The sequence below is a fragment of the Ranitomeya imitator genome, chromosome 4 (assembly GCF_032444005.1).
Source record: "Ranitomeya imitator isolate aRanImi1 chromosome 4, aRanImi1.pri, whole genome shotgun sequence".
Taxonomy (NCBI): domain Eukaryota; kingdom Metazoa; phylum Chordata; class Amphibia; order Anura; family Dendrobatidae; genus Ranitomeya; species Ranitomeya imitator.
Window position 1 is genome coordinate 600,567,024 of NC_091285.1, and position 144,179 is coordinate 600,711,202.

The window sequence follows — 144,179 nt, forward strand, 5'->3', positions numbered from 1 at the left end:
ACTGAGATTCTCCGGGGGAGTGGTACTCAGATTCTCCGGGGGAGTGGTACGCAGATTCTCTGGGGGTGTCTATGGGCTGCTCATCATTATTATCCAGCGAGTAACTCCCCCTTAATAAAGATCATAAAAATTAGCCCCAAACAAAAGGGACAATATCTCTGAAACCATATACTATAGAAAAATGAAAAAAAGTTTCAGGGGGAATAAAATAAGAGTAATAACAGGCCACTTTTTATCTGCTGACAGGTCCTCTCAAAATCACCTTTTTTTGGTAGTTTTCCGAGTGTCTGCTTTGTTGTTTTTAACCGCTGTTGGGTCTTGGTGCTATTTCCATTGGTTTTTCTACTGCATTGAACAATGAAGAAACTATTCTGAAGGGAAACCACTCAGATGTCCAGGCGTCCGGAGTCTTCCCATTGACTTGTAGAGTATAGAGCATCTTCTGAGCGCAAGATGCTTGAAGATTGGTCACTTCTTTTAACCACTTGATGTCTTTGGAATCCTGAAGCAGTTAAAAGATGATCAAAAAGCATGAACAGGAGATTTCTATGGAAAAAACAACTCGCTGATCTTATGATCATTCTTTACAGCCTTTTATGAGATTTTTTTTTTCAGGCAGATTTCAGAGGGAATCCAACTGAGAGAAAGACTTCAAGGCAAAAAACCCCAGCTCCAGCAACACCTCAGTAAGGGAATGCCAATGGGTTTTCCTTTTAGAAGGAAGGTCCAGAAGACGTGTTACTTTCCTCAGTGCAGATGTGATAAGATGAATCAGAAGTCACTTGGAAGACATTGCCACACAAATGCCTAATCAATAGTTACACCTAACATATCAAACGCAGGTAAAAACTAATCCCCATCAAGGCACAATAGTATTGGACAGGACGTTCATTGTGGATTAGGATTACATCAGTTTATGACCTGTGCTGCATTGTTAGAATTGATCAAATACAGTTTCAGAATAAGCAAATCCCCAAAATAAAACCTTCAATAACTAAACGGACTTGGGTGCACTCCCCGACCTCTGTTATTGAAGACACACAGTTGGGCAGACATCTGCTTTCTCTCGTAACTCTCCTAAATACGCCATCTCTGGCTGAGGGTGCATGTGTTATCTATAGGGAGAGTGGCGCAACCACTGCCAGGAAGCTTATACCTCGAGCAATGAAATTTAACAAGTCTGATTACACTGGTCAACACACAAAAAAATCATCAGCAAAGGTAATAGGTCTGTTTTATGGAGTTTGATGTGCCGATTCCAAAAATATGCTTAGTTTTGCTCTATCTCAAAGTTTCTGAGATAGAAGTATTTTTGTTATTACATTTTTTTCAGCATTTTCAATGTATATGGTTTTTCCCATTTATTTGCTTGTCTTAATTAATTGTGAATTTTCTTACAGGGACAACAGTAAAAGTTTTCATGAGTTTTATGGGAAGGAGTATTGACAGTGCAGTCAGCCAATGACTACTTCTCGGAAAGTCGCATGTTATGGGGAGGAGATAACTTATGAGGCGGTAAGATTAGAGTCAGTCAGAAAAGTATGGTGATGGAAGCAAGGACTGGTATGTGAGACTCTGACAGGAGAGGGATCTGAGCCCTGCCACAGGGAGTTAGAAGGGAAGGCAGCGGACAGCCACCATTGTGAGAGGATTTTCACTGGATTTCTGGGAGGGCAAGTTGCCTCAGAGGGAATAAAACAGCTCAGCCACTAAGGTGTAACTGAGTGAGAGTCTCCACAGAGAGAGAACATGACAGCAGCCAATATCATACTGAGAAACTGCCTGTCTGCAAATGTTCCTCTGTAAGGAATAGGCTGACCATTTACCTCACAACTGTATATAGTTATCTACCAGATTGCCTCCAGTAAAATCAGTTCTAAATACAAGCTGCCTCTGTCATCTCTGGGAAAGTATCTACATATAGTCGGTTGGCTCATGACATTTTTTTTTAGTTTGTCACCACCACTGAACTAAACTTACTCTACTGTTTGATTTGATTTAAAGGAGAAAAATGCCCGACAGTGTATCAATCATCCGAACAGATTCTGCTATGTGTGTGGTTCTTTTACACCAAAAGGCCAAGTACATACAATCACTCATGATAATAAAAAGACGTACCAGATGTGTCCACATGGTGATCAGGACAAAAGCTGGGCCCCTCATGTGATTTGCTCAAGTTGTTCAAATGGTCTTCGTGACTGGCTGAATATGAGGAAAGTGGCTTTGCCATTTGCTGTTCCCATGATTTGGACAGAACCCAAAAAACATAGTGATGACTACTACTTTTGTTTTGTCAAACTGAAGAACTTTTCTACAAAGGACAAACATAAGATTAATTACCCTGAACTTGAATCTGCGATTAGGCCAGTTCCACATGATGGTACCTAGCGAGTTCCAGTACCACCATTGTCTGGATTGGATGAAAATTAAGTAGAATATGAAGACTATGGAGCTGAAGCTACTGGCAAAGACATGGAGACCTCAAGTCAAGATGAGTATGTACCTGATGGAACAGCCAAGCAGCCAGAACGCTTTACTCAACATGAATTAAATGATCTCATTAGAGACTTTTCATTGTCAAAAGAAAGCTAAACTTCTTGCATCTAGGTTGAAACAAAAGTGTGTTATTACCGAAATAGAAGAAACTTTAACACATTTTTTTCACAGTTGATGGACCAATGGTGTACTGTAACAATGTGAATGACCTCTTTGAAGAACTGAATCAAGAGTATTTTGTTGCAGATTGGCGATTGTTTATTGCCTCATCCCAGAGAAGTTTGAAAGCAGTGCTGCTTCACAATGGAAATATTACACCATCAATCCCTATTGCTCACTCATATCATCTAAAGGAACGTTGTTTTGGATGCTATACTATATAAGCATCACCAATGGAATATCTGTGGAGATTTTTAAAGTGATTGGTCTGCTAATGGGAAAGCAAGGAGGTTTCACAAAATGTTGTTGCTTCTCGTGTTTATGGGACAGTAGAAATACATTAGAGCAATATGTTGATCGTGATTGGGGACAGAGAAACATCTATGCTCCCGGTAGAGACAATGTTCAGCATAATCCTTTAGTTGCTCCAACAAAAATCTTTCTTACTCCACTATATATAAAGTTGGGATTGATTAAAAACTTTGTGAAAGCCATGGCAAAGACTAATTCACAAGGGTTCCAGTACATTTCACAGAAACTCTCCAGCATTTCACCAGCAAAAGTGAAGAAAGGGGTATTTGTTGGTCCTCAGATCAGAGAGCTTATGAGAGATGAGGTGTTTGAAGGAACTCTAAATGATAAGGAATTGAGATCTTGGAAAAAGCATCAAGTGGATCTGTGAAAACTTCTTAGGAGAAAAAAAAAATCTCCAGAATATGTTGAAGGTGTTGTGGAACCGCTAAATGCATAGCAGTGTCTTGGATGTCGCATGTTTCTGAAAATGCACTTTTTACATTCAGATTTAGATTTCTTCCCTCAAAATCTTGGGGATGTAAGCGATGAACAAGGCGAGCGGTTTCACCAGGACATTAAACTAATGGAACACTGCTACCAGGGTTTTTGGAAAGACTCAATGATGGCAGATTACTGCAGGATGTTATATGGGGATAACCCTGAAAAATCAAATCAACGACAGTCTAATGTCAAGCACTTTTCATTTGTGCTCATATTTTGGTTTCTATTTTGCATGTGAAATTATTTTGGTTCAATTAAAACTGTTTTGTAAGGTGAATCATTTTTTTTTTATATGTAGATTACGGTTTTCTTAATGTTGCCAGTATATTTCCTATACCTTATAATAATGATGCTGCTCCATGGAAACTATACGTGCTACAGAAAAACTATGCATATTTTTTAAATCGACAAAGATCATTCAGAAAAAGTACAAAGTCACCTGCGATGATTACAAAAAATATTTTTTGCAGACCCGTGTAATGAGAAAACTTTAAAATGAGCCTTAGACTGACCACGGCTAATCGATCTATAGACCGACCACGGATAATCGATCCATAGACAGTGCATATGTCCACACACTGATGTATAGACTGAGCCCGCAGTCAGTGTGCGCTTAACCAGGAGTTACAGGGAAGCCATCAATAGAAGATTAACTACTGTTTAAATCAGGCTTTTGTTTTAAATGTTTGTTTGTTTTTTTCAAAAAATATTTGCAATTTTTTTTATATCAAAATCTCAATTAAAAAATAGTAATCTTGCAATTTTCACAGTGGCCACGGGAGCTTTTTTTTTTTTTTTAGGCTCATATTTCCAGTCCGTTTCAGGAGGAATCTTCAGCAGGTTCATTATCCGCAGAGGCAGGATTACAATGAAAGGTAAACCTTATAGATGGCTGGTAGCACAGGATCCACCGATCACAACAGGTGAGTGATGCTGCCACTCCCTTCACAATCACCTTTGCACACGCTCATTAGATGCTTCAATACAAGAGCAGGTACGAGTCTATTGCATTGTGGCTAATGTTCGTGAAACAGGAGTCTAAAAAAAATCCATAGTGCAGTTATAAATGGAAATCCTGAATTTTGATAAAAAAAAAATTGTGACAAGTATATAAAAAAAAAAAAAAAAAAAAAACACATTTAATACAAAAACCTCCCATAAGTTATTTTCTGATTATATATGCCCCAAACAGCTCTGTATATAATAAAAAGAAAAAAAAACAAACAAATGAAATGAAAGTTACACTTTAAGATATGTCACTACCTAAATATTCATTTATGTGAAGGGTTAACACAATTTGCATTTATGGGATAAAAGCGGAGCTGTATTGTTAGATGTGACGCTCCTCCTGAAAACGTTACTACCTCACGGGCTACGAAAGATGCAAATTCATACCGGGTGCCGCACTCCTTGCATTGATCGGACTTTTATTTTTCATTTCATAAAACAGAAGACAAGCTAACTTCATTTCAGAAAACCAACGCTGTCATTTTAAAAAAATAGATTTCATTGTAGGAAGTTAAAACTTGTTCCAAAATTAGGAATATTAGACGTGTATTCAATACAACGTCCGCTCATCACATCTAAATCTTATAAAAATGCAAGTCAGATAAAAAACAACTCAAGTGGCAGAAGAAAAAAAAAAGTAAACCCCACGTCCCCATCCCCCCTTCTATATAATCCTTGGGACTTTACTGCCCAAGTCTGAATCTATTGTGGGATCCACTCAAAAGCAGTAACCTATTCATGACTAAAAGACAAAAAAAATATATTTAAAAAAAAAAAAAAAAGTTTGTTGTACATGAAAAGCCTCCGACAGAGTATAAATTGTACATAGAGCGACAGGAGAATAGTAACGCGGAAAGTATACAGTGGTACAGAAAGGCCACGTCTGTTGGATGACTTGCAGCAACAGACCATAAAATAAAAAAAAACATGGTGGGGATTAAGATCTCCTCACACCCTAACAGAAAACCAGCAGATGTGAAGTAGACGGCAGCGTCTCCGCACATCTAGTGGAGTGTTCCTTTAAAGAATCTTTATAAAAGTTCATATAAAAATAACGCAAGGCAATCTCTATGTAAAAGACGACTTCCAGTGGCGATGGCGGCCTCCTCTGGGAATTCAGTGGTAATCGGTTTCCTTCAGGTAGCTAATGGTTATATGAAAGGCTTACAGCTGCTATGTACTGTGAGCAGAGGAGACCAAGTCTCACAGGAAGACCACCCTTCTTCTGAGATTTATCTGTCTTTGGACCCCAGTTTTTCAATCAGTTCCTGGAGGGGAGCCAGCTCTCGGCGGTCAATCAGGTTGAATTCCTGCATGAAAAAAATGACAAGAAACAAATGAGCAACAAGCATCCACCAACCGGACACCTGGTAATCTGGCATGGGGACATTATATAGCATTTCTGGTCCTCTGAGGCGGGTAAAACAGGGGGTGGGGTGGTAATGTCATACCTTCACCTAATATATTTCCAGCACCCTGTACAGATACATCTATAAGGTATATGCCCATCTTGGGGCCAATATTACATTAAGGCTTCCTTCCATTTCTATGCCTTTCATCTGACACAGATTTTGGCACAAATCAGAACATAGTCCACATCCCCACACAGGTGGCCTCGCTCGCTCCCATTTAGTCCACATCCCCACACAGGTGGCCTCGCCCGTACCCATTTAGTCCACATCCCCAAGCGGGTGGCCTCGCTCGCTCCCATTTAGTCCACATCCCCAAGCGGGTGGCCTCGCTCGCTCCCATTTAGTCCTCATCCCCACACAGGTGGCCTCGCCCGTACCCATTTAGTCCACAACCCCACACAGGTGGCCTCGCCCGTACCCATTTAGTCCACATCCCCACACAGGTGGCCTCGCCCGTACCCATTTAGTCCACATCCCCAAGCGGGTGGCCTCGCTCGCTCCCATTTAGTCCACATCCCCACACAGGTGGCCTCGCTCGCTCCCATTTAGTCCACATCCCCACACAGGTGGCCTCGCTCGCTCCCATTTAGTCCACAACCCCACACAGGTGGCCTCGCCCGTACCCATTTAGTCCACATCCCCACACAGGTGGCCTCGCCCGTACCCATTTAGTCCACATCCACACACAGGTGGCCTCGCCCGTACCCATTTAGTCCACATCCCCATGCGGGTGGCCTCGCTCGCTCCCATTTAGTCCACATTCCCAAGCGGGTGGCCTCGCTCGCTCCCATTTAGTCCACATCCCCACACAGGTGGCCTCGCTCGCTCCCATTTAGTCCACATCCCCACACAGGTGGCCTCGCTCGCTCCCATTTAGTCCACATCCCCAAGCGGGTGGCCTCGCTCGCTCCCATTTAGTCCACATCCCCATGCGGGTGGCCTCGCTCGCTCCCATTTAGTTCACATCCCCAAGTGGGTGGTCTCTCTCACTCCCATTTAGTCCACATCCCCAAGCGGGTGGCCTCGCTCGCTCCCATTTAGTTCACATCCCCAAGTGGGTGGTCTCTCTCACTCCCATTTAGTCCACATCCCCATGCGGGTGGCCTCGCTCGCTCCCATTTAGTCCACATCCCCAAGTGGGTGGTCTCTCTCACTCCCATTTAGTCCACATCCCCATGCGGGTGGCCTCGCTCGCCTCATGACTCCTTACTACCAAGACATCATAAATCTCTCCTGATGAACCCGGTTGGGGAAAAAACGTTAAGAGTTTGGTTCCTTCATCTAAAGAGTTTTATTACCATGAATTCCAGCGGCCTGCATGCAGTGCCACGTTGCAGCAGATAAGTACAGCTTATTTTTGGGGACTTACTCTTTTTGTGCCCCTAGTATATTATCTAATACTCTGCAGGACTGCGGTGTGCAATCACATGTGTAGCAACATTTATTTATTTATCAGTGCCATGCAGTGTGGTATTATATATATATCTGCTGAATATCTATGAGTCATTTTGTGTCAGCACCCATTTAATCCTTGTTTAATACAGTAGGGGTGGATTTCTAGTGTTAAGTGCTGCCATGGTACCTAGATACCTTTAAACCCTGAATGTATTTATGATTGGCTAAGGTTGATTGCACTGTCTCTTGTTTACATACATATATCCTACCTTTGGTTAATTATAATATATTTTGTATACTTGTAACAAATCAGCAATATATCATATAGTCAACACCGGCCATCTGTTTCTGACTTTCAGTCTTATACAGGGGTTTCATAGGAGCCAAGAGGCAGCCATCGCACGAGCCACGAGCGGGGGCGCCAACCTCTTCACCCAGGTAGGCGCTCAGATAGAGGTGGTATCTAGGGATAGGTCACTCATTTCTACACATCGACTGAGTGAGTTTGTTGTGACATGGTGGCACTTTCTATATCATCACTATTTAGCCATTAACAATTTTGGTGCTGTTAATTTTGCTTTATGAGGTATGATACTGGGCATACGTGTGTGTGTGTGTGCGTGCATGCGTGTTATATATACGGTATATATATATAAAATCTATCTATAGAGGTAGTTATCTAGTATTGTAATATTATTTACTAGCTAACTAGAGAGTATAGTTAGATTTATCGGGTTATTTTCTCCCTATTATCTCTCAGCCTGGTTTCATTGAGGCATTCCCAGCGAGGAGGACTAATGTTTGGGATTTTTTACCTATGTGTACAATATTAATGGTTAAATTTTAATAGGTGTTTACAACATGTGAACATTCCCAAATTAGAGGTGAAGGTGTTTGGAAAGTCTATTGCATGATTTTTACAAAGGCATTGGCAATCATATGGGAAAAACAATGAAGTCATCAGCTGCTCTCTCTTGGTGCCTAAATTACCTGGGCAAATACTGAGATGTCAGCATGGGGTGTAGACTTTATACAGTAACGGATGACATTATGATTCACCCCAACCACTGATAACACTGCCAGAGGGGATATGCTGGTGAGAATATACTTCTGTGAGAGTGTGCATGCAAGGAATATATATTTTTTTAACCAGGAATAGTCACCATGGTCGTCCTCATAGTGAAGGATTGGAGGTGCTCTTCAGAAAACCCTCACATAACACAATACACCTATATTCACATTTCCACAGAAATCTATGAGCGACCATAAAGGAGGTTCTTACAGGTACACCTGAGCTCTCACCTGTACGAAGAAGATGAAATGTTTAAATGAAGTGTTGAGATGTGCTTCCTCCTGTAGCTGCATAACAGAGTCAAAGTGCTGGTGGTAGATGTGGGCGTACACCCGGAACAGACGCTTCAGTATGGTCTTGGCCACAGACATGAAGTTCTTGGGAAAAGGGACACCTGAGGAATCAAAGATTTAGCATAACTGCATGACATGGTGGTAAAACAGATGAAAGGATAGATGTTATCTGGCACCGCACACTCCCTGTGAACATGCAGACAGTAATATGGCAGAAGCGGAGCGTTCTACAGATATTATTTCTGTATTTCCAATCACATCTGAACTCGGCGATATCGGAGAGTTCCGCCAATTTTAGCCTACTGTGTATGGGGGACGCACCGTACTTGATCTTTCATTATAAGGGATATACAAGTATTGTTTTGTCCACATAGATGATGTGATCAGCCGGCAAACGTACCTTTACTCATCCACTTAATCGCAGCCCTGATTACACGGGCCAACGACTGCTTGACTGATTAATGGCCCGTGTAAAACAGGCCATTTACTAATACATGGAGCCCCATCAGCTAATTGGAGTAGGAAGGGATTTTGGCGGACAGGTCTAGCCTGCGACTCTACAAGAACTGTACATTTCTTACCAAACACTGTATCCAGCAGGAAAGTGGAGAAGAACTGCTGTTACCTAAAAGGGGCTGTCCAGAATTGTCTAATCAAATGATCCGAAAGCAGAAAATGTGACAAAATAATTAGGCCAGGTTCAGATGGGTATTAAAAAATGTGTATAGCACTCTGTATTTCCATTTTTTCAGACCGTATATCAGAGTGATCTGTTTTTGACTTTTTTTTATATTCAAAGCTATTAAAAAAAAAAATGTAAAAAAGCCCAATTCAATTTATGGTAATTTTTACAATAGATCCAATAGAAACACAAGGAATATGTACAGTCTTACATTCAGTCCATGTGCAAACAATAGTGCTGACCTGAAAGAGGTTGATCACTACTAGGACATATCCCACACTTGGCCCCTACAAAATAAAAAAAACAGCTTCTTCTCGCTTCCCGCGCCGGCATTGTTCCCGTGGTGTTGGCACTTCTCCTCCCCGGGGCTCTTGTGCGGTTGTATAACGTGACTCCGGCACCCCAATCAGCGCTGGAGTCAGTGTCTCCGCCTTCGGACAAATTGAACATGAAGAGGAAGTGAGATTAGCTGCAGCCCGGACTTCCTCTTCATGGTCAATTTGTCTGAAGGCGGAGACACTGACTCCAGCGCTGATTGGGAACTGCAGTCACACGTCACAACCTCCCGGGAGAAGAGTATAAGCTTTTTTATTTTATCGGGGCCAAGCTAGGAGTATGACTAGGCGATGTCCAAGTAGTGACAACTTCTTGAACCAACAGTGGTCACTGTTGTCTGTTTTGAACACACAGAATCCCCTAAAAAATGTTCATCTGACTGCGGCCATATTCGCTTGGTAAATCCCCGAATACTCAAGTAGTCCCCTGATTTGTCAATGGTCCTGATGACATGTGGACCACCCAGTGATCGGCTGCTTTCTTCTCCTGCACCTTAGTGACAATGCCAGGCTTTGTGAACTGTTCCGCAGTGTTTTTACATGCCAACTGAGTGGAAGTGCTATTGAGGTTGGTGGGTAGTCGTTCTGGTCATTTTATCGCATCCCCGCTTTATCATTGTATTTTTTTTGTACTAATACTGACCATAAAATATAGTAATTGAGGTTCCCAATGTCCATGGTAATCTATTACACACGAGTACAGCACGCCGTCTACAACTAATATATATATATTTGTCTAAGGGTCACTTCCGTCTGCCTGTCTTTCTGTCACGGTTATTCGTTCGCTGATTGGTCTCGGCAGCTGCCTGTCATGGCCTCCGCGACCAATCAGCGACGGGCACAGTCCGATTAGTCCCTCCCCTACTCCCCTGCACTCACTGCCCGGCACCCGCTCCGTAATCCCCTCCACTCACACAGGGTTAATGGCAGCGGTAACGGCCAGCGGTGTAACGCACTCCGTTACCACTGCTATTAACCCTGTGTGTCCCCAACTATTTACTATTGATGATGCATAGGCAGCAGTAAAAATAGGTCATGTTAAAAAAAACAAAAAAAACCTGCTATACTCACCCTTCCACCGCCTTTGCCGCTCCTCGCCACGCTCCCGGGACCGCTCCATTGCAAGCGGCAGCTTCCGGTGGTACCAGGGCTGGTGTGCGACAAGGACCTGCCGTGACGTCACGGTCATGTGACCGCGACATCATCATAGGTCCTGCTCACACCAGCCCTGGGAGCGGAAGCTGCCGCTTGCAATGGAGCGGTCCCGGGAGCGTGGCGAGGAGCGGCAAAGGCGGCGGATGGTAAGTATAGCAGGACTTCCAACGGGTCTTCGGAAGGTGAGTATATGTTTATATTTTTTTTTAAGTCTCTATACTACGTGGCTCTGTGCTGGCCAATATACTACGTGGCTCTGCTATATACTATGTGGCTGGCCAATATACTACGTGACTGGGTAATATACCGTACTACGTGGCTGGGCAATATACTACGTGGCTGGGCAATATACTACGTGGCTGGGCAATATACTACGTGGCTGGGCAATATACTACGTGGCTGGGCAATATACTACGTGGCTGGGCAATATACTACGTGGCTGGGCAATATACTACGTGACTGGGCAATATACTACGTGACTGGGCAATATACTACGTGACTGGGCAATATACTACGTGACTGGGCAATATACTACGTGACTGGGCAATATACTACGTGACTGGGCAATAACAGGATTTTTGGTTGCTTACCGTAAAATCTGTTTCTCGGAGCCTTCATTGGGGGACACAGGAACCATGGGTGTATGCTGCTGCCACTAGGAGGCTGACACTATGCAAATAAAAAAGTTAGCTCCTCCTCTGCAGTGTACACCCTACCGACAGGAAGTAGGATATTCAGTTAGTGAGAAAGCAGTAGGAGAAGCAACGTGTAAAAGAGAAAGAATAATAATATAATAATAATAAACTTTATATAGCGCCAACAAAATCCACGGCGCTTCACAGATTAACAGCTTCAAACACTCAGTGTTCAAAGAACCCAAACGTAGACAGTAAACAGAGCTGTTCAACTTGGGAGGGTGCTGTGTCCCCGAATGAAGGCTCCGAGAAACAGATTTTACGGTAAGCAACCAAAAATCCTGTTTTCTCTATCGCCTTTCATTGGGGGACACAGGAACCATGGGACGTCCCAAAGCAGTCCCTGGGGTGGGAAAAACAGACTTCCATCAGGTCCGAGGACTCACCACTGCCGCCTGCAGGATCCTTCTGCCCAGGCTGGAGTCCGCCGTAGTTCGGCGAAACGTGTGGATGGAAGACCAGGTTGCCGCTTTGCAAAGCTGTCGGCGAAAGCCCTGTGACGTACCGCACTGGAAGCACCGACTGCCCGGGTAGAGTGAGCCTTCATCTCAGGAGGGGGCCCTCTGTGCTTGACCCGGTAAGCTTCCAAAATTGCCGTTCTGATCGAGCGAGCAATCGTCGCCTTGGAAGCCGGCAGGCCTCTACGCACGCCATCAGGGATGGCGAAAAGAGAATCCATCTTTCGGAAAGCGGCCGTGCTAGCCAGGGAGATCCTCACTGCCCTGACGAGGTCCAGCCTGTTCAACGATCGCTCCAGAGGATGAGTCGGAGCTGGACAAAAGGAAGGTAGAACGAAGTCCTCGTTGAGGTGGAAAGATGAAAACCACCTCGAGAAAGGAAGGAAGGCGGAGGCCTGGGACCACCTTATCCTGGTGGAAAATCAAGAAAGGAGGTCGGCAGGAAATGGCAGTCAACTAAAAAACGCGGCGGATCGAAGAGATGGACCTGAGAAATGCCACCTTCCGAGATAGAACTGACAGGGAAAACTCCCTGAGAGGCTCAAAGGGGGGAACCCCTAAGAACAACCAACACAACCTTTAAATCCCATGAATCCACAGAGGCCCTGAATGGAGGGACAGCGTGGACTACTCCTTGAAGGAAGGTCTTAACCTGTGGCTGAGGAGATAAAGTCTTCTTAAAGGGAAGAAGAGCGCAGGAACCTGGCCCTTTTGGGAACTGAGAGCGAAGCCCGAATCCAGTCCTGCCTGAAGGAAAACCAAATGGAAGGCAGGGAAAAAGGACATAGGTTAAAAGCGGTTGGACTCGCATCAGCGAAAGTAAGCCTTCCAGGTACAATAGTAGATCCTGGAAGAAGACGAAGGCTTCCTAGCCTGGATTATAGTGTGACTCATCCGGGCCGAAAGGCCGGACGCTCTTAAAACAGTGGAGTCCACAGCCACACCGTTAAACTGAGCGACCGATAATTCGGGTGGCAGATCGGACCCTGAGACAGCAGATCGGGTCTGTTTGGAAGGCACCAGGGGTGTCCGCGAGAAGATTGACGATGTCTGCAAACCAAGACCTCCTGGGCCAATCCGGGACGATCAGAATGACCGGCACCCATCCCGCCTTGATCTTTTTCGACAGCTTGGAAAGCAAGGGAAGGGGTGGGAACCGATAGGGGAGCAGGAACTGCGACCAAGGAATGGCCAAAATGTCAACACCACTGAGAGGATCACGGGACCCTGGGCCAACCCGAGGGACCTCCTGTTCAATCGGGACGCCATGAGGACCACCTCTGGAGTCCCCCATCGAAGAGCAATCCGACAGGAAACCTCCTGAAGTACCATTCCTCTGCCGCGAGACCCTCGAAGCCGAGGAAGTCGGCGGCCTAAATGTCCACGCCGGGGACATGCACCGCGGAGCTCACCAGGACCGTTGCCTCTGTCCAAAGGAGGATCCTGGAATCTCGGCCGAGGCCAGAGAACGCCGAGTCCACCCCTGGTGGTAGACGTATGCCACTGCTGTGTCATTGTCTGTCTGGGTTCGAATTGGCAGGCTGCTGAGAATCCTTGCCCAGTGAAGGCAAGACCGAAAGATGATCCGGAACTCGAGAACATTGATCGGCAAAGAGGACTCCTGCGCCGACCAACAACCCTGAAAGAACAGGAGACAAAGCCCCGCGCCTCCGCCGAGCGGGCTGGCGTCCGTCGTCACCACCTGCCAGGGATCTGGAAGGAAGGATATGCTGAGAAGGATCTACTCTGGGATAAGAGAAGTGACCTCGGCCACCAGTCGAGGAACCATTTGACCCGGGAGAAAACCGCATCGGACGATGCAGGGAGAAGACAGACCTGTCCCCTGTGATAGAATAGCCTGCTGAAGAAGTCTTGAATGAAACGGGCGAAGGGAAAATTGCTTCCGATGTTGCAGCCAACCTCCTTAGGGCCTTTAAGGCCCATCGGAAAGGAGGGGAGCCGAGAACCAAGCGAACTTCCTGACAAAGGAGGGATATCTTGTCTTCGGGAAGGAAGACTCTGGTCCGACAAGTGTCGAAGAACATGCCCGGAGATACGAGGCGCTGAACAAGACGGAACTTCTTCCTGTTGACGAGCCACCCGCAACGGTTAGAATGTCGGGAAAGATGGATAGACTTTCGGGAGCCTGAAACCGAAATTCCTGAGCCTCCATGGAAGCGATTACTGAACGAGGGGATATCGTCCTGAAGTGTCTACGACGAAACTTCTTGTTCAGCAAATTGAGATCCGGACTGGGACGAACCTTGTCGTTCTCTGTCAGTACAAAAAGATTCGAAGAGAAGCCTGTGAACCGTTCCTGTTCTGGGACGGGAACGATTACTCCGGGTTTAAGGAGGGAAACAATGGCAGTAAAGAAAACCCGGGACTAGAGCGGGGTCTCTCGTAGGTTGGGATTTGAAGAAAACTATCCCAGGACCGTGAAATGAAGATTTTGTGTCTAGAGGTAACAGGTGCCCTGGCCCATGCGACCTCTGCTGAGGAGACCCAGACGTCCCTGAGGAACAGGAGACGGTTGCCCAGTCTGAGAAACGGACTGGGGTCTAGTCGTGGGTCATGCCTAGGTGGAACTTCCAGTCCTGGACCTGGAGAATCCACCTTAGGAGTAGCAGGCACGTCAGGAAAGAATGAGCCGAAGAATACCTTTTTCTCTTAACGTGCCTGTGGCCTCTGCAGTTGCGAAGAAGAATCTGATGCCGCAAAACTACGAGAAAGGTCGAAAAGACCAAAGTAGCCGCCTAAGGTGGAGAAGGGGACTGGTGCCACCAGTGGCGTCCTTAATAATTTGGTCCAGCTTGGAACCGAAAGGACGTGAACCTTGAAAAGGCAGGCTAGTGAGGGACTTCTTCGATGACTTGAGCCAAACAGTGCGACAGCTGGCAACGACATTACTGGGCGCCTGTGCGGCAGAAGACGCGACGTCCCGGGAACAAATTATTCCCTGGCATGAGTAATCTGGGTGGCAAGTTCCGCCAGCCGGTCTGACGGAGCTCCAGCTTGAATGCCCCAACGGAGTTGTTTAGCCCCTCAGATACAGACTTCGAAACCCATGAGGAAGCCAAAGCCGGGCATTGGGATGATGCGGCAGTTTCGAAAGCCGACTTCACGAAGGATTCCATGATACCATCGATGGAATCTTTCAGAGCCGCCCACCGGACAGCGTAAGGACTGTGTTGGCGGCAAGTCTAGCAGCCGACGGATCCACAGGGGGAGAGGTCGTTCTCTAACGCCTCTCATTCCGGTTGGCAATGAGATCCGGAGGAAAGAGACTCCAAGACGCTTGTCTCTTTGAGAACGTCTGGTCGAATTCGCTCTCTCTGGCCAGAAGTTCCTCGAATTCAGGATGAGGAGCAAATACCTTGGGAGGTAGTTTAGACCGTCTAAACGAAACCGCCTGATCTGCGGGTTTCGTAGAGGAATCTTCGATGCCACAGGTCTGACTGGTCGCTCCAATGAGGCTTTGAACCATATCCCTCATGTTAGCGATTTGGTTCGAATCCGGCCCCAAATTATCCTCCGAAGGCGCATCAGAGAAAGCCTCGCCTGACTCAGCGGAGGAGGATCGGGAGGACGCCGACCGCAGAGGAGGACCGAGTGGCGAGATGGAGCGAGAAGAGGACTCAGACCGGCGTTCCTGTCTGGACCTTTTGCAGCTAGCCTTGGAGGGCTTGGACGGAGCTTCCTGCGACCCGGTGGCTACTGCGGGGGTCTGCAGGGGTAACCGATCCAGCACGGAAACCAGGGTTTGAGACACCCCTGTTAAATTGGCCACCGATTGAGACAGAGAGGAGGCCCAGCCTGGGATGGGTATCACTCTGGGGCGGATCGGCTGGGGGATCCTGGGAGGTGGGAACAATCGGGTTGCTGCAGGACAGACATAGCGGGGGGGGGTCAGTCTGCGGTGCAGAGCTACTTACGGCAGACGAAATCCGGAGGAAGCTGTCCGGCTAGATGGTATGGACCTCCGGCGAGAAATAGACCCTTAAGCAGGAGGGTGGTAAGGCCTGCTGCCGTAATCTTGATCGATCTGCGTTGCTTAAAATTAACTTTCATTGCTGGGGTTCGAACTCACAGCTCTCTGTTTGCAAGCCTGCACACCTTACCACTGTACTACATCACTCTCTTGTTCCGGAGGAGGGGACTCGTGGTTCAGGAGTCCCAAGATGGCGCCGGTGGGAGGAGAAAAGGCGGTTCTCAGTGAAATTGTCGGGCGGGAGAAAAGCCCGCCCAACGAACAAAGAAAGGGGGCGGAGTCCGGCACCGGAAGTAGGCCCAGGCAGAAGCCGGGGCCTAAATTAGCAATCGGTGACCGGCATGGAAGGGCCGCAGCGGAGAACAGTGCGCCGCAGAAGGCGATGGGTGAGCGGCCGCCTACAGCGGCGGGAGTAGCGCAGCCACAGGTCCAAAGCGGTGTGGCGGTCTGGCAAGCCGCCGCGCTGAGGGAGGATGAGCGGCACTGTAAGCGGCCAGAGGGACGCAGCTGCAGGGGGCCCGAAGCGATGCGGCGGCCGGCAAAGCCGCCGCGCTGAAAAGAAATGAACGGCCGCATACAGCGGCCGGATCAGGGAAGCCAGAGAGGGCCGAAGCGATGTGGCGGCTGGGAAGCCGCCGCGCTGAAAAGAGCCACTGAGGGCCGAAGCCGCCGCGCTGAAGCTGGGGCTGGGAAGCCTGCAGGACCCGAGGCGGAAATGTCCCCCCCCCCCCTGAGCAAGGCCACGCAGATAGCGTGCCTGGACAAGAAGCGGCGCGGTGGTCCATAAAGGCAGCCGCGCCGGAACAGGGGACAGGGAGGCCGCATCCACGGAAGTGGCGCGGCTGAAAAGAGATGCGATTCGCATCAGAAAACCCCCTAAATAGGAACCCCTTTTTTTTTTTTCTGGGATCCAGGGAAGCCACAGGGTGGGGCGGGAAAATACTCACCTAAACATCCCCCGCCGGTACTAACCTGGAAGGAATGAGACGTCCACGGAGCTGATGGACGTCCTCGTCTCCTCCGACCGACAGGCTCTGGTGGGCGAGTGGGTGGGGGACAGAGCCAGGACCGGACTTCTGAGCACGCTTGTGTGCTAGGATCTTGGTCCTGGAGAGGGATCTATGAGGATACGGGATGGCAGTACACGCCGTACTCATAGTCCGCATAGTGGGACTACAGGTGTGACTGTTCACCCTGTATCCCTCCGGAAAAACCTGAAAGGAAACGACGCACATTGAGGTAGATAAGGGTCTAATGAAAGACCCGTGTCCACCTCCTACTGACACTAAGCTAAACTGAATATCCTACTTCCTGTCGGTAGGGTGTACACTGCAGAGGAGGAGCTAACTTTTATTTGCATAGTGTCAGCCTCCTAGTGGCAGCAGCATACACCCATGGTTCCTGTGTCCCCCAATGAAAGGCGATAGAGAAATACTACGTGACTGGGAGATATACTACGTGACTGGGAAATATACTACGTGACTGGGAAATATACTACGTGACTGGGAAATATACTACGTGACTGGGAAATATACTACGTGACTGGGAAATATACTACGTGACTGGGCAATATGCTACGTGGCTGGGCAATATACTACGGGGACATGCATATTCTAGAATACCCGATGCGTTAGAATCGGGCCACCATCTAGTTCAATATAGTTTCATAGGTTCAAAAAAAAAAAAAAGCCTACGGTAGGTCCATCAAGTTCAACCTTTGTCCAATTATATATATTTTTTGTCACTAAATTATCTATAGCGATTACATCAAATCTCTCCATTCTTTTGAATAAAATTGATCTGTCATCACTCCTGTGGATGATGGGGCTGATATTTTACGTAATGTGCACAGTTGATCACCTTTCAGCTATGTACTAATCCATCAGTACAATCCTGGAGTTCACTTCTGATGGACAGTAATCCGGGATCTTGTATGAAGGCTTGAGTGTAGAGTTTAGCCATTATATACAGAAAAATTACCCAGAAGGGTAGACAATTCCTGTACTCATCTCATCCCTCGTTACTTATGATCTCTTATATAATTTCTTCTTGGTTCAAAGTTCAAACTTTTGTCCTCTCAAAGTTTTGCATGGTTCAGCTATTGGTGAAAGTCAAAGAGGAACAAGCAGTCCGCTGAGCAGTGGGCCCCTTCATCTGTGTTTTTGGCCCTGCTCATCTTCCAGAGAGGCTGGGTTAGAGGCCTATGGATCTACAGAACCTATACAAGCCGGTAGACCACACTGCTCAGGCCTCGGAGGAGAGTGGAGCAAAGCTGATCACAGCTGAAAGGACACAGCGCTTAGTTGCGTTTAAAACTTTTGTTCTAGTGACTGCGAATGTCTAAAGACCAGGGACCCCCAATTAAAATTTTGGACATCACTACAGATTTTCTGGTTTTACGAGTATACAGCTTAACCCCTTAGTGACCAAGCACAATTTTTCTAATCTGACGTTTCACTGTATGTGGTAATAAGTGGAATGTTTCAACACACTCCAGTGATTCTGATTGCTTTACCGTGACACATTGTACTTTATGTTAATGGTACATTTACTTAGTTTTTGTGTGAAAATATCTGAAATTGGACATACAATTCAATGTTGAATGTTTTCACCCTTTAAGGTCACAGCCAATTTTTGATTGTGCATTTTTATTTTTTCCTCTCCTTTTTCAAATAGCCATAACCTTTCGATGAGGCCTTGTTTTGTATGGGACGGGTTGTAGTTTTGAATGACACCATTTATTTTATCATATAGAGTAAAGGAAAATGGCATTAAAATGTCAAGTGTCGTGATACGGTGAATGTACAGTAATTTCACCATTGTTTTTTTGGGGGGGAGGGGGGGACATTTTGGATGTGTGCACACGTTGCGTTTTTTTCGCTATAAAAACGCATACATATGCATCCTATCATTTAGAATGCATTCTGCAATTTTTGTGCACACGATGCGTTTTTTTTCCCGCGAAAAAAAAAAATCGCATTGCGGTAAAAAACGCATCATGTTAATTAATTTTGCGTTTTTCCCGCTATATAATGCATTGGGAAAGCTCCGGAAAAAGGCAAAAAAAATGTGGTAAAAACGCGAAAAAAACGCATGCAGTTTTCTTGCAGAAAATGTCCGGTTTTCTTCAGGAATTTTCTGCAAGAAATTCTTACGTGTGCACATACCCTTTCTCTGTCAGTTTGATTATGAAAATACCAAACATGGATAGGTTTTTACATAGGTTGTAGCCTACTTTGGACACATCATACTAAGAGAGCAATCACTGGAGAAGGACATCATGGTCAGAAGAATAGAAGGAACAAGGCAAAGACAGAAGATCAGCAACTGGATGGCTTGATATTATCAAGATAACAGCGAAGAAGACCCTGGTGGACCTATCTAGGCCGCACAAGATCGATCTTCCTACAGAGCACTCAAGCACCAAGTCGGCATGGATTAAGAAAGCAAAGCGGTAAATAATTATAGTAATGTACTCTATTTTTCACGGGACCATAAGACGTACCCCAAATTTTGGGAAGGAAAAAAGGGGGGGGGGGGGGGGCGAAAGTTTTGTTTTTTTATAAAAATGGTGGTGGGTCTTATAATCCATTTTTACGGTAGCTTACCACGGGTGGGGTGTGACTGCAAAGTTATGAATCCCCCCAGTGCACGCGCTGTGGGGATTAGCCAGTTTCAGACCTGTGACCAGAGGGTATGAATGAGTTATAAAAAAAGAAAAAAAAATTTTCAGCTCACCCAACAGGGATCCACAAGCGATACCAACATCCGAGCAGGGAAAATGTCCAGCCCAGGACGTGGTAGAAGCACAAAGAGTTCGGTAATCCAGCTCCAGGAAAAAGGGAAAATTCTGATATATTAAAATCGCACAAGACTAAGAACACGTTTGTGTTCGAAACGCTTACAGTGAGGGCTGATATGTGATCCCTATGCCTAGCCACCTATTGGGATCGACTATTTTATGGATTTGTTTCAATAAAGTTTATTGGATTTTAATACATCAGAATTTTCCCTTTTTCCTGGAGCTGGATTACCGAACTCTTTATGCATGAGTTATACATACCATCTGGCCAGTGGGCGCAGCCTCGCTCTCCATACATTTGTATGGAGCGAAGCCATGCCCTCTAGCCGGCCACAACCACAGCCGGCCATCTGAGCCACTGGTGAGGCGCAGTCTTGGCTCAATACAAGTGTATGAAGTGGGGGGTATGCATAACTCATACATACCCTCCGTTCCATGGTCTGAAACTGGTTAATCCGTGCAGCACACAGTGCGTGCGCTGGGTGATTCATAAGTCTGCAAGGGGTTAAAAATAAACTTAAAAAAAAAAAACACATGTCAGCAAGCGGAGCATATACTTACTTTGGAGAAAAGTATCTACACCAAAAGGAATAAGCTGGACATCTTCCACAAGCTGTGGCAACCGTGGATGGACTTGAATTAGGATGATAAATGAGAATATAGGGAACCTAGTATTCAATGGAAATATAACGGATGTTTATTCAAATGTTTGTATGATGATGGGAAGTGGGGTGGCTCTGGCTGAGGTCTCTGGGGTTGGGCGGGGTGGGGGGGCTCTGGGTCAGGGGGAAAAAGTTATCTGTAAATGTTTAATGAAACATTGCCATGAGAAATATTCTGATTGTTTATTCTTTGCGGATAATAAAAATCTATCTGATAAAAAAAAACAAAACATGTCTTTCTTTGCAGAATTTTTCTTTCAAACCGGCCTAAAACGTTTGCACAGTGCTGTAAGCAACTATATAAATGCAGCAATAATACATCAATGACATAGGATAGCAGTAATCTCACACTGAAGGGTTCTAGTCTATTGTGTTACACAGCTTTAGCTAATCTATCCTGCCTCTTAATTGCGACAACTAACAGGGAGAAACTTATTACAAGCAGGAGGCAGAAGAGAAACTAAAGCAGCATCTCACGGAATACACTGGAGGATCTTCATCACATGTTAGGGCATGTTAGGTTAGGCTATGGGTTTTACTAGATGGACTTAAAGTCTTCCTTCAACCTTAGCTATGTTACTATCTGCACACTTACAAAACTATAGAAATGCAGAATGACCCAGGGGACCTGTGACTAATCATTGTAAGCATTAAGCACATCACTGCGCCATTATAAGAAGCAGAAATTACATCTTCAGCACAACTATGTTTAGAGAACACATGGAGGAAAAACATCACAGCAAGTTAAGAGACTGACCTCCTGTCTACACAAAACTGGGCTAGTCATTCTGGACATCACAGCTGCCCATAATAAAGCGAGCCGGGATGAAACAAATTACTCACCTACAATTTTGCAGGTAGATTGGAATTACTCAAGATTACCTATAGCACTTTATTAATGACCCCATGTCCCCATAAAAGTGGCAGCAGTGTACTGGGCCCGTGTAAAGCACCAACATACCAGAAAACACAGTGACTAGTATAAAAGTAATCTGACTTTATCTAGAGACTAGGCTACATCTTTAGTTTCATGTACACACTGGTGTGACTCAACTTCCTATTGGGAACCACAAGCAAATTACGAAATTAGACATTTTTATAAGAAAACACGGGTTTAGCTTCTGCCGCTGTCAGCAGGCGCTGGAAAACTCATTTAATGTGAAGTTCCAGTTTAGAGTAACTTTAAATAACACTAGGAAATTGGTTGTAGCGTAATCCCCCAAGTGTCAGAACCACTCCCCTACAAGCAGCATAGTAAATCATAGCCCATATATACAAGTCTGAATGATCACACATGGAGGCAGAGACCTCAGGAGAAATAACCGATGTATATTTACCTGGAATACATAATTAGAAAACATTATCTAAATTGGATTTAATGGGTATTTAATTTTTTGTATGTGACCAACTACCCCTTTAAAAATAAGTTCTCACTAGCCACCAGAGAATGCAGAATAGCAGCTCAATTGTTAACTTTGCTGTATAGACTTTGGCAGGATCTCTGGAGGATATATGCAAAAGATTAATGTTGAAAGATAACGATTGATAACCTTTTTTTGTATTGCTGTGTCCCAGGTCTTCCCCGCCAGCAGATGTTATGGGAAGGGTCAGCCATGTTTAATCAGTAATTAAAGGCTACCTATAAATGATGAGCTCTAGTGAGCTGCTGGAGGCGGAAATAAAGCAATATAAGGTCCCAATACACCCAGATTAGGCTCTGTAGGCAGCACCCTTGTAACAAACTGGAAGGGCTGAAGACTGGTGAAAGTCTATACACTTCCATTAGCTACAGTTGCCATAAACGACATATTTACTGCTGTTATATGGGCACAAACGGACGATTGCGGGTTTCCAATATGGCCGTCCTCATGAAAGATTTTAAAGAAGAAATTAAAGCAACATTAATGAGCTGTAATTGTTACAAGAATCATTGTCTTTAAGCCATGGATGGAGATTACCCTCACCCAGCTTGTTGCTACTTGCACAAGAATGAAGACTTTTACATCATCTGCAGCCTACACCTAGGAAACTTTCAGGTCGGGCAAACCTGAGTCATCCATGTACGAGAAGAATGAGGTACTGAAGCGGCTGGGGAAGGGCTGAGGCTACGTCACACCCTTACACCCATGTAAGAACACATGGCAAACATTAGCCTAGAAGGTCCATCAGTCAGAACCAATGGTGTCCTACAGAAGATAAAGGTCACGGAATAGCGCACTAGACTGTGCCAAGTCCATAAGTGGGAAACCGACATCTGTCGATTAGACACCACATCAGCCTTGTAGATTGTGAGCCCTCGCGGGCAGGGTCCTCTCTCCTCCTGTACCAGTTGTGACTTGTATTGTTCAAGATCATTGTACCTGTTTTTATGTATACCCCTCCTCACATGTAAAGCGCCATGGAATAAATGGCGCTATAATAATAAATAATAATAATAATCAGCCCATGGGTGGTGGGTCACAGTCCAGCACCCGGTCAGTCACAGCAGTTGTAAAAAGAACACGGCATCAAAGTAGGGTCCCACCTTGAAGTACGATACAAAAAGAGATTTGGTACTCAAAGGACTTATAAATGACTAGATGGTGGCCCGATTCTAACGCATCGGGTATTCTAGAATATGTATGTATGTATATAGCAGCCACTTTGTATATAGCACAGGCCACGTAGTATATAGGAGTACTACGTGGCCTGTGGTATATACCATGTGGCTGCTATATACATACATACATATTGTAGAATACCCGATGCATTAATATAGGCCACACACTAAATAACACAGCCCACGTAGTATATAACACAGCCCACACATATACTGCGTGGCTGCTATATACTAACACAGCCCACGTAGTATGTAACACTGGCCACGTAGTATATACACAGCCCAGGTAATATATAGCACAGCCCACATAGTATCTAACAGTGGCCACGTTATATATAGCACGCAGTATAGAACACAGCCACGTAGTATATAACACTGCCCAAGTAGTATATAGCAGCCATGTAGTATAGAACACAGCTCACATAGTATCTAAACACTGGCCAGGTAGTATATAGCAGCCACATAGTATATTACACAGCCCACGTAGTATACAGCAGTGTGGGCACATATCCCTGTTAAAAAAAATAATTAAAATAAAAAATAGTTATATACTCACCCGCCGGGATCCAGCGAACCTCTGGCGATGCGCGCGCGGCTGCCGCCATCTTTCGTTCCCAGGATGCATTGCGAAATTACCCAGATCACTTAGCGGTCTCGCGAGATCGCTAAGTCTTCTGGGTAATTTCACAATGCGCATCGTCGGGACTATGGAAGGTGAGAATAGCAAGTTTTTTGTTTTTATTATTTTTAACATTAGATCTTTTTACTATTGAAGCTGCATATGCAGCATCAATAGTAAAAACTTGGTCACACAGTGTTAATAGCGGCGGTAACGGAGTGAGTTACCCACGGCATAACGTGGTCCGTTACCGCTGGCATTAACCCTGTGTGAGCGGTGACTGGAGGGGAGTATGGAGCGGGCGCCAGGCACTGACTGCAGGGGAGTAGGGAGGGACTAATTGGACTGTGGCCGTCGCTGATTGGTCGTGGCAGCCAGTACAGGCAGCTGGCGAGACCAATCAGCGACTTGGATTTTCATGAGAGAAAGAGGCCGCGACCAATGAATATCCGTGACAGACAGACAGACGGAAGTGACCCTTAGACAATTATATAGTAGATTATTTTTCAATGCAACCCGCATGTTTCCTATTATGTTTTGGTCAAAGCTGATTTTTGCCAGTTAAATGGATTGCTGATGGAGAGAATAGGACGAGGAAAAGACAAAGGTGCCGGTGGATCAGCGGATCCCTGATACGGAGACAAGGTACTTACAAATGTGCTTTCTGCAGAACAGCTTTCCACTGATCCAGTAGCAAAACTGATCCAAAAGATAAAGGGAATCTGACAACAGATTTTTACTACTCCACCTGAGAGCAGCATGATATATTTATTTTACTCACGTATGTAGCGCCATTAATTCCCCAGTGTTTTAAGGTACCTTCACACTAAACGACGCTGCAGCGATCCAGACAACGATCCGGATCACTGCAGCGTCGCTGTTTGGTCGCTGGAGAGCTGTCACACAGACCGCTCTCCAGCGACCAACGATGCCGGTAACCAGGGTAAACATCGGGTTACTAAGCGCAGGGCCGCGCTTAGTAACCCGATGTTTACCCTGGGTACCATCCTAAAAGTAAAAAAAACAAACACTTCATACTTACCTTCCGCTGTCTGTCCCCGGCGCTGTGCTTCTCTGTACTGGCTGTGAGCACAGCGGCCGGAAAGCAGAGCGGTGACGTCACCGCTGTGCTTTCCGGCCGCTGTGCTCACAGTGAGTGCAGGAAAGCAGGAAAGCACAGCGCCGGGGACAGACAGCGGAAGGTAAGTATGTAGTGTTTGTTTTTTTTACTTTTAGGATGGTACCCAGGGTAAACATCGGGTTACTAAGCGCGGCCCTGCGCTTAGTAACCCGATGTTTACCCTGGTTACCAGCGAAGACATCGCTGAATCGGTGTCACACACGCCGATTCAGCGATGTCTGCAGGAGATCCAGCGACCAAAAAGTTCTGGCCCTCTAGCCCCGACCAACGACATCACAGCAGGATTCTGATCGCTGCTGCGTGTCAAACTAAACGATATCGCTAGCCAGCACGCTGCAACGTCACGGATCGCTACCGATATCGTTTAGTGTGAAGGTACCTTTACACACATTATCATCGCTCTCCCCGATGGGGCTCACAATCTAAATTCCCTAACAGTATGTCTTTGTTATGTCACGTGGGAGGTAATCGGAGTGTCTGGAGGAAACCAACGCAAACATGGAGAGAACATACAAACTCCTCGCAGATGTTGTCCTTTGTGGGATTTGAACCCAGGACCCCAGCGCTGCAAGGCTGCAGTGCTAACCACTGAGCCAGGGGCAGAGACCCCGATTCCAGCATGGTATCACTTTCTGGGCTGATTGCTGCAGTTTTGATACAATAACTTTTCTCTGCTGCAAAGAAAAATTCTCTCAATGCTGAACTCTGTATAACCCCATCCACAGCACTGATTAGCAGCTGTGTACACTGTGCATAGGCAGAAAGCTAATTATCAGTAGTGGGCAGCAGTTGGGCTACCTGGCAGCAAGTCATGTAGCCCTAATGAGAATTTCCTGCTGATGAAACGGATTACATAAAGCCTACAACAAGCAGCTCAGTAAGGGACATTGCTGCAATCCGGGTATGTACACTTACTGTGTGCCGCTCTCAGATTATGTGTCAACAACCTGGTGACAGATTCCCTTTAATAGGGAACGTGTATATGAAATGTATGGATTGCAGTGAAAAATGAACCACCACATGTATCATTTACTTGCCAAGTTTCCTCTCATATAGCCTTGGTGGTAAGGACCTTTACTTGGTACATACATTACAGAGGTTAGTAAAGCAATGTGAACAAAGCCTAACATGTTAAATAAAATGCATCTGATCCAGACTTAGGCTACGTTCACATTAGCGTTTCGCTAATGTGCGTCGCTGTTGCGTCGGCGACGCGCCCCTATGTTTAACCCCTTCCCGACCCATGACGCCACGTAGGCGTCATGAAAGTCGGTGCCATTCCGACCCATGACGCCTATGCGGCGTCATGGAAAGATCGCGTCCCTGCAGATCGGGTGAAAGGGTTAACTCCCATTTCACCCGATCTGCAGGGACAGGGGGAGTGGTAGTTTAGCCCAGGGGGGGTGGCTTCACCCCCTCGTGGCTACGATCGCTCTGATTGGCTGTTGAAAGTGAAACTGCCAATCAGAGCGATTTGTAATATTTCACCCATTATAACGGGTGAAATATTACAATCCAGCCATGGCCGATGCTGAAATATCATCGGCCATGGCTGGAAATACTAGTGTGCCCCCACCCCACCCCTCCGATCGCCCCCCCACCCCCCCGATCTGGCCGGTACACTGCTCCGGCTCCCCTCCGTCCAGTGCTCCGCTCCCCCCCGTGCTCGTGCCCGCTCCCCCCGTGCTCCAATCACCCCCCCGTGCTCCAATCACCCCCCCTGCACTCCGATCCACCCCCCCCCGTGCTCCGTTCCACCCCCCCGTGCTCCATTCCAGTCCCCCCGTGCTCCGTTCCACGCCCCCCGCGCTCCGTTCCACCCCTCCCGCGCTCCGATTCCTCCCCCCGTGCTCCGATCCCCCCCCCCGTGGTCCCCCCCCACCCTATCATACTTACCGATCCAGCCGTGGTCCCGTCCGTCTTCTCCCGGGCGCCGCCATCTTCCAAAATGGCGGGCGCATGCGCAGTGCGCCCGCCGAATCTGCCGGCCGGCAGATTCGTTCCAAAGTGCATTTTGATCACTGAGATATAATCTATCTCAGTGATCAAAATAAAAAAAATAATAAATTACCCCCACCCCTTTGTCACCCCCATAGGTAGGGACAATAAAAAAATAAAGAATTTTTTTTTTTTCCACTGTTAGAATAGGGTTAGGGTTAGGGTTAGGGTTAGGGGTAGGGTTAGGGGTAGGGCTAGGGGTAGGGTTAGGGGTAGGGTTAGGGGTAGGGTTAGGGGTAGGGTTAGGGTTAGGGGTAGGGTTAGGGCTAGGGGTAGGGCTAGGGGTAGGGTTAGGGGTAGGGTTAGGGGTAGGGTTAGGGCTAGGGTTAGGGTTAGGAATGTGCACACGTATTCTGGTCCTCTGCGGATTTTTCCGCTGCGGATTTGATAAATCCGCAGTGCTAAACCGCTGCGGATTTATGGCGGATTTACCGCGTTTTTTTCTGCGCATTTCACTGCGGTTTTACAATTGCGATTTTCTATTGGAGCAGTTGTAAAACCGCTGCGGAATCCGCACAAAGAAGTGACATGCTGCGGAATGTAAACCGCTGCGTTTCCGTGCAGTTTTTCCGCAGCATGGGCACAGCGATTTTTGTTTCCCATAGGTTTACATTGAACTGTACACTCATGGGAAACTGCTGCGGATCCGCAGCGTTTTCCGCAGCGTGTGCACATACCTTTAGAATTAGGCTATGTGCACACGGTGCTGATTTGGCTGCGGATTGGCCGCTGCGGATTCGCAGCAGTGTTCCATCAGGTTTACAGTACCATGTAAACATATGAAAAACCAAATCCGCTGTGCCCATGGTGCGGAAAATACCACGCGGGAACGCTGCGTTGTATTTTCCGCAGCATGTCAATTCTTTGTGCGGATTCCGCAGCGTTTTACACCTGTTCCTCAATAGGAATCCGCAGGTGAAATCCGCACAAAAAACACTGGAAATCCGCGGAAAATCCGCAGGTAAAACACAGTGCCTTTTACCCGCAGATTTTTCAAAAATGGTGCGGAAATATCTCACACGAATCCGCAACGTGGGCACATAGCCTTAGGGTTAGGGTTGGAATTAGGGTTGTGGTTAGGGTTAGGGGTGTGTTGGGGTTAGTGTTGTGGTTAGGGGTGTGTTGTGGTTAGGGTTGTGATTAGGATTATGGCTACAGTTGGGATTAGGGTTAGGGGTGTGTTGGGGTTAGTGTTGGAGGTAGAATTGAGGGGTTACCACTGTTTAGGCACATCAGGGGTCTCCAAACGCAACATGGCGCCACCATTGATTCCAGCCAATCTCGTATTCAAAAAGTCAAATGGTGCTCCCTCACTTCCGAGCCCTGACGTGTGCCCAAACAGTGGTTTACCCCCACATATGGGGTACCAGCATACTCAGGACAAACTGCGCAACAATTACTGGGGTCCAATTTCTCCTGTTACCCTTGTGAATCTAAAAAAATGCTTGCTAAAACATAATTTTTGAGGAAAGAAAAATGATTTTTTATTTTCACGGCTCTGCGTTGTAAACGTCTGTGAAGCACTTGGGGGTTCAAAGTGCTCACCACATATCTAGATAAGTTCCTTGGGGGGTCTAGTTTCTAAAATGGGGTCACTTGTGGGGGGTTTCTACTGTTTAGGCACACCAGGGGCTCTGCAAACGCAACGTGACACCCGCAGACCATTCCATCAAAGTCTGCATTTCAAAAGTCACTACTTCCCTTCTGAGCCCCGACGTGTGCCCAAACAGTGGTTTACCCCCACATATGGGGTATCAGCGTACTCAGGAGAAACTGGACAACAACTTTTGGGGTCCAATTTCTCCTGTAACCCTTGGGAAAATAAAAAATTCTGGGCTAAATAATTATTTTTGAGGAAAGAAAACGTATTTATTATTTTCACGGCTCTGCATTATAAACTTCTATGAAGCACTTGGGGGTCAAAGTGCTCACCACACATCTAGATAAGTTCCTTTCAGGGTCTAGTTTCCAAAATGGGGTCACTTGTGGGGGGTTTCTACTGTTTAGGCACATCAGGGGCTCTGCAAACGCAACGTGACGCCCGCAGAGCATTCCATCAAAGTCTGCATTTCAAAACGTCACTACTTCAATTCCAAGCCCCGGCATGTGCCCAAACAGTAGTTTACCCCCACATATGGGGTATCACCGTACTCAGGAGAAACTGGACAACAAATATTGGGGTCAAATTTCTCCTGTTACCCTTGGGAAAATTAAAAAATTCTGGGCTAAATAATTATTTTTGAGGAAAGAAAACGTATTTATTATTTTCACGGCTCTGCATTATAAACTTCTATGAAGCACTTGGGGGTTCAAAGTGCTCACCACACATCTAGATAAGTTCCTTTGGGGGTCTAGTTTCCAAAATGGGGTCACTTGTGGGGGGTTTCTACTGTTAAGCCACATCAGGGGCTCTGCAAACGCAACGTGACGCCCACAGAGCATTCCATCAAAGTCTGCATTTCAAAACGTCACTACTTCACTTCCGAGCCCCGGCATGTGCCCAAACAGTGATTTACCCCCACATATGGGGTATCAGCGTACTCAGGAGAAACTGGACAACAACTTTTGGGGTCAATTTCTCCTGTTACCCTTGGGAAAATAAAAAATTGCAGGCTAAAAGATCATTTTTGAGAAAATAATTTTTTTTTTTATTTTCATGGCTCTGCGTTATAAACTTCTGTGAAGCACTTGGGGGTTCAAAGTCCTCACCACACATCTAGATTAGTTCCTTTGGGGGTCTAGTTTCTAAAATGGTGTCATTTCTGGGGGATCTCCAATGTTTAGGCACACAGGGGCTCTCCAAACGTGACATGGTGTCCGCTAATGATTGGAGCTAATTTTCCATTTAAAAAGCCAAATGGCGTGCCATCCCTTCCGAGCCCTGCCGTGCGCCCAAACAGTGGTTTACCCCCACATATGGGGTATCAGCGTACTCAGGACAAACTGGACAACAATATTTGGGGTCCAATTTCTCCTATTATCCTTGGCAAAATAGGAAATTCCAGGCTAAAAAATCATTTTTGAGGAAAGAAAAATTATTTTTTATTTTCATGGCTCTGCGTTATAAACTTCTGTGAAGCACCTGGGGGTTTAAAGTGCTCAATATGCATCTAGATAAGTTCCTTGGGGGGTCTAGTTTCCAAAATGGGGTCACTTGTGGGGGAGCTCCAATGTTTAGGCACACAGGGGCTCTCCAAACGCGACATGGTGTCCGCTAACAATTGGAGCTAATTTTCCATTCAAAAAGTCAAATGGCACGCCTTCTCTTCCGAGCCCTGCCGAGTGCCCAAACAGTGGTTTACCCCCACATATGAGGTATCGGCGTACTCGGGAGAAATTGCCCAACAAATTTTATGATCCATTTTATCCTACTGCCCATGTGAAAATGAGAAAATTGAGGCGAAAAGAATTTTTTTGTGAAAAAAAATTACTTTTTCATTTTTACAGATCAATTTGTGAAGCACCTGAGGGTTTAAAGTGCTCACTAGGCATCTAAATTAGTTCCTTGGGGGGTCTAGTTTCCAAAATGGGGTCACTTGTGGGGGAGCGCCAATGTTTAGGCACACAGGAGCTATCCAAACGCGACATGGTGTCCGCTAACGATGGAAATAATTTTTCATTCAAAAAGTCAAATGGCGCTCCTTCCCTTCCGAGCCTTACCATGTGCCCAAACAGTGGTTTACCCCCACATATGAGGTATTGGTGTACTCAGGAGAAATTGCCCAACACATTTTAGGATCCATTTTATCCTGTTGCCCATGTGAAAATGAAAAAATTGAGGCTAAAAGAATTTTTTTGTGAAAAAAAAGTACTTTTTCATTTTTACGGATCAATTTGTGAAGCACCTGGGGGTTCAAAGTGCTCACTATGCATCTAGATAAGTTCCTTGGGGCGTCTAGTTTCCAAAATGGGGTCACTTGTGGGGGAGCTCCAATTTTTAGGCACACGGGGGCTCTCCAAACGTGACATGGTGTCCGCTAAAGAGTGGAGCCAATTTTTGATTCAAAAAGTCAAATGGCGCTCCTTCCCTTCCAAGCCCTGCCGTGCGCCAAAACAGTGGTTTACCCCCACATATGAGGTATCAGCGTACTCAGGACAAATTGGACAACAACGTTCGTGGTTCAGTTTCTCCTTTTACCATTGGGAAAATAAAAAAATTGTTGCTAAAAGATAATTTTTGTGACTAAAAAGTTAAATGTTCATTTTTTCCTTCCATGTTGCTTCTGCTGCTGTGAAGCACCTGAAGGGTTAATAAACTTCTTGAATGTGGTTTTGAGTACCTTGAGGGGTGCAGTTTTTAGAATGGTGTCACTTTTGGGTATTTTCAGCCATATAGACCCCTCAAACTGACTTCAAATGTGAGGTGGTCCCTAAAAAAAATGGTTTTGTAAATTTCGTTGTAAAAATGACAAATCGCTGGTCGAATTTTAACCCTTATAACTTCCTAACAAAAAAAAATTTTGTTTCCAAAATTGTGCTGATGTAAAGTAAACATGTGGGAAATGTTATTTATTAACTATTTTGTGTCACATATCTCTCTGGTTTAACAGAATAAAAATTCAAAATGTGAAAATTGCGAAATTTTCAAAATTTTCGCCAAATTTCCGTGTTTATCACAAATAAATGCAGAATTTATTGACCTAAATTTACCACTAACATGAAGCCCAATATGTCACGAAAAAACAATCTCAGAACCGCTAGGATCCGTTGAAGCGTTCCTGAGTTATTACCTCATAAAGGGACACTGGTCAGAATTGCAAAAAACGGCAAGGTCTTTAAGGTCAAAATAGGCTGGGTCTTGAAGGGGTTAACATGGGGGACGCGTGCGTTTTTTTGGTAGCGTTTTCCAACATGTGCGCCGGACGCAAGAAAATGCAACAAGTTGCATTTTTCGTGCGTCCAATTTTCGTCAAAAAACGACGCACGCGTCGCAAAACGCAGCGTTTTTGTGCGCGTTTTTGGTGAGTCGTGCGTTGCGTCGCCGTTGCGTCGCCGACGCATCGGCGCGCAACGCTAATGTGAACGTAGTCTTAGAGATTGTCCACTACTAGGACAACCCTTTCTTAAACTAAATATTCTGCCCCAATAAAATAATAAAGCCTGTACTCACCTCCCCTGCTGCCTCGGTTCCCGCACTCGTGGTCCCGGGGCTGTGATGCGGTGGAATGACATGTGATGTCCGGCGCCCAATCAAGGCTGGCGTCACTGTCTCCACATTTGGATAAACTGAACATGGAGAGGAAGTCTGGGCTGCAGCTGACCCCTGGCTTCTTCTTGATGTTCAGTTTGCAGGAAGGCGGAGACAGTGACGCCAGCGCTGATTGGGCGCCGGACATCACATGTCATTCCACCGCATCACAGCCTCGGGGAGAGTGGATGCGGACACCGGGCGGAGCGCCACAGACACCGGGCGGAGCGCCACAGACACCGGGCGGAGCGCCACAGACACCGGGCGGAGCGCCACAGACACCGGGCGGAGCGCCACAGACACCGGGCGGAGCGCCACAGACACCGGGCGGAGCGCCACAGACACCGGGCGGAGCGCCACAGACACCGGGCGGAGCGCCACAGACACCGGGCGGAGCGCCACAGACACCGGGCGGAGCGCCACAGACACCGGGCGGAGCGCCACAGACACCGGGCGGAGCGCCACAGACACCGGGCGGAGCGCCACAGACACCGGGGGGAGCGCCACAGACACCGGGGGGAGCGCCACAGACACCGGGGGGAGCGCCACAGACACCGGGGGGAGCGCCACAGACACCGGGGGGAGCGCCACAGACACCGGGGGGAGCGCCACAGACACCGGGGGGAGCGCCACAGACACCGGGGGGAGCGCCACAGACACCGGGGGGAGCGCCACAGACACCGGGGGGAGCGCCACAGACACCGGGGGGAGCGCCACAGACACCGGGGGGAGCGCCACAGACACCGGGGGGAGCGCCACAGACACCGGAGGTTGGGTATAGCCTCTATTTTATCAGGTCTGAACATTTAATTTAAGAAGCATATGTTCTGACAGAAGTACAGAAGTGACTGAGGAGCGGTGAGTGGTGACCACATTTTTACACTGACTAACTGAGGGGCGATCTAATAACCATGTATAAGTATATAAGGGGACAATACAAATATCTCGCTGAGGATCTGTTTATACCAAGGGAGGTGACGGGCACAAGGGGGCATTCTTTTCGTCTGGAGGATAGAAGGTTTTTCCACCAACATAGAAGAGGATTCTTTACTGTTAGGGCAGTGAGAATCTGGAATTGCTTGCCTGAGGAGGTGGTGATGGCGAACTCAGTTGAGGGGTTCAAGAGAGGCCTGGATGTCTTCCTGGAGCAGAACAATATTGTATCATACAATTATTAGGTTCTGTAGAAGGACGTAGATCTGGGGATTTATTATGATGGAATATAGGCTGAACTGGATGGACAAATGTCTTTTTTCGGCCTTACTAACTATGTTACTATGTATATCACTTCAGTCTCCGATTGGGAGAAAGGATTTTTATTTGCCCGCAAACTGTTGCTTGCTCTGCTCCGGAAAAAATACAAAATAAAATCCTCACGAGATGGACTCATTCTCCATCAAAATTACACGGCATTTTTCCATCCGTCCCCGATACATGTTGGCGCTGTGAACTTTTTGGGAAATCCTCAATTACTGGGGTAGGGGTGAGAATTGTCCTCACATCGATCTTCTAACTATTCTACCTTCCTCAATAAGCTGTCAAAAGAGATACGCTTTCGCTTGACGGCTTCTCATGCAGCGATTCCACGTTATCGGAAATAGTCTCCAATACCTACTACAGCAGAATGGTGTAAAGAAATGGTTAATATTCGCAGAATGGAAGGACTTTCTGCTGAATGCCCTGGAACTTCTGACAAATTTAGGAGAATTTGGATCCTGTTTCAGAATTTATCGTAGTTTCATAAAGTATTTCTTTTGTTATAGAAGCACACTGAAATTTTCATCTGCTTAATTATAGTTAAAGCTTTAATAATAGAAATGTTACTCATATATATTTCTTCCTATAAGAGAATTATCTTACTGTTGGATGATGGTCTTCTATGACAATGTTATATTGCAATATGTCTGTTATACCTGTATTTGTTCAACTTTACTTTAATAAAAAGAGACTGCCCATAAATCTAACACTTATAGTAAGGAGGCCTGTGATGATCACACTATCCTCAGTGGGCGCCATCCATTAAGAGTGGGCAGATCTCCCACTTCTGCAACTACATTTTTAGATTGCAGAGTATGGAAATAATCAAATCAATGTGGATATAGTGTCAAATGTATAGCGACATTCAAGGTATTAACAGCAGCAACCTGAGTTAGCTGCTGCCAGAGGACGGCTGCAGAACACGGGTGCTTACATCTACTGGGCATGGTGTGGGGTGAGCTGAGCCCGTGCCAGACATGCGTCACACATGTACGGTGGATTTTGGGAAGGGGTTAAAACCATCTGCCATATTCTGCAAACAGAAGCACTGTCCCAGTCTCCCTTATTACAATGACCACATTGCACAGCAACCACCATTGAGTGTAACAGCAGCTGGCACCTGTCGTGCCCATTTGGGTGCTGATCTTTGTTTTGCACAGATCACAATGTGGGTCGGGTGGCCGCATGTCCACAACTGTGTAACAGCCGGCTGATGCCCAGAGACAGCGTGTGACTCGTGTGAGCAAAGGTCGCACAAGAGACGGTGGATGTAAAAGAGGAACGGAATAGATAGCATCCTCACCACGCCATGGGACGATTTTCTTCCACACTAGAATAGCAGCTGTTCCACAAACTGGGTGTGTGTATATTACATTTATATATTATATATGTATATATGTCCTGTCCAACTCATGGATGGCTTCCTGGGAATGTGGTGCTCCATGTGCAAGGAGTAGAGCTCTGCTATTATAAGCAGGGCTGTGCAGTCGGTAAGCAAAACCTCAGACTCCTCAATTTCCATGACACAGACTCCACAGCCCTGCTTATAAGACCTACAATAATGAATTATCCGTACCGTGCTGCAATAGCTGCAGGAAGCGTTACAAGTCTGGGACATGCAGAGGACAACGCCAAGAAGCAGCGGGCGTACGGCACACTCCTAATCAGCTGGCCATACACCTCAGTTACAAGAGGAATCAGGGGTGCACGACTATCACAAATAAATCAACATATAAATTGCGAAAATGGGGTGCAGCACCTAGTATGTATTGGATATGAACGAAAGAGGAGAAAAAAAAAAAAAGACTAGACTAGTAATGGTGTGCACATCCACATAGTAAAATAGAAGAAAAAACCTTTATTGCACCTCAAGACAAAACAACATTTAAAAACATGTAAAATACATATAACATCACCAATAAACCATCACCCCCAAAGAACTAGGCCAATTAGGCATAAAGTGGAACAAATGAAATAATCAATACCCGTCAGACTCCTCTCTCCAGGTGCTCTGCCAATGTGTTATTGGTAGAAAGAGGGGAGTGCGCTGCCAATAGACCCCCCTGGCATCGTCTTATCTCCCAGACAACAGAAGACCACTCCTAATGTCCCATGGGGGGAGGCTCTGTGCAGATTAGATAAATGGGAGATCGGACAGCTTTAGTTCAAAGGCCTCCAGGCAGATTAGAATAAAGTAGTGCAAAATCGCCGATATCGGCCAACAGCCTAAAGGTACCTTCACACTAAACGATATCGCTAGCAATCCGTGACGTTGCAGCGTCCTCGCTAGCGATATCGTTCAGTTTGACAGGCAGCAGCGATCAGAATCCTGCTGTGGTGTCGTTGGTCGGGGCTAGAGGGCCAGAACTTTATTTGGTCGCTGGATCTCCCGCTGACATCGCTGAATCGGCGTGTGTGACGCCGATTCAGCGATGTCTTCGCTGGTAACCAGGGTAAACATCGGGTTACTAAGCGCAGGGCCGCGCTTAGTAACCCGATGTTTACCCTGGTTACCAGCGTAAACGTAAAAAAAACAAACACTTCATACTTACCTTCCGCTGTCTGTCCCCGGCGCTCTGCTTTCCTGCACTCACCGTGAGCACTGCGGCCGGAAAGCAGAGCGGTGACGTCACTCCTCTGCTTTCCGGCCGCTGTGCTCACAGCCAGTACAGAGAAGCACAGCGCCGAGGGACAGACAGCGGAAGGTAAGTATGAAGCATTTGTTTTTTTTACTTTTAGGATGGTAACCAGGGTAAACATCGGGTTACTAAGCGCGGCCCTGCGCTTAGTAACCTGATGTTTACCCTGGTTACCGGCATCGTTGGTCGCTGGAGAGCGGTCTGTGTGACAGCTCTCCAGCGACCAAACAGCGACGCTGCAGCGATCCGGATCGTTGTCTGGATCGTTGCAGCGTCGTTTAGTGTGACGGTACCTTTACGTGCACAGGGCCTTCACCAGATTATGTCAGGGAAGGGAAGGATCCAACCTGCCAGATTTCCAATGGCCGATTAATTTGTTCCCCAGGACATAAACCGCCAACCAAGGAGCCTGGTGTGGGAGAGTTGGAGGAGATGGCTGCCGACCAAACGATCTAATGTGTCCCTTTAGAATAGGGCCACATAAGAGGGCAGCGCACCCGACTGTGTACACGTACTTAATATAAAGACTGATGCTTCCTTCAGCACCACTGGGGTCTCTTGTTTACACCCCCTCCCACCCAGAGTGATGACCATTACTGCTTTATTATGGAGCATGTCAGCAGAAGTAGCCATGTTTGAGCATTCAGGCCTCCTCCTGAGGTAGGTCTGCACACGGGGACGTTATTGTGCCCCACAATGCAGGATTAAGCCATCGTACAGGCCGTGCTTGGGCTCTTGCAGTTTTTCCTTCCGATTACAGAACATTTTTGCACACCCAGGGCTGGTCTAAGAATGATCACCACCCGATGGCAGCTTGAAGATTTGGCCTTGTATCATTATTAGAAAAAAAGTCACTGAAATTCAGCTTTTAGCCAACATCAGGGGTCCCTGTCTAGCTACATAGCCTGGATTTATGGTTATGGCCCATGAGTTAGCTCACATGGAGCCTACACGAAGCAGGGCTGCACGTGTGAAGATTGGGAAGTGTTACCTATTAATGATCACAACATACTGTACAATTATCAGTAGAGGACAGATGACGGCAAATGGGGAAGTGTGGACCACGCCAAGAGATCAGTATAATAAACATACAATCATTAACTGTGGAAGATGGATGGCACCTGGCTTTTGTGACAACCTGGCACTGGCACTATAAACAGTCATAAAATACAGATAAGTAGCCAGAATGGGGAAAGCCGATCGATATGTGCATCAGGTCTTGGGAACATGAAGGTGCCATGGATTTTAAAGCCAAATCCCAAGCAAAAATAATAATTTTCACCAAATGTTAAATTTACCAGTTAGGTGTCAATGCAGAGGTCTTCCCTGTGGTAGGATTATGTGCACTGAGCAATGCGCACCCCGAGAAAAACTGTCCGACACCCAACAAGTAGAATTTCATTACAGGCCGCGTGCAGAATGTATGGCGTTTGGTAAGGAGCGGAGCCTGATCCTTAACGGGCAGACGCCGACTGTATTACACGGTCAGCATCTGCCTATAACAGCAGTGACCAGAGCTAGCTCCGACTGCTGCTGTTTGCAAATTAAATGCAGTTGTCAATGAACTACAGCGGTATGCAATGCCATGAAGAGCCGGCTCCCATTGTGATCACTGTAATGGGATAGTGGGCAGCTCATTATTCACCATAACAATGAGGAGCCCACTGCAGCCCCTCCACTACCCGTCACTACCATCCTCACACTCCTATGATGCCCAGCTGCAGGCTTGGCTCTATAAGAGAATGTCAATTACACCATGTACTAAAACACTGCGATTGCAGTAGATAGCAAAAGGGGTACGACTGCAGATTCAGCTCGCCTAAGGGAGCCAATAAGAAAAAAAAAGTTTAATTTTTTTTACCAAAATATAAAAATATAAAAGTTTGCAAAGTTCAGAATTTTTCTACATCAAACTTACCTGCGTTACTAGGTCATGTTTACAGCACAATGAATGACGAAAATACAAACAAAAAACAGCGGAATTCTGGATTGTTTTTAACCACTCCATTTTTTATGCATTTTTCAGTACATCATATCGTAAAATAAATCGAGTCATTTCAAACTACAACTCATCCCACAATTAATAAGCCGTCATACCACTATGATGTTGGGAAAGTAAAGCAATCGCTCTGGAAAGGAGGAGAAAATAAAAACAAAAATGGAAAGTCGACTCCTTATTAAATAGTGATGAGGGAACGTGCTTCGTATAAGGGGTTATCTGAGCATGCTCGGGTGCTAACCTGGTGACTTCGGCTTGCTCGATAAATATGTTTGGGCCCCCGCAGGCCCATGCATGGCTCGCGACTGTTCGATAACCTCAATACGTGCATGGATCCCAGCATGTACTGCAGCTGTCAAACAGCCACGAAAAATACAGGTGAGGGGACGTGAACATAGTATTCGGGCACGCCGAAGTCACTGATGGCACACAGCGAGAACTAGGTGGGTGACACAGGGCATCCGGCAACCCTGCATGACGTGACTTGTTTACATGCCAAGACAATAACCCAACACTGTGGGCACACCGCTGGTGGCATGGGTGACAGTCACGTATCGTAACAGAAGGTTATAAAGCTAAACTTACACTCATTACTTAGATCTTACAGCGATCACATTCTGGTCACTCCAGACTCACTTACCGATCTTGGAGGGAAATAGAGTTTCATCATCCAGTTGGTCTTGAACCCAGGTCATCAGATAATCAATATACTTGGGAGCAGAACACTTGATGGGCTTTTTTATGTTTGTGCCATCTGCCCAATGATATTCATACCTGCAAAATATCAAAAACAGCCCATGACTCCATTCTATTGCAACAGCACCTGTTTCCTTAGCATAAACCTAGTCCAAGCAGTCTAAAGATCAGCGACCGTCACCACAATGGTGCTCAGTGAATGATTAGATTTGGTGTCTAGTGAGACAAAGGCCCCAAGACACCAGCTTATTGGCACAAAAACATTAGTAAGTTGCATAAAAATGTTGCAACTTTTGCTACTTTAACGTTAGTCCATTGGGGGCATATAGCTTCTGGTCAACCATCAGTCTGACTTGTACTCATTAAGATCGGCGCTGTACGGTAAAAAAAAAAAGTTAGCCATCAGAAAAAAAACACACAAAAAAAAGTGGGTCATTTGTGCCAGAATTCTATCTTAACCCCTTCATGACCCAGCCTATTTTGACCTTAAAGACCTTGCCGTTTTTTGCAATTCTGACCAGTGTCCCTTTATGAGGTAATAACTCAGGAACGCTTCAACGGATCCTAGCGGTTCTGAGATTGTTTTTTCGTGATATATTGGGCTTCATGTTAGTAGTAAATTTAGGTCAATAAATTCTGCGTTTATTTGTGATAAAAACGGAAATTTGGCAAAAATTTTGAAAATTTCGCAATTTTCACATTTTGAATTTTTATTCTGTTAAACCAGAGAGTTATGTGACACAAAATAGTTAATAAATAACATTTCCCACATGTGTACTTTACATCAGCACAATTTTGGAAACAAAATTTTTTTTTGCTAGGAAGTTATAAGGGTTAAAATTTGACCAGCGATTTCTCATTTTTACAACAAAATTTACAAAACCATTTTTTTTTAGGGACCACCTCACATTTGAAGTCAGTTTGAGGGGTCTATATGGCTGAAAATACCCAAAAGTGACACCATTCTAAAAACTGCACCCCTCAAGGTGCTCAAAACCACATTCCAGAAGTTTATTAACCCTTCAGGTACTTCACAGCAGCAGAAGTAACATGGAAGGAAAAAATGAACATTTAACTTTTTAGTCACAAAAATGATCTTTTAGCAACAATTTTTTTATTTTCCCAATGGTAAATGGAGAAACTGAACCACGAAAGTTGTTGTCCAATTTGTCCTGAGTACGCTGATACCTCATATGTGGGGGTAAACCACTGTTTGGGCGCACGGCAGGGCTTGGAAGGGAAGGAGCGCCATTTGACTTTTTGAATGAAAAATTGGCTCCACTCTTTAGCGGACACCATGTCACGTTTGGAGAGCCCCCGTGTGCCTAAAAATTGGAGCTCCCCCACAAGTGACCCCATTTTGGAAACTAGACGCCCCAAGGAACTTATCTAGATGCATAGTGAGCACTTTGAACCCCCAGGTGCTTCACAAATTGATCTGTAAAAATGAAAAAGTACTTTTTTTTCACACAAAAAATTCTTTTAGCCTCAATTTTTTCATTTTCACATGGGCAACAGGATAAAATGGATCCTAAAATTTGTTGGGCAATTTCTCCTGAGTACACCGATACCTCACATGTGGGGGTAAATTACTGTTTGTGCACATGGTGAGGCTTGGAAGGGAAGGAGCGCCATTTGACTTTTTGAATGAAAAATTATCTCCATCGTTAGCGGACACCATGTCGCGTTTGTAGAGCCCCTGTGTGCCTAAACATTGGAGCTCCCCCACAAGTGACCCCATTTTGGAAACTAGACCCCCCAAGGAACTTATCTAGATGCCTAGTGAGCACTTTAAACCTTCAGGTGCTTCACAAATTGATCTGTAAAAATGAAAAAGTACTTTTATTTCACAAAAAAATTCTTTTCGCCTCAATTTTTTCATTTTCACATGGGCAATAGGATAAAATGGATCATAAAATTTGTTGGGCAATTTCTCCCGAGTACGCCGATACCTCATATGTGGGGGTAAACCACTGTTTGGGCACACGGCAGGGCTCGGAAGGGAAGGCGCGCCATTTGACTTTTTGAATGGAAAATTAGCTCCAATTGTTAGCGGACACCATGTCGCGTTTGGAGAGCCCCTGTGTGCCTAAACATTGGAGCTCCCCCACAAGTGACCCCATTTTGGAAACTAGACCCCCAAAGGAACTTATCTAGATGCATATTGAGCACTTTAAACCCCCAGGTGCTTCACAGAAGTTTATAACGCAGAGCCATGAAAATAAAAAATAATTTTTCTTTCCTCAAAAATGATTTTTTAGCCTGGAATTTCCTATTTTGCCAAGGGTAATAGGAGAAATTGGACCCCAAATGTTCTTGTCCAGTTTGTCCTGAGTACGCTGATACCCCATGTGTGGGGGTAAACCACTGTTTGGGCGCACGGCAGGGCTCGGAAGGGAAGGCACGCCATTTGGCTTTTTAAATGGAAAATTAGCTCCAATCATTAGCGGACACCATGTCACGTTTGGAGAGCCCCTGTATGCCTAAACATTGGAGATCCCCCACAAATGACCCCATTTTGGAAACTAGACCCCCAAAGGAACTAATCTAGATGTGTGGTGAGGACTTTGAACCCCCAAAGTGCTTCACAGAAGTTTATAACGCAGAGCCATGAAAATAAAAAATAAAAATTATTTTCTCAAAAATGATCTTTTAGCCTGCAATTTTTTATTTTCCCAAGGGTAACAGGAGAAATGTCACCCCAAAAGTTGTTGTCCAGTTTCTCCTGAGTACGCTGATACCCCATATGTGGGGGTAAACCACTGTTTGGGCACATGCCGGGGCTCGGAAGTGAAGTAGTGACGTTTTGAAATGCAGACTTTGATGGAATGCTCTGCGGGCGTCACGTTGCGTTTGCAGAGCCCCTGATGTGGCTTAACAGTAGAAACCCCCCACAAGTGACCCCATTTTTGAAACTAGACCCCAAAAGGAACTTATCTAGATGTGTGGTGAGCACTTTGAACCCCCAAGTGCTTCACAGAAGTTTATAACGCAGAGCCGTGAAAATAATAAATACGTTTTCTTTCCTCAAAAATAATTATTTAGCCCAGAATTTTTTATTTTCCCAAGGGTAACAGGAGAAATTGGACCCAAGTAATTGTTGCGCAGTTTATCCTGAGTATGCTGGTACCCCATATGTGGGGGTAAACCGCTGTTTGGGCACACATCGGGGCTCGGAAGTGAGGGAGCACCATTTGACTTTTTGAATACGAGATTGGCTGGAATCAATGGTGGCGCCATGTTGCGTTTGGAGACCCCTGATGTGCCTAAACAGTGGTAACCCCTCAATTCTAACTCCAACACTAACCCCAACACACCCCTAACTCTAATCCCAACTGTAGCCATAACCCTAATCACAACCCTAACCCCAACACACCCCTAACCACAACCCTAACCCCAACACACCCCTAACCCTAACTCCAACTGTAGCCATAACCCTAATCACAACCCTAATTCCAACCCTAACCCTAAGGCTATGTGCCCACGTTGCGGATTCGTGTGAGATTTTTCAGCATCATTTTTGAAAAATCCGCGGGTAAAAGGCACTGCGTTTTACCTGCGGATTTTCCGCGGATTTCCAGTGTTTTTTGTGCGGATTTCGCCTGCGGATTCCTATTGAGGAACAGGTGTAAAACACTGCGGAATCCGCACAAAGAATTGACATGCTGCGGAAAATACAACGCAGCGTTTCCGCGCGGTATTTTCCGCACCGTGGGCACAGCGGATTTGGTTTTCCATAGGTTTACATGGTACTGTAAACCTGATGGAACACTGCTGCGGATCCGCAGCGGCCAATCCGCTGCGGATCCGCAGCCAAATCCGCACCGTGTGCACATAGCCCAATTCTAAAGGTATGTGCACACGCTGCGGAAAATGCTGCGGATCCGCAGCAGTTTCCCATGAGTTTACAGTTCAATGTAAACCTATGGGAAACAAAAATCGCTGTACACATGCTGCAGAAAAACTGCACGGAAACGCAGGGGTTTACATTCCGCAGCATGTCGCTTCTTTCTGCGGATTCCGCAGCGGTTTTACAACTGCTCCAATAGAAAATCTCAGTTGTAAAACCGCAGTGAAATACGCATAAAAAACGCGGTAAATCCGCCATAAATCCGCAGCGGTTTAGCACTGCGCATTTATCAAATCCGCAGCGGAAAAATCCGCAGAGGACCAGAATACGTGTGCACATACCGAAACCCTAACCCTAACCCTACCCCTAACCCTACCCCTATTCTAACATTAGTGGAAAAAAAAAAAAATTCTTTATTTCTTTCATTGTCCCTACCTATGGGGGTGACAAAGGGGGGCGGGGGGGGGGGGGTCATTTATTATTTTTTTTATTTTGATCACTGAGATATAATCATTAGCACATTAGTATTTCCAGCCATGGGCGATGATATTTCAGCATCGGCCATGGCTGGATTGTAATATTTCACCCGTTATAATGGGTGAAATATTACAAATCGCTCTGATTGGCAGTTTCACTTTCAACAGCCAATCAGAGCGATCGTAGCCACGGGGGGGGTGAAGCCACCCCCCCTGGGCTAAACTACCACTCCCCCTGTCCCTGCAGATCGGGTGAAATGGGAGTTAACCCTTTCACCCGATCTGCAGGGACGCGATCTTTCCATGACGCCACATAGGCTTCATGGGTCGGATTGGCACCGACTTTCATGACGCCTACGTGGCGTCATGGGTCGGGAAGGGGTTAAGAGCAAAAATTCTGACGCATTTGTATTAGAAAATTTGCTCCTATGTCTCAAAATCACATTAAGATTCTCATAGGTAGATCATAACTAGTATGCAGGGCTGTGGAGTCGGTAAGGCTACGTTCACACTAGCGTTGTGCGCCGCTGCGTCGCCGACGCAACGCACGCAAAAATCGGACGCAAGAAAAATGCAACTTGTTGCGTTTTCTTGGTCCGACGCTTGCGGCAAAAAAGACGCATGCGTCGCACAACGCAACAAACAAAAACGCATGCGTCCCCCATGTTAAATATAGGGGCGCATGACGCGTGCGTCGCCGCTGCGTCGCCCGACGCTAACCCGACGCACACTAGCATAACGTTAGTGTGAACGTAGCCTAAGTCAAACCTTCGACTCCTCCACTTCCCAGACTCCCAACACCACAGCACTGGTCACTACTGAGCATGTACATAAAGTGCAGCACAGATTCATCTCAGCTACGACCCCACAGCACTGGTCACTACTGAGCATGTACATAAAGTGCAGCACAGATTCATCTCAGCTACGACCCCACAGCACTGGTTACTACTGAGCATGTACATAAAGTGCAGCACAGATTCATCTCCGCTACGACCCCACAGCACTGGTCACTACTGAGCATGTACATAAAGTGCAACACAGATTCATCTCGGCTACGACCCCACAGCACTGGTCACTACTGAGCATGTACATAAAGTGCAGTACAGATTCATCTCAGCTACGACCCCACAGCACTGGTCACTACTGAGCATGTACATAAAGTGCAGCACAGATTCATCTCAGCTACGACCCCACAGCACTGGTCACTACTGAGCATATGCATAAAGTGCAGTACAGATTCATCTCAGCTACGACCCCACATTACTGGTCACTACTGAGCATGTACATAAAGTGCAGCACAGATTCATCTCAGCTACGACCCCACAGCACTGGTCACTACTGAGCATGTACATAAAGTGCAGCACAGATTCATCTCAGCTACGACCCCACAGCACTGGTCACTACTGAGCATGTACATAAAGTGCAGCACAGATTCATCTCCGCTACGACCCCACAGCACTGGTCACTACTGAGCATGTACATAAAGTGCAGCACAGATTCATCTCTGCTACGACCCCACAGCACTGGTCACTACTGAGCATGTACATAAAGCGCAGCACAGATTCATCTCGGCTACAACCCCACAGCACTGGTCACTACTGAGCATGTACATAAAGTGCAGCACAGATTCATCTCAGCTACGACCCCACAGCAGTGGTCACTACTGAGCATGTACATAAAGTGCAGCACAGATTCATCTCAGCTATGACCCCACAGCACTGGTCACTACTGAGCATGTACATAAAGTGCAGCACAGATTCATCTCAGCTACGACCCCACAGAACTGGTCACTACTGAGCATGTACATAAAGTGCAGCACAGATTCATCTCAACTAAGAGCCCAGATCCTTAGATCATGAACAGAACAGACATTTAAAGGACATTTCATAACTTTCCCAAATTATTCTGAAAACATTTACAGCACATCCTGCACTGAACTACTGAACCTAATTTTTAAGATATATATTTGGGGTCAGTCCATTTTATACCAACTGACTTCACCAAAATGGACACAGACTCCACAACCTGTTAGTAAGGCTGCTATTAGAAGTCTTTTTTTTGTGTGTGAGTAACCAAGCGGTTTTATCAGTGCAGTTGATCCAAAGGTCTTCCATTTCACAATAAGTGTGGCATCAATTTTTCTCATATTCCAAAAAATATATAAATAAAAGTTTGTCAAAGTTTTGATAGTGATTAAAGGAACCTGTTCGATTCAGGCAGCCCAAACCAAAGGCAGCATGAATCAGAGACTGGCGGCACAACCGCAGTCATAAGTCTCCTTCCATCTACACAGATGGGAGAGACCGATGAATCAACTAAAGCAGAGAGCCAACTAGTCTAGTCTCTCTATTGCCCCCGGGCAGCTTGTCAAAAGGCATTACTGAAACACCAGGGTGCTTTAGAGACCAATAAACCTGACAGCAACCACACAGCCAGGCTCTGATTCACACTGCTTGTGGTTTGGGAAACATCTATCCAATGACAGTCCCTTTAAATGGAAAAAAAAACACCGACATCAACAGGATGATAAGTGGATGTTATCCGCATGCGGCCCATTTTATTAAGAGGTACAGGGCCGTGCAGAATAGATGTGCGCCACAGCCAAAAGCTTTACTCTAGCCAGGGACTGGAGTACATTTCTGGTTTAATTTACGACACTAAAGGGGCATCGACGCTGATGAATTTGCAGGCAGGTTTCACCACGCTGCACTGAAGCACCAGTCCTTTTTGGGGAGCTGGCCATGAAGGGTGTAAAAACACCACAAGTCAATACACTTTTTTTCACAAATAAACGCAGGTACTATCAAAGAAATGTTACCACTAGCATGAAGTACAATATGTCACGAGAAAACAATGTCAGAATCACCAGGATCCATTGAAGCGTTCCAGAGTTATAACCTCATAAAGGGACAGTGGTCAGAATTGTAAAAATTGGCCCGGTCATTAACGTGCAAACCACCCTTGGGGGTAAAGGGGTTAAGAACTTGAAGATGCGCAAACATTTTGCTACGTCTCAAGGCGTTTTAAGACAGAAAACTGGCAAAATCACCCTAACAACATATGACGCACAGTTATATCACATGCCAGCAGCATGACTTTGATGTGGGGTCAGAAACCAAGCGTGCATCCTTGCCTGCAGGAGATGTCTGTGAAATTCAGCCATCATCTGTCTAACAGCTGCGCGTCAATCTGTGGCCCGTCATGAGGGATGTGCTGTCCTAACTGCCCACTGCCATGTCTGTAGGGTGCTGCTGGTGGTCTGCTGAAGATCCCCATGTCTGCCATGACTGTGGTAAACCCGTATTTCTAAAAAGTTCCATCAAACTATACATTTAATTAACCTAATCAGTAAACAGCGTAATGAGAAAAAGATTAAAGCTGTGTCACACGTCAGGATTTCTTGCAGAAATTTCCTGAGCAAAACTGGACATTTTCTGCATTTTCTGTTTTTTGAGCTGTTTTTTTTTTTTTTTTCGTTTTTTCCCAGAGATTTCCCAATGCAATAATATAGTGGGAAAGCCGCAAAAAATCAGCAAAATTAATGAACATGCTGCGTTTTTTTTCCGTGCACACATACACACTGGAGAATCACACGCACACACAGTCAGTATGTACAGGGGCAGAGACTGCGTGCACACACATTGGAGAGAGCATGCATACAGTCAGTATGTACAGGGGCAGAGAGAGTGCGTACACACACTGGAGAGGGCGCGCACACAGTCAGTATGTACAGGGGGAGAAAGTGAGTGCGTGCAAACACATTGGAGAGAACGCGCACATAGTCAGAATGAACAGGGGCAGAGACAGTGAGTGCGTGCACACATACACACTGGAGAGGGCGCGCACACAGTCAGTATGTACAGGGGGAGAAAGTGAGTGCGTGCAAACACACTGGAGAGAGCGCGCACATAGTCAGTATGAACAGGGGCAGAGACAGTGAGTGCGTGCACACATACACACTGGAGAGAGCGCGCGCACACAGTTAGTATGTACAGGGGCAGAGAGAGAGCGTAGACACACTGGAGAGGGCGCGCACACAGTCAGTATGTACAGGGGGAGAAAGTGAGTGCGTACACACACACATACATACACACACTGGAGAGAGCGCGCGCACAAAGTCCGTATGTACAGGGACAGAGTGAGTGTACACACACTGGAGAGCGAACACACAGTCAGTATGTACAGGGCTGGGGAATTAAGGGGTAGTTACACTGCAAGATAATTGTGAACGAGTTAACAATGCAGTCACCCGATGAATGAGCAAATACAGGACAAGAGAATATGGCTGTAACCAGGATTTGCGCTGCCGAGAACCATGGCAGCCTATGTTCACTAGCGATCTATTAGCGGTCTGCCCGTGCACACAGCCATTCATATGACCACTGGCTGGCAGTGGTATTGTGCTGCTGGTCGGTCTACGGAAATAGATCAGGCAGCGCTAAAACCTAGCAGTGTCAATCACCATAGGAGGAGGGGCGGAAGATTGTAATTGAGGGGGCAATTCTGTTTCCTTTGTAACACAAGGGTGCACTGGAGCCGCTTGACTTACATATGTAATTTTAGATACAACTAAATTACTAAAATCTACAGCACCAGTATGATTTAAAATGGCTCAGTCGCCAATATGAAAATCTAAGTACATTAATTTGTGTTTTGTTGGTGGCAGACGCCCCTTATGCTTTCTCCGGGGAAGAGCCGGCCCGTAGTCCGGGGAAGAGCCGGCCCGTAGTCTGGGGAAGAGCCGGCCCGTAATCCGGGGAAGAGCCTCTCAGGCTCATGAATTAGTTAATGGATCCCTGAGACATCTCCAGCGCAGGACAATAAACTGAAGCTGTCGTTATCAGCACCGTGAAGGCACGGACTAACCATCGCCGCTATCTGTGCATTCTCCGCATGCCATCTAATACCGTCATGTAACCGGGAGGAGAGCAGAGGAAACCGATGTGACTCATCCAAGATCTGGAGGAGAACACATCACACCGAGGAAGGACCCAAGAACAGCAGATAAGGCTTTAATTATAGGAATTTCCCAGCTAAACATTTTTTTTTTTTTTTTAACTACAGACTTGCTCAGTGTAGAAATCAGAAAATGAACCTTGTTTACCCCGCTACATCAGTGCTGCCAGGGACGCAGCAGTAATGTTACAATACGCCATGATCAGGTGTCAGGAATCATATCTACACACAATCAGCATTTGCAGCAGATTTTTTTGCAACAAAAATCATAATGGCAGGAATTATGCTGCATAAAATACGGCCTTTTATCTATAATATAACGCTGGGAGCGTCACTCTGTCCGAAGCCTCTATAGACTGCGCAAGCGCAGGCGCAGTCTGGGCCTCACAGAGCGACGCTCCCGGGAGATCGCGGTATGCGTAAGCACTGAACGCATACCGCGATCTCCACCGGAGAGTCAGGGACCGCCAGGAGGCAGGGTAAGTATACTCACCTTTCCCGGTTCCAGCGCTGCTTGCGGCTCCGTCTCCCGGCTCCTCTGCTCCCGGCTCCAGAGGGCGCGGACTGCGCAGGTGCCGATTCCTGCTGCCGGAATCGGCGCCTGCGCAGTCCGCGCTTTCCGGCGCCATTTTCTTGAAGACACACTCCGGCTCCACTGCAGGTGTGTATTCAAGAAAATGGCGCCGGAAAGTGCGGACTGCGCAGGCGCCGATTCCTGCTGCCGGAATCGGCGCCTGCGCAGTCCCCGCTTTCCGGCGCCATTTTCTTGAAGACATACCTGCAGTGGAGCTGGACGATAGGTGAGTATGGTATTTATTTTTTTTTTTATATGGCAGCAGCATTCGGGGGCATACACACTGGAGCGGGGGGCATATAATACAATGGTGGCGCAGGATGGCAGCAGCACATGACAGAACGGGCGCCGGATGGCCGCAGCACATGACAGAACGGGCGCAGGATGGCCGCAGCACATGACAGAACGGGCGCAGGATGGCCGCAGCACATGACAGAACGGGCGCAGGATGGCCGCAGCACATGACAGAACGGGCGCAGGATGGCAGCAGCACATGACAGAACGGGCGCAGGATGGCAGCAGCACATGACAGAACGGGCGCAGGATGGCAGCAGCACATGACAGAACGGGCGCAGGATGGCCGCAGCACATGACAGAACGGGCGCAGGATGGCCGCAGCACATGACAGAACGGGCGCAGGATGGCAGCAGCACATGACAGAACGGGCGCAGGATGGCAGCAGCACATGACAGAACGGGCGCAGGATGGCAGCAGCACATGACAGAACGGGCGCAGGATGGCAGCAGCACATGACAGAACGGGCGCAGGATGGCAGCAGCACATGACAGAACGGGCGCAGGATGGCAGCAGCACATGACAGAACGGGCGCAGGATGGCAGCAGCACATGACAGAACGGGCGCAGGATGGCAGCAGCACATGACAGAACAGGGGCGCAGGATGGCAGCAGCACATGACAGAACGGGCGCAGGATGGCAGCAGCACATGACAGAACGGGCGCAGGATGGCAGCAGCAAATGACAGAACGGGGACGCAGGATGGGAGCAGCAAATGACAGAACGGGCGCAGGATGGGAGCAGCAAATGACAGAACGGGCGCAGGATGGGAGCAGCAAATGACAGGATGGGAGCAGCAAATGACAGAATGGAGGCGCAGGATGGGAGCAGCACATGACAGAACGGGGGCGCAGGATGGGAGCAGCACATGACAGGATGGGGGCGCAGGATGGAGCAGCACATACCAGGATGGAGACCATATACCAATATAAATGCTCGCCACCCGGGCGTAGAACGGGTTCAATAGCTAGTTTTATATAAGTTTACTTGCGACAAAAATGCATGCAAAATAATAGCCAAAACACACCATGTGAACAAGCCCTAAAGTTAGCCATAGAGTCAGACTGGTGTCCAGACTGGAAACCCCCACGATCACAATGATCACACTACAATCCCACACCCGACCTAGTCTTGTGTTACCATGGTAACGGCAGGGACATACCTGGGCCCGGCAGACATCACGGAGCAGCTGATCTCGGTGCAGAATTCAGTGATGGTCCCGTACAGCATGTTAATCTGATTGAAGAAATCAACGGCTGAGGAGAAAAAGAAAAATGACTGAGGACACTGAATCTTCACACCAACCTATGCCCGCCACAGCAGAACCAAGAGCTGATCCTTCTGCATTTCCAAATACTGCAAGTAAGACTCGGGGACACCATAGTAGATTTGCCCCCTGGCTGAACACAGACCTCACAGATGACCGTCCGCTCCAGGCCTGCTCTATACACAGAGCACAGCCGTGCATTACCTGTAATGATTGCTGACGACTCCAGCAGCCAATCACACACAGACTTTGCAGCTCTCTGGTTTAGTTTGTTTCTATGGTGACTGACCATGACCCACAAGGTACCGCCGCCAGGACCAAAAAGTCCCAAAAAGTCAGAATCACTTAGATTGTGTGCTACTTGTTAGTGGTGGTCCCGTGTGGGTTGCAATGTGACCTCATTCACTCACTTGCCCTACGCTGCGATGTAGCAGAGGCATATAGTGATCTATGGTCAAACGACAAGTGTCACGCCAAAGGCGCTATCTCTACAAAATCAAAAGCATATGGACACCTTTGGGGACTTTGTTTTTACTTAAATGCATGAATTTTCATTTTCGCTTTTGTTTCTGAAAACCTAATGCACAGATTCCCTTCCTACAGCCTCTGTTAATATTGCAGGCTACTGATACATGACCACATCTAAGTCTACCTCAACTATGATGTGGTCATAAAGGAGCTCAGCAAGAGACAGGTAAAGGGTTACAATTCTCTGCTGGAATGAGCTCACTGACAGATTCTCAGCTACCTCATTCTGAAATACAAGATAAACTGAGCAATATTTTAACGAAAATGAATTGCGTAAGTTAATTTTAGCCCAAAACGTAAAAAATAAATATATAAAAAATAAAAATGTCGCTGATGCTATCAATATTGTTTAAGATCAAAATATCTGCACTCCAGGGTAATATAGAAGTGTATCAGTGTCCAGGAGCGGCCATGTGCCCGAGTCATCAATCTAAACGATGTGCAGCGCCTCCCTGAGGCATAAAGCACCGTGTAACAGTTTCCTTTATGAGCCACAGAGACCCTGAGACATGGGGGGCCGCATTCTGCACCGGAGGCTCACCCCGCCGCTCTGCCATCAGGATGTGTAGTTTCTGGCCTCACACTCAGTGAGTGAGGTATACAACAGCACACTTTATAAATGTGAGTGACCCCAGGAAAATAAATAAATACAAAATCTATATTAAAGCAACCTGAAGATCATATTCTCACATCTCATTACAGTGGAGAAACTGCAGCAAGATGCAGAGGATTTGATGCCATTTTGCAAACTGCAGCAATTTTTGTGGTAACCATGGCAATTAACGATGATTTGGCCACTCGGGGTGACCAATACTGGCTCTGGCACCCCGGGGTCCACCGCACACATCTGTCACCGCTGAGCACACTGCCGGCCCGATATGTCAGCCTGTCATGCGTAACAGAGCCGAGACACACCGACGTAATGCTGCCACACCAATGGTTACCATGGAAACCACATGACATCACTGGAACTTCCATCACCTCCGCCTCGCCTACATTCACAATCTACATAGGCTACAAAGGCAAGGACAGAGGCCTGAAAAGGGTCAGAAAAGTATATATATATATATATATATACTGGCAATTTGGACCTTCTCGCTCTCATAGTACCGGTTTTCCTAGCGAAGGTAGTGTCACAGGCAATGCTCCCTGGAAAATAAAGGTATGCAAATTATCAGTGCAGTGAGCACAACTCTGGAAGAGCGTCACCAGGTTTGGCTGAAACCTCTAGTCACGTCTCAGGGCTCTTGGACACAGACTTAAGGTACCTTCACACTCAGCGACGCTGCAGCGATACCGACAACGATGTTGATCGCTGCAGCGTCGCTGTTTGGTCGCTGGAGAGCTGTCACACAGACAGCTCTTCAGCGACCAACGATCCCAAGGTCCCCGGTAACCAGGGTAAACATCGGGTTACTAAGCGCAGGGCCGCGCTTAGTAACCCGATGTTTACCATGGTTACCAGCGTAAACGTTAAAAAAAACAAACACTACATACTTACCTTCAGCTGTCTGTCCCCTGGTGCTCTGCTTTCCTCTGCACTGTCAGCGCCGGTCAGCCGGAAAGCAGAGCGGTGACGTCATCGCTGTGCTTTCCGGCTGGCTGGCGCTGATACAGGATGCAGGAGGAGTGCAGAGAAGCAGAGCGCCGGGGACAGACAGCTGAAGGTAAGTATGTAGTGTTTGTTTTTTTAACGTTTACGCTGGTAACCAGGGTAAACATCGGGTTACTAAGCGCGGCCCTGCACTTAGTAACCCGATGTTTCCCCTGGTTACCAGTGAAGACATCGCTGGATCGGTGTCACACACGCCGATTCAGGGATGTCTGCAGGGAGTCCAGCGACGAAATAAAGTTCTGGACTTTCCTCAGCGACCAACGATCTCCCAGCAGGGGCCTGATCGTTGGTCGCTGTCACACATAACGATTTCCTTAACGATATCGTTGCTACGTCACAAAAAGCAACGATATCGTTAACGATATCGTTATGTGTGACGGTACCTTTAGGCTGTGTGCACACAATCGGGATTTTTCGCTATACAAACGCGACAAAACCCACATACATTAAGCATCCTATTTTTAGAATCCAATCTGCATTTTTTGTGCAGATGCTCCGTTTTTTTCAGCGGCGGAATTGCATTCCGGAAAAAAACCGCAGCATATTCATTCTTTGTGTGGAATCGCGGGGATTCAGCACACATAGGAATGCATTGATCTGCTTACTTTCTGCATGTGGCTATACCCACCATCCTGGAAGTAAGCGGATCGTGTGCGGTTGGTACACAGGATGGAGGAGAGAAGACTCTCCTCCACGGACTGGGCACCATATACCGTATATACTCGAGTATAAGCCGACCCGAGTATAAGCCGACCCCCCTAATTTTGCCACAAAAAACTGGGAAAACTTATTGACTCGAGTATAAGCCTAGGGTGGAAATGCAGCAACTACCGGTGAATTTCAAAAATAAAAATAGATCATTATTTCCCCATAGCTGTGCCATATAGTGCTCTACACCGTTCATATTTCCCCATAGCTGTGCCATATAGTGCTCTACACCATTCATATTTCCCCATAGCTGTGCCCCATATAGTGCTCTGCACCGTTCAATGTGCCCCCTAGCTGTGCCATATACAGTGCTCTGCACCGTTCACTGTGCCCCATAGCTGTGCCATATACGGTGCCCTGCACCGTTCACTGTGCCCTGCACCGTTCACTGTGCCCCATAGATGTGCTCCATATACGGTGCCCTGCACCGTTCACTGTGCCCCATAGATGTGCCATATACGGTGCTCTGCACCGTTCATTGTGCCCCATAGATGTGCCATATACGGTGCTCTGCACCGTTCACTGTGCCCCATAGATGTGCTCCATATACGGTGCTCTGCACCGTTCACTGTGCCCCATAGCTGTGCCATATACGGTGCCCTGCACCGTTCACTGTGCCCCATAGATGTGCTCCATATACGGTGCCCTGCACCGTTCACTGTGCCCCATAGATGTGCCATATACGGTGCTCTGCACCGTTCATTGTGCCCCATAGATGTGCCATATACGGTGCTCTGCACCGTTCACTGTGCCCCATAGATGTGCCATATACGGTGCTCTGCACCGTTCATTGTGCCCCCTAGCTGTGCCTTATACGGTGCTCTGCACCGTTCACTGTGCCCCATAGATGTGCCATATACGGTGCTCTGCACCGTTCATTGTGCCCCATAGATGTGCCATATACGGTGCTCTGCACCGTTCACTGTGCCCCATAGATGTGCCATATACGGTGCTCTGCACCGTTCATTGTGCCCCCTAGCTGTGCCTTATACGGTGCTCTGCACCGTTCACTGTGCCCCATAGATGCTCCACATTAATCTGTGCTGCCGCTGCTACTGCTGCAATAAAAAAAAAAAAACACATACTCACCTCCCTTGATTGCAGCTCCCGGCGTCTCGTTCCGGCGCCTCCATCTTCCCGGCGTCTCTGCTCTGACTGATCAGGCAGAGGGCGCCGCGCACACTATATGCGTCATCGCGCCCTCTGACCTGATCAGTCAGAGAGCGCAGACGCCGGGAAGATGGAGGCGCTGGCCGGGAAGATGGATCGGCGCCCGGCGGCTGGAACGAGGACAGGTGAATATGCTATACTTACCTAGTCCTGGCGATCCTCGCACTGTCCCCTCCTGTCTTCGGCGCTGCAGCTTCTTTCTCTATCAGCGGTCACCGGCACCGCTGATTAGAGAAATGAATAAGCGGCTCCGCCCCTATGGGAGGTGGAGCCGCTTATTCATTTCTGTAATGAGCGGTCCCACGTGACCGCTGAAGAGAGGAAGAAGCTGCAGCACAGAAGACCGTGGGACGGCAGGGACAGCGCGAGGATCGCTGGGACTAGGTAAGTATACCCCAGCGCCCTCAGCCCCTCACCTGCCGACCCCACCGCTACCGTGACTCGAGTATAAGCCGAGGGGGGCACTTTCAGCCCTAAAATTTGGGCTGAAAATCTCGGCTTATACTCGAGTATATACGGTAATTGTAAAAAAAAAAAAAAAAAAAAAATTAAAATAAATTGTGATATTCTCACCACCCGCGTCCCCTGCAGCGTTCCAAGTCCTCGCGATGCTCCCGTTCCCAGTGATGGTTTGTGACCTGTGATGACGTAAATGTCTCGCGAAACCCCTACGTCATCTGGGGTCATGCCGCAAAGCATTACTGGGACCGGAGCATTGCGAGGAGCGGGAAGGCTGCGGAGGCCGCCGGAAGGTGAGAATATCACGATTTTTATTATTTTTAACATTATATCTTTTTACTATTGATGCTGCATAGGCAGTTGGTCACACTTGTCGAACACTATGTTTGACTAGTGTGACCAACCTGTCAATCAGTTTTCCAAGCGATGCTACAGATCGCTTGGAAATCGCTAGCATTCTGGAAGCTAATTACGCTTGTAAAACGCTAGTGTTCTGAATGCGTTTTTCCCGCGGCAATTCCGGAACGTGTGCATATAGCCTTACAGGACAGCTGCCTATAGGTGGCACTATTGAGAGCTTCTGGAGGGGAGCCAAGCTGCCAACCTTCCCTTACATAAGACCACCGGTGACAAACTCCGCGGAACACAAAAAGGGAAATATTTCCTGGTCACAAAGATAAAAGAATTCTTCAGTAATGAAAAGGTTAAAGGGAAGTCGGACCCTGGACCTGACACCAGCGCCCACTAAAATTACAACTTTCCTCAAGTGAAGCAAGGACACAGCAGCAAATAGTGAGGGGCTTCTATGGGAATTCAGGGGGGACTTTTTGGCCCCCTTTTCCATTAGTCTAATAAGATCAGCTTGATAAGGGCAGGGGTCACACGGACACGTACTACTGTGGACAATGCAGTTTACTGGGGTGTGGGTGTCACCTACCATACAGAAAACCTGCCATGTGTCCCAGAGCGGGGAAGCACAGCAGACAGTGCGGTGGGAAAATACTCTGTGCAACCCGGACTGTTATATTCCTGCTCCCGGCACAACTGACAGCTATGAAGCAGGAAGGCTGCCATTACTGATCAGGACCGCCCACTGGACTCCGAAGCCCTGAATGAGCAAGGGCTTCAATACACAAAATACCATTTATACTGAAACTTCTCACAAAACTACCGAATATATAAGTCTGCTCAGCTCCTTCTGCTCTATGACAAACTGCCCTGCAAACTGGACTACACGAACAGCTTTAACGTACAAGAGCAGCCCACCTTAGTCATGGCAGACACTCTAGCTTTGCCCCTTCATTACATTAGGTGCCATAAAGTGTCATATTTCTGAGAAATCATCTGTCATTTCCAGCCTAGGACCATATAGCACACGGGAGCAGCAAACCTCCTATGACAAAAAAGGAGAGAACACCGGAGCGGTGCTTTAATTTCACCCTTGGTGTGGTACCACTAATGTCCAACTAATGTCCACTAACTTCCAACTATTCCAGGCGCCAGTCCGCCCCAGCTCTGCCATCTTGTGACTGGCCAGAAGTCAGCAGTAACGGTCACAGGCTCTCAGTGTGAGTCTATGGGAGCCAGAACTGACCTCCGGATCACCCAGCAAACACTGGAGCGGCCCGGCAGCTCACAACTAGCAGAACAGGACCGACGTGGCGCTGAACAGAAGACGGCGGCTGCTAACTATAATACTAGGGGCAGGGATATTAGATTAGTGCCAACTTTAGCTGTGAAGTAAAAAAAATAAAAGCCCAAACTGTGCTTTAAAGGTAATCAGTCACGTGAAAAAACCCTATTAACTTGGAGATACGGGGTTAATCTGCAGGTTAATAGTGCTCTGATCCTGCCCGGAGACAGATTTAAATCAAAATGAGGCCTGCCCAGGTGACGCCATCCCCTCTGCTGCCAACCAGCCGTCATCTAAAGCGCAGGGTTAACAAAGCACAAAACACGGCTGGATCCGCAGGACAGACACCACCGGAGTCCAACAGATCGCACGCACATTATGTCATTTTGTGCACATGGCCTAATGCATTTCTATAGGCACATGGTGCAAAAGGTCCAATATTACTGGCTGTCAGACATCACCTTTCCATACAAGTATACAAGGCATCGCACACAACACTGCTGACCACACACTCAGGGGGGCGCTGTCTTCTGTTGTCATATAGCAGAAGACAGAACATGTTGCTGCAGACATCCCTGCCTTCTAGCCACAGGCACGCGGCGGCCACAGGCACGAGGCGCCCACAGGCACGAGGCGGCCACAGGCACGAGGCGGCCACAGGCACGAGGCGGCCTCAAGACTTATACAACCCTGATTAGTTCTATGTAAAGATGAGAGGATAAAGTGGCAGGACTCTGGTCTAGCAGTCACATCAGTACCAGTCTCTGCAGGATGGGAGCCTGGAGTACATCTCCCTACCTTACAGCATCCACACACAACAGGCCAGCTGACAAAAGAGGAGCCGGTAAGGTAGGAGGAGGTACTCAGTCCTCGGCCACACAATACTGACCCGCTGGATCAGGGTCCTGCAAATGTATCATTCATTGTAGTTATATGGTTAACCCCTTTACCCCCAAGGGTGGTTTGCACATTAATGACCAGGCCAATTTTTACAATTCTGACCACTGTCCCTTTATGAGGTTATAACTCCGAAACGCTTCAACGGATCCTGGTGATTCTGACATTGTTTTCTCGTGACATATTGTATTTCATGATAGTGGTAAAATTTCTTTGATAGTACCTGCGTTTATTTGTGAAAAAAACGGAAATGTGGCGAAAATGTCGCAATTTTCAAACTTTGAATTTTTATGCAATTAAATCACAGAGATATGTCACACAAAATACTTAATAAGTAACATTTCCCACATGTCTACTTTACATCAGCATAATTTTGGAACCAATTTTTTTTTTTGTTAGGGAGTTATAAGGGTTAAAAGTTGACCAGCAATTTCTCATTTTTACAACACCATTTTTTTTTAGGGACCACGTCTCATTTGAAGTCATTTTGAGGGGTCTATATGATAGAAAATGCCCAAGTGTGACACCATTCTAAAAACTGCACCCCTCAAGGTGCTCAAAACCACATTCAAGAAGTTTATTAACCCTTCAGGTGTTTAATAGGAATTTTTGGAATGTTTAAATAAAAATGAACATTTAACTTTTTTACACAAAAAATTTACTTCAGCTCCAATTTGTTTTATTTTACCAAGGGTAACAGGAGAAATTGGACCCAAAAAGTTGTTGTCCAATTTGTCCTGAGTACGCTGATACCCCATATGTGGCAGTAAACCACTGTTTGGGCGCATGGGAGAGCTCGGAAGGGAAGGAGCGCTATTTGACTTTTCAATGCAAAATTGACAGGAATTGAGATGGGACGCCATGTTGCGTTTGGAGAGCCACTGATGTGCCTAAACATTGAAACCCCCCACAAGTGACACCATTTTGGAAAGTAGACCCCCTAAGGAACTTATCTAGAGGTGTGGTGAGCACTTTGACCCACCAAGTGCTTCACAGAAGTTTATAATGCAGAACCGTAAAAATAAAAAATCATATTTTTTCACAAAAATTATATTTTTGCCCCCAATTTTTTATTTTTCCAAGGGTAAGAGAAGAAATTGGACCTCAAAAGTTGTTGTCCAATTTGTCCTGAGTACGCTGATACCCCATATGTGGCAGTAAACCACTGTTTGGGCGCATGGGAGAGCTCGGAAGGGAAGGAGCGCAGTTTGACTTTTCAATGCAAAATTGACAGAAATTGAGATGGGACGCCATGTTGCGTTTGGAGAGCCACTGATGTGCCTAAACATTGAAACCCCCCACAAGTGACACCATTTTGGAAAGTAGACCCCCTAAGGAACTTATCTAGAGGTGTGGTGAGCACTTTGACCCACCAAGTGCTTCACAGAAGTTTATAATGCAGAACCGTAAAAATAAAAAATCATAATTTTTCACAAAAATTATATTTTTGCCCCCAATTTTTTATTTTTCCAAGGGTAAGAGAAGAAATTGGACCTCAAAAGTTGTTGTCCAATTTGTCCCGAGTACGCTGATACCCCATATGTGGCAGTAAACCACTGTTTGGGCGCATGGGAGAGCTCGGAAGGGAAGGAGCGCCGTTTGACTTTTCAATGCAAAATTGACAGGAATTGAGATGGGACGCCATGTTGCGTTTGGAGAGCCACTGATGTGCCTAAACATTGAAACCCCCCACAAGTGACACCATTTTGGAAAGTAGACCCCCTAAGGAACTTATCTGGATGTGTGGTGAGCACTTTGACCCACCAAGGGCTTCACAGAAGTTTATAATGCAGAGCCATAAAAATAAAACAAAATTTTTTTCCCACAAAAATTATTTTTTAGCCCCCAGTTTTGTATTTTCCCTAGGGTAACAGGAGAAATTGGACCCCAAAAGTTGTTGTCCAATTTGTCCTGAGTACGCTGATACCCCATATGTGGGGGGGAACCACCGTTTGGGCGCATGGGAGGGTTCGGAAGGGAAGGAGCGCCATTTGGAATGCAGACTTAGATGGAATGGTCTGCAGGCGTCACATTGCGTTTGCAGAGCCCCTAATGTACCTAAACAGTAGAAACCCCCCACAAGTGACACCATTTTGGAAAGTAGACCCCCTAAGGAACTCATCTTGATGTGTTGTGAGAGCTTTGAACCCCCAAGTATTTCACTACAGTTTATAACGCAGAGCCATGCAAATAAAAAATATTTTTTTTCCACAAAAATTATATTTTAGCCCCCAGTTTTGTATTTTTCCAAGGTTAGCAGGAGAAATTGGACCCTAAATGTTGTTGTCCAATTTGTCCTGAGTACGCTGATACCCGATATGTGGGGGGGAACCACCGTTTGGGCGCATGGGAGGGCTCGGAAGGGAAGGAGCATCATTTGGAATGCAGACTTAGATGGATTGGTCTGCAGGCGTCACATTGCGTTTGCAGAGCCCCTAATGTACCTCAACAGTAGAAACCCCCCACAAGTGACCCCATATTGGAAACTAGACCCCTCAATGAACTTATCTAGATGTGTTGTGAGAACTTTGAACCCCCAAGTGTTTCACTACAGTTTATAACGCAGAGCCGTGAAAATAAAAAATCTTTTTGTTTTCCCACAAAAATTATTTTTTAGCCCCCAGTTTTGTATTTTCCCAAGGGTAACAGGAGAAATTGGTCCACAAAAGTTGTTGTCCAATTTGTCCTGAGTACGCTGATACCCCATATGTTGGGGTAAACTCCTGTTTGGGCACACAGGAGAGCTCGGAAGGGAAGGAGCACTGTTTTACTTTTTCAACGCAGAATTGGCTGGAATTGAGATCGGACGCCATGTCGTGTTTGGAGAGCCCCTGATGTGCCGAAACAGTGGAAACCCCCCAATTATAACTGAAACCCTAATCTAAACACACCCCTAACCCTAATTCCAACGGTAACCCTAACCACACCTCTAACCCTGACACACCCCTAACCCTAATCCCAACCCTATTCCCAACTGTAAATGTAATCTAAACCCTAACCCTAACTTTAGCCCCAACCCTAACTGTAGCCCCAACCCTAACCCTAACCCTAGCCCTAACCCTAGCCCTAACCCTAACGGGAAAATGGAAATAAATACATTTTTTTTTATTTTTCCCTAACTAAGGGGGTGATGAAGGGGGGTTTGATTTACTTTTATAGCGGGTTTTTTAGCGGATTTTTATGATTGGCAGCCGTCACACACTGAAAGACCCTTTTTATTGCAAAAAATATTTTTTGCAATACCACATTTTGAGAGCTATAATTTTTCCATATTTTGGTCCACAGAGTCATGTGAGGTCTTGTTTTTTGCGGGACGAGTTGACGTTTTTATTGAAAACATTTTTGGGCACGTGACTTTTTTTATCGCTTTTTATTCCGATTTTTGTGAGGAAGAATGACCAAAAGCCAGCTATTCATGAATTTCTATTGGGGGAGGCGTTTATACCGTTCCGCGTTTGGTAAAATTGATAAATCAGTTTTATTCTTCGGGTCAGTACGATTACAGCGATACCTCATTTATATCATTTTTTTATGGTTTGGTGCTTTTATACGATAAAAACTATTTTACAGAAAAAATAATTATTTTTGCATCGCTTTATTCTCAGGACTATAACTTTTTTTTATTTTTTTGCTGATGATGCTGTATGGCGGCTCTTTTTTTGCGGGACAATATGACGCTTTCAGCGGTACCATGGTTATTTATATCTGTCCTTTTGATCGCGTGTTATTCCACTTTTTGTTCGGCGGTATGATAATAAAGCGTTGTTTTTTGCCTCGTTTTTTTTTTTTTTTTCTTACGGTGTTTACTGAAGGGGTTAACTAGTGGGACAGTTTTATAGGTCGGGTCGTTACGGACGCGGCGATACTAAATATGTGTACTTTTATTGTTTTTTTTTTTTTATTTAGATGAAGAAATGTATTTATGGGAATAATATATATTTTTTTTTTTTCATTATTTTGGAATATTTTTTTTTATTTTTTTTACACATTTGGAAAATTTTTTTTTTACTTTTTTACTTTGTCCCAGGGGGGGACATCACAGATCAGTGATCTGACAGTTTGCACAGCACTCTGTCAGATCACTGATCTGACATGCAGCGCTGCAGCCTTCACAGTGCCTGCTCTAAGCAGGCTCTGTGAAGCCACCTCCCTCCCTGCAGGACCCGGATCCGCGGCCATCTTGGATCCGGGGCTCAAGCAGGGAGGGAGGTGAGGAGACCCTCGCAGCAACGCGATCACATCGCGTTGCTGCGGGGGCTCAGGGAAGCCCGCAGGGAGCCCCCTCCCTGCGCGGTGCTTCCCTGCACCGCCGGCACATCGCGATCATCTTTGATCGCGGTGTGCCAGGGGTTAATGTGCCGGAGGCGGTCCGTGACCGCTCCTGGCACATAGTGCCGGATGTCAGCTGCGATAAGCAGCTGACACCCGGCCGCGATCGGCCGCGCTCCCCCCGTGAGCGCGGCCGATCGGCTATGACGTACTATCCCGTCCAGGGTCAGATAAGCCCAGGGCACCTCGACGGGATAGTACGTCTAAGGTCACAGAGGGGTTAAAGGGATTGTCCACTACTACAGCAACCCCTTCTGAATCTAAAGGTTTGGTGGCAATAAAATAAAGCCTATACTCCCCTCACGTACTGGCGCCATTCCACCTATATCAACACTGGTGTTCCCGGGTCTCCTGTGCCATTGTTGTGACTCATGGTGCCAAATCAGCGCTGGCGTCACTGTCACTGCCGCAGCCTGGTCTTCCTGTTAAGGTTTGATTTGTCCGAAGGCAGAGACTGATGCCAGAGCTGATTGGCGCCGGGCACTATGTGTCACAACAACACAGAAGCAGGGGAATGTAAGTGCCCACACTTCTGGAATGGCGTCATGGAGAATATACATGTTGTTAGTTTATCGGGCACAAGGGTGAAAAATGAGAAGGGGTTGTCCTAGTAGTGGACAGCTTCTTTAAGAGTTTAACCTCTTTGTGACAGAGCTAATTTTGACCTCAAAGGGAACCTGTCAGCAGGATTGTGCACAGTAACCTACAGTGTCAGGCTGGCGTAATACTGATTACAATGATACCTTGGTTGATGAAATCCGTCTTGTGGTTGTTGTTTAATCTTTATTTTCAGTTTTGAGTGAATGATAAAATAGGGGGCGGGTCAGTGGTCAGTCAGCAATCTGCATTATGAGTATCTAATCAGAGCACCAAATGAAGACCCCCATCTCCACAGGCCGCTCCGGAGCAGGAGAATCTCATCAACTGAAAATAAAAATTAAACAACAACCACAAGACGAATTTCATCAACCAAGGTATCAATGTAATCAGTATAACAGCGCCGACCTGACACTGTGTGTAGGTTACTCAGCACAATCCTGCTGACAGGTTCCTTTTACTGACTGGGCCAAAGTTTTGAAATCTGACCACTGTCACTTTATGAGGTAATAAATCTGGAACCCTTTAATGGTTGATTCAGAAATTTTCTTTGTTTCTTGACACGTTAGTGCTAAAATTTGGTCGCTATGATTTGCACATATTTGTGAAAATTTGACTAATAATTAGAAAATGTTTGCAAATTTCAAACTTTACATTCTTATGCCCTTAAATCAAAGAGATGTGTCACATAACAGGAGAAAATGGACAGCAAGATTTGTTGTGCAATTACTCCTGAGCACGCCAATACTCCATATGTGGGGGGAAAACTACTGTTTAGGTACACGGCATGGCTCGGAAGGGAAGCAGCACTGTTCAACTCTCTGAACGCAAAAACAGCTGGAATAGATAGTGGAAGTCATATCCCATATGGAGAGCCCCTAATGTGCCTAAACAGTGGGACCCCCCCCCCCCACAAGTGACCCCATTTTGGAAATTAGACCCGTCAAGGATTTTAACCCAAAGATACTACACAGAATTTGATAACATTAGGTCATTGTATTGAATATGTGGCCATTAGGTTTCAGTGCTCGCTACTCAAATTCGCACGGGGTGCTCCGGTAGGCACCGAATATCATGTCAGAAGAGGGAGAAATGATGTAATAGCTGGCACACTTCATGTGATCGTCGTTATTCTTTGAATAAAACGTCCTTGATCCTGTTCTGCAGAGTCGGTAGCTGAAACCCCAGAGATCTTCAGACACTGGGTGATGCTATAACCTTATTCCAAATTACAGTTTTAAAATGACAATGAGGCAATAAGGCTAGGGTCACATTGCGTTAGTGCAATTCGTTTAGCGCTAGCGGGTTGCGCTAACGCAATGTTTTTAATGGGGCCGCGGTAACGTCCCCGCTCTCGCAGATCCCCGATCTGGGAGAGCGGGGAACGGACCGCGGGCGCGCCTCGGACGCTGCAAGCAGCGTCCGCGGCGCGCCAGGAAACACCGGCGCGTCGCTAGCGCGTGCCGAACATGGCACGCGCTAGTGCTGCGCGTTCCCATTGCCGTGAATGGGCGCGCTAACGAACGCGTTGCACGGCGTTAATTTCGCCGTGCAACGCTGTCCGTTAGCGCTTTCCCATTAACGCAATGGGAACCAAGCCTTCGGCCCCTTAACAGCCACCGTTTTAATGCGCATCGGTGCTTGTTAAGGGGTTAATGGTGGGGCAAAACTGAAACACTTATGGCAGTGCCAACAACGTTAGGACCCCACACACCTGCCCAGTGTGCGGAGCAGGATAACCCCATATATCCGAGATATTAACGCAGACGAAGAAACTGAAAGCCAAAGAGCAGTGGCCTCCTCTAGAGGTAAAGCACCAGGAGCGGCCTCCTGCCAGGTCCCGGCTGTGCCGCATACTCACTGTTCACAGCGATCCATTCATTCAGGTCCTCTCCTTCTGGTAACATGACCGCCTGCCGCAGGTTCCCGCTGCCCAGGGTGGCCTCCGCATGCTTCAGGAGCTCGTACTGATGAGAGCCTTCTGGGATGTTCTTCTTGGGCTTGAAGGTTTTTGAAGATCGATTACCACTAAGGAACGGAATGAAGCGACGTTATACGAGGTCGATGATGTGCGATGAGAGGACAATCGAAAAGATAGATGGCGCTGGTCTAGAGCCACCAGCCCGTGCGGAACCCTTCTCATAACCCCCAAAGGCCACGCAGAGCCCTCCTCTCCCACCTGTCCGAGTGGAGCCCTCCAGCCCGTGCTGAGCCCTCCCCTCCTCTCCTCCAGCCCGTGCGGAGCCCTCCTCCCCCCCCCCACCAGCCCGCGCGGAGCCCTCCTCTCCTCTCCTCCAGCCCGTGCGGAGCCCTCCTCCTCCCCCACCACCTCGTGCGGAGCCCTCCTCCCCCACCACCAGCTCGTGCGGAGCCCTCCTCCCCACCCCACCAGCCTGTGCGGAGCCCTCCTTTCCTCCAGCCTGTGCGAATTCCTCTTCCCCCCCCCCCCAACCCCTGCGGAGCCCTCCTCCCCCACCGACCCGCTCGGAGCCCTCTTCCCCCTCCCCCCCACCGGCCCGCGCGGAGCTCTCCTCCTCCCCCCTCCAGCCCGGGCGGAGCCCTCCTCTCTCCCCCCTCCCCCCCCCAAGCAGCCCATACGGAGCCCTCCCCTCCTCCAGCCCGTGCGGAGCCCTCCTCCCCCCCCCACCAGCCCGCGCGGAGCCCTCCTCTCTCTCCCCCCCCAACCAGCCCATACGGAGCCCTCCTCTCCTCCCCTCCAGCCCGCGCGGAGCCCTCCTCTCCTCCCCTCCAGCCCGCGCGGAGCCCTCCTCTCTCTCCCCCCCCAACCAGCCCATACGGAGCCCTCCTCTCCTCCCCTCCAGCCCGCGCGGAGCCCTCCTCTCCTCCCCTCCCCTCCAGCCCGCGCGGAGCCCTCCTCTCTCTCCCCCCCCAACCAGCCCATACGGAGCCCTCCTCTTCTCCCCTCCAGCCCGCGCGGAGCCCTCCTCTCCTCTCCTCCCCTCCAGCCCGCGCGGAGCCCTCCTCTCCTCTCCTCCCCTCCAGCCCGCGCGGAGCCCTCCTCTCCTCCCCTCCAGCCCGCGCGGAGCCCTCCTCTCCTCCCCTCCAGCCCGCGCGGAGCCCTCCTCTCCTCCCCTCCAGCCCGCGCGGAGCCCTCCTCTCCTCCCCTCCAGCCCGCGCGGAGCCCTCCTCTCCTCTCCTCCAGCCCGCGCGGAGCCCTCCTCTCTACCATGCAGCAGCGCTCACAGATAACATAAGTCCATAGAGAATGACAGCCATGACTTGTACATAGCGGGGATGTGAGTGACAGCGCCCCCCAGCTGCACATAGCACAGCTGCACCCCAGGAGGGGACACTGCAGGCCTGACAGCGGGGCCTCCCCTCACTTCCCCTTTCTATCTGAGTGCCGCACGCCGTCCCCGCAGCCTCCTTCCTTCCTTCCGCCCCCGGGCGCCCGCCACTTACAAGAGGAAGCTCATGATGCCGGGGAAGGAGACAGAGATCTCCGCCCCGCTCCACTACGGCCGCGTCTCACTGTCTGACGGGGACGACACGAACACCGAGGACTAGGAAACGTCTTCCGGCCGAGCCCGCCCAGAACCCAAATGTCGCGGGAAGTGCGATAGAGAGAACCCCTCTCCCCAATAGGACACGCCCATGTCACTAGTAGTGCCGGCCCCTACGTTTGTTAGAGACCAGCGATTGGCTGGGCGATGCGTCAGTCTGTCACACTGGGCGGAGTCTCACTACACGTCTGATAGTGTGAGGGAAGGCGCACAGCTTCACGGAGAGTGCAGCGACCCCAGGGTGATGGCGGTGACTGACCGCACAGGAAGCACGGAGTCCGCTCTCCGGGGTGTGACCGACGCCTATATGAGGGCTCACGTCACACACAGCGTATAGTGTGCGCCGGTATATGGAGCACGGGAATCACCGGCTGTGGTGGCGGCATCAGGAAGAGGGGAGCAACACTGGCGGGGAGGACTCACACGGACTCGTCCTCATCCCCACAGTACTGCCGGCCTGGCACCGGAGAGCGCAACCAGCCAGGATAGATGTATGAGGGGCCCCAACTATCAACCTCCTGTACACAGACCCTAACCCGGCACCCTCCTGCACACAGACCCTAATCCGGCACCCTCCTGCACACAGACCCTAACCCGGCACCCTCCTGCACACAGACCCTAACCCGGCACCCTCCTGCACACAGACCCTAACCCGGCACCCTCCTGCACACAGACCCTAACCCGGCACCCTCCTGTACACAGACCCTAACCCGACACCCTCCTGCACACAGACCCTAACCCGGCACCCTCCTGCACACAGACCCTAACCCGGCACCCTCCTGCACACAGACCCTAACCCGGCACCCTCCTGCACACAGACCCTAACCCGGCACCCTCCTGCACACAGACCCTAACCCGGCACCCTCCTGCACACAGACCCTAACCCGGACCCTCCTGCACACAGACCCTAACCCGACACCCTCCTGCACACAGACCCTAACCCGGCACCCTCCTGCACACAGACCCTAACCCGGCACCCTCCTGCACACAGACCCTAACCCGGCACCCTCCTGCACACAGACCCTAACCCGGCACCCTCCTGCACACAGACCCTAACCCGGCACCCTCCTGCACACAGACCCTAACCCGGCACCCTCCTGCACACAGACCCTAACCCGGCACCCTCCTGCACACAGACCCTAACCCGGCACCCTCCTGCACACAGACCCTAACCCGGCACCCTCCTGCACACAGACCCTAACCCGGCACCCTCCTGCACACAGACCCTAACCCGGCACCCTCCTGCACACAGACCCTAACCCGGCACCCTCCTGCACACAGACCCTAACCCGGCACCCTCCTGCACACAGACCCTAACCCGGCACCCTCCTGCACACAGACCCTAACCCGGCACCCTCCTGCACACAGACCCTAACCCGGCACCCTCCTGCACACAGACCCTAACCCGGCACCCTCCTGCACACAGACCCTAACCCGGCACCCTCCTGCACACAGACCCTAACCCGGCACCCTCCTGCACACAGACCCTAACCCGGCACCCTCCTGCACACAGACCCTAACCCGGCACCCTCCTGCACACAGACCCTAACCCGGCACCCTCCTGCACACAGACCCTAACCCGGCACCCTCCTGCACACAGACCCTAACCCGGCACCCTCCTGCACACAGACCCTAACCCGGCACCCTCCTGCACACAGACCCTAACCCGGCACCCTCCTGCACACAGACCCTAACCCGGCACCCTCCTGCACACAGACCCTAACCCGGCACCCTCCTGCACACAGACCCTAACCCGGCACCCTCCTGCACACAGACCCTAACCCGGCACCCTCCTGCACACAGACCCTAACCCGGCACCCTCCTGCACACAGACCGTAACCCGGCACCCTCCTGCACACAGACCCTAACCCGGCACCCTCCTGTACACAGACCCTAACCCGGCACCCTTCTGTACACAGACCCTAACCCAGCACCCTTCTGTATACAGACCTTAACCCACGGCTTTTCAGAAGGTGTTCATACTTTGGCGCGAGCCGTGCAGACATTGATGTAATGATCAGTCAGACCACAGTAGAAACATGCCCCCGACCCACGGCGAACCGCAGTGTTGTGAATTCTGTGGCAGAGCTCCCTCCTGTGGTCACAAGTGGTACTTCGGCTGATTCTCTCTGGGAGCTTCCGTTTGTGGAGGAAACTGATACTGCTGCTTCTGAGTTTCCTCCCTCAGGTGATCTGGTGAGGTCGTTAGGTGCTTCTCTACTTAACCCCACCTAATGCTTTGATTCATGCTTCCTGTCAATGTTCCAGTGTTGGACTTGTGTTTCTCTGGATCATTCCTGTGGCCTGCTGCTCTGCATAGCTAAGTGCTTCTTTGCTATTTGTTGCTATTTTTTCTGTCCAGCTTGTCTATTTGTTTTGCAGGAAGCTCTGGGACGCAAAGGGTGTACCTCCGTGCCGTTAGTTCGGTACGGAGGGTCTTTTTGCCCCTTTGCGTGGTTTTCTTTAGGGTTTTGTGTAGACCGCAAAGTCATCTTTCCTATCCTCATTCTGTCTAGAATATCGGGCCTCACTTTGCTGAATCTATTTCATCCCTACGTTTTGTCTTTTCATCTTAACTCACAGTCATTATATGTGGGGGGCTGCCTTTTCCTTTGAGGTATTTCTCTGAGGCAAGGTAGGCTTATTTTTTCTATCTTCAGGCTAGTTAGTTTCTCAGGCTGTGCCGAGTTGCATAGGTAGCGTTAGGCGCAATCCACGGCTGCCTCTAGTTGTGTTTGGAGAGGATCAGGGATTGCGGTCTGCAGAGTTCCCACGTCTCAGAGCTCGTTCTATTATTTTGGGTTATTGTCAGATCACTGTATGTGCTCTGACCTCCATGTCCATTGTGATACTGAATTGCCTTTCATAACACCGCATGCCCTTGCGTATGAATGCATTCCCATAGACAGTAATGCATTTTGACGCAGTCATCCGCATGCGCATGATTGCGCAATATTTGACGCCTCAAAAAATGTAAAATGTTGCGTTCACTGGACCCAGCCGCACACCCCAAAGTGATACATGCGTACACATCCGCATGCAAACGCATATCCCTGCACCATGTTAAAGATATGTACACATGTATGTGAAATCAGCCTAAGCAGGTCCTTCCCTCCCGCCACCGCCGGCACAAGCATCGTCCCTCGCTGTCAACTCGCACTGCCCTGGCTAGTGCACTGGCCGGTAAGGGCGCTAGCCTCACCACTGCAGATGGTACAACACGGGGTGGTGACAAGCACGAGACAGACAAGGTAAAAACACCACACTTAGCTTCCAGACTCCGCTGCCAAGCTCTACACCGCAGATGACACAGAAGCAGGACTCCTAACCAGGGCTACCACTAGGAATTTCGGGGCATCATACTGACAACATTTTCGGGGCCCCCTTGAGACTCCGCCCAGGCTTCACCCCTCGAACTGTCCACAGTCCCACCACTCTCGGAAAAGCTCCACTTCTCACCAATCACACATTAACAGTTCCCATCACCAGATCACACATATAGCCAGCAGCTTTTGTTTTGACCAAAAGATTTTTTAAGCCGCCACCACCACGACAATGTAGAATCTTTTGGCTGGGCCTTACTCTACGCTAACCTATTAAACATTTGTTGAAATATCCAATACAATTTACGTATATATTTATTTATCGTATATACTCGAGTATAAGCCGACCCCCCTAATTTTGCAACAAAAAACTGGGAAAACTTATTCTACTCGAGTATAAGCCTAGGGTGGAAAATGAGGCAGCTACCGGTAAATGTCAAAAATAAAAATAGATACCAATAAAAGTAAAATTAATTGAGCAGTAGGTTAAGTGTTTTTGAATATCCATATTGAATCAGGAGCCCCATATAATGCTCCATACTGTTCATTATGGCCCCATAAGATGCTCCATGCAAAATGGGCCCCATATAATGCTCCATACAGTTCATTATGGCCCCATAAGATGCTCCATATACAAATATGCCCCATATAATGCTCTATGCAGTTCTTTATGGCCCCATAAGATGCGCCATATAATGCTCCATTCAGTTCTTTATGGCCCATAGATGCCCCATATAATGCTCCATGCAGTTCTTTATGGCCCCATAAGATGCGCCATATAATGCTCCATTCAGTTCTTTATGGCCCCATAGATGCCCCATATAATGCACCATGCAGTTCTTTATGGCCCCATAGAATGCTCCATACAGTTCTTTATGGCCACATAAATGCTCCATATAATGCTCCATGCAGTTATGGCCCCATATATGCCCCATATAATGCTCCATGCAGTTCTTTATGGCCCCATAGATGCTCCATGTAGTTCTTTATGGCTCCATAGATGCCCCATATAATGCTCCATGCAGTTCTTTATGGCCCCATAGATGCTCCATATAATGCTCCATGCAGTTCTTTATGGCCCCATAGATGCCCCATATAATGCTCCATGCAGTTCTTTATGGCCCCATTAATGCTCCATGCAGTTATGGCCCCATATATGCCCCATATAATGCTCCATGCAGTTCTTTATGGCCCCTGTTATGGACCTGTGGTTAGGAGCACCCGGAACGACCTGATGGTTAAACTCACACAGGACAAGCTCTGGGAAGTGGGAGCTCTGCTGACCGCAACCCCTAATCCTATCACACAACTAGAAATAGCCGTGGAGCGTACCTAACACGACCTAGACGCCTCTTCACAGCCTAAGAGCTAACTAGCCCTAAAGATAGAAAATAAAGCCAACCTTGCCTCAGAGAAATTCCCCAAAGGAAAAGGAAGCCCCCCACATATATTGACTGTGAGTTAAGATGAAAGTCACAAACACAGAAATGAAACAGGTTTCAGCAAAGGGAGGCCAGACTTACTAAACAGACAGAGGATAGGAAAGGTATCTTTGCGGTCAGCACAATAAACTACAAAAAGACCACGCAGAGTGTGCAAAAAGACCTCCGCACCGACTGACGGTGCGGAGGTGCCACTCTGCATCCCAGAGCTTTCAGCTAGCAAGGAAAAATCATGATAGCCAGCTGGACAAGGAAACAATGAACAAATAATTAACTAGCAGGGACTTAGCTTCTGCTGGAGTAGACAGGTCACCAGAAAGATCCAAGAGCGAACTGAACCAGTACAAGAACATTGACAGCTGGCATGGAGTAACGATCTGAGTGGAGTTAAATAGAGCAGCCAGCCAAAGAATAACCTACGTCACCTGTGGAACGAACCTCAGAAGCAGCAGCTCCACTCACAGCCACCAGAGGGAGTCCATGGACAGAACTCGCCGAAGTACCATTCCTGACCACAGGAGGGATTTCGATAACAGAATTCACAACAGGCCCCATAGATGCTCCATATAATGCTCCATGCAGTTCTTTATGGCCCCATAGATGCCCCATATAATGCTCTATGCAGTTCTTTATGGCCCCTGTAGCGTGGCTAAAGGTTGTATAGTCGACGGGAGATATGTGTCACATAGGTGGCTTGTCGCTGTGACATAACCATGCCTATGTATGGGTGTTTCAGGACCTGTGGTGATGTCATAACCACATGTCTAATCATGTGATGGGTTCCTGGGTGTGGTTAGATCTATAAAAGAAAGGCTAATGTTTAACACAGGATATAGCCTCCAGAGTGTGTTAATGCTCCAGGACTGAGCCTGAAGGACTGGACACTTGTTTTTCCTGAGCTAAAGGTTATTTGTTTTCTGTTTTGCTATGTGGTTTATGGAGCAATAAACCCTGTGAACTTTTAATGGAACGTGCCTTCTGAATGTCAGCCATTGCACCTGAGCGAGTGAAACCCCTACACCCCATAGATGCCACATATAATGCTCCATGCAGTTCTTTATGGCCCCATAGACGCTCCATATAGCATTGTGCCACATGTAATGCTGCTGCTGCGCTAAAAAAAAAATGACATACTCACCTCTCGTCGCTGCCCGCTGCTCCTCAGCGTCCTGTCTCTCCGCACTGACTGTTCAGGTAGAGGGCGGCGGGCACACTTAATACGTCATCGCACCCTCTGACCTGAACAGTCACTGCAGAGGATGCAGAAGACGAGGCGGCGGTGGAACGCGGAAAGGTGAATATGACATACCTGCTCCCTGCATGTCCCACGTCTCCGGGAGCGGCAGCTTCTTCCTGTAGTGAGCGGTCATATGGTACAGCTCATTACAGTAATGAATATGCGGCTCCACCCCTATGGGAGTGGAGTCCATATTCATAACTTTAATGAGCGGTACCAGTGACCGCTGAACAGGGGAAGAAGCTGCCGCGTCCGAAGACCGTGGGACATGCAGGGACCGCGCCAGGAGCACTGGGAGCAGGTGAGTATTTGACAGGCGTCATTCCCCCTCACCCGCCGACCCCCCGCCTTCCATGACTCGAGTATAAGCCGAGAGGGGCACTTTCAGCCCATTTTTTTGGGCTGAAAATCTCAGCTTATACTCGAGTGTATACGGTATTTTTCAATTTTTAAAATGACCAATAATATCACATACAGGGGACAAATACCACCGCACCATGACCAGACATCATATTACCACCACATAGTGACCGAATAATATCACATACAAGGGACAAATATTTATTATTATTATTGCGCCATTTATTCCATGGCGCTTTACACGTGAGGAGGGGTATACATAATAAAAACAAGTACAATAATATTGAATAATATAAGTCACAACTGGAACAGGAGGAGAGAGGACCCTGCCCGCGAGGGCTCACATTCTACAAGGGATGGGTGAGGATACAGTAGGTGAGGATAAAGCTGGTCGTGCAGTCCTTTGGTCGATTGGTGGTTACTGCAGGTTGTAGGCTTGCCGGAAGAGGTAGGTCTTCAGGTTCTTTTTGAAGGTTTCGATGGTAGGTGAGAGTCTGATATGTTGGGGTAGAGAATTCCAGAGTATGGGGATGCGCGATAGAAATCTTGTCTGCAATTGTGGGAAAAAGAGATAAGAGGGGAGTAGAGAAGGAAATTTTGTGAGAATCAGAGGTTGCGTGTAGGTAAGTACCGGGAGACGAGGTCACGGATGTATGGAGGAGACATTTTGCGGATGGCTTTGTATGTCATGGTTAGGCTTTTGTACTGGAGTCTCTGGGTAATGGGGAGCCAGTGAAGGGATTGACAGAGGGGAGAGGCCGGGGAATACCGCCACACCATGTCCAGACCACATATTGTCACCACATAGTGACCAAATAATACCACATACAAGGAACAAATACTGCCACACCATGGCCGGTCAACATATTACCACTACATAGTGACTGAATACTACAATACTCAGTAATAAAAAAACACAATACTAATATCAATAATTAGAAATACCGCGCTTCAAGTGCCTAGATAGAGTTAACTACTAACTCAAGCGTCTGTGACCATATGCAATCAAGCTCCTGATTAGCATATATTGCTAGTCGATATAAATGTGCAATATAACTGCCAAATATTCCTCACTGACCCAGATGGATGATTTTGTAAACAATTATACTGCTCCGTTGTGTGTCACTCACAGAAATATACCGTGTAAGTCATCCCAATGTGAATGAATACTAAACGTTTAAAGGTTACACATTCAGGGGTTCACATACCTTGTGGTTCACAGAGGATGATCCCGTATATCTTGCCACTTTGCTAGATGGAAGATTAGACAGTGGATAGGTGTCGTCCAATGCCTGTTGTATTAAAAGGGGCATACTGTGGGTCTGTGCGGAGCTGGATCAATGAGCGGTCTGGGTAGTATGCCCACACCGTCTTGTGCTGTGTGAGATCGGCAGGGATGTGTTACTAATCTGTGCAGAGCCAGAGACGTCCCTGGTTACACGGAAAAAAAGATGGCCGACACTGCTGGGCAGTGTGTGAGGTCACTGGCCTACGGAGCCTCGCTGAGGCCAAGAACAACCAACGCGTTTCAAAGTGTAACGCACTTCTTCATCTGCACGGATTAGTAACACATCCCTGCCGATCTCACACAGCACCGGACGGTGCGTGCACACTACCCATACATGTGGAAGTTGCCTGTTAGGGAATTCCCACATGTATTCAGGCTGGCTAGTAGCTGTAAATCATGCAGCTACGTCAACAGCTACTCCTGCAGCTACGTCAACTCGCTCATCACTACGCCTAAGCTATGAATAAATGAATGAATAAAAATGGATAAAGGAGGACAGTCCCGGATTTCGGGCAATACCCCGCATTCCTAGGTGGTCTTCTGTATGCCCCTCACTGACACCATGACTCCTCTGACATCTCTTGCCAGGATAGAAAGATGTGGCAAATGGATGTAACTTGGGGTGTGGCTAGGGGCATGATCAAAATGGCTGGGGCGCCTGCAGTGTTCAGCCCTCTCTCTGCTCCCTATATTTGAGCAGTATGCTCATCCATTACACCAGTGGCGTACTGCCAATGGCGGCAGGCCACGTGACTACTATGGGACCCATGAGCTGGGGCCCCCCTCCACATGTCAGCACCTGCACTCCGCCCGTCACTGCATGCACGGGACCCCCTGTGCCTGTCAGCGCTCACACTCAGCCCATTAGTACCCGCATCAGGCCCCCCTCTGGCCGTCAGCGCGAGCAATGATGATGGAGGAAGGAGCGTCAGCTGACACTTCCACCCCCATCATTCTTCCTTGACGTCTGATGTCTCAGTGCAGCAGATGCAATGATGTCATTACAGTGCGGCTGCTGTACTGAGATGTGCGGCGCTTCAAACCACATGCTCAGGAGAGCGGAGCATTGGGTGGAATGAGGAGAGGTGAATATTGTATTTTAATTTTTTTAAATTTATTTTTAATCAGTGACTGGTGACTATAACATAGTATAAAGGACCATGGTGAGAGCAATATATATTATAGAGGACCATGGTGAGAGCACTATGTGGTATGGAGAACCATGGGGGATGTATTATATTGTATGGAGGACCATGGAGGATGCATTATATAATAGAGAGGACCATGGGCTGTGCATGAAATTGTATGGAGGGCCATAGATAGTGGATTATATTACATGGAGGACCATGAGGGGTGCATTATATTGTATGAGGACCATGGGGAGTGCATTATATAGTATGGAGGACCAATTGGGGTTCATTATATTGCATGGAGGACCATGGGGGATGCATTATATAATATGGAGGACCATGGGGGATGCATTATATAATATAGAGGACCATGGGGGATGTATTATATAATATGGAGAACCATGATGAGAGCAATATATAGTATGGAGGACGATGGGGATGCATTATATTGTATGGAGGACCATAAGGGTGCATTATATTGTATGGAGGACCATGGGGGTGCAGTATATTGTATGGAGGAACATGGCGAAAGCATTATATAGTATGGAGGACCATGAGGGATGCATTATATTGTATGGAAGACCATGGTGAGAGCATTATATACTGTAGTATGGAGGACCATGGGGTGCATTATATTGCATGGAGGACTGTATGGAGGACCATGGTGGTGCATTATATTGTATGGAGGACCATGGAGGATGCATTATATTGTATGGAAGACCATGAGGAGCGCATTATATTGTATGGATTACCATGGAGGGTGCATTATATTGTATGGCGGACCATTATGGGGCGTTATATAGTATAGAGGACCATGGGCTGTGCATTATATTGTATGGACGATCATGGAAGGTGGATTATATTGTATGGAGGACCATACAGGGTGCATTATATTGTATGGAGGACCATGGGAAGTGCATTATATAGTATGGAGGACCAATCGGGGTGCATTATATTGTATGGAGGACCTTGGGGTTCATTATATTGTATGGAGTACCATGGGGGCTGTATTATACTATATGGAGGATTATGGGAGTGCACTGTACTATATAGAGGATTATGGGGGCTCGTTATACTATATGGAAAGCTATGTGGGGGTATTATAATATTTGGAGAGCTATGTGGGGGCCATCATACTGTATGCAAGCAATTATACAGCATGAAGGTTTGGGTGGGATCCATCATACTGTGTGGAGGCCATTATACAGTTTGGGGGGCTAGCACGGGCCATTATACTGTATGGAGGACTGTGTGTAATCACAGTTGGAGGATCATAGTGTGTTGGGGTCACCATACTTTGCCTTGGAAGTTGAGGAGAGTTACAGTGTGGTCATTATACTGTGCATGTTTGAGGGGATAGTTTGTTGCCATCAAACTTTATGGGTGCAATGAAGGAAGAATCTAGGACTTCAGCAGGAGAAAAATTACTATGTAAAGGCTTGAAAGTTGTGAGATAAACTCTTCTGTGATCCTGACAAGTAGTTTTTTTTTTTTGAGGGTGGAGGGGACCCAATTATAACTTCTGCTGTGAGGCTCCATTATTTCTATGTATGCCCCAGCACTACAAATAGATGGATTAGTAGATTGTGGGCCCTTGCGGGCAGGGTCCTCTCTCCTCCTGTACCAGTCGGTGACTCGTTTTGTTCAAGATTATTGTACTTGTGTTTTGTTATGTATACCCCTCCTCATATGTAAAGTGCCATGGAATAAATGTCGATATAATAATAATAATTATTGCATGATGAGGGTTTGTAAGATCTGTGGACATGAAATGCAGCCCAGTGCTGCCCTCTGCTGGTCAGCCAGAGTTTAGCTGAGCTCAGTATCTGCAGAGTTGTGCTTAGTAAGCAAAATGTAGCGGACCGATATAAAAATGTCTTTATCTGTCAGAGCACTGCACACAGCGCTTCTTATCTGGAGACACAGGGTGTAATTCCTGCAACTCTAGCAGCTGTTACAGAGGAGCTGTCTGCTCTCCTACCATGTCCGTTATAGTAAATGCTTGTATTTCCCTCAGATCTTCCTTCGCTCTTTGGATCTCTGTTTTGCTATTTCTCTGTTAATCTTTCTCTAAATTTATGAATAAATCGATCACCAATTGGGGGGGTGGGTCTGTCTCTGACAGTCAGTAAAACGCACCTCTATGACCAGAGGAACCTCACAGGGAACCTGACAGTTTCCCCATGTCCCATAAACCGCCCCATGTCTTTATCCCACTCTTTCTAATGCTTCAACAAAACCATTTCTTTTGTTTTCATCAATTTCCATAAAATGATTAATTTCACGGTCACTCCAGGGCAGCGAGTGGGTAGTCTCCCGTGGAATCAAACCCCGGCGGCACTTAAACTGTGTTTTTCTCTGAAACGTTGCAGCATTTCTTAGCTAAACATATATGGTTGAAATCAGGCAGCCGGCGTCTAGTACATCCTGCCCTTGGATTGAGCCGTGTGTATCACCGAGCAGGAATATACAAATCAATGAGCGACTAGTCGAGCTAGCATTTTATATCCTTGGACTAATTGTCCCACTAATGAAGTTAGCATGCCCCTGTAAGACTCAGCCTCTCATTACCGCCGGCTCTGAAAATCTCATGCCTGGCTGTGTCATATGTCACTGCCGGCTCCCTGAGCATCTGTAGTGCACCAATGAAGCCAGCTTTCGGCTGGCCGGTGTATAACAGTCAGGTCTGGGCCCCGCACTGCCCCCCCCCCCCCCCCCGCCAATGAAGCAAGCTTTCCACTGGCCGGTGTAAAACAGTCAGGTCTGGGTCCTGCACTGCCCCCGACCAATGAAGCAAGCTTTCCACTGGCCGATGTGAAAGTCAGGTCTGGGTCCCGCACTGCCCCCCGCCAATGAAGCAAGCTTTCCAATAACCGATGTGAAACAGTCAGGTCTGGGTTCCGCACTGCCCTCCGCCGATGAAGCAAGCTTTCCACTGGCCGGTGTAAAACAGTCAGGTCTGGGCCCCGCACTGCCCCCCGCCAATGAAGCAAGCTTTCCACTGTCCGATGTGAAACAGTCAGGTCTGGGTTCCGCACTGCCCCCCGCCGATGAAGCAAGATTTCCACTGGCTGGTGTAAAACAGTCAGGTCTGGGCCCCGCACTGCCCCCACCAATGAAGCAAGCTTTCCACTGGCCGGTGTAAAACACTCAGGTCTGGGCCCCGCACTGCTCCCCACCAATGAAGCAAGCTTTCCACTGGCCGATGTGAAACAGTCAGGTCTGGGCCCCGCACTGCCCCCCCCCCGCCGATGAAGCAAGATTTCCACTGGCCGGTGTAAAACAGTCAGGTCTGGGCCCTGCACTGCCCCCACCAATGAAGCAAGCTTTCCACTGGCCGGTGTAAAACACTCAGGTCTGGGCCCCGCACTGCTCCCCACCAATGAAGCAAGCTTTCCACTGGCCGATGTGAAACAGTCAGGTTTCCACTGGCCGATGTGAAACAGTCAGGTCTGGGCCCCGCACTGCCCCCCCCCGCCGATGAAGCAAGATTTCCACTGGCCGGTGTAAAACAGTCAGGTCTGGGCCCTGCACTGCCCCCACCAATGAAGCAAGCTTTCCACTGGCCGGTGTAAAACACTCAGGTCTGGGCCCCGCACTGCTCCCCACCAATGAAGCAAGCTTTCCACTGGCCGATGTGAAACAGTCAGGTTTCCACTGGCCGATGTGAAACAGTCAGGTCTGGGCCCCGCACTGCCCCCCCCCGCCGATGAAGCAAGATTTCCACTGGCCGGTGTAAAACAGTCAGGTCTGGGCCCTGCACTGCCCCCACCAATGAAGCAAGATTTCCACTGGCCGGAGTAAAACAGTCAGGTCTGGGCCCTGCACTGCCCCCACCAATGAAGCAAGCTTTCCACTGGCCGGTGTAAAACACTCAGGTCTGGGCCCCGCACTGCTCCCCACCAATGAAGCAAGCTTTCCACTGGCCGATGTGAAACAGTCAGGTTTCCACTGGCCGATGTGAAACAGTCAGGTCTGGGTTCCGCACTGCCCCCCGCCGATGAAGCAAGCTTTCCACTGGCCGGTGTAAAACAGTCAGGTCTGGGCCCCGCACTGCCCCTCGCCAATGAAGCAAGCTTTCCACTGGCCGATGTGAAACAGTCAGGTCTGGGTTCCGCACTGCCCCTCGCCAATGAAGCAAGCTTTCCACTGGCCGGTGTAAAACACTCAGGTCTGGGTCCTGCATTGCTCCCCACCAATAAAGCAAGCTTTCCAATGGCTGCTGTAAAACAGGTCTGGGTCCCGCACTGCGCATGCTCCGATTTAATTAGGATACAATTTGCCAGCCCCCAATTAGGAAAGGTGTATATAAAGCCTGCCAGGTAGGGCTTCACTCATCCATGTACCAGCCTGCAAGCAAGACAGAGACCTAGAACCTGCCGCCAGAGCAAGAACCTGCCACCAGAGCTTAAACCTGCCACCAACCAGAGCAAAAACCTGCCCTAGACCAGCAGCCAGACACAGCCTACCAGGCCAGCAGCCAGCCACAGCCTACCAGGCCAGTCACAGCCTACCAATCCAGCAGCCAGCCATAGCCTACCAGGCCAGTCACAGCCTACCAGGCCAGTCACAGCCTACCAGGCCAGTCACAGCCTACCAGGCCAGCAGCCAGCCACAGCCTACCAGGTCAGTCACAGCCTACCAGGCCAGCAGCCAGCCACAGCCTACCAGGCCAGTCACAGCCTACCAGGCCAGCAGCCAGCCACAGCCTACCAGGCCAGCAGCCAGCCACAGCCTTCCAGGCCACCAGCCAGCTAAACAATGTCTTCTTCTGGGAGACCTACCCCGTTTCAGCACTGTGAGGTAAATAAATATATATCTTTTCTTTTTGGTGATGTTCACACAATATATATATTATTAACATATAATTCTTGTTTAACAGGAAGCTGCAGCATCAGAGGTGCTTCCAGAAGGAGATGGATGGAGTGGAGAAACACCTGGAGCGGGCTCGCAATTGGTGAGTTTCTTACATGTATCGCAGAACCACATCATCACAGATATTGCAGTACACACAACACATAAAAATAGATCATTACAGACAGCACATTACTCACAACACATAAGCCTACATCCTAGCACATAATGTTTTTTTTAGTCTACCGATTCTGGGGCTCGATCTAGAGGTCATCAAAGCGCCTCCCAGGGTTGTCGGCGTGAGCGTCAGGGCGGCCGCCATCTACTAAGTACCTTTTTTTTGTTTTGTATTTTTCCAATTCATGTTGATTTAAATGTAATGTTTTTGTTTTTTGTCTTTTTTATTAGGCTTCACAGCGTGCGCTTGAATCTGACGGTGAGGAGGCCGGTCTAGATATCGACCTCCTCATCGATCTAGTCCGAGAGCGGGAGCCGCTGTGGAATATGTGGGACCACCGCCACGCTAATCTATGCCTCGAAGTTGTGGACCATTGGGAGAACCTTGATGTTCAGGCCCAGAATCAAGCGCGGAAGTATTCACAGTTCAGTTATGTTGCTGGATGTAATGTGTTGTATATGCAGCGCCCCAGAGTCCTGGTCGTTGCAGTAATGTCGTTCTTCCAACAGGGGGAGCGATGTTACATCCGATGGCACCAAAGGAGTTCACCCTGCCAGGTATCACAGCCACACACACATTTCATACGCCGGCCACCAGGGGGAGCAAAAGGTTCTATCTATTAGGCCACTCCTCACACTTGGGTAAAACTGGGGGTTGGTTAGGAAGTGAGGCAGATCTGACTAGGAGGGAGGAGACAGTCAGGAGGAGAGGAGAGGAGCAGACTGGGCTCTGCCCAGGGAAGGAAAGAAGGACACGGAGCTGCACCTGCACCTGATTGCGGCAGCCTCCAAGGAAAGGACAAGAAAGGAAGTGTGTCGTAGTGAGTGAGCACCGAAGTCGTAGCAACTGGAGTATAACACCAGTGGGAGACTAGCTAGAAGCAGGCTGCCTCCCACTGTGTCGGTGCCGAAACACCGAGGGAGTAATAGACTCTATGCTTTACTTCAGAGACCGGCCGGACAGTCGATTCCAAGTTGGCTGCCCGACCTAAGAACCTAAGCAGGCAAGGTCGCAACGCGGGGGAGGGGCAACGCTAGGGTCCCTATAAAATAGCCTTAGGCCACCACTGTCATACGGGTTGGTCCTATCCATCTGGGGGACCGAGAGAAGAGTAACAAGAGTGAGGACCCTATGAGGGCTAATGCACGTAGGGACCTACTACGTAACTGTTCGCAAGGGGAAGGCTACTGATTTCCACCTGGATAGGGGAACTCTGGAATTGCCATCAGACCGGCCGGACTCTGCCTACTCTGTGATCCGGAACCCTGGACTGTGGATGCTGAAGCCTTCAGTAAAGGTAAAGAGACTGCACCCATTGTGTCCTCGTTATTCACCGCGTCTTGCACCATCCACCATCAACATCTACACTACTGGGAAGCCCTGGGGATATACTTCACCTGTGGGAAGGTATACCATCTAGCTGCCATTCCATCTCCCCAGCGGACCCCTAAGCAGCGTCGGTCACCCTGACCGAATACCACAGGTGGCGTCACGAACACTTGACAAACTTTCATCACCTTTGATTGGACGCCCCTTAGCAGGGTCACGGACCGGGTCTAGCCACCGTGACAACCCCAGGACCGAGACAGAGAGGACCCGGTACCGAGTACCCCGCGGCCCTGCATCTGGGGGCGCTCCATATAATAACCAATTTGTGCTTTCACTTTACAGGGGAAAGAGTTATCAATCGGTGGTGGTCACTCAGGGATCGCTTCAAGAAGGAGTTCAACAAAGGGATGTAGGCCCCGAGTGGATCGGGAGGACGGAGGAGCAAATACCAATATTCTCAAGCCCTGTTGTTCCTCTGGTCGACTATGGTTAGCAGAAGGTAAATATTCACCACCCCATTTACTAAGTAAAAATGTTTACATGTGTAACACTTTTTTGGGGTTTCAACCAGGGCCAAGCTATAACAATATATTCATTACATTTTTTTCCCTTTGTTCCACAGCACCGTCTGCAGCACTCGGGAGCCTGAAGAGTTGAACCCTTCCGAAGAGATCCCACAGGAATCCACCACCGAGGGCCACTTCGACAGACCTTACACATCTGAACCTTCCCAGCCTTCCCTTACATCTGATCCCTCGGTCCCATCCACCAGCACTGGAGCATCGTGGCAGACTGCGTTACATGAAGCTGCTGGTGAAGATATAGCTTTTCCATTACCCCACCCCTCTGTCACTGCTGCCACCTGTAGAACACCTGTGGGTTCTGGGAGGCAGCACCAGAAGGGTCAAGAATAGAGCTAGGCACCAGAGTTCTTGTATTTGAATGCAGCCTTCCAGAACTGTCTCAAACTGTTGTTGGAGCAAATAACTGCAGGATTTAACCTCCTCAACAGTATTCTTGAGTTACACACGCATCTGGATAGGATGCATTCAGATGCAAGTAAATCACCAAATCACTCATTTTTCCAGGCATGATCAGCAGATGCATGTAATGCAAGCCTGCCAGTTTGCCCTAGCGCATGTTAGCTCCCAAACCCCTCCACCCGCAATGGTAGTTCCTCCCGCACCTGCCCCCCTCCAGCCACTGTCCCTCCTCCCCCTTCTACACAATACCAGCATCCTGCCCCGTACCAGTTCCCAACCACATCATCTGTGCCTCCACTCCCTGCCCAACCTCTACTCCCTGCCTACTACCACCAGTCTCGTTCTACACCCATCATGCCTCAAACAACCCTCTTCTCCACCCACCACCTCTTCTGCCTCCTAATCCCTCCACTCCACCCCTCAAACCTTCCAAATTCCCATCCCTACTCCCAGTTTTATGTCCACTCATTATCTTTCTTTCTCCACCCCTTCACCTTCTGTTTTACCCTCTGATCCGTCACCACCACAATCCTTTCTCCACACTCCCACTGTCGAAGTGGTCCAATCTGACAGCCCCTCCAGTAGTATCTCCACCCCACACTACCTAAACTTATAAATGTTTTCTAAAATTTGTAAATAAAAAAAATAATTTTTTTGTTTAAAAATTTTTGTCTTTCATTTAATTATAAGGTTAAATATTTTGGGTAAAACAAGGTACAATACTTTTGGTAAAACAGGTACATTACTTTGGGTAAAACAAGGTCCAATACTTTGGGTAACAAGGTACAAGACAAAGCTTTCAAACTATATCATCCTGCCAGTGTACTCTTCCTTGAGGTGAAATAAAATATTCTGCAAATTTGTCCCTTGTTCTTGTAACTGACACAGAACTTCGAAAAGTAATGTTATGATAATCATTCAAGGTGGTTTCTTCGAAGTGGTCAATGGCAATCTGTTTCTTGCATAATACGAAATTGTGCAGGACCACACAAGCTTTCACAACCTTGCCCACTGTGTCAGTCTTCAGGTTTATAGTGGTCAACAGAACTCGCCATTTGGATGTTAGAATCCCAAAAGCGCACTCCACCATTCTTCGTGCTCGTGTTAGGCAATAATTAAAAACTCTTTTAGTTGGCGTCAATCCACTACTTGCGTAGGGCTTCATTAGGTGTTCCGAGAGTTGGAACACTTCATCTCCAACACAGACAAATGCCATTGGTGGCCCAGAGGTTTCAGGCAGCGGTCTTGGTGGTGGAAATTCGAAGGTGTTTCCAAATAAATGATACCCCATTGCAGACACTTTAAAATCTTGCGAATCATTGGAGTGGCCATAGGCCCCAATATTGACCGCTATAAACTTGTATAGAGCGTCTGCGATGGCCGTGAGCACAATGGAGAAATATTTCTTGTAGTTGAAATATTCTGAGCCAGATGCAGCAGGTTTCACGATACGAATATGTTTCCCATCCACTGTACCCAAGCAATTGGGAAACTGACAAATTTTTATGAAGTTGTCGAGAATGTCCAGCCAACTCTCCATTGTGGGATGTGGAATAAATTCTTCATGTAAACAGTCCCTCAATGCACGGCAGGTGTGCTTAACAATCCCCGATATGGTGGAAATCCCGAGTCTAAACTGAAAATGGAGTGAGGAAAGGGATTCGCCAGCTGCAAGGAATCTGTTAAAAAAAGAAAGGCAATAATTATTACAAAATACCAGCAACACCATTACAGTTATAAGTCAGCTTTAACAGTAGGAGATACAATAAAAATGGCTTACCGAAGAGTCACCGTCATATGCTCCGCTGGTGAAATGGAGAAGCGGCAATATGTGTCACTTCTACTGATGAGGTGTCCAATCCGTTCTACCAAAAAGTCAAAGTTCTCCGCTTTTATACGAACGTAGCTGAAAAACTTCTCGGGGTTTCCTCTTAACTCCATGTATAGTGTACAGTTATATGGAAAAGTTTGGGCACCCCTATTAATCTTAAGCTTAATATTTTATAAAAATTGTTTTTTTTGCAACAGCTATTTCAGTTTCATATATCTAATAACTGTTGGACACAGTAATGTTTCTGCCTTGAAATGAGGTTTATTGTACTAACAGAAAATGTGCAATCTGCATTCAAACAAAATTTGACAGGTGCATAAGTATGGGCACCCCACCAGAAAAGTAACATTAATATTTAGTAGATCCTCCTTTTGCAAAAATAACAGCCTCTAGTCGCTTCCTATAGCTTTTAATGAGTTCCTGGATCCTGGATGAAGGTATTTTTGACCATTCCTCTTTACAAAACAATTCCAGTTCAGTAAAGTTTGATGGTCGCAGAGCATGGACAGCCCTCTTCAAATGATCCCACAGATGTTCATTGATATTCAGGTCTGGGGACTGGGATGGCCATTCCAGAACAGTGTAATTGTTCCTCTGCATAAATGCCTGAGTAGATTTGGAGCGGTGTTTTGGATCATTGTCTTGCTGAAAGATCCATCCCCTGCGTAACTTCAACTTTGTCACTGATTCATGGACATTATTGTCAAGAATCTGCTGATACTGAGAAGAATCCATGCGTCCCTCAACTTTAACAAGATTCCCGATTCCGGCATTGGCCACACAGCCCCAAAGCATGATGGAACCTCCACCAAATTTTACTGTGGGTAGCAAGTGTTTTTCTTGGAATGCTGTGTTTTTTGGCCACCATGCATAACGCCTTTTTGTATGACCAAACAACTCAATCTTGGTTTCATCAGTCCACAGGACCTTCTTCCAAAAAGAAATTGTCTTCTCCAAATGTGCTGTTGCCTACCTCAGCCGACTCTGTTTGTGGCGTGCTTGCAGAAACGGCTTCTTTCGCATCACTCTCCCATACAGCTTCTCCTTGTGCAAAGTGCGTTGTATAGTTGACCGATGCACAGTGACACCATCTGCAGCAAGTTGATGCTGCAGCTCTCTGGAGGTGGTCTGAGGATTGTCCTTGACTGATCTCATCATTCTTCTTCTCTGCCTTTCTGATGTTTTCCTTGGCCTGCCACTTCTGGCCTTAACAAGAACTGTACCTGTGTTCTTCCATTTCCTTACTATGTTCCTCACAGTGGAAATTGACAGATTAAATCTCTGAGACAGCTTTTTGTATCCTTCCCCTGAACAACTATGTTGAATAATCTTTGTTTTCAGATCACTAGACAGTTGTTTTGAGGAGCCCATGATGCCACTCTTCAGAGGAGATTCAAACAGGAGAACAACTTGCAAGTGGCCACTTTAAGTAGCTTTTCTCATGATTGCATACACCTGGCTATGCAAATTGCCTCTTCTGAGAAAAAGAGGACTTAAACTCTATAGCGCCACCTGTTGGAAGTGAAGTTCAAAGCTCAATGAGGTTACAAAACCAAAAAAGTGCTTTAGTAAGTCAGTAAAAAGTAGGTAGGAGTATTTAAAACAAGAAAATGATAAGGGTGCCCATACTTCTGCACCTGTCAAATTTTGTTTGAATGCAGATTGCATATTTTCTGTTAGTTCAATAAACCTCATTTCAAGGCAGAAACATTACTGTGTCCAACAGTTATTAGATATATAAAACTGAAATAGCTGTTGCAAAAAAAACTATTTTTATAAAACATTAAGCTTAAGATTAATAGGGGTGTCCAAACTTTTTCAAATAACTGTAGAATACACCCCACAAGTCATTCTCTGTGTTGTGATTGGGTGGGTCCAAAAAAACATTGTATGTATGGGTTTTCAGTAGCCAATAACGCTTGGGAACATCCCATGGGCGTTTTCAAAAAATGGATCCGTCGTAATCCATCGTAAAACGGATAAAAAAACGGAAGAAAAACTGATGTGACGGATCCATTTTTTTGCCGGATATGCTAGTCGAATCCAGCGGATTGCTCGCCCCACTTTTCAGTTTTTGAATTTCCACAAAAATTTAAAATAACCAACAAATTTCGTTCAACTTCACAATTGTGTTCCACTTGTTGTTGATTCTTCACCAAAAATGTACATTTGGTATCTTTGTTTGAAGCATGATATGTGGGAAAAGGTTGAAAAGTTCCAGGGGGCACAATACTTTCACAAGGCACTGTATGTTTTACCACTATATATGGAGCTCATGGCCCTGCATCTATTTTTTTCACATTTTGTAATGCAGAGCCATTAGCTCTAACTTTATATTTTTATATTATCTACAATCTGGCTTGTTGTAAAGTTTGTTATTTTGGTGTTTCCATTGACTTACTGACTTACTGCAGGGTATCTGCTCATTGTTTTTTTACCCTAGGTTTTGTCTTGTACTAAGACGAGGGTCGGCCCATTTCTTTGGTTTTACATTGTCAGGGAGGCAGAGATTCACACACAGCGGTGACGACCCTCTTGCAAATTATATCACTTATGTCCACAGAAGAGTAATAAAATGGTTGCTTTACACCTAATATTGATATCAATAGATATACAGTTAGGGCCAGAAATATTTGGACAGTGACACAATTTTCGCGAGTTGGGCTCTGCATGCCACCACATTGGATTTGAAATGAAACCTCTACAACAGAATTCAAGTGCAGATTGTAACGTTTAATTTGAAGGGTTGAACAAAAATATCTGATAGAAAATGTAGGAATTGTACACATTTCTTTACAAACACTCCACATTTTAGGAGGTCAAAAGTAATTGGACAAATAAACATAACCCAAACAAAATATTTTTATTTTCAATATTTTGTTGCAAATCCTTTGGAGGCAATCACTGCCTTAAGTCTGGAACCCATGGACATCACCAAACGCTGGGTTTCCTCCTTCTTAATGCTTTGCCAGGCCTTTACGGCTGCAGCCTTCAGGTCTTGCTTGTTTGTGGGTCTTTCCGTCTTAAGTCTGGATTTGAGCAAGTGAAATGCATGCTCAATTGGGTTTAGATCTGGAGATTGACTTGGCCATTGCAGAATGTTCCACTTTTTGGCACTCATGAACTCCTGGGTAGCTTTGGATGTATGCTTGGGGTCATTGTCCATCTGTACTATGAAGCGCCGTCCAATCAACTTTGCAGCATTTGGCTGAATCTGGGCTGAAAGTATATCCCGGTACACTTCAGAATTCATCCGGCTACTCTTGTCTGCTCTTATGTCATCAATAAACACAAGTGACCCAGTGCCATTGAAAGCCATGCATGCCCATGCCATCACGTTGCCTCCACCATGTTTTACAGAGGATGTGGTGTGCCTTGGATCATGTGCCGTTCCCTTTCTTCTCCAAACTTTTTTCTTCCCATCATTCTGGTACAGGTTGATCTTTGTCTCATCTGTGCATAGAATACTTTTCCAGAACTGAGCTGGCTTCTTGAGGTGTTTTTCTGCAAATTTAACTCTGGCCTGTCTATTTTTGGTATTGATGAATGGTTTGCATCTAGATGTGAACCCTTTGTATTTACTGTCATGGAGTCTTCTCTTTACTGTTGACTTAGAGACAGATACACCTACTTCACTGAGAGTGTTCTGGACTTCAGTTGATGTTGTGAACGGGTTCTTCTTCACCAAATTAAGTATGCGGCGATCATCCACCACTGTTGTCATCCGTGGACGCCCAGGCCTTTTTGAGTTCCCAAGCTCACCAGTCAATTCCTTTTTTCTCAGAATGTACCCAACTGTTGATTTTGCTACTCCAAGCATGTCTGCTATCTCTCTGATGGATTTTTTCTTTTTTTTCAGCCTCAGGATGTTCTGCTTCACCTCAATTGAGAGTTCCTTTGACCGCATGTTGTCTGCTCACAGCAACAGCTTCCAAATGCAAAACCACACACCTGGAATCCACCCCTGACCTTTTAACTACTTCATTGATTACAGGTTAACGAGGGAGACGCCTTCAGAGTTAATTGCAGCCCTTAGAGTCCATTGTCCAATTACTTTTGGTCCCTTGAAAAAGAGGACGCTATGCATTACAGAGCTATGATTCCTAAACCCTTTCTCCGATTTGGATGTGGAAACTATCATATTGCAGCTGGGAGTGTGCACTTTCAGCCCATATTATATATATAATTGCCTAGAATACTACTTCCTGCAATTTGTGCCAACTTCCGTGGCTTTGTCCGGAGCTAATGTCCGGAGATAAGTGACGTCAACAGTGTCCAGTGTCTGATTGGTTGCCGCCTGCTGCGAGCGACCAATCAGAAACGTGCCGTACTGTGACACACTCCGCCCGCCATTTTGGTGTGATTTTTGAATTTTTACCTCACAGCAAGTTTCTACTGCGTGGAGGCGGGCCCAGTGACGTTGCTCTTCAAGCTCCTGCCGAATTTCGTCAAAAAAATGATAATACCATTTACCAAAACTATATATATTTAGTTGTGAAGTGGTTCAGTGACATTTTCACACCAATTTTGAACTTTTGTTTGGTGTTTTCTCCATATACTGCCTATTATTTTTGTTCTTTCTTACTATTATTTATTAATTGTATTATTCTTACATTTGAATAAATAAAGTATATATGGATTCTAGACTCCCGATTCTTTAGAATCGGGCTGCCATCTAGTTATATATATAATTGTATTTCTGAACATGTTTTTGTAAACAGCTAAAATAACAAAACTTGTGTCACTGTCCAAATATTTCTGGCCCTAACTGTATAATGTCTGTCTTGCTACAACTCGGAAACCACCAAAATATGATCAAAACTGAACCAGTTAGGGCTAGGAGGGAAGGCAGGCTTTTTAAAAAAAACTTGTCTGATATCAAAATTAGCATTTTATTTGTTTGAACTAGATGGTGGCCCGATTCTAACTCATCGGGTATTCTAGAATATGCATGTCCACGTAGTATATTGCCCAGTCATGTAGTAGGGCTGGTGTGAGCGGGACCTATGATGACGTCACGGTCACATGACCATGACGTCACGGCAGGTCCTTGTCGCACCACAGCCCTGGGACCGGAAGCTGCCGCTTGCAATGGAGCGGTCCCGGGAGCGTGGCGAGGAGCGGTAAAGGCGGCGGAGGGTGAGTATAGCAGGTTTTTGTTTTGTTTTTTTTATTATTTTTAACATGACCTATTTTTACTATTGATGCTTTATAGACAGCATCAATAGTAAATAGTTGGGGACACACAGGGTTAATAGCAGCAGTAACGGAGTGCGTTACACCGCGGGTCGTTACCGCTGCCATTAACCCTGTGTGAGCGGTGAGTGGAGGGGATTACGGAGCAGGCGCCGGGCAGTGAGTACAGGGGAGTAGGGGAGGGACTAATCGGACTGTGCCCATCGCTGATTGGTCGTGGCAGCCATGACAGGCAGCTGCCGAGACCAATCAGCGAATGAATAACCGTGACAGAAGGACAGACAGACGGAAGTGATCCTTAGACAATTATATATATAGATGGATTTTTTTTTATTTTGTCCATATCTAGCCATGAAAAAGTCAATTGCAATTTCAAATTGGCCACTAGATGTCAGCACAATAAACTACACTGGCGATTCCCGAATTATGGAGCTATAAGGCTATGTGCACATGTTGCAGATTTGCCTGCGGAATTTTCTGCACTAAATCCGCAGCTCTTGGCAGAAAACGCAGGTGCGGTTTTGATGCGGTTTTTTATGCGTTTTTGTATGCGTTTTTGAAAGCTAAATAAAGATGCATTATTGAACAAAAAAAAAGATTTGTGATGTCATTCCTTGTCCAACCTCCTCTTTTACATTTGTCCAACCCACAGTCCATTACACACATAGATAGACAGATAGATGGATATATAGATAGATAGAAGGAATGAGATAGATGTAGATAGATATATCAATAGATAGATGTAGATAGATATATGGATAGTTAGGCTGCTTTCACACATCAGGTTTTTGCCGACAGGCACAATCCGGCGAGTTTTGAAAAAAACGGATCCGGTTTTTTTTTTTGTCGGATCCGTTTTTTTCTCAAAGAGTTGTATTAGCGCCGGATTGCGCCTGATGGCCACACGTTTCACCCGTTTTTTGCCGGATCCATCAAAAATAACTTTCTGGCGGACGGAGAAAACGCACAGAGGAAAGTTTTTTCTGTATTGCGAAAAAGCGCACAGCGACGGATCCGGCGAAAAACGTATGAAACTGAGATGTGAAATGATGAATCAGACCTCCGAATCCAGTTTTTCATGCATTTTTTCCTTTGAAATCATGCACATTTTCCGTTCTCTCTCTCGCTCTCTCTAAAAAAAAAACGGATCAGTTGCATCAGTTTTCACTATTTGCAACGGATCCGTTTTTTCAAAAATTCGCCGGATCCTGCCTGACGGAAGAAAACTGATGTGTGAAAGTAGCCTAACTATCCATATATCTATCTACATCTATCCATCAGGCAGGATCCGGCAAATTTTTGAAAAAATGGATCCGGTGCGAATACAACTCTGAGAAAAAAAAAGTCTTTCCTGTCCCCATGGGGCATGGAGAGGTTCCTGGTACGCTACATGGCCGGCTTTGGCAGTGGTACCTGTTAATTCTTCTTGCCGGGCAGTGGTAGTCGGGCCCTGGGCTTCCTCCTCGGTTCTGCTCCCGTCTCCTTCGGATTCTGGAACTGCTCCCCTGGTCCACCTGCGTCCCCCTTGCAGGGGTAAAGTGGACCAGCGATTCCCTCCCGGAGGCCTCCCTGAGCTCTCCAGCGTCTCCCCCTCCTGGCGCGCTGTTCAATGACCCGGAAGTCACGTGGTACTGCGGCGATTCACTTCTGGGTCTAGCGCTCCTGCATAGGAGCGCTCTCACTTCCGGGATCCTGGGACCTCTGAACGGTGTGCGAGGCACGCTGCACGCCTGCCTGGGGCTGCGGAGGGGGAGGCTAATTGCCTAGCGTTTATTTTCTATATAAACCTGCCTGAAGAAGTCTCCCAGGTAAGGCTGTTCCAGCATGGAGAATACGTCTTGCCCTGCAGCTGCGGAGCCCGGCGCTCCCCAAGCCCCTGTAAGGGTATGTGCAAATGTTGCGGATTCTCTGCGGATCCGTGTTTTTTGAGGTGCAGAAATGCTGCAGATCCGCAATTGATTTACAGTACAATGTAAATCAATGAGAAAAAAAAAATGTTGTACACGCTTTGCGGAAAATCCGCTGCGGAAACGCTGCGGTTTAAAAGAAGTAGCAGGTCACTTCTTTTTTGTGAATCTGCAGCGTTTTTGTACCCATTCCATTATAGAAAACCGCAGGGGTAAAAACCGCAGCAAATCCGCAAGAAAACCGCAGCAAAAACGCTGCGGAACTGCACAAAAAACACTGCGGAACCGCAGGTGCGTTTTCTGCCAGGAGAAGCAGAATCCGCACCAGAAATTCCTAAGCCTAATCCGCAACATGTGCACATAGCTTAAGTGTGGCAGGGATGGGTCCCATCTAAGGTTTGGGTCTTGGAATACCTTCTCATACTTCTCCCCCTCTATTTTCAGGGAGACAGGTCTACTCATAAAACCGCCAACAGACACAAATGTGCCATATGTAATGAGAAGCTACACTTAAAATGGGAGAAAAAGTTATGCCAATCCTGTACAGATTAAGTGGTCAGAGCTGAACATCCCTCACTAATTGAGGAGATATGTTTGTTGGTTAAGCAGGAGGTCCAAACCTCATTAGCTACACTCACCCCTCCCCCTCCTTCTCCTGGTCCATTGCTTCCCAAGAAAAGGAAATTCCAGGAATATTCTGATTCAGAATCGGACGTCTCTTATGGGTCGTCCTCAGCTAAATGGGAAGATTCTCTACCCCATAAGACACCTGAGATCCGAAAATATCTTTTTTCTACTGAACATATAGAAGAGTTGGTGTCCGCTGTGCGGAATACTATGGGGTTAAAAGAGGAACCTGTCCCTCAGACCATACAGGATGAGTTATTTGGTATGCATACAGATAAACAAATGGGTTTCCTGTGCATAAAAGTATCTTTGATATGATTAATCCGGAATGGGAACTTCCAGAAAATCGGCTTACCACCCCCTCAGATTTTAAACACAGGTCCCCCCTGGACGAGGATCTAATAAAATGGGGTATCCCAAAAATAGATGTTCAGGTGGCGAGGGTGGCGAAAAAGACTGCCCTACCATTTGAAGACTCCTCCCAGTTAAAAGACCCCCTGGATTGAAAAATCTAAAGTCTGCTTAAAAAAAATCCTGGGAAACCTCCACTTCGGCTCTCAGGTTTAATATAGCATCTACCTGTGTAGCCAGATCCCTCTTTCGTTGGATGGAAGAGTTAGAGAATCACATCTCCCAGGGAACTCCGAGAGATGATTGTGTCGCCGCTAGATCCCTGGTCCAGTCGAATTCAGCCAGAAGAGCCCTCTGGCTCAAAATGTGGAGTGGAGATGTAACTTCCAAAATAAAATTGTGCTCCATCCCCTTTAAAGGGGATCTTGCCCGCTCGTGCTGCTTACACCTAAAGAACATCTCTAGAATCCGCCCTTTTCTCACCATGGAAACAACAAATACCCTCACTGTCGCCCTGATCCACTCCCGCCTGGACTACTGTAACGCTCTATTAATTGGCCTCCCCCTCACTCGACTTTCCCCTCTCCAGTCTATCCTTAATGCAGCAGCCAGGGTCGTCCATCTGGCTAATCGTTACTCGGACGCGTCCGCTCTTCGCCAGTCGTTACACTGGCTGCCCATTCAGTACAGGATACAATTCAAAGTACTTGTTCTCACTCACAAAGCTCTTCACAATGCGGCACCCCCATACATCTCCTCCCTCATTTCTGTCTATCGGCATAACCAACCGCTGCGCTCTCAACATGACTTTCGACTAACCTCTGCCCTAATCCGTACCTCCCACTCCCGACTACAAGACTTCTCCCGTGCTGCGCCAATCCTCTGGAATGCTCTACCCCAAGATATTAGGACCATCCACAATTTGCAGAGTTTTAGGCGCTTGCTCAAAACACATTTGTTCAGAGCGGCCTATCACATTCAGTAATCAAAGTCATTTTTTGTTTGTGTGTGTGTAGGCCATTCACTATCTCCATCTATCCCCCACCCCCTGAAGATGGCTGGACCATCATTGTAAATACATCATTGTAAATACAAACCTGTGCTTTGTATCTCCCCCATCTCATTGTAGATTGTAAGCTCTCACGAGCAGAGTCGTCTTATTTTGCTTTAATTATTGTATTGTTAACGTTGTTACTTATGACTGTTGTGTTTGAAACTGTTCAACTGTAAAGCGCTGCGGAATATGTTGGCTCTATATAAATAAAGATTATTATTATTATTATTAAAGGAGACTATGTGTTCGGACCATCTTTAGATGATATCCTGGAGAAGGCTACGGATAGGAAAAAGGCTCTTCCTGAACAGAGACCTCCCAGGAAGCGTTTTTTTTCGGCCCTCTCAGTCTCAGCCCTCCCAGCCTAAAGGTACCGTCACACTAGACGATATAGCTAGCGATCCATGACGTTGCAGCGTCCTGGCTAGCGATATCGTCCAGTGTGACAGGCAGCAGCGATCAGGCCCCTGCTGTGATATCGCTGGTCGGGGAAGAAAGTCCAGAACTTTGTTTCGTCGCTGGATCTCCCGCTGACATCGCTGAATCGGCGTGTGTGACGCCGATTCAGCGATGTCTTCGCTGGTAACTAGGGTAAACATTGGGTTACTAAGCGCAGGGCCGCGCTTAGTAACCCGATGTTTACCCTGGTTACCATCGTTAAAGTAAAAAAAACAACCACTACATACTTACCTACCGCTGTCTGTCCCCGACGCTCTGCTTCTCTGCACTCCTCCTGCACTGGCTGTGAGCACAGCGGCCGGAAAGCAGAGCGGTGACGTTACTGCTCTGCTTTCCGGCTGCCCGGCGCTCACAGCCAGAGCAGAGAAGCACAGCGCCGGGGACAGACAGCGGTAGGTAAGTATGTAGTGGTTGTTTTTTTTACTTTAACGATGGTAACCAGGGTAAACATCGGGTTACTAAGCGCGGCCCTGCGCTTAGTAACCCGATGTTTACCCTGGTTACCGGCATCGTTGGTCGCTGGAGAGCTGTCTGTGTGACAGCTCTCCAGCGACCAAACAGTGACGCTGCAGCGATCCGGATCGTTGTCGGTATCGCTGCAGCGTCGCTTAGTGTGACGGTACCTTTAGGGTAAGGGAAAAACTGGTAGATGGAGTTATGCCAAGGGGAAACCTAAGAATATTCTTATCCGCCAGCAGCCACAGCAAGAAAAGCAATGACTCCGATCCGGTGGGAGGGAGGTTTTCGAAGTTTGTTCACAGTTGGCAGAGTATTTCCAACAACTCCTGGGTCATAAATGTTATTCAGGAAGGTCTTTTAATAGAATTCGAAGCCCCCCTCCCAGGATCCTAAGAGTCACCTCCCCGTCATCCCGGGAGACTCAAAATTTTATGATGTCAGGACTACGGGAGCTGGTAGCCTCAAGAGCAATCTCTATGGTTCTAGTAAACGATCAGGGAAGGGGCCATTATTCCTGTATATTTATGGTGAAAAAACCCTCGGGACAGGCCCAAATTATAATAAATCTAAAGTCTCTCAATCATTACATCGCCTACCGCAAATTCAAGATGGAATCCATAAAATCAGCCATTCCACTGATAGGCGGACACTCGTATATGGCCACTATAGATCTCAAAGACGCCTACTTTCATATCCCTATACATCCTCGCCACAGGAAGTACCTAAGGTTTGCTGTCCAGATGAATCAGAGAATTTTACATTTCCAGTACAATGTACTTCCCTTCAGGATCTCCTCGGCCCCAAGGGTCTACTCCAGAGTTATGGCGGAAGCAGTGTCACATATTCAAAGGCTAGACATCGCCATATGTCCTACCTAAGCGACCTACTAATCATTGGTCCTTTTGCCGAGATCCTCGAACAGAGGGTATCCAAAACTCTGAGCATTCTACAAAACCTAGGTTGGGTGCCCAATTTGAAAAAATCCCAACTTTACCCATCAAAAACAATAAGATTTTTGGGGGTACTCCTAGACTCGCCAAGTCAGAAGTCTCTGTTACCAGAAGATCATCGGGTAAACCTGATAGCCAAAGTTCTAAACTTCAAGAAACAAAGATTCCCTACCCTATAGACAGCCTTGTCTCTCCTAGGGTCTATGACGGCCTGCATACAGTCAGTCTCTTGGGTCCAAGCCCACTCCAGAGTCCTGCAGGCACACATTCTGGAAAACTGGAATGGAAACCCAAACTTCTTAAACAGAATGATCCACACACCAGGAAGAGTGAAAGCCTTCTTAACCTGGTGGCTAAATCAAACAAATCTTCTCAGAGGTGTAGACGATGTTGAGTCCTTTTCCGTCCCTGGCTTCCTGGATTGAGGAATCCAAGTAAATGACACGCAGCACAAAGGTTGTGTGTTCATAAACAGGGGTAGCCCCGGAGCACGCCTGCCTCACTGGGCGCTGCCCCTTCTTTATATAATAAGAAGTTAGGCATTTACAGACATGCGCACAAGCGCTCATATTTCATAATCACTTACAAAGCAAATCTATACTAGTGAAAAGTTACAATATCTGGTATGTGGGTGAAAGGCTACAATATCAAGGAGAAATGCGCGCGTGATTACTTCTATAAAAGGAAATGTCAAGTTTGCTGTGCAGAAGCAGATTTCATCTGGGAGACAAAATGGATCCTTTGGTTCAGTCTGGTCTCCACAATTCCCCCCTTTGACATATTCTTTTATTATTTGTCATAAATTTTTGCATGAAGCTTGTGCATTTTCTTCTTTATGCGGCAGTATACTAAAATATAAAAGAAAATTAGTACGGCAATAATAAACTTTATACTCTTGCATCTATTACACAAAATTTATTTGTGCATACTGAGATACCCTTGAGTACAATCTTGAATAACACATATATGATTACAATAATCATAACTATATGTATTATGCTCTGCATAATCCCGGCAACCCACCCACCGATCCCTCTGAACCAGTTGGCTGGGTTAAGAAAAGAAAAGGTATCTGACCACCAGCTATCCTTATTCTGGTCATTGTCTTTGTCATACTGATCTCTGAGTCGTTGTACGTCCTTTAATTTAAATGTCATACTCATAGTACTATTCGGGTCTATATAATGACAGCAGGTGGGTCCAATGATTTGACACATACCCCCTTGTGAGGCAGTTAGGTAATCCAATACCAGGGTATGTTGGTTGACGACTATTATAAGCTGATTCTGTACAGCTACACTAGTGTTTAGTATATCCAATATATCCCAGATCTGATCATCTAGATAATCCGTGGCTCTAACTAATTTATCCCACATTTGTGTTAACATTATTAACATCAATATCATGAGTTTTATACTGCTTTTTTGCAATGGCTTGCATGTATCCATGATGCCTTTCCTTCAAGCTTGACTGATGTAGGTGTTGTCAACAGGACTTGGAAGGGTCCGTCAAATCTTGGTTCAAGAGCCTTTCTGGTGTGTCTTTTTATATAGACTTGATCACCTGGTTCCAACTTGTGACTTCCTTCAGTGTTATCAGGATCTGGAAGGGAAGCAAAAACTTGTGCATGCACCTTAGTTAATTGTTTCTGAAGATTTTGCACATAGGAAGTCAGTGATTCAATATTTAACACAAGTTGCTGTGGAAAGTAACATCCTAAATTGGCAGTCCTGCCAAACAAAATTTCATATGGAGACAGTTTAGTCTTACCCCTTGGGGTATTGCGTATTGAGTAAAGGGCCAGTGAAAGGCATTCTGTCCAAGGCTTTCCTGTTTCAGCCATGGCTTTCTGTATTTTTAATTTTAAAGTTCCATTCATGCGTTCTACCTTACCAGAACTTTGAGGATGATACGGAGTGTGTAACTGACTTTCAACACCCAACATTTTTAGTACATTTTGAAATATTTCTCCAGTGAAATGAGTACCCCTATCTGACTCGATCACTTCAGGGAGACCATAACGGGGCACCAGTTCGGTAACTAGCTTTACAGCAGTGTTTTTAGCTGAAGCCTTCCGAACTGGATAGGCCTCTGGCCACCCCGAGAACATGTCCACACACACACCAACACATACTCATACCCATTACTCTTTGGCAGCTGGATAAAGTCTATCTGCAACCGTTGAAACGGGTAGAGAGGTCGGACGTGGTGCTTCATAGGGGTCTTTGCTGTCTGTCCGGGATTATGTGTCAGGCATATAGCGCATGCAGCACAATAGTCTCTTGCGTAGTTGCCAAAACCTGGAGCCAACCAGACTTGCTTTGCCAGTAGTGTCATTGCATTTGCAGACACATGCGTAGGGTGATGTAATCCACCAACTACTATCGGGTACCAGGCTCTAGGTAGACATATTAGTCCATTTTTCTTCCAAATTCCCTCTTGTTCTTCTGCCCCTTCCTTTTTCCACCTGTCCCTCTCCTCTTCTCCTGCATCTTCCTGTGCTTGTCTCAGTCTATCTTCAGTATTTTCTGTGAGGTTTACAGTATGGACCTGTTGTAAGGGTTTGACTGCTGCTGCTTTGGCTGCTTTATCAGCCCTATCATTTCCCCTAGATTCCCTAGTGTCGAGTCTCACATGTGCAGCTACCTTGATTACTGCTACTTCTTTTGTTTCTTGTGCAGCCTCTAAGATCTGTTTGATCAGAGAAGCATGTTTTACAGGTTGTCCTGACGCTGTCATGTAACCTCTAGCTCTCCAGATTACTCCAAAATCAAACACAATACCATGTGCATACCTAGAATCAGTGTATATATTAGCTGTCTGATTCTCAGCTATTTTTAGAGCTTCAATCAATGCTGTTAGTTCTGCTTCTTGTGCAGATTGTTTCGGTGGAAGCGGTTCTGCTTTGAGAGTTTCAGATCCTGACACAACTGCATACCCTGTATGGAAGTTACCTGTGTCATCTGCAAACCTACTACCATCTATAAACAGCTCTAAATCTGGATTTTCAAGTGGTGTTTCGGATACATTGGGTAAGCCTACCGTTTCTTGTAAAATGAGCTCTGTACAATCATGTGTGTCTGTAGGGAAAAAATTTGTGTGTGTATCAGTGTCCTTATTCCCCCCTTCAGACTCGAGAGGTAGCAGTGTAGCTAAATTGAGAGTCTGAAGCCTTGCAAATGTGATAGTGGAGGGTAGCAGCAAAGAACACTGAAGCCGCAAATGTCTGGCCATGGAGATGTGTTTTGGTTGGACCTGGTTTAATATCCCATAAACATCATGTGTAGTTTGAACTGTGAGTGGATGCTCTAGGACAATTTCTGATGCTTTGTCCAACAATAGTGAGACAGCAACTACACGTACACAGGTTGGCGCTGCTCTAGCTACGGGATCTAACCTTGCTGAAAGATATGCAATTGGTCTTTGTTTCCCTGCATGCTTCTGGGTAAGAACTCCTGTAGCATGGGAATCAACTTCTGCAGCCATAAGCTGAAATGGTTTGGTGTAGTCTGGTAGCCCTAACGCTGGAGCTGAAACAAGGGCATCTTTTAATTGTTGGAACGAAATCTGACCTTCTTTTGTCAACAAATAAGGTTCACTTTTTACACAGTCATACAGTGGTTGCATTAGTTGACTGGCATGTATAATCCATTGTCTACAATGAGACACTATTCCTAAAAATGCTCGTAGCTGTTTATGATTTCTAGGCTCATTCATCTGTCTTATTGCTTCAGTTCTTTGAGGTGTAAGATGCTTTTTACCTTGAGAAATGCAATGACCTAAAAAGACCACTTTGGTCTGACAAACTTGTAGCTTTTGTCTATTCACTTTACACCCTTCTTTTTCTAGGAAACATAGTAAACTCACAGTGGACCTTTCTGCAGTTTCTAGATCTGGGCAGCAAAGTAGTAGGTCATCCACATACTGCAAAATTACTACCTGTGGTTCGGGTTCAAACCTCTGAAGGACTGTTTGTAGGGCATTTGAATAAAGAGTAGGGGAGTGTATCATTCCCTGTGGAAGGCGTGTCCACGCCAACTGTTTGCCCTTAAATGTAAATGCAAACAAATGCCAACTGTCTTGGTGTAAAGGAACCGAGAAAAATGCATTTGAAAGATCTATTACAGTAAACACTTGAGAACTGGCTGGTATCTGTGATAGTAACGTATGAGGATTGGGTACAACTGGGGTGATTGGATCTAGAACTTTGTTTATTTCTCTTAGATCATGAACCATACGATATTTGGGCATAGAACCCTTATCAAGAGTTCTCTTCTTGACTGGATACAGAGGAGTGTTAGCAGGTGATTGTATCTCTACCAAAACCCCTTTCTCTCTATATCCCTCTATCTGTTTTGTAATCGCTAGTTCCTGCTGGGCACTCACAGGGTATTGTCTGAGCTGTGGGAGAACAGTTCCTGGTTGCACAGATAGTTTTACAGGAGAGATATGCAATAATCCCACATCAGTGTCACCCTGTGCCCACAGTGTTTCTGGGACTGTTGAGAGGTCTAGATCTGTGGTGTACTCTTTTTCTTCAGTATAATCCTCAAAAGCCTGAATTCTGACATATTGTTCTAATGTTTCCGCATCATCAGGGATAGTCAGCATGACTGTGCTATCTTCCCTAAAATTGATGTTAGCTTCTAATTTCTTCAAGACATCAGTTCCCAACAAACATGTTGGGGCACCTCTGGCATACAAAAATCTGGATGCAAAACATTTAGGTCCTAATGAGACCTCTAGGGGCACAGTATATGGTAGTGTTCGAATTACCCCATCATAACCCTCAGCAAAAGTTGTTTGTTGTGAAATATCTTCCGGGTTTGGAAGAAAATCTTGATTCAAAATTGAGGAAGTTGCACCTGTATCTATTAAAAATGGAATCTCTCTTCCCCCCACATTCACCTGTATTATAGGTCTTCTAGCTGGTAGGGAAGTTTGTAACACATTGAGTCAATCTGAGTCTGGTATGGGACCATCCACTATGGATGTCTGTTGGATGTCTGAGGGCTTATTCTTTGGTACAAATTTTCCTGATTTTATGTCTGCCTGCTTCTTTCTACATTCTTTCTGGAAATGTCCTGGTTTCTTGCAGTAATGACAGGGAAAATTATGTCTTGCCCTTCCACCTGTTGTGTTTGCTTGCGCTATTCTGACAGGCTTATGATTTTCTCTTAAATCCAACTCTATCCCTACGGCTTTTTGTCTGGCCAAGTGTGGGTCTTCCAAGGTTCTCCAATCAGGAGTTGCAGCCTTAAGTTTTTCCTTTACTTTTGGAGACAATCCATCTATAAAGGTTTTTGTAATTAACCTCATCATTCCTGGAGCGGTTAGATCTATTCCTTCATCTCTAAAATTATTCTCTACCCCTAGATAATATTCATCTACCGATTGTCCAGGTCTCTGAGCCACCACTCCCGTTGTTCCTCTCTGCCTCTGTTTCTGCCTCATGAAAACTATTAAATGGTCTACAAATTGTGTTCCTGATTCTATCGTTTGTAAGGCACCTTGTCCCTCTTGTAGCTCCTGTCCCACCTGTGGCCTGTGTCCCTGTAGATGTGTTAGCAGTTCCTGGAAGAGACCAGGAGTCATTTTCATTCTACATAATTCCTCTCCATCTGCCCAGACTCCTGCATGAGTCTGCATAATTTGCTGTATATACTGTGCGAATCTAACTGGGTACTGGGTAGGATCTGGTGCATTATGTAGAAGAGACATTCCTTCAGCGGGGGACCAAGGGAAGAATTGTCGGGTTTGGTGATATCTAGTTGCCATTGCTCCATCTACACCAGTTTCTCTGAAGGGTTTCGGTACTATCCTAACAGGAGCTAACAATTGATGACCTCTGGGGGCCCCACAGGCAGAACATTCAGTTCTCCAGTCTGGATTCTGCTGGCCACAATTTTTGCACACCCATCCTTCCACCCCATTTAACCCAGGATATAAATTTGGTTTGGTTTGTCCTCCTTCAGAAGGTACAAATGGTTGAACATTCGGATCTAGGTAAGGAGGAGGAACTGAATGAGTCGTGGCACAACATTTTCCCGTTCCCATACTCCATTTGGAAGTGTCTGGATCATACTTCCAATTCTCCTCTTTAGCTGTTTTTGAGACCTTTATCATACAGTGTATGATTTCTTCCCACCCATTGTCTTTGATAATTCCACCTCGTTCTTTACTCAGTCTTTCCCATTCAGTGCTAAACATAAGTGCTTCTGAAATTCCCAATTTTTCTCTTACCCTTCTGATCTGCCTTCTGACTGTCTTTCCACATCTTTCCTGTATGATATATTTTGCTTCTACTTGTCCTAAGACGGATTTTGTCTATTTCCCATTTTTCTTTTCAATAATAGCTACACTTATCCTAGGTGACGTTTGGACAATCACCTCACTAGAGTGATGTCTCGTTGTCTTCTTTACTAGGGAGCTAAGATATTGAAGGGCTGATCTGCTCCGTTCTTTCTAATGTGCAGAATAAACTTGATTCCTACAATGCACGCAAACAGGATCAGCAACACCAAACAGATCACCAAACTCTCCGTCTCTGTTATCATACTTGTCCCAGGCTCATGGACTCGTGTCCTGGGCTCATTCTATCAAACTCTTATCCAAAAATGAAGGAACAAGTTTCTCAAAGAGAGTCAAGCATGGGCGGAGGTCTCCCCGAAAGGACGCAACCACATGACCCAGTTAGGCTGACTTCACTAATAAGACTTGTCCTAACAATTTCGGCTTATTGTTCTACGTACTTTTATCCTTCTTTCATAACATGCCACAACCTTCACACTTGTTCACACACTGCCAGGGACAGGACTCATAAATCTATACAATATGGTAACCCGAGTTTTATAGGTATCTACTCACTACTAGACTAACCCAGCGTGACACGGCTCGTAGAGATCTTTCGGATAATACAGGGCAGATAAAAGAGAACTAATAATGTCTCTTACCTGGCCAGGTTTTTCAGTTCATTTGCCGTCCATTATCCCAGATCTCCGTTGTCCGTATCCGCAGGTGAATCTCGAGCAGATACTCTCGCCTCGGGTCCCTGTTTCGGGCGCCAAGAAATGTTGAGTCCTTTTCCGTCCCTGGCTTCCTGGATTGAGGAATCCAAGTAAATGACACGCAGCACAAAGGTTGTGTGTTCATAAACAGGGGTAGCCCCGGAGCACGCCTGCCTCACTGGGCGCTGCCCCTTCTTTATATAATAAGAAGTTAGGCATTTACAGACATGCGCACAAGCGCTCATATTTCATAATCACTTACAAAGCAAATCTATACTAGTGAAAAGTTACAATATCTGGTATGTGGGTGAAAGGCTACAATATCAAGGAGAAATGCGCGCGTGATTACTTCTATAAAAGGAAATGTCAAGTTTGCTGTGCAGAAGCAGATTTCATCTGGGAGACAAAATGGATCCTTTGGTTCAGTCTGGTCTCCACAACGAGATACAAGCTCCCCTGGTAACAGTAACGACGGACGCCAGCAGGAGAGGCTGTGGGGCTGTAGTGTTACAGATTCCGTTCCAGGGACACTGGAATCAAAGAGAGAGTACCAAATCCTCCAATTTCAGAGAGTTAAGGGCGGTGGAGAAGGCCCTTCTGGCAGAGGGCAGTCTAATCACAGGTCGCCATGTCAGAGTATACTCGGACAATATGACAACTGTAGCCCATCTCAAGCATCAAGGAAGCCTGAAATTCAACTATCTGAAGGTGGTATCAAGCAGAATCTTCTGCTGGGCAGAGAAACATCTCCTCTCATTGTCAGCAATACACCTGAAGGGGTCTGTAAATATTCAAGCAGATCTCCTAAGCCGTCACGACCTACAACCAGGAGAATGGAGTCTGAAAACGGAAGTCTTCAACATGTTGACGATCAGATGGGGTCTACCCGAAACAGATCTGTTAGCCTCAAGTCGGAATACACAGGTAGAGACTGATTTCTCCTTAGATCCCAGAGACGCTTCTCAGGGAATAGACGCCTTTGCCCACCAAAGGAAGTTCCGGTTGGCATATGTATTTCCTCCAATACCATTGCTGGCAAAGACCCTCTGAAAGATCTGAGACGACAGGGTCCCGACTATCCTGATCGGCCATACTGGGGCTAAGAGGAGCTGGTACCATCTTATCATAGAACTGCAGGTGGTTGGTCCAGTCTTTCTACCAATATCAGACGATCTTCTTTGTGGCACCCCTAGGGGTATTTGCCACAAAAATAGTTACTGACAGTAAGTACAAATACTAAAATAGCAAGACTGCACTACCACCTCCGGCCAGAAGGGGGAGCTCCAGAGACTCCCCTTGATCCATTCTGGTCTGAGAGAAGAAATGGCAGTTGGGCCAAGGAGCTGAAAGTGAGAGGTCATACAGTTGAATCTCTAACAGCCCTGTGACTGTTACCAGGCCTAAATCACCGGCCTGAGGAGAAGAGGGATAGAGAAAAAGGACATTGTGAGAACCGGGTAGCATTAATCACTACCCAGAACAGGCGCAAAGACGGATACCGGATCCGTGGCTGTATTCATTATATATAATACAGCAACCGGAAAAACGTGAGGTGATATCAGCTTCACTAGGGCCGGACGCAGCAACAGACACAGAGTTCAGCGGTACTCCCAGAGGGGGTAAACCGATAAAAGGACTCGGGTTGCCCGTCGAACCAGGACCTGGAGGGGACAGATTGGGCCGGCAGCCAGTTCACATACAGCAGCAGGGCCACACAGAAATTGCGCACAATAAGAGGCGAAGACCCCGGCAGGGTCAAAGTAACTCAGAGTTCCCATACAGACTCCGGTGACAGGACTGGTTGTAAATCCTTTTATGTTAAAGTAAACTGGTTAAACGTTTCAGTGCCTCAGTCTTTCATTTGGACAATAGCCATCTATCCAGGATCGGGATCGTCACCGCTGGGAGAACCTGCTGCTGATCAAGTAAGTGCCTGTCCCCTCATGATACCCCTTACACTGTGCATTGCCTGAGGCCACAGCACCGGGTCAAACCACCCGTGACATCCCCCTCAAGAGACAGACTCCATTGGTCCGGTGCTGGGTATCCCGGTCTCCTGGGCGTCACAATTGGCGTCACGAACAGGATCTAGCCAGCCCGTATACCGGGTATTGTGTGCCGTGATTGGAGCCCAAAACTGTGAAAACTGGGATGAAAAATCTTGAAAATTGACTTTATTAAAGAAAAATCCATTCCCCATTGAAAACTATTGAAAGTGACTTTTCCCCATTGGTTATAATGGAGTAAAGATGGCCGCCATCCCCTGAGGTAATCACTTCATAACCGTTAGGCACGAGACTGTTAATTGAGCTACGCCATTACCTGAGCCCCAGTCTAACTGAAAAACTTCAGAATCCTGAGAATTACTGAGCGCGCGGCGGGCGGGAGCAGCAGGGGGCGTGTCATTGTGGGCAGCACCAAGCTGAGCGCTCTGACATCAGAGCAAGGGGAAAATCGATCCTGCTGCACAGCGGAACGAATCTACACTATCCCGACGGAAGCGGAGGACCGGAAGGGTCCGGATTAACTAAGGGGGCACAGTATGTCGCAGCACGGAGACGCCGCAGCACCCGGCAACGCTAATGCAGCTGAAAGACAGAGTGTCAATAGAGAGTCCGGTAGCACAGCGGTGCAAGGAGTGGCGCCCATCATGCCGGTGCTGATGCCATATACCCCGGGTGGCCCATGGCTTCCAATGTATGAAGGTGAGCCTAATACCCTTGACGATTTCAGAGAAAAGATGCTGGCCCATTTTGACATGTTCCCTGTGGGTGAAGTTCAGCGTGTTAGTCTCCTGATGATGCAGTTAAGTGGCCATGCTAAGCGAGAAGTCACAGCATGGGCAGCTGATCTAAAAGGCACTGTTGAATGCATATTTGCTGGATTAAAAGCTACATTTGAAACCACGGCCAGCAGCAAAGCTAAAATACGATTCTTTAATTGCAAACAAAAAGCTAATGAGGGCGTGAGAGACTTTGCCTTAAACCTGCAGGAAGCCCTTAAATCACTTACACTGGCTGAACCCATTTTTAACACCGGAGCGGATAAACTACTAAGAGATCAATTTATTGAGGGACTCTACACCCCTTCTCACCGGGGGCATGTGAGCATGCTTGTTTTTAAGAACCCTGAATTGACATTTGCCCAATTAAAGGAGAGCACTATACGTCTCCAGCTGGCAGAGGCACCTCGGGATCAGGATCCTGCGCAACCCATGGCAGAGGCACCTCAACAACAGGGAGTGCCAGTGACATCAGCTATGTCTGGGGCCATTGCTAAGCCCCTGGGGCCCAGTACTAATGAGGCTCTTCAACAAAAGCTTGACTCTTTAGCTGATGTTGTTGCTTCAATGGCTAAAACCATGCAGGAGATGAGAGGACACAAGATGGAGTTGGCAAACTGTAGAGAGGATGTTCCATGGATGAGACCCCGGAGATACCCGACATGGAGAGGACGACCCCACGACCGCTACCAACCGGATGGACAGCCCATTTGCCGCCGTTGCCAGCAGCCGGGCCACTTTGCACGAGATTGTGATTTAAACGGGAATCCCCTGGGAATGCGGGCCGCTTCGCAGGAATGAACTTTCAAGGCCCAACACCCTGGCACGACAGGTACATCGGAGGACGACCCATTATCCCTATCGTGCTGGACGGAATTCCCCTCAACGCTTTGCTGGACACAGGTTCCCAGATTTCATCTATACCGTATATCCTTTATAAGAGGTACTGGGCTGATGCAGATATTGATAAAGGGCCCTCTGATGTTGAACTAGATATATGGGCCAGTAATGGTAAGTTGGTACCGAAACTAGGATTCAGGGAGATGACCATAAAGATTGGTAAAGTAGAACTGAAGAAACAGGGTATAATTGTTGTTGATGTTGACCGGCGGAACTGTGAACCAACTGTATTGATAGGAATGAATGTGTTAGAGAACTGCTTTTCCGAAGTCATTTCTGTCTTACAGCAAATTGCTGAAACTGCCCAATCCTGCCAGCAGAGAGTTCTCCGGAGGGAAATAAAAGTATTGATGTTAAGGCAACAGGTAGAAGTTGCAGGTGGAGAAATCGGCAGTGTGAGGGTAAGTGATCCAACGTCTATTGTAATCCCACCAAAAACAGAAATGCTGGTATGGTGTAGAGCAGCCATTGGTACTAAGGGACGAGATTATCAAGCCTTAATAGAACCAGTGTACACCGACAGCAGGCCCACTATACTCACAGCACGAGGGATAGTCGAGGTACACCGGGGACGAGTGCCGGTACGACTTTTGAACTGTGGAGAGGAAGAGGTCACTTTGCCAAGGTATGCTACAATGGCAAAGCGATATACTGTTGACAACAATGCCATCACAACCATTGAGCCCTTAGAACCAACCTGTCAGGTGGAAGGCAATGGCTCAGATGGAGAAATGGAGGATTGGTGCCAACAGCTACACGTGGGCATAAATTCAACACCTACCCATCAAAAACAAGGGGTGTATAGGCTAGTGACGGAATATGAACAAGTCTTCAGTAAACACCCATTGGACTTCGGACGGATAGAAGGGGTAGAACACACAATCCCCACAGGTGACCATCCCCCAATAAAAGAAAGATATAGACCCATACCGCCCGCTCACTATCAATGTGCAAAAGATATGCTGAGGGAAATGAAACAGGCCGGGGTAATAAGAGACAGCTGTAGCCCCTGGGCGGCCCCTCTAGTGATTGTCAAAAAAAAGGACGGAACCATGAGAATGTGCGTAGACTACCGGAAGATTAATAACATCACCCATAAAGACGCCTACCCCTTGCCTAGGATAGAAGAGTCCTTAACTGCTTTGAAATCTGCTAATTATTTTTCCACCTTAGACTTAACAAGCGGGTATTGGCAAGTCCCTGTGGCTGAGAGAGATAAGGAAAAGACGGCATTCACCACACCAATGGGTCTATGTGAATTTAATCGCATGCCGTTCGGACTCTGCAACGCATCCGGTACCTTCCAGCGGCTGATGGAATGCTGCCTCGGACACAAGAACTTCGAGACCGTCCTCCTGTACCTAGATGATGTGATCGTCTACTCGAAGACTTACGAACAACACTTAATAGACCTGGCAGAAGTGTTCGAAGCCTTATCCAGGTATGGCATGAAAGTCAAGCCATCCAAATGTCACCTTCTCAAGCCAAAGGTACAGTACCTGGGACACATCGTGAGTTCGGAGGGAGTAGCACCAGATCCCGAGAAAATAAGCGCCATAAGGGATTGGCCAAGACCTACCAGCGCAAAAGAAGTGAGACAATTCCTGGGATTGGTGGGTTACTATCGCAGATTTATAAAAGGATTTACCAAGTTGGCAGCACCCTTGCAAGACACCTTGGTAGGGCAGACGAAGAAACCTTCAAACCGAAACCCTCCTTTTCAGTGGAACGACGAAAGGGAAGACTCCTTTGAACAACTAAAGAAGGCACTAACCGGAGAAGAGGTTCTGGCATACCCAGATTACCATCAACCTTTCATCCTCTACACCGATGCCAGTAATGTGGGGCTAGGAGCGGTGCTGTCACAAAAGCAAGAAGGTCGGGAGAAAGTCATCGCCTTTGCAAGTAGAAAGCTCCGGCCTACTGAAAGAAATTCAGAAAATTACAGCTCCTTCAAATTGGAACTACTGGCAGTAGTTTGGGCTGTGACGGAGCGTTTCAAACACTATCTGGCCGCTGCAGAATTTATTGTCTATACTGACAACAATCCGTTGACCCACCTGGACACAGCCAAATTAGGTGCGTTAGAACAGCGATGGATAGCCCGGTTATCTAATTACAACTTCAAGATCAAGTATCGAGCAGGTCGCAAGAATGGAAATGCTGATGCCCTATCCCGGATACCACACTTGAGAGATGTAGAAGAAGAAACGGGGGAGCTTGAAGAAATTGAACTACCAGCCTTCCATCATCCCAAGGCAAAACATCATCAGTCAAGTACCTATCAGAAACAACAAGAGGTGAATTTTAATCCGTTAGCACACCATAGATGGGCTGACACCCAAGACAGCAATCCGGCTGTGAAGTTGGTGAAGGAACTGTTAACTGACCAAAGTGCATATCCCGATGAGGATGCCCCAGAAGAGACACATCAACTCTGGAAAGAGAGAGGCAAAATGTTCCTGTATCAAGAGAAGCTCTGTAGAAGGTACACCAATCCGAAAACACATGAATTGGTTTGGCAGATTATCGTGCCTAAACAAGATGTCAAGATGGTCCTCGAAGCTTACCATAATGGTGCTGGTCACTTCGGTTGGAAAAAGTTAGAAGTACTTCTAAGAGAAAGATTTTATTGGGTCGGGATGAGAAAATCAATCGAACAGTGGTGCAGAAATTGTGGCCCGTGCAACCTCAGAAGAAACGATCAAAAGAACCAAAGAGCACCACTGCAGCCCATAATCACCAAACAACCACTTGAACTTGTAGCCATAGACCACGTGAAGTTAATACCAAGCCGGTCCGGCTATGTCTATGCCTTGACCATCGTGGACCATTATTCACGCTTCTTGGTAGTAGTACCCGTAAAAGATCTGACAGCAAAAACAGCAGCCAAAGCGTTCCAAACGTACTTTTGTAGACCCCATGGATATCCGGAACAGGTTCTCACCGACCAAGGTACAGCCTTTGAATCAGAGATCTTCAGAGAATTCTGTAATATGTATGGTTGCAAAAAGATCCGGACGACGGCCTATCATCCACAAACAAACGGCTTATGCGAGAAGATGAACCATATTGTAATAGACCTACTAAAGACTTTACCTGAGACAGAAAGGAATCAATGGCCAGAGAAATTGCCTGACTTGGTGGATCTGTATAATCATGTCCCGGTGAGCTCCACCAACTGCACCCCAGCTTACCTTATGCGTGCAAGACCCGGCCAATTACCAATCGATCTAGAAATGGGAATTCTGAAACCAGACGCAGAAGTTCAAGACTCCAATTGGGATATCATACGGCAAAAGCAGTATCGCCAAGTGCAAGAGAGTGTGGAAAGAAGCCTTCAGCAAACTAGAGAAAGACAAGAGCGAACTTTCAACCAGAATGCTCTAGCGACCCCATTAAGACCGGGTGACCAAGTGCTCAAGAGAAATCGTCGAACCAATAAACTGGAAAATCAGTGGGAAGCCGTACCCTACACAATTTTACAAACAAGAGTGGATAATCCTAAAATGTGTCTCATTAGCAAAAACGGAGGCTTAACATCTGTACTAGTGTCAAGAGACAATCTTAAATTATGTCCGGAAGCATTGAAAGAGCCAGACGTTGTCCAGCCAGAACCAGAAGTTATTCAACCCATACAGGTTCAACCAGTAAAGAAAAAAGAAGAGGAAGTGTATCACACCTGTATAGGAGACTTTCCCAAAACCCTACTAACATACCATGGTGCAGTAGTGGTTCCCATGGTGGCCTTTTACCCAACACCGAACCCAATACCAGAAGTCCCAAGACAGGAAGAGGCTGACCCCGTACTACAGGAGGTTCCAGGCCAGGAAGAACAGATTCCTGGTCAGAGTAATCCCATTCACGGTGGACTTGCCAACTCCATAGTCGTGGAATTATCTTTAGCAGAGCGGGCAGATACTACATCCGCAGTAGACAGTAGTACACCACATGAAGAGACACCGCTATTACGTAGATCACAGCGTAGTACCCAGGGTCAATTACCGGCCAGGTATGCAGATTACCAACTATAAAGCTCATAATGTGAATTGTATATATGTTATGCCGTATATAGTTAAACAGAAAATGTAGTATAGTCATTGTTATCAGTCTGCAACGTTTAAGCCCAGTGCCTACAGAGACTTGTCTGTATGAACTTCTTGCATATTCTTGAACTTTTTATCAGCCCGGAGGCACTAAATCAAAGCTCCGGAAAGACTGCTTTTTGAACTTTGCTTTTTGCTCTTTTTGAACTTTCTTTAGACTTTATATTGATAACTCCGTTGGAAAAATGGAACTAAATTCCTGGACACTAAGTACAGTGCCTTTCCTAATACCTTCAAGGATAGAACTGTATTAATGGACGCTATTTGAAGTGACTTTTTACAGAACTCTATTTTTGTTTCCTTGAGTGGTTTTTGTAACTTTTCATTTTTAAGACTCTGTACATAGTAATTGTTATTTCAAAATGTTATTGTCCCACAGTCCCGGAGTACTGTTCTTAACTAAGGGGGAATGTGGCACCCCTAGGGGTATTTGCCACAAAAATAGTTACTGACAGTAAGTACAAATACTAAAATAGCAAGACTGCACTACCACCTCCGGCCAGAAGGGGGAGCTCCAGAGACTCCCCTTGATCCATTCTGGTCTGAGAGAAGAAATGGCAGTTGGGCCAAGGAGCTGAAAGTGAGAGGTCATACAGTTGAATCTCTAACAGCCCTGTGACTGTTACCAGGCCTAAATCACCGGCCTGAGGAGAAGAGGGATAGAGAAAAAGGACATTGTGAGAACCGGGTAGCATTAATCACTACCCAGAACAGGCGCAAAGACGGATACCGGATCCGTGGCTGTATTCATTATATATAATACAGCAACCGGAAAAACGTGAGGTGATATCAGCTTCACTAGGGCCGGACGCAGCAACAGACACAGAGTTCAGCGGTACTCCCAGAGGGGGTAAACCGATAAAAGGACTCGGGTTGCCCGTCGAACCAGGACCCGGAGGGGACAGATTGGGCCAGTAGCCAGTTCACATACAGCAGCAGGGCCACACAGAAATTGCGCACAATAAGAGGCGAAGACCCCGGCAGGGTCAAAGTAACTCAGAGTTCCCATACAGACTCCGGTGACAGGACTGGTTGTAAATCCTTTTATGTTAAAGTAAACTGGTTAAACGTTTCAGTGCCTCAGTCTTTCATTTGGACAATAGCCATCTATCCAGGATCGGGATCGTCACCGCTGGGAGAACCTGCTGCTGATCAAGTAAGTGCCTGTCCCCTCATGATACCCCTTACACTGTGCATTGCCTGAGGCCACAGCACCGGGTCAAACCACCCGTGACATCCCCCTCAAGAGACAGACTCCATTGGTCCGGTGCTGGGTATCCCGGTCTCCTGGGCGTCACAACTTCATCAGCGTCCTTTTCATCACCCAAATCCCTGGAAATTCAACTTGACTGCCTGGCTACTGAAGCCAAAGTATTGAGAGCTAGAGGACTCTCAGAATCAGTGATCTCCACTCTGCAAAAATCTAGGAAACCTATTACTAATCTATATATATAATTGTCTAAGGGTTTTTCCGTCTGTCTGTCTGTCGCCAGGCCTCGACCAATCAGCGACGGGCACAGCGACGATGATGTCATAAAGGACGTAGACATCCCGCGTCTCTGATTGGTCGAGGCCGCCAGGCCTTGACCAATCAGCAACGGGCACAGCGACGATGATGTCATAAAGGACATAGAAATCCCACGTTTCTGATTCAGCGATGGGCACAGTATCGACGTAGATGTCATAATGGTTGCCATGGCGACGATGATGTCATAAAGGTTGCCTCGACCAATCAGCGACGGGCACAGTCTGCCGCGAGTTCTGGAATCATCATTGTCCATATACTACGGGGACATGCATATTCTAGAATACCCGATGCGTTAGAATCGGGCCACAATCTAGTGCTCTATATAACAACATTTGGAAAAGGTTCTCCTCGTGGTGTCACCCTAATGATCCTGACCCCTTCCACCCTAATATCTCTCAAATATTAGACTTTTTATAAAAAGGGTTGGAATTGAGGCTGAAGCCGAGCACACTGAAAATCCAGGTATCAGCTTTAAGTTCTGTTTTTGACCAGGATCTAGCTGGTCATCGGTGGATAAAAAGATTTATGGTTTCAGGACTTAGATATCATCTGAAACAGCAGATCTTTGTCCCATCATGGGACTTAAACCTAGTTCTAAGAGGTCTCACAGCTCCTCCATTCGAGCCACTGTCTTCTTTACCCCGCAGCTCCTATCCTGCAAAGCAGCCTTCCTGGTTGCCATATCTACAGCAAGGCGAGTAGGGGAAATACAAGCCCTATTGCAGCGCCCCAGAGACCTGGTCGTTGCAGTATGACACTCTGCCACTAAGGGGAGTGATGGTACGTCTGATGGCACTGAAGGAATTCTCCTGACCAGGTATCACCAGCACACATTACACTTCACACTCAAGCCACTAGGGGGAGCAAAAGGCTTTATTTATTGGGCCCCTCCTCACACTGGTAAAACTAGGGGTTGGATAGAAAGTTAGTCAGAAGCTGACTGGGTTGGATTCAGGCAACATCCCGTGGCAGGGGGTGTTGCAGGGAGAAGACACAGGGGGGTCCCTGTCAGGCGTGGGAACCTGGCAGGTGCCTAGCGAACAGAACAGAACGTTACGGAACCGCGCCTGCACTACCTTGCGGTGGTATCCTAAGAAAGAGACAAGAAGAGAAGGGTATTGTGGAACAGTGTAAACGAGATCAAGCAAAAAGGAGTACCAGTAGGAGTCGTGCCGTGAGACCGAGGCAACATCCTACTGAGGCGCATAGCCGGTGGCCGGAACACCGCGGGAGTAACTGACTTTAGGCCTTACTTCAAACTCCGCAGGACAGTTAATTATAGGTTGGCTGTCTACCTTAAATTTCCTAAGAAGACGTGGGGGGCAACAGTGGGAGAGGGGAGTCTCTAGGGTCCCGGAAGACCTCCAGGCCTTCCCGTCATACGGGTGCGTCCTAGCCAAAACATACTGGGGGACGAGAAACTAGTAACATCTGGAACTAAAGAGAGAGAGAGAGCTGTAGAGAACAACGAACGAGAACAGCAGTTGTGAGGACTATTCCGAATGCTCAGCAGGGTAGGACTACAACACACAGGCGCTAGTGGTGGGCAACGATTTCCATCTGCGAGGGAAACTCTGGAAGTGCCCATCGGACCGGCCGGTCTCTGATAGCCCTGTTAAACGTGCTCTGGATTGAGGATCCTGAAGTCTTCAGTAAAGAGGTAAAGAGACTGCAACCTTGTGTCCTCGTTATTGACTGCACCTCACACCATCACCATCTACCTTACTGGGAAGCCCTGGGGACCTACTTCACCTGTGGGAAGGTATACCATCCGGCTGCTATTCCATCACCCCAGCGGACCCCACAGCAGCGTCGGTCGCCCTGACCGAACACCACAGGTGGCGTCACGAACCTCTGATAGACTGCACCACCTTTATTGGACGCCCCTTAGCATGGTCGCGGACCGGGTCTAGCCACCGTGACAACCCCAGCACCGAACCAGAGAGGCCCGGTACCGAGAACGCGTGGCCCTGTGTCTGGGGGCGATCCACTATCAATCAGAGAACCTTACCTCACTATTAGGCCGGGATCACACACAGCGAGATACGGCCGAGACTCGCAGGTTAAACCCAAACTCTGGCACCGGCACTCCAGAGCAGAGCGTGCGGCCGCATAGCAATACATGGAGCCGCACGCTCTGGAGTGCCAGAGATTGTTTTTAACCTACGAGACTCGGCCGTATCTCGCTGTAGTGTGATCCCGGCCTTAGGGATGATTCCATTGTGTTTCGCCCTGATCCATTTTTTCTTCCAAAGGTGGTATCAGATTTTCACCGATCACAGGACATAGTCCTCCTGTCTTTCTGCCAGAATCCAGCAAATCCGGAGGAACAAAAGTTCCATACTTTGGATATCCGCCGCATAGTCCTATGCTATTTAGAGCAATCCAAATCTTTCAGAATTGACCAAAATCTCTTTGTTCATTTTTCTGCCGAAACAAGGGCAAAAAAGTAGCGAAGAATACAATCGCCAACTGGATAAAAAAGGCCATAACTGAAGCATACTTAGTTCAGGATGTGACGGTACCTCCAGGCCTAAAAGCTCATTCCACCAGATCTACATCTGTCTCCTGGGCTGAAAGGGCTGGCGCATCTACTGAGCAGATTTGCAGGGCCGCGACATGGTCTTCTCTTCACACCTTTACCAAACATTATAGACTGGACTTCTGGTCCAATCGGGATCTAGTCTTCGGCCGGAAAGTGCTCCAAGCTGTGGACCCCCCTACTGCAGAATTGTTTGGCATTCCTCCTGGGCTGTCGTGGAAGGCAACTATAGAAAATAGAATTAGACCTACCGGTAATTCAGTTTCTAGGAGCCTTCCACAACAGCACTAATTCCCTCCCGACATTCTTGGATAAATTTCTGAGAACCTAAAGGTAACCGGTGCTATGGTATCAGTTGTAAGTCACTGGTTAATGGGAGGTGGGAGGGGGTTTTAACCTCTTGTGCTTCCTGTCCCCATTAGGGTATGGAGACAACCTCATGGGCTGTCGTGGAAGGCTCCTAGAAACCGAATTACCGGTAGGTTTAATTCTATTATCTATCTATAAATGTATCTATAGATAGATATATCCATATATCTATAGATATATCTATACATATATCCATAGTTATCCATTCATAGATATATCCAGTTATATCTATACATATATCTATACATATATCCATAGATATCCATGTATAGATATATATATTTATCTATGGATAAATCCATAGATATATAATAGCAAGGCCTATGTTTCTTAAAGAACGTTTAATTAAAAAACGGAAAAAAATGGGGGTCAATATTTGTAGCCTGGGAAGGGGTAAATACCGATGGCCCCTCCCAGGCTATGAATATCAGCCCGCAGGTGTCTGTGTAGCCTTTACTGGCTATTAAAATAGGGGGACCCGCCCAAAAAAATGACGTGGGGTCCCCCTAAATTTTATAGCTAGAAAGGTTACGCAGACAGCTGCGGGCTGATATTCATAGCCTAGAGAGGGGCCATGGATATTGCCCCCTCCACCCCCCGGCTACAAATACCAGCCCGCAGCCGCCCCCGAGATGGCGCATCTGTAAGATGCACCAATTCCGGCACTTAGCCCCTCTCTTCCCACTCCCGAGTAGCGGTGGGATATGGGGTACTAAGGGGTTAGTCACCTTGCTAATGTAAGGTGACATTAAGCCCGGTTAATAATGGAGAGGCGTCAATAAGACGCATATCCATTATTAATCCAATAATAGTGAAAGAGTTAAAAAGACAATAAAGACACAGCCAGAAAAAAAGTATTTTATTATTCTTAATTTAACCATACTTACCATACTTACCATAGCGCCTGCAAAAAATTAAAATAATAAACCGTATACTCACTGTCGGACGCAGTCCAATTAATAATGAGTGTCCCACGACGATCTCCCCTATAGAACAGTGACATCGGGTGATGTCACTGCTCTATAGGCCTTCAGTGACACACTGACAGGAGACAATGGCTCCTGCAGTGCGGAAGGATATCTTCCGTCATTGTATTCCTGGAGCCCCTGGAGAGTGGTCACTGTTATGGACCTGGTGGTTAGGAGCACCCGGCACGACCTGATAGTTTAACTCACACAGGACAAGCTCTGGGATGTGGGAGCTCTGCTGACCGCAACCCCTAATCCTATCACAACAACTAGAAATAGCCGTGGAGCGTTCCTGACACTCCCTAGACGCCTCTTCACCGCCTAAGAGCTAGCTAGCCCTAGAGATAGAAAATTAAGCCTACCTTGCCTCAGAGAAATTCCCCAAAGGAAAAGGCAGCCCCCCACATATATTGACTGTGAGTAAAGATGAAAGTCACAAACGCAGAAATGAAACAGGTTTCAGCAAAGGGAGGCCAGACTTACTAAACAGACACAGGATAGGAAAGGTATCTTTGCGGTCAGCACAAAAAACTACAAAAGACCACGCAGAGTGTGCAAAAAGATGCCACTCTGCATCCCAGAGCTTCCAGCTAGCAAGGCAAAATCAGGATATCCAGCTGGACAAGGAAACAATGAACAAATAATAACTAGCAGGAACTTAGCTTCTGATGGAGTAGACAGGTCACCAGAAAGATCCAAGAGCGAACTGAACCAATGCAGGAACATTGACAGCTGGCATGGAGTAACGATCTGAGTGGAGTTAAATAGAGCAGCCAACCAAAGGATAAACCACGTCACCTGTGTAAGGAACCTCAGAAGCAGCAGCTCCACTCACAGCCACCAGAGGGAGTCCATGGACAGAACTCGCCAAAGTACCATTCACGAGCACAGGAGGGAGTTCGACAACATAATTCACAACAGTACCCCCCCTTGAGGAGGGGTCACCGAACCCTCACCAGAGCCCCCAGGCCGATCAGGATGAGCCAAATGAAAGGCACGAACTAGATCGGCAGCATGAACATCAGAGGCAAAAACCCAGGAATTATCTTCCTGACCATAACCCTTCCACTTGACCAGGTACTGGAGTTTCCGTCTCGAAACACGAGAATCCAAAATCTTCTCCACCACATACTCCAACTCCCCCTCGACCAACACCGGGGCAGGAGGATCAACGGAGGGAACCATAGGCGCCACGTATCTCCGCAACGACCTATGGAACACATTATGGATGGCAAAAGAAGCTGGAAGGTCCAAACGAAATGACACAGGATTAAGAACTTCAGAAATCTTATATGGCCCAATGAAACAAGGCTTAAACTTAGGAGAGGAAACCTTCATAGGAACATGACGAGATGACAACCAAACCAAATCCCCAACACGAAGTCGGGGACCAACACAGCGCCGGTGGTTAGCGAAACGTTGAGCCTTCTCCTGAGACAATGTCAAATTGTCCACCACATGAGTCCAAATCTGCTGCAACCTGTCCACCACAGTATTCACACCAGGACAGTCCGAAGGCTCAACCTGCCCTGAAGAGAAACGAGGATGGAAACCAGAATTACAGAAAAAAGGAGAAACCAAAGTAGCCGAGCTGGCCCGATTATTAAGGGCGAACTCAGCCAAAGGCAAGAAGGACACCCAATCATCCTGATCAGCAGAAACAAAGCATCTCAGATATGTTTCCAAAGTCTGATTAGTTCGTTCGGTTTGGCCATTAGTCTGAGGATGGAAAGCCGAAGAAAAAGACAAATCAATGCCCATCTTAGCACAAAAGGACCGCCAAAACCTCGAAACAAACTGGGAACCTCTGTCCGAGACGATGTTCTCCGGAATGCCATGCAAACAAACCACATGCTGGAAAAACAATGGCACCAAATCAGAGGAGGAAGGCAATTTAGACAAGGGTACCAAATGGACCATCTTAGAGAAGCGATCACAAACCACCCAAATGACCGACATCCTTTGAGAAACAGGGAGATCAGAAATAAAATCCATGGAAATATGCGTCCAGGGCCTCTTCGGGACCGGAAAGGGCAAAAGCAACCCACTGGCACGAGAACAGCAGGGCTTAGCCCGAGCACAAGTCCCACAGGACTGCACAAAAGAACGCACATCCCGTGACAAAGAAGGCCACCAAAAGGATCTAGCCACCAAATCTCTGGTACCAAAGATTCCAGGATGACCAGCCAACACCGAACAATGAACCTCAGAGATAACTCTACTAGTCCATCTATCAGGGACAAACAGTTTCTCCGTTGGACAACGGTCAGGTCTATCAGCCTGAAACTTCTGCAGCATGCGCCGCAAATCAGGGGAGATGGCAGACAAAATTACCCCCTCTTTAAGAATACCCGCCGGCTCCGGAACACCCGGAGAGTCAGGCACAAAACTCCTTGACAGGGCATCAGCCTTCACATTCTTAGATCCCGGAAGGTATGAAACCACAAAATCAAAATGGGAGAAAAAGAGCGACCATCGAGCCTGTCTAGGATTCAACCGTTTGGCAGACTCGAGATAAGTCAAATTCTTGTGATCCGTCAAGACCACCACGCGATGTTTAGCTCCTTCAAGCCAATGTCGCCACTCCTCGAATGCCCACTTCATGGCCAACAACTCTCGATTGCCAACATCATAATTGCGCTCAGCAGGCGAGATTTTTCTAGAAAAGAAGGCACATGGTTTCATCACCGAGCCATCAGAACTTCTTTGCGACAAAACAGCCCCTGCTCCAATCTCAGAAGCATCAACCTCGACCTGAAACGGGAGCGAAACATCTGGCTGGCACAACACAGGGGCAGAAGAAAAACGACGCTTCAACTCCTGAAAAGCCTCTACAGCCGCAGAGGACCAATTGACCACATCAGCACCTTTCTTGGTCAAATCAGTCAACGGTTTAGCAATAGTAGAAAAATTAGCGATGAAGCGACGGTAAAAATTAGCAAACCCCAGGAACTTCTGCAGGCTCTTCACAGATGTCGGCTGAGTCCAATCATAAATGGCCTGAACTTTAACAGGGTCCATCTCGATAGTAGAAGGGGAAAAATGAAACCCAAAAATGAAACCTTCTGAACTCCAAAGAGACACTTTGACCCCTTCACAAACAAGGAATTCGCACGAAGGACCTGGAACACCATTCTGACCTGCTTCACATGAGACTCCCAATCATCCGAAAACACCAAAATGTCATCCAAATATACAATCATGAATCTATCCAGGTACTCTCTGAAGATGTCATGCATAAAGGACTGAAACACAGATGGAGCATTAGAAAGCCCAAATGGCATAACCAGGTACTCAAAATGGCCCTCGGGCGTATTAAATGCTGTTTTCCATTCATCGCCCTGTTTAATTCGCACAAGATTATACGCCCCTCGAAGATCTATCTTGGTGAACCAACTAGCCCCCTTAATCCGAGCAAACAAATCAGACAGCAGCGGCAAAGGATACTGAAATTTGACTGTGATCTTATTAAGAAGGCGGTAATCAATACAAGGTCTCAAAGAGCCATCCTTCTTGGCCACAAAAAAGAACCCTGCTCCCAATGGTGACGACGACGGGCGAATATGACCCTTCTCCAAGGATTCCTTTATATAACTCCGCATAGCGGCGTGCTCTGGCACAGATAAATTAAACAGTCGGCCCTTAGGAAACTTACTACCAGGAATCAAATTAAAGGGAACCTGTCACCCCGTTTTTTCAGATTGAGATATAAATACTGTTAAATAGGGCCTGCGCTGTGCGTTACAATAGTGTATGTAGTGTACCCTGATTCCCCTGCGAAATACATTACCAAAGTCGCTGTTTTCGCCTGTCAATCAGGCTGGTCTGGTCAGGTGGGCGTGGTGACATCGCTCTTTTCTTCCCCAGCTTTCCGTTGGTGGCGTAGTGGTGTGCACATGTCGCAGTGACAAATCCACTGCGCGCACGTGAAGAAGCAGCGCGCGATCTGCGCTATTACCCCCTGTCATCGGTGGGGGCGGCCATCTTCCTGGGGCCGCGCGTGCGCAGATGGAGTGCTCTGCTGCACGGGGCTTCAGGAAAATGGCCACGGGATGCCGGACGTGCGCAGAAGAGATCGTGGCGGCCATTTTCCCAAAGCCGAGTTTGCATCTGTGCCGGTCAGGTTTTTGAAATGTATTCTTTAGCCTACTGATCGTGCACTCCGCCTCCTAGCTTCAGGTGTTTTAATTGCAGCAGGTCCAATACCCCTCCATAGAGAGAGAGAATTTTAGTCTAAGAAGAGGTTTCACATGTACCCATTCAGATGGAGACGTTTATTCTCAGCGAGGTAAGGCAAGCGTAGGACCTGGTATAAGAGAGATGCCGTAAAGGGGCTACCAGGTACACATAAAATTGGCCATTTTTATGCGCTAAAAGCTCTCATTTTTCATATTTCTAGTGCAGTAATGCAGTTCAAATTTCGTGTTTTCAAGTTTACATGTTTTAGCGCTGCAGTGTGCTGCCTTATTTACTTAACTATATAAGAGTTGGCGACTCTAGGTTCAGCACCTGTTCACACTCAGTCTATGTTTGGATGTGTCGGTCAGGTTTTTGAAATTCATTCCACTGAGTAAACACAGACCACTTCCTAAACTTCTGACAGTACACCTCCGCTTCATCCTGACCCTGACACAAAGCCAGCAAGATTTTCTCTGCCTGATCCACTGAATTTGGTTCATCATAAAGCAATCCAAGCTCCAGAAAAAAACGCATCAACATCACGCAATGCAGGATCTCCTGGCGCAAGGGAAAATGCCCAGTCTTGAGGGTCACCACGCAACAAAGAAATAATGATCTTTACTTGTTGAACGGGGTCACCAGAGGAGCGGGGTTTCAAAGCTAGAAACAGTTTACAATTATTTTTGAAATTCAGGAACTTAGATCTATCCCCAGAAAATAAATCAGGAATAGGAATTCTAGGCTCTAACATCGGATTCTGAACCACAAAATCTTGAATGTTTTGTACCCTTGCAGTGAGATGATCCACACAAGAGGACAGACCTTGAATGTCCATATCTACACCTGTGTCCTGAACCACCCAAAGGTTTAGGGGAAAAGAAAGACAAAACACAGTGCAAATAAAAAAAAATGGTCTCAGAACTTCTCTTATCCCTCTATTGAGATGCATTAATACTTTGGACCAGCTGTACTGTTATGGACCTGGTGGTTAGGAGCACCCGGCACGACCTGATAGTTAAACTCACACAGGACAAGCTCTGGGATGTGGGAGCTCTGCTGACTGCAACCCCTAATCCTATCACAACAACTAGAAATAGCCGTGGAGCGTTCCTGACACTCCCTAGACGCCTCTTCACAGCCTAAGAGCTAGCTAGCCCTAGAGATAGAAAATTAAGCCTACCTTGCCTCAGAGAAATTCCCCAAAGGAAAAGGCAGCCCCCCACATATATTGACTGTGAGTAAAGATGAAAGTCACAAACGCAGAAATGAAACAGGTTTCAGCAAAGGGAGGCCAGACTTACTAAACAGACAGAGGATAGGAAAGGTATCTTTGCGTTCAGCACAAAAAACTACAAAAGACCACGCAGAATGTGCAAAAAGACCTCCGCACCGACTAACGGTGCAGAGATGCCACTCTGCATCCCAGAGCTTCCAGCTAGCAAGGCAAAATCAGGATATCCAGCTGGACAAGGAAACAATGAACAAATAATAACTAGCAGGAACTTAGCTTCTGCTGGAGTAGACAGGTCACCAGAAAGATCCAAGAGCGAACTGAACCAATGCAGGAACATGGACAGCTGGCATGGAGTAACGATCTGAGTGGAGTTAAATAGATCAGCCAACCAAAGGATAAACCACGTCACCTGTGTAAGGAACCTCAGAAGCAGCAGCTCCACTCACAGCCACCAGAGGGAGTCCATGGACAGAACTCGCCGAAGTACCATTCACGAGCACAGGAGGGAGTTTGACAACAGAATTCACAACAGGTCACATCAGCTGATGCTGCTGCTCTTCACGGGAGATCGTCGTGGGACACTCGTTGTAATTGGATTTCTGCGGATCAGGAAGTATATTGTTTGTTTATTTTAATATTTTTACAGGTGACATTGGCTTCGGGGATCAAGGTGACAAGGTGATGGTGAGTATGTACTATATATATATGTATTGTATGTAATGTATGAATGTACTGTATGTATTGTATGTTGTGTTCTGTTGTACGTTGTGTGCACAGTTATATGTTGTATGTTATATGTTCTGTTGTATGTACTGTTATATGTTGTATATTATATTTTCTATGTACTGTCATATGTTGCATGTTATGTTGTATGTACCGTTGTATGTTCTGTCATATGTTATATGTTCAGTTGTATGTTATATGTTTGTGTTTTTTTTTTACATTCAGCACATTAGCCGGATGATGGGACCAGGGCCGCCATCAGGGCATTACAGCCGTGACTGGCGTATGGGGCCCGGTGAGCAGAGGGGGCCCCTACCGGCAGCTGCAGGCTGAACCGGGACCTTAGAGGCGGCCGGCGCTACAGCTGTTTAACGCTATTGACGCGCCCGCACGTGCACGCTGCAGCTGCGTGGAGAGAGCAGGAGCGCGGGGGGGGGTGGGGTGGGTTGGTTGGTTGGGGCGGTAAAGCTGGACACAGGAAGGGGGGCGGGGCAGAAAGCTGGACACGAGGTGGCAGAAAGCTGGACACGGTGGGGGCAGAAAGCTGGACACGGGGGGGGCAGAAAGCTGGACACGGGGGGGGGGGGGGGGGCGGAAAGCTGGACACGGGGGGGGGGCAGAAAGCTGGACACGGAGGGGGAAGAATGCTGGACACGGTGGGGGGGGGCGGAAAGCTGGACACGGGGGGGGCGGAAAGCTGGACACGAGGGGGCGGAAAGCTGGACACGGTGGGGGCGGAAAGCTGGACACGGTGGGGGCGGAAAGCTGGACACGGGGGGGCGGAAAGCTGGACACGGGGGGGGGAAAGCTGGACACGGGGGGGGGGGAAAGCTGGACACAGATGGGGCGGAAAGCTGGACACAGGGGGGGCGGAAGGCTGGACACAGGGGGGGTGGAAGGCTGGACACAGATGGGGCAGAGTGCTGGACACAGATGGGGCAGAGTGCTGGACACAGATGGGGCAGAGTGCTGGACACAGATGGGGCAGAGTGCTGGACACAGATGGGGCAGAGTGCTGGACACAGATGGGGCAGAGTGCTGGACACAGATGAGGCAGGATTGGAAACAGATGGGGCAGTGCTGGACACAGATGGGGCAGGATTGGACAGACGGGGCAGAGTGCTGGACACAGATGGGGCAGGATTGGACACAGATGGGGCAGAGTGCTGGACACAGATGGGGCAGGATTGGACACAGATGGGGCAGAGTGCTGGACACAGATGGGGCAGAGTGCTGGACACAGATGGGGCAGAGTGCTGGACACAGATGGGGCAGAGTGCTGGACACAGATGGGGCAGAGTGCTGGACACAGATGGGGCAGAGTGCTGGACACAGATGGGGCAGAGTGCTGGACACAGATGGGGCAGGATTGGACACAGATGGGGCAGAGTGCTGGACACAGATGGGGCAGAGTGCTGGACACAGATGGGGCAGAGTGCTGGACAAAGATGGGGCAGAGTGCTGGACAAAGATGGGGCAGAGTGCTGGACAAAGATGGGGCAGAGTGCTGGACACAGATGGGGCAGGATTGGACACAGATGGGGCAGGATTGGACACAGATGGGGCAGAGTGCTGGACACAGATGGGGCAGAGTGCTGGACACAGATGGGGCAGGATTGGACACAGATGGGGCAGAGTGCTGGACACAGATGGGGCAGAGTGCTGGACACAGATGGGGCAGAGTGCTGGACACAGATGGGGCAGAGTGCTGGACACAGATGGGGCAGAGTGCTGGACACAGATGGGGCAGAGTGCTGGACACAGATGGGGCAGAGTGCTGGACACAGATGGGGCAGAGTGCTGGACACAGATGGGGCAGAGTGCTGGACACAGATGGGGCAGAGTGCTGGACACAGATGGGGCAGAGTGCTGGACACAGATGGGGCAGAGTGCTGGACACAGATGTGGCAGAGTGCTGGACACAGATGGGGCAGAGTGCTGGACACAGATGGGGCAGAGTGCTGGACACAGATTGGGCAGGATTGGACACAGATGGGGCAGAGTGCTGGACACAGATGGGGCAGAGTGCTGGACACAGATGGGGCAGAGTGCTGGACACAGATGGGGCAGAGTGCTGGACACAGATGGGGCAGAGTGCTGGACACAGATGGGGCAGAGTGCTGGACACAGATGGGGCAGAGTGCTGGACACAGATGGGGCAGAGTGCTGGACACAGATGGGGCAGAGTGCTGGACACAGATGGGGCAGAGTGCTGGACACAGATGGGGCAGGATTGGACACAGATGGGGCAGAGTGCTGGACACAGATGGGGCAGAGTGCTGGACACAGATGGGGGAGAGTGCTGGACACAGATGGGGCAGAGTGCTGGACACAGATGGGGCAGAGTGCTGGACACAGATGGGACAGAGTGCTGGACACAGATGGGGCAGAGTGCTGGACACAGATGGGGCAGAGTGCTGGACACAGATGGGGCAGAGTGCTGGACACAGATGGGGCAGAGTGCTGGACAGAGATGGGGCAGGATTGGACACAGATGGGGCAGAGTGCTGGACACAGATGGGGCAGAGTGCTGGACACAGATGGGGCAGAGTGCTGGACACAGATGGGGCAGAGTGCTGGACACAGATGGGGCAGAGTGCTGGACACAGATGGGGCAGAGTGCTGGACACAGATGGGGCAGAGTGCTGGACACAGATGGGGCAGGATTGGACACAGATGGGGCAGAGTGCTGGACACAGATGGGGCAGAGTGCTGGACACAGATGGGGCAGAGTGCTGGACACAGATGGGGGAGAGTGCTGGACACAGATGGGGCAGAGTGCTGGACACAGATGGGGCAGAGTGCTGGACACAGATGGGACAGAGTGCTGGACACAGATGGGGCAGAGTGCTGGACACAGATGGGGCAGAGTGCTGGACACAGATGGGGCAGAGTGCTGGACACAGATGGGGCAGAGTGCTGGACAGAGATGGGGCAGGATTGGACACAGATGGGGCAGAGTGCTGGACACAGATGGGGCAGAGTGCTGGACACAGATGGGGCAGAGTGCTGGACACAGATGGGGCAGAGTGCTGGACACAGATGGGGCAGAGTGCTGGACACAGATGGGGCAGGATTGGACACAGATGGGGAAGAGTGCTGGACACAGATGGGGCAGGATTGGACACAGATGGGGCAGAGTGCTGGACACAGATGGGGCAGAATGCTGAACACAGATGAGGCAGAGTGCTGGACACAGATGGGGCAGAGTGCTGGACACAGATGGGGCAGAGTGCTGGACACAGATGGGGCAGAGTGCTGGACACAGATGGGGCAGAGTGCTGGACAGAGATGGGGCAGGATTGGACACAGATGGGGCAGAGTGCTGGACACAGATGGGGCAGAGTGCTGGACACAGATGGGGCAGAGTGCTGGACACAGATGGGGCAGAGTGCTGGACACAGATGGGGCAGGATTGGAAACAGATGGGGCAGAATGGAGACAGATGGGGCAAGATTGGAGACAGATGGGGCAGGATGGATATGATGGAGACAGATGCGGCAGGATGGGGAGATCATATGGGGCAGAATGGATACTCATGAGAACAGGATGGGAGAACATATAGCTGGAGCCTGGAATGAGACACACGGCTAGGATGGCGAATATTACCATAGGGGCTAATTAAGGGATATTATTATTGCAGTGATGTATTTATTTTATTTTTTGAGTATACTGTTTTAAATGGGGGGGGGGCGGTCCTTTTACTGTGTAGAGTGATACTATGTTGCCTTCTTCATGTGGTGTAATGCAGAAGTTGGGAAAATTAAGTAATGTGTTCTACAAGCGGAACTCGAGTTAACTGTTTTATTTCCTGCAGAGACGAGTCCTGGCTGGATGAAGTGATGGCGGTCTGTGCTGGATGAAAGATGAAGGACTTCACCTAGAGACGTCACTGGTGAGTCAGTGTTACCTATACACTGAAACTATACACTGTATACTATATACAGAGGTCCTGTGTACAATGTCACCAGTGATCACTGTATTACCTATACATTATATACAGAGCTCATGTGTGTAATGTCACCGGTGATCACTGTATTACCTGTACACAGACACTGCTTACTAATTACAGATCTCCTGTGCATAATGGCACTGATGGTGATAGTATTGTGTTTTTTTTTATTACTGATCAGTATTGTAGTATTCAGTCATTGGTGGTAATATGCGGTCTGGTCATGGTGTAGCGGTATTTGTTCCTTTTATTTTATATTATTCGATCACTGTGGTGGTAATATGTCATCTGGTCATAGTGCTGTGGTATTTGTTCCTTGTATGTAGTATTATTGGTCATTTTAAAAATTGAAAAATAAATACAAATATACCTAAATTGTATTGCATATTTTAACAAATATTTAATAGGTTACAGCAGAGTAGGGCCCGGCCAAAAGTGTCTACTGTGTTATGGTGGTGGCTTAAAAAATCTTTTGGCCAAAACAAAAGCTGCCGGCTATATGTGTGATCTGGTGATGAGAACTGTCAATGTGTGATAGGTGAGAAGTGGAGATTTTCCAAGAGAGAGCGGTGGGACTGTGGACAGTTCGTGGGGTGGAGCCTGGAGGCGGGGCTGGGGTGGAGCCTGGGTGGAGTTTCAAGGGGACCCCGAAAATTTTGCCAGTATGGGGCCCTGAAATTTCTAGTGGCAGCCCTGGATGGGACTACTACTGTCCCATCATTGGCTAATGTGTCAATCACTGTCAGTGCAGCAGGCATAGCCCGATGGGACTTGTAGTCTCATCGGACAATGCCTGCACACGCACACAGACCCCCGGCAGCCCCGCACAGACCCCCGGGCAGCCCGCACAGACCCCCAGGCAGCCTGCACAGACATCCGAGAGCCCAGCACACACATACACGCACAGTCTCAGCCCACACGCTGGCCACACACTTCCCCCCTAACGATCTGCAGCGTTTCACCCGCAGCTAAACCGCAGATCTTTTTTACATCTGCGGTTTTGCTGCGGATGTGCCAGACTCAATGCAAGTCAATGGGTGCAGAATTGCTGCAGATCCGCACAAAGAATTGACATGCTGCGGAAAAAACAACACTGCGTTTCCGTGCGCTTTTTTTCTGCAGCATGTGCACTGCGGATTTGGTTTTCCATAGGTTTACATGGTACTGTAAACCGCAACGTGTGAACATGACCTAAAGGTTTTCTCCTAGTCAGGGGCGGACATACCACCGGAACGGCCTGTGCAGCCTCAGAGGTAAGGGGGCCACAGCAACAGCAGGTGAAATTGTGCGTTATCCTGACCAATTGCACTGGATAGGACCCAGATATTGCTCTTCTCTCTGTGTCTGCCCCTGACAGTCATTTGCCGCATGGGTGGAAAGTGCAGGATAACCCACAGGTATTATTGCATTTTTTCCTCATGCTGCTTGTACAGGTGAAACACCGTCCCCCTGGTATAGGATCCCAACGTGGTGTGCAGCCCGCAGTTGTCTGCTCGTGCCAGTGTCACACTCTACTTGAGAAAGGCATTCGCCGAAACGCGTGTCGGGGGGGGGGGGGGGATGGGTGCTTGGTGCATACACATCTCTGCTACTTAACCACTGGTATATATATACTTTCTCTGTTGACATCTCAGGTTGGCATTGCAGTTGATTGTGGATACTTAGCCTTTTTGATATATGCTATACACCAATGCTGCCATGATTTATAGCATATGATATAGGTGTGTGCACTTTTTCCTGTCCGACTGTACGTGCTGTTGATGGCACGGAGGGATTTCCCATTTTGCTGCTTTATACCTGTTATGATTTAATAAAGTTTTTGTATATTTCTATATATTTGGACTTATGACTGCGTTTTTCGGGATCTTCTGTTCTTCATGTCACCCACAGAGCACGGGGCAGGGTACCCCCACATTACCAGCTTACACATGTCACCCACAGAGCACGGGGCAGGGTACCCCCACATTACCAGCTTACACATGTCACCCACAGAGCACGGGGCAGGGTACCCCCACATTACCAGCTTACACATGTCACCCACAGAGCACGGGGCAGGGTACCCCCACATTACCAGCTTACACATGTCACCCACAGAGCACGGGGCAGGGTACCCCCACATTACCAGCTTACACATGTCACCCACAGGGTACCCCCACATTACCAGCTTACACATGTCATCCACAGAGCACGGGGCAGGGTACCCCCACATTACCAGCTTACACATGTCATCCACAGAGCAGGGTACCCCCACATTACCAGCTTACACATGTCCCCCACAGAGCACGGGGCAGGGTACCCCCACATTACCAGCTTACACATGTCACCCACAGAGCACGGGGCAGGGTACCCCCACATTACCAGCTTACACATGTCACCCACAGAGCACGGGGCAGAGTACCCCCACATTACCAGCTTACACATGTCACCCACAGAGCACGGGGCAGGGTACCCCCACATTACCAGCTTACACATGTCACCCACAGAGCACGGGGCAGGGTACCCCCACATTACCAGCTTACACATGTCATCCACAGAGCACGGGGCAGGGTACCCCCACATTACCAGCTTACACATGTCATCCACAGAGCAGGGTACCCCCACATTACCAGCTTACACGTCACCCACAGAGCACGGGGCAGGGTACCCCCACATTACCAGCTTACACATGTCACCCACAGAGCACGGGGCAGGGTACCCCCACATTACCAGCTTACACATGTCACCCACAGAGCACGGGGCAGGGTACCCCCACATTACCAGCTTACACGTCACCCACAGAGCACGGGGCAGGGTACCCCCACATTACCAGCTTACACATGTCACCCACAGAGCACGGGGCAGGGTACCCCCACATTACCAGCTTACACATGTCACCCACAGAGCACGGGGCAGGGTACCCCCACATTACCAGCTTACACATGTCCCCCACAGAGCACAGGGCAGGGTACCCCCACATTACCATCTTACACATGTCATCCACAGAGCACGGGGCAGGGTACCCCCACATTACCAGCTTACACATGTCACCCACAGAGCACGGGGCAGGGTACCCCCACATTACCAGCTTACACATGTCACCCACAGAGCACGGGGCAGGGTACCCCCACATTACCAGCTTACACATGTCACCCACAGGGTACCCCCACATTACCAGCTTACACATGTCATCCACAGAGCACGGGGCAGGGTACCCCCATATTACCAGCTTACACATGTCATCCACAGAGCAGGGTACCCCCACATTACCAGCTTACACATGTCCCCCACAGAGCACGGGGCAGGGTACCCCCACATTACCAGCTTACACATGTCACCCACAGAGCACAGGGCAGGGTACCCCCACATTACCAGCTTACACATGTCATCCACAGAGCACGGGGCAGGGTACCCCCATATTACCAGCTTACACATGTCCCCCACAGAGCACAGGGCAGGGTACCCCCACATTACCAGCTTACACATGTCACCCACAGAGCACGGGGCAGGGTACCCCCACATTACCAGCTTACACATGTCACCCACAGAGCACGGGGCAGGGTACCCCCACATTACCAGCTTACACATGTCATCCACAGAGCACGGGGCAGGGTACCCCCATATTACCAGCTTACACATGTCCCCCACAGAGCACGGGGCAGGGTACCCCCACATTACCAGCTTACACATGTCATCCACAGAGCAGGGTACCCCCACATTACCAGCTTACACGTCACCCACAGAGCAGGGTACCCCCACATTACCAGCTTACACATGTCACCCACAGAGCACGGGGCAGGGTACCCCCACATTACCAGCTTACACATGTCATCCACAGAGCAGGGTACCCCCACATTACCAGCTTACACGTCACCCACAGAGCAGGGTACCCCCACATTACCAGCTTACACATGTCACCCACAGAGCACGGGGCAGGGTACCCCCACATTACCAGCTTACACATGTCACCCACAGAGCACGGGGCAGGGTACCCCCACATTACCAGCTTACACATGTCACCCACAGAGCACGGGGCAGGGTACCCCCACATTACCAGCTTACACATGTCATCCACAGAGCACGGGGCAGGGTACCCCCATATTACCAGCTTACACATGTCATCCACAGAGCAGGGTACCCCCACATTACCAGCTTACACGTCACCCACAGAGCACGGGGCAGGGTACCCCCACATTACCAGCTTACACATGTCATCCACAGAGCACGGGGCAGGGTACCCCCATATTACCAGCTTACACATGTCATCCACAGAGCAGGGTACCCCCACATTACCAGCTTACACATGTCACCCACAGAGCACGGGGCAGGGTACCCCCACATTACCAGCTTACACATGTCACCCACAGAGCACGGGGCAGGGTACCCCCACATTACCAGCTTACACATGTCACCCACAGAGCACGGGGCAGGGTACCCCCACATTACCAGCTTACACATGTCACCCACAGAGCACGGGGCAGGGTACCCCCACATTACCAGCTTACACATGTCACCCACAGAGCACGGGGCAGGGTACCCCCACATTACCAGCTTACACATGTCACCCACAGAGCACGGGGCAGGGTACCCCCACATTACCAGCTTACACATGTCACCCACAGGGTACCCCCACATTACCAGCTTACACATGTCATCCACAGAGCACGGGGCAGGGTACCCCCATATTACCAGCTTACACATGTCATCCACAGAGCAGGGTACCCCCACATTACCAGCTTACACGTCACCCACAGAGCACGGGGCAGGGTACCCCCACATTACCAGCTTACACATGTCATCCACAGAGCAGGGTACCCCCACATTACCAGCTTACACGTCACCCACAGAGCACGGGGCAGGGTACCCCCACATTACCAGCTTACACATGTCACCCACAGAGCACGGGGCAGGGTACCCCCACATTACCAGCTTACACATGTCACCCACAGAGCACGGGGCAGGGTACCCCCACATTACCAGCTTACACATGTCACCCACAGGGTACCCCCACATTACCAGCTTACACATGTCACCCACAGAGCACGGGGCAGGGTACCCCCATATTACCAGCTTACACGTCATCCACAGAGCACGGGGCAGGGTACCCCCACATTACCAGCTTACACATGTCCCCCACAGAGCACGGGGCAGGGTACCTCCACATTACCAGCTTACACATGTCACCCACAGAGCACGGGGCAGGGTACCCCCACATTACCAGCTTACACATGTCACCCACAGAGCACGGGGCAGGGTACCCCCACATTACCAGCTTACACATGTCCTCCACAGAGCACTGGGCAGGGTACCCCCACATTACCAGCTTACACATGTCACCCACAGAGCACAGGGCAGGGTACCCCCACATTACCAGCTTACACATGTCATCCACAGAGCAGGGTACCCCCACATTACCAGCTTACACATGTCACCCACAGAGCACGGGGCAGGGTACCCCCACATTACCAGCTTACACATGTCACCCACAGAGCACGGGGCAGGGTACCCCCACATTACCAGCTTACACATGTCACCCACAGGGTACCCCCACATTACCAGCTTACACATGTCACCCACAGAGCACAGGGCAGGGTACCCCCACATTACCAGCTTACACATGTCATCCACAGAGCAGGGTACCCCCACATTACCAGCTTACACATGTCACCCACAGAGCACGGGGCAGGGTACCCCCACATTACCAGCTTACACATGTCACCCACAGAGCACGGGGCAGGGTACCCCCACATTACCAGCTTACACATGTCACCCACAGAGCACGGGGCAGGGTACCCCCACATTACCAGCTTACACATGTCACCCACAGGGTACCCCCACATTACCAGCTTACACATGTCACCCACAGAGCACGGGGCAGGGTACCCCCATATTACCAGCTTACACGTCATCCACAGAGCAGGGTACCCCCACATTACCAGCTTACACATGTCACCCACAGAGCACGGGGCAGGGTACCCCCACATTACCAGCTTACACATGTCACCCACAGAGCACGGGGCAGGGTACCCCCATATTACCAGCTTACACATGTCATCCACAGAGCACGGGGCAGGGTACCCCCACATTACCAGCTTACACATGTCATTCACAGAGCACGGGGCAGGGTACCCCCACATTACCAGCTTACACATGTCATCCACAGAGCACGGGGCAGGGTACCCCCACATTACCAGCTTACACATGTCACCCACAGAGCACGGGGCAGGGTACCCCCACATTACCAGCTTACAGATGTCATCCACAGAGCAGGGTACCCCCACATTACCAGCTTACACATGTCATCCACAGAGCACGGGGCAGGGTACCCCCACATTACCAGCTTACACGTCATCCACAGAGCACGGGGCAGGGTACCCCCACATTACCAGCTTACACATGTCATCCACAGAGCACGGGGCAGGGTACCCCCACATTACCAGCTTACACATGTCATCCACAGAGCACGGGGCAGGGTACCCCCACATTACCAGCTTACACATGTCATCCACAGAGCACGGGGCAGGGTACCCCCACATTACCAGCTTACACATGTCATCCACAGAGCACGGGGCAGGGTACCCCCACATTACCAGCTTACACATGTCCCCCACAGAGCACGGGGCAGGGTACCCCCACATTACCAGCTTACACATGTCATCCACAGAGCACGGGGCAGGGTACCCCCATATTACCAGCTTACACATGTCCCCCACAGAGCATGGGGCAGGGTACCCCCACATTACCAGCTTACACATGTCCCCCACAGAGCACGGGGCAGGGTACCCCCACATTACCATCTTACACATGTCACCCACAGAGCACTGGGCAGGGTACCCCCACATTACCAGCTTACACATGTCATCCACAGAGCACGGGGCAGGGTACCCCCACATTACCAGCTTACACATGTCACCCACAGAGCACGGGGCAGGGTACCCCCACATTACCAGCTTACACATGTCACCCACAGAGCACGGGGCAGGGTACCCCCACATTACCAGCTTACACATGTCCCCCACAGAGCACGGGGCAGGGTACCCCCACATTACCAGCTTACACATGTCACCCACAGAGCACGGGGCAGGGTACCCCCACATTACCAGCTTACACATGTCCTCCACAGAGCACGGGGCAGGGTACCCCCACATTACCAGCTTACACATGTCACCCACAGAGCACAGGGCAGGGTACCCCCACATTACCAGCTTACACATGTCACCCACAGAGCACGGGGCAGGGTACCCCCATATTACCAGCTTACACATGTCACCCACAGAGCACGGGGCAGGGTACCCCCACATTACCAGCTTACACATGTCCTCCACAGAGCACTGGGCAGGGTACCCCCACATTACCAGCTTACACATGTCATCCACAGAGCAGGGTACCCCCATATTACCAGCTTACACATGTCACCCACAGAGCACGGGGCAGGGTACCCCCACATTACCAGCTTACACGTCACCCACAGAGCAGGGTACCCCCACATTACCAGCTTACACATGTCACCCACAGAGCACGGGGCAGAGTACCCCCACATTACCATCTTACACATGTCACCCACAGAGCACTGGGCAGGGTACCCCCACATTACCAGCTTACAGATGTCATCCACAGAGCAGGGTACCCCCACATTACCAGCTTACACATGTCATCCACAGAGCACGGGGCAGGCTACCCCCATATTACCAGCTTACACATGTCACCCACAGAGCACGGGGCAGGGTACCCCCACATTACCAGCTTACAGATGTCATCCACAGAGCAGGGTACCCCCATATTACCAGCTTACACATGTCACCCACAGAGCACGGGGCAGGGTACCCCCACATTACCAGCTTACACATGTCATCCACAGAGCAGGGTACCCCCATATTACCAGCTTACACATGTCATCCACAGAGCACGGGGCAGGGTACCCCCACATTACCAGCTTACACATGTCATCCACAGAGCACGGGGCAGGGTACCCCCACATTACCAGCTTACACATGTCCCCCACAGAGCACGGGGCAGGGTACCCCCACATTACCAGCTTACACATGTCATCCACAGAGCACGGGGCAGGGTACCCCCATATTACTAGCTTACATATGTCACCCACAGAGCACGGGGCAGGGTACCCCCATATTACCAGCTTACACATGTCATTCACAGAGCACGGGGCAGGGTACCCCCACATTACCAGCTTACACATGTCACCCACAGAGCACGGGGCAGGGTACCCCCACATTACCAGCTTACACATGTCCCCCACAGAGCACGGGGCAGGGTACCCCCACATTACCAGCTTACACATGTCACCCACAGAGCACGGGGCAGGGTACCCCCACATTATCAGCTTACACATGTCATCCACAGAGCACGGGGCAGGGTACCCCCACATTACCAGCTTACACATGTCATCCACAGAGCAGGGTACCCCCACATTACCAGCTTACACATGTCATCCACAGAGCACGGGGCAGGGTACCCCCACATTACCATCTTACACATGTCACCCACAGAGCACTGGGCAGGGTACCCCCACATTACCAGCTTACACATGTCATCCACAGAGCAGGGTACCCCCACATTACCAGCTTACACATGTCATCCACAGAGCACGGGGCAGGGTACCCCCACATTACCAGCTTACACATGTCACCCACAGAGCACGGGGCAGGGTACCCCCACATTACCAGCTTACACATGTCATCCACAGAGCACGAGGCAGGGTACCCCCACATTACCAGCTTACACATGTCACCACAGAGCACAGGGCAGGGTACCCCCACATTACCAGCTTACACATGTCACCCACAGAGCACAGGGCAGGGTACCCCCACATTACCAGCTTACACATGTCACCCACAGAGCACAGGGCAGGTTACCCCCATATTACCAGCTTACACATGTCACCCACAGAGCACAGGGCAGGGTACCCCCACATTACCAGCTTACACATGTCCCCCACAGAGCACGGGGCAGGGTACCCCCACATTACCAGCTTACACATGTCATCCACAGAGCACGGGGCAGGGTACCCCCACATTACCAGCTTACACATGTCCCCCACAGAGCACGGGGCAGGGTACCCCCACATTACCAGCTTACACATGTCACCCATAGAGCACGGGGCAGGGTACCCCCACATTACCAGCTTACACATGTCACCCACAGAGCACGGGGCAGGGTACCCCCACATTACCAGCTTACACATGTCACCCACAGAGCACGGGGCAGGGTACCCCCATATTACCAGCTTACACATGTCACCCACAGAGCACGGGGCAGGGTACCCCCACATTACCAGCTTACACATGTCCTCCACAGAGCACTGGGCAGGGTACCCCCACATTACCAGCTTACACATGTCACCCACAGAGCACAGGGCAGGGTACCCCCACATTACCAGCTTACACATGTCATCCACAGAGCAGGGTACCCCCACATTACCAGCTTACACATGTCACCCACAGAGCACGGGGCAGGGTACCCCCACATTACCAGCTTACACATGTCACCCACAGAGCACGGGGCAGGGTACCCCCACATTACCAGCTTACACATGTCACCCACAGAGCACAGGGCAGGGTACCCCCATATTACCAGCTTACATGTCACCCACAGAGCACAGGGCAGGGTACCCCCACATTACCAGCTTACACATGTCCCCCACAGAGCACGGGGCAGGGTACCCCCACATTACCAGCTTACACATGTCACCCACAGAGCACGGGGCAGGGTACCCCCACATTACCAGCTTACACATGTCCCCCACAGAGCACGGGGCAGGGTACCCCCACATTACCAGCTTACACATGTCATCCACAGAGCACGGGGCAGGGTACCCCCACATTACCAGCTTACACATGTCACCCACAGAGCACGGGGCAGGGTACCCCCACATTACCAGCTTACACATGTCCCCCACAGAGCACGGGGCAGGGTACCCCCACATTACCAGCTTACACATGTCACCCACAGAGCACGGGGCAGGGTACCCCCACATTACCAGCTTACACATGTCACCCACAGAGCACGGGGCAGGGTACCCCCACATTACCAGCTTACACATGTCACCCACAGAGCACGGGGCAGGGTACCCCCACATTACCAGCTTACACATGTCCTCCACAGAGCACTGGGCAGGGTACCCCCACATTACCAGCTTACACATGTCACCCACAGAGCACAGGGCAGGGTACCCCCACATTACCAGCTTACACATGTCATCCACAGAGCAGGGTACCCCCACATTACCAGCTTACACATGTCACCCACAGAGCACGGGGCAGGGTACCCCCACATTACCAGCTTACACATGTCACCCACAGAGCACGGGGCAGGGTACCCCCACATTACCAGCTTACACATGTCACCCACAGAGCACGGGGCAGGGTACCCCCACATTACCAGCTTACACATGTCACCCACAGGGTACCCCCACATTACCAGCTTACACATGTCACCCACAGAGCACGGGGCAGGGTACCCCCATATTACCAGCTTACACATGTCATCCACAGAGCAGGGTACCCCCACATTACCAGCTTACACATGTCACCCACAGAGCACGGGGCAGGGTACCCCCACATTACCAGCTTACACATGTCACCCACAGAGCACGGGGCAGGGTACCCCCATATTACCAGCTTACACATGTCACCCACAGAGCACGGGGCAGGGTACCCCCACATTACCAGCTTACACATGTCCCCCACAGAGCACAGGGCAGGGTACCCCCACATTACCAGCTTACACATGTCATCCACAGAGCACGGGGCAGGGTACCCCCACATTACCAGCTTACACATGTCATCCACAGAGCACGGGGCAGGGTACCCCCACATTACCAGCTTACAGATGTCATCCACAGAGCAGGGTACCCCCACATTACCAGCTTACACATGTCATCCACAGAGCACGGGGCAGGGTACCCCCATATTACCAGCTTACACATGTCACCCACAGAGCACGGGGCAGGGTACCCCCACATTACCAGCTTACACATGTCACCCACAGAGCACGGGGCAGGGTACCCCCATATTACCAGCTTACACATGTCCCCCACAGAGCACGGGGCAGGGTACCCCCACATTACCAGCTTACACATGTCCCCCACAGAGCACGGGGCAGGGTACCCCCACATTACCAGCTTACACATGTCATCCACAGAGCACGGGGCAGGGTACCCCCACATTACCAGCTTACACATGTCACCCACAGAGCACGGGGCAGGGTACCCCCACATTACCAGCTTACACATGTCCCCCACAGAGCACGGGGCAGGGTACCCCCACATTACCAGCTTACACATGTCCCCCACAGAGCACGGGGCAGGGTACCCCCACATTACCAGCTTACACATGTCACCCACAGAGCACGGGGCAGGGTACCCCCATATTACCAGCTTACACATGTCACCCACAGAGCACGGGGCAGGGTACCCCCACATTACCAGCTTACACATGTCCTCCACAGAGCACTGGGCAGGGTACCCCCACATTACCAGCTTACACATGTCACCCACAGAGCACGGGGCAGGGTACCCCCACATTACCAGCTTACACATGTCACCCACAGAGCACAGGGCAGGGTACCCCCACATTACCAGCTTACACATGTCACCCACAGAGCACGGGGCAGGGTACCCCCATATTACCAGCTTACACATGTCACCCACAGAGCACGGGGCAGGGTACCCCCACATTACCAGCTTACACATGTCCTCCACAGAGCACTGGGCAGGGTACCCCCACATTACCAGCTTACACATGTCATCCACAGAGCAGGGTACCCCCACATTACCAGCTTACACATGTCATCCACAGAGCACGAGGCAGGGTACCCCCACATTACCAGCTTACACATGTCCCCCACAGAGCACGGGGCAGGGTACCCCCACATTACCAGCTTACACATGTCACCCACAGAGCACGGGGCAGGGTACCCCCACATTATCAGCTTACACATGTCACCCACAGAGCACGGGGCAGGGTACCCCCACATTACCAGCTTACACATGTCATTCACAGAGCACGGGGCAGGGTACCCCCACATTACCAGCTTACACATGTCATTCACAGAGCACGGGGCAGGGTACCCCCACATTACCAGCTTACACATGTCACCCACAGAGCACGGGGCAGGGTACCCCCACATTACCAGCTTACACATGTCCCCCACAGAGCACGGGGCAGGGTACCCCCACATTACCAGCTTACACATGTCACCCACAGAGCACGGGGCAGGGTACCCCCACATTACCAGCTTACACATGTCACCCACAGAGCACGGGGCAGGGTACCCCCACATTACCAGCTTACACATGTCCCCCACAGAGCACGGGGTAGGGTACCCCCACATCACCAGCTTACACATGTCCCCCACAGAGCACGGGGCAGGGTACCCCCACATTACCAGCTTACACATGTCACCCACAGAGCACGGGGCAGGGTACCCCCACATTATCAGCTTACACATGTCATCCACAGAGCACGGGGCAGGGTACCCCCACATTACCAGCTTACACATGTCCCCCACAGAGCACGGGGCAGAGTACCCCCACATTACCATCTTACACATGTCACCCACAGAGCACTGGGCAGGGTACCCCCACATTACCAGCTTACACATGTCATCCACAGAGCACGGGGCAGGGTACCCCCACATTACCAGCTTACACATGTCACCCACAGAGCACGGGGCAGGGTACCCCCACATTACCAGCTTACACATGTCCCCCACAGAGCACGGGGCAGGGTACCCCCACATTACCAGCTTACACATGTCACCCACAGAGCACGGGGCAGGGTACCCCCACATTACCAGCTTACACATGTCACCCACAGAGCACGGGGCAGGGTACCCCCACATTACCAGCTTACACATGTCCTCCACAGAGCACTGGGCAGGGTACCCCCACATTACCAGCTTACACATGTCACCCACAGAGCACAGGGCAGGGTACCCCCACATTACCAGCTTACACATGTCACCCACAGAGCACGGGGCAGGGTACCCCCACATTACCAGCTTACACATGTCCTCCACAGAGCACTGGGCAGGGTACCCCCACATTACCAGCTTACACATGTCATCCACAGAGCAGGGTACCCCCACATTACCAGCTTACACATGTCACCCACAGAGCACTGGGCAGGGTACCCCCACATTACCAGCTTACACATGTCATCCACAGAGCAGGGTACCCCCATATTACCAGCTTACACATGTCACCCACAGAGCACTGGGCAGGGTACCCCCACATTACCAGCTTACACATGTCATCCACAGAGCAGGGTACCCCCACATTACCAGCTTACACGTCACCCACAGAGCAGGGTACCCCCACATTACCAGCTTAAACATGTCACCCACAGAGCACGGGGCAGAGTACCCCCACATAACCATCTTACACATGTCACCCACAGAGCACTGGGCAGGGTACCCCCACATTACCAGCTTACAGATGTCATCCACAGAGCAGGGTACCCCCACATTACCAGCTTACACATGTCATCCACAGAGCACGGGGCAGGGTACCCCCACATTACCAGCTTACACATGTCACCCACAGAGCACAGGGCAGGGTACCCCCACATTACCAGCTTACACATGTCACCCACAGAGCACGGGGCAGGGTACCCCCATATTACCAGCTTACACATGTCACCCACAGAGCACGGGGCAGGGTACCCCCACATTACCAGCTTACACATGTCACCCACAGAGCACGGGGCAGGGTACCCCCACATTACCAGCTTACACATGTCCCCCACAGAGCAGGGTACCCCCACATTACCAGCTTACACATGTCACCCACAGAGCACGGGGCAGAGTACCCCCACATTACCATCTTACACATGTCACCCACAGAGCACAGGGCAGGGTACCCCCACATTACCAGCTTACACATGTCACCCACAGAGCACGGGGCAGGGTACCCCCACATTACCAGCTTACACATGTCCTCCACAGAGCACTGGGCAGGGTACCCCCACATTACCAGCTTACACATGTCATCCACAGAGCAGGGTACCCCCATATTACCAGCTTACACATGTCACCCACAGAGCACGGGGCAGGGTACCCCCACATTACCAGCTTACACATGTCACCCACAGAGCACGGGGCAGGGTACCCCCACATTATCAGCTTACACATGTCATCCACAGAGCACGGGGCAGGGTACCCCCACATTACCAGCTTACACATGTCCCCCACAGAGCACGGGGCAGAGTACCCCCACATTACCATCTTACACATGTCACCCACAGAGCACTGGGCAGGGTACCCCCACATTACCAGCTTACACATGTCATCCACAGAGCACGGGGCAGGGTACCCCCACATTACCAGCTTACACATGTCACCCACAGAGCACGGGGCAGGGTACCCCCACATTACCAGCTTACACATGTCCCCCACAGAGCACGGGGCAGGGTACCCCCACATTACCAGCTTACACATGTCACCCACAGAGCACGGGGCAGGGTACCCCCACATTACCAGCTTACACATGTCACCCACAGAGCACGGGGCAGGGTACCCCCACATTACCAGCTTACACATGTCCTCCACAGAGCACTGGGCAGGGTACCCCCACATTACCAGCTTACACATGTCACCCACAGAGCACGGGGCAGGGTACCCCCATATTACCAGCTTACACATGTCCTCCACAGAGCACTGGGCAGGGTACCCCCACATTACCAGCTTACACATGTCATCCACAGAGCAGGGTACCCCCATATTACCAGCTTACACATGTCACCCACAGAGCACGGGGCAGGGTACCCCCACATTACCAGCTTACACGTCACCCACAGAGCAGGGTACCCCCACATTACCAGCTTAAACATGTCACCCACAGAGCACGGGGCAGAGAACCCCCACATTACCATCTTACACATGTCACCCACAGAGCACTGGGTAGGGTACCCCCACATTACCAGCTTACAGATGTCATCCACAGAGCAGGGTACCCCCACATTACCAGCTTACACATGTCATCCACAGAGCACGGGGCAGGGTACCCCCACATTACCAGCTTACACATGTCACCCACAGAGCACAGGGCAGGGTACCCCCACATTACCAGCTTACACATGTCACCCACAGAGCACGGGGCAGGGTACCCCCATATTACCAGCTTACACATGTCACCCACAGAGCACGGGGCAGGGTACCCCCACATTACCAGCTTACACATGTCACCCACAGAGCACGGGGCAGGGTACCCCCACATTACCAGCTTACACATGTCCCCCACAGAGCAGGGTACCCCCACATTACCAGCTTACACATGTCACCCACAGAGCACGGGGCAGAGTACCCCCACATTACCATCTTACACATGTCACCCACAGAGCACAGGGCAGGGTACCCCCACATTACCAGCTTACACATGTCACCCACAGAGCACGGGGCAGGGTACCCCCATATTACCAGCTTACACATGTCACCCACAGAGCACGGGGCAGGGTACCCCCACATTACCAGCTTACACATGTCCTCCACAGAGCACTGGGCAGGGTACCCCCACATTACCAGCTTACACATGTCATCCACAGAGCAGGGTACCCCCATATTACCAGCTTACACATGTCACCCACAGAGCACGGGGCAGAGTACCCCCACATTACCATCTTACACATGTCACCCACAGAGCACTGGGCAGGGTACCCCCACATTACCAGCTTACACATGTCATCCACAGAGCAGGGTACCCCCATATTACCAGCTTACACATGTCATCCACAGAGCACGGGGCAGGGTACCCCCACATTACCAGCTTACACATGTCATCCACAGAGCACGGGGCAGGGTACCCCCACATTACCAGCTTACACATGTCCCCCACAGAGCACGGGGCAGGGTACCCCCACATTACCAGCTTACACATGTCCCCCACAGAGCACAGGGCAGGGTACCCCCACATTACCAGCTTACACATGTCATCCACAGAGCACGGGGCAGGGTACCCCCACATTACCATCTTACACATGTCCCCCACAGAGCACGGGGCAGGGTACCCCCACATTACCATCTTACACATGTCATCCACAGAGCACGGGGCAGGGTACCCCCACATTACCAGCTTACACATGTCATCCACAGAGCACAGGGCAGGGTACCCCCATATTACCAGCTTACACATGTCACCCACAGAGCACGGGGCAGGGTACCCCCACATTACCAGCTTACACATGTCATTCACAGAGCACGGGGCAGGGTACCCCCACATTACCAGCTTACACATGTCACCCACAGAGCACGGGGCAGGGTACCCCCACATTATCAGCTTACACATGTCATCCACAGAGCACGGGGCAGGGTACCCCCACATTACCAGCTTACACATGTCCCCCACAGAGCACGGGGCAGGGTACCCCCACATTATCAGCTTACACATGTCATCCACAGAGCACGGGGCAGGGTACCCCCACATTACCAGCTTACACATGTCACCCACAGAGCACAGGGCAGGGTACCCCCACATTACCAGCTTACACATGTCACCCACAGAGCACAGGGCAGGGTACCCCCACATTACCAGCTTACACATGTCACCCACAGAGCACAGGGCAGGGTACCCCCATATTACCAGCTTACACATGTCACCCACAGAGCACAGGGCAGGGTACCCCCACATTACCAGCTTACACATGTCCCCCACAGAGCACGGGGCAGGGTACCCCCACATTACCAGCTTACAAATGTCCCCCACAGAGCACGGGGCAGGGTACCCCCACATTACCAGCTTACACATGTCACCCACAGAGCACGGGGCAGGGTACCCCCACATTACCAGCTTACACATGTCACCCACAGAGCACGGGGCAGGGTACCCCCACATTACCAGCTTACACATGTCCCCCACAGAGCACAGGGCAGGGTACCCCCACATTACCAGCTTACACATGTCATCCACAGAGCACAGGGCTGAGTACCCCCACATTACCAGCTTACACATGTCCCCCACAGAGCACGGGGCAGGGTACCCCCACATTATCAGCTTACACATGTCCCCCACAGAGCACGGGGCAGGGTACCCCCACATTATCAGCTTACACATGTCACCCACAGAGCACAGGGCAGGGTACCCCCATATTACCAGCTTACACATGTCACCCACAGAGCACAGGGCAGGGTACCCCCATATTACCAGCTTACACATGTCACCCACAGAGTACGGGGCAGAGTACCCCCACATTACCAGCTTACACATGTCCCCCACAGAGCACGGGGCAGGGTACCCCCACATTATCAGCTTACACATGTCACCCACAGAGCACAGGGCAGGGTACCCCCATATTACCAGCTTACACATGTCACCCACAGAGCACAGGGCAGAGTACCCCCACATTACCAGCTTACACATGTCACCCACAGGGCAGGGTACCCCCACATTACCAGCTTACACATGTCACCCACAGAGCACGGGGCAGAGTACCCCCACATTACCATCTTACACATGTCACCCACAGAGCACAGGGCAGGGTACCCCCACATTACCAGCTTACACATGTCATCCACAGAGCACGGGGCAGGGTACCCCCACATTACCAGCTTACACATGTCCCCCACAGAGCACGGGGCAGGGTACCCCCACATTACCAGCTTACACATGTCCTCCACAGAGCACAGGGCTGAGTACCCCCACATTATCAGCTTACACATGTCACCCACAGAGTACGGGGCAGGGTACCCCCACATTACCAGCTTACACATGTCCCCCACAGAGCACGGGGCAGGGTACCCCCATATTACCAGCTTACACATGTCATCCACGGAGCACAGGGCAGGGTACCCCCATATTACCAGCTTACACGTCACCCACGGAGCAGGTTACCCCCACATTACCAGCTTACACATGTCACCCACAGAGCACGGGGCAGGGTACCCCCACATTACCAGCTTACACATGTCACCCACAGAGCACGGGGCAGGGTACCCCCACATTACCAGCTTACACATGTCCCCCACAGAGCACGGGGCAGGGTACCCCCACATTACCAGCTTACACATGTCACCCACAGAGCACGGGGCAGGGTACCCCCACATTACCAGCTTACACATGTCATCCACAGAGCACGGGGCAGGGTACCCCCACATTACCAGCTTACACATGTCACCCACAGAGCACGGGGCAGGGTACCACCATATTACCAGCTTACACATGTCCCCCACAGAGCACGGGGCAGGGTACCCCCACATTACCAGCTTACACATGTCCCCCACAGAGCACGGGGCAGGGTACCCCCACATTACCAGCTTACACATGTCCCCCACAGAGCACGGGGCAGGGTACCCCCACATTACCAGCTTACACATGTCCCCCACAGAGCACGGGGCAGGGTACCCCCACATTACCAGCTTACACATGTCATCCACAGAGCACGGGGCAGGGTACCCCCATATTACCAGCTTACACATGTCACCCACGGAGCACGGGGCAGGGTACCCCCATATTACCAGCTTACACGTCACCCACGGAGCACGGGGCAGGGTACCCCCACATTACCAGCTTACACATGTCCCCCACAGAGCACGGGGCAGGGTACCCCCACATTACCAGCTTACACATGTCCCCCACAGAGCACGGGGCAGGGTACCCCCACATTACCAGCTTACACATGTCCCCCACAGAGCACGGGGCAGGGTACCCCCACATTACCAGCTTACACATGTCATCCACAGAGCACGGGGCAGGGTACCCCCATATTACCAGCTTACACATGTCACCCACGGAGCACGGGGCAGGGTACCCCCATATTACCAGCTTACACGTCACCCACGGAGCACGGGGCAGGGTACCCCCACATTACCAGCTTACACATGTCACCCACAGAGCACGGGGCAGGGTACCCCCACATTACCAGCTTACACATGTCACCCACAGAGCACGGGGCAGGGTACCCCCACATTACCAGCTTACACATGTCATCCACAGAGCACGGGGCGGGGTACCCCCACATTACCAGCTTACACATGTCATCCACAGAGCACGGGGCAGGGTACCCCCATATTACCAGCTTACACATGTCATCCACAGAGCACGGGGCAGGGTACCCCCATATTACCAGCTTACACATGTCACCCACAGAGCACGGGGCAGGGTACCCCCATATTACCAGCTTACACATGTCACCCACAGAGCACGGGGCAGGGTACCCCCATATTACCAGCTTACACATGTCCCCCACAGAGCACGGGGCAGGGTACCCCCACATTACCAGCTTACACATGTCCCCCACAGAGCACGGGGCAGGGTACCCCCACATTACCAGCTTACACATGTCATCCACAGAGCACGGGGCAGGGTACCCCCATATTACCAGCTTACACATGTCACCCACAGAGCACGGGGCAGGGTACCCCCCTATTACCAGCTTACACATGTCACCCACAGAGCACGGGGCAGGGTACCCCCATATTACCAGCTTACACATGTCACCCACAGAGCACGGGGCAGGGTACCCCCACATTACCAGCTTACACGTCACCCACGGAGCACGGGGCAGGGTACCCCCACATTACCA

The 144,179-nt window shown here is 48.6% G+C and overlaps 1 protein-coding gene across 1 annotated transcript; it reads right to left on the reverse strand.

Moving 5' to 3' along the window:
- Nucleotides 1-4,849: 4,849 nt before the first annotated feature.
- MOB1A (MOB kinase activator 1A) lies at nt 4,850-65,465 on the reverse strand. The gene is made up of 6 exons (XM_069766518.1): nt 65,323-65,465; nt 63,761-63,927; nt 49,859-49,952; nt 38,491-38,624; nt 8,568-8,731; nt 4,850-5,768 (listed from the first exon to the last, which is right to left on the reverse strand). Exons 1-6 carry the CDS (start codon nt 65,334-65,336, stop codon nt 5,691-5,693), a joined length of 651 nt encoding a protein of 216 aa, XP_069622619.1. The 5' UTR covers nt 65,337-65,465; the 3' UTR covers nt 4,850-5,690.
- Nucleotides 65,466-144,179: the final 78,714 nt, after the last annotated feature.

Bases quoted from the DNA above. Each gene is read 5' to 3' on its own strand.
- MOB1A (XM_069766518.1), bottom strand. The intron at 8,732-38,490 runs GTAAGTGAGTCT...TTGATTCCTCAG, and splicing joins TCTATTTCCCTCCAAGATCG to GTGTCCCTTTTCCCAAGAAC. The intron at 5,769-8,567 runs GTGAGAGCTCAG...TTTTTCATGCAG, and splicing joins ATTTCATCTTCTTCGTACAG to GAATTCAACCTGATTGACCG.